The sequence below is a fragment of the Strongylocentrotus purpuratus genome, unplaced genomic scaffold (genome assembly GCF_000002235.5).
Source record: "Strongylocentrotus purpuratus isolate Spur 01 unplaced genomic scaffold, Spur_5.0 spur5_scaffold_11, whole genome shotgun sequence".
Lineage (NCBI taxonomy): Eukaryota > Metazoa > Echinodermata > Echinoidea > Camarodonta > Strongylocentrotidae > Strongylocentrotus > Strongylocentrotus purpuratus.
This window is the reverse complement of record NW_022145596.1, coordinates 21,392,914-21,537,092: the sequence shown is the minus strand read 5'-3', so window position 1 is coordinate 21,537,092 and position 144,179 is coordinate 21,392,914. Positions and strand designations below refer to the sequence as shown.

The following is a 144,179-nucleotide window of genomic DNA, read 5'->3' as shown; positions in this document are numbered from 1 at the left end:
GTTTTGACGATATGATTTTATAATCTAATGCCACCTTGTTGTGACAACACATTACAAACTCTACAAGGAAGCCCTCATTCATCCCTAGCAGGCAATTAATTCTTTCTGACATGGAATAAGCATAGCCTAAATCTAATTATTTTTATCTTCCAATGAATATTTATTCCATCAGAATCCTATTCAAACCACTTTCATTTTGACCCACTGACCGACCTCCCACAGGAACAAGAACTAAATACTAATTCCAAAAACTCAACAAAACCTCTCCATAGGCCTGTCTTCATCAGCTCAAGATTGCCAAATAAGCCGCTATTTTAACTATCCAGATCGCAAATTATCCAGCTAATTTGCGTCTTCATCAGCTCACAGTTGCAATAAGCGGGATATTTGGTGAAGATAATCATCCCAAGATACCTTGGGCTAGTTTGCAAAGTATCCCGCTATTTGTCCGGTGCGTCTTTACCAGCCCGAAGACTCGCACTATGCACGAACGCTGGGCAAAATATCTCGAGCTTGAGTTTCGAGGTTTAGTCTCGAGCTGATAACAACGCGATTTGTAACTTCTGGCTTATTTCCCAAATAAGAAATAGCGGGCGATTTTGGCAATCTCGAGCTGCATAAAGACATACCTCATCAGAATCCTATTTAAACCACTTTCATTTTTACTGACCTCCCACCGGAACAAGAACTGAATACTAATCGGAAAACTCAACAAAACCTCTCCATTTGCATGCCTCCCCTATCGCTGGCCTACCATGACCTCTGTTAAAGGGACTCAGTAACGTTGTCTCAGATTCTGAAACAAAATCCTGGATTTAGCTCATGCTGCAATCATAATTATATATAAACCTTTAGGTCAGTCAGGAATCCCATGACTTTCACAAGCTAATCGCCTGTCTGATTATCAAGATATTTATGATTGGAAATCGAAATTTCATTTTTTGTTATCCTTACACTACAGTCTATTGGGGAAAATGAGTATAATAAAACCGGTCATTCAAAAAAAAATTCTTTTTCATGCAGTTCATGATCATTTTGAAGCGCAACTTTTGTTAGAGCTTCAATATTGCACCATATCACAGACACTGAGAACACGTAGGGGCATGCATCTCAGATTTAACATTGTTGAACGATGCCTTTAATTCCCAGCGATGTTCTGCCGTGGCCACTTCTCCGCTGGAAGGAACACTTCTCTTTGTTTGTCATCCAGGATTATCCTCAAAATCCAGGCCATCAATCAAATAATATTTACCAAATTAGCTTAATTGGTCCCTCGTACACGCCTCAGCGATCCCTTTCTTCCATCCCGTCATGCACAGCAACCTTTTAAAGGCATCGTTTAACAATGCCAAATCTGAGATGCACGGCCCTACGTGGTATCAGCGTCTTTGAAGTGTAATATTGAAGCCCTAAAACAATTGCGCTTCAAAATGATCATGAAGTAAACTATTTGATATTTACCATTGTGAATAGTAATCCTTGTAATAATATTGATATAAATTATTGTTATCATAATATTGATACTAAAAATCTTTGAGTGACCGGTTTTTACCATACTCGTTTTCCCAATAAACTGCAGTGTTATAAAACAACATTCGGAAAACGGTTTTTGAAATTTCGATTTTCAATCATGAATATCTTGATAATCAGTCAGGCGATCGGTTTGTAAAAGTCATGGGATTCCTGACCGACTTAAAGGTTTATAATTAATTAATTATAATTGCAGCATGAGCTTAATCCAGGATTTCGTACAGAATCTGAGACAAAGATACCCAATCCCTTTAAGCTCTACTTGTCACTCTGTAACTTACGCATGAAAAGAGATATTGATTAATGGTCCATTAATTATTTTGTTGTATGATCTCGTGCTCTGTCTACTCTCTATTTACACTGCTCTAATGCTTATTAGTCTGGGTATGACGTGAGGTATGTGCCTACTCGTATTCCAAGTTTTAGCAAATATAACTGTGTTATTCACTTGTTGCATGTTTAATAAGTTATTTTTTTAATGGAGTAACTGAAGCAGTACAACACACAATTCCTGTTGAACACCATAAAGCCTGACCCCAATTCAGCCTCGTAGGCAGTATATATTCCCCTGTGACCCCCCTCCCCCTACATTTTCTATAGCAATATTCAGCCACAGAAATGATACACAGTGCCCTGGTCAAAATAGAATTGTCTTAAACTAGTTTAACAATAGTGTGAAAACAGCACATAACTTGTTGTTTTCATTTCTTTTTAGAACATTTTTCAACACTGAAAATAGCCTAAAAATAAGTTTTTTGTCTAAATCCCTTTTTTTTCATAAGGTATAGAAGAAAAACGTGCTTGTTTTCTAGGAAAAAATCATTCAAAGTTAGAGAAAATGACACACACTAATAATTTTAAAAGTCGCTAGGGTGCATATGATCTTCAAGGATGAGCTTTCATTCATTTTCTGCTGTTGTATTTTGGAAGCCAACCAATTTTAATATTACATGATTATTACATGATGCAAATTGGCTTCTTTCTCCGTTGATTCTCTACCTATTGATCCAAGGACGTCTTTCATACAAACATTGGGACGTGATAATCACTATTTGTCCAATCGGCTTCGGCTAATTACTGGTGTGCCTGACCAAATGTCAAATAAATTAATTTCATCAAGGTATGCAAGTACACACCGTCTCATGAAAAAGGGATGCGCTGCATGACAGATGTTGATAGATGCATCGGGGCCCTGATTATCAATAACAAGCGCTCAATATCGATGACGAACTTGCTCTCATGCAGGCAATGAAATACCATGATTTTAGTAGCTTATAAACAGTAATTGTTACTTGTTATTGATTACAAGTTATATGAAACAGGACTCAGATTCTTGTGTTGTATAGGGTCAATGTCAATTTCATAAAGATGGAGATATTTGTTTGTTCAGCCAAAAGTTTAATACTGAAACAGGAGAAACAATTTGTGGGGAAAAGACATGGCACACACTTATTTTGCCTGTTGAGAACCAGAATAAGTTTAACTCTGTAATTTTTTCCCCTCAAACTCCACTTACTGTCACTTCTACTTCACGTAAGATTATCATGCATTAGTTATGACGGGTTAAAGGATGTGCGGCTCTTCCGCCTCTCCAGAGAAACAATAAGGCAAAAATCACAACAACTCTTCAATTTCGACCAAGTTGTCACTATTAAAATGGCAGCTCGTTGGTCAGGATGTAAGTGTGAAAGCAAGGAAATGTCAAAGGAAAAGGCAGATGCTTGGTTTAGCGATATTTTGATTGAAATGAGGGAGAAAGTGCAACTTCGTTTGGGAAGAAGGAAAAACTTAACGCTTATTAATTATCTTGTAAGATTGAGCAGGTTTTCCAGTTCTGTTCAGTTGCTAGTATCAAGCATTCTCATGAAGATTAATTAGATACATGAAAAACAACACTTTAAAGTGTGGAGGTCTAACAGATAGTTTAGTAAATTGGAGTAAAAGCACTTAAAGGCAGAGGACTGGCCTTTCAGTTAATAAATAGTCCTTAAATAGGATCACCAATATACTCTAAAACTCTATTGCTATAAAAAAGGAAATGCTCAAATACAGACTAAACATGCTGATCACTTCCTAGAGTGTCTGTGCTATGGAAACGCTGGTATAATTGTTACTTTGTCCTCAATTTTGAAACTTTCCTGGTGACTTTAATAACTCTGAGAATTAAACGAAGAAGTATGAATATGACAGACGATCAATTACAGAAAGGGCAAAAAACAGTTGATAGGATTGTCTATTTAAGAGCCCGAAGGGCATAAACTCTGTATAAAAGTAGGAAATGAGTCTATTTGGGCAGATGACTAAGTTCAAAGGCCCGATCAATTGATATCATGATGAATAAGTAAAAAATATGGAATCCAGTGATTTCATTTTTTTCAAATAATTTTTTAAGGAAAACTCAAAGAATAAAGAGGTAGCATCCATATAGTTATTTCTCTCCCATTGCCTTTCAAGAGAATTCAAACATTCTGAATGAGAAATATACTACCTTAAGTTGTAAGTATCTTCTACAGAGTAAGTATTAAAGCAAAAGATTTTATTTAAGCCACTCACTTCAAATAGTCAGGGTTGAAACAGATTAATATCAAGATCCTTTGGTCAGAAGGTAGCCCATTCATTTCTCTTACAAATATCCCAAATCAAGTAAAACAATTATTGAACTGTATGCCTCTCACTCACCTCAAGTGTTTAAGAGAATGGAATTGAAAGTTTGCAGAGTTATACAGCTGAAGAAAACTCTCCCAGTTGGCTTACTCTTCAACTTTCAACGTCACCAGACCGCCAAAGACCTGTCCCAGTTTACATTTCAGTAGCAAGAGCGACCGCCAAAGCAAGTAAACATCCAGAGCACACACGTCCCAAACGCTAAACACCGCTCCGTCACAAAGCAGGTATTCCGTTCCTGATCAAACAGTGCTCCTTTCCTCTTTGAAGTTGCTCTCGTCACCTCACCGAATGTTCCCACACATGGGTTCTTGATATGGGTTGGGGGGTGAGATGTGATGAGAGGAGGGGGGGGGGGTGTTGTTGGTGACTGACGATTGATGCGATGACTAACCACGGCCACTCCCGGGGTTTCTATTAAAGCCTTTAAAAATCCAGAACGTCAGTTGATTTAGAGAGAGTGTTTATTTGTTGGATGAGAAGTGATAACTGTAGAGATTCCAACGCTCGCCTACTTGCCCATCTGCTCTGAGCCAGCCGACGGACCTTTCCTCTTACCTTCAACACCACGACTGACGAGTAACTCAACTCTTCGTCCCTGTTGGGTAGAGAGGGGTAGAGAATTGATTGATGCCCGCTTGCCTCCTCCTCGCTAGCACACACGGAAGCCCCTGACAGCAAGCTAGACTGGCCGCTGGCTCTCTCCAAATTATGATTGCTGGCAGCCAGCGTTGGTTGGTGGGTTGGATGGCCTGCGCTTAAAACAACAACAACTACCACGTCGTCGTCGTCTGGCGGAGCAATAACAAGGGAGCAGGACGGTGGAGTATGGGATGGGATGAGAGACGTCGAGAGAGAGAGGGAGGGCATCCAGCTCCAAGTAGGCAAGAGGAATTGGCTTGGGATTACAGCGCTCGTGTCCAGCACTGCTCCGGGACAGGCGGATAAATAACCCAGCAGCTAGCAGCCGTGATCGGCTCCACGTATGTGCTCTAAATGAGATTAGGCCATCGAGGGCTCTCGCTCGGCTCTCTCCCCGCACGTGGGGTAATAAAATTATCCAGAAGGATCTTGGATATGATTGCGATGATAGTCAGAGCAATCAAATTGGAATGCAGTTCTCACTGCGTAATCAATCATACCAGCTTCGAAAAGAGAAGTATTAGATTTTCAAGGTGACTAGCTATGTTAAGTTGTTTTTAAAATCCCTAAACATTCTTGTTATTAAAACAAAAAGAAAAATGAAAAACAAGATATCAAAAGGTCATAGGATCGGAGTCTTGTCTTTTGAAAATTAAAAAATAGCATTGTAGGATTTACATCTCGTGTTCTTATTTATTAAAGGTACCGTGTCCCTTTTGCAGCCAACCTCAAATGCTGTATAACTTTGCAGGAATTATGAATATGTCATGTATGTCCTATCTGTGAAATTTAAACGTTAGCAGTGTCCTCATATTCAAATTATGCAAGGAAACCCGTTTACTTGCTAGACTTCACTGTCAGACACTATTGAGTGACTGACTGGCTTTTTTCTTCTTTGGTAATAACATACATGAAAAGAGTTGTAAAGGGTACATGAGCATTTGTCTACATCAATAACCCACTTCTTGTGATGGCCAAGATTAAACTGATTGAACCTTTGCGCAGCATAAAACGTATGACCATTCGGTACAATTATTGTCTGAAAATCAAGACTATTACTTTTGGGCTCTATAGCCCTAAAGTCGATTTGACTACTAATAGTCGTTATTTTCCCACTTGAAGACGTTTTCAAGCCCCACCTTTTTTAGGGAAGTTCTAAATTAGTATTATCTTTCAAATGCAGTTGGAATTTAACTTTTTCATTTTTTTGGCCTGCAAATGGGACATAGTACCTTTAACATAGAATTATAACAGTGTTTGAGCCTTTCAACAATGCTATGTATGAAAATTAAACCATGCAGATCAAAATAAGAGCTTCTTTGTACAAAATGTATATCAAACTTTTATTTAAAGCAATCTAATCACACATTACTTAAAAAAGATTCATGGCACCATGCATTAGGGCTGAAAGAATATCCGGAAAGGTATATAGTATAACTTTGTAACATTGTAAATGATAAAATATAATATTCCTTAAATGTTCAACAAGCAGAAGTATGTTGCGATTCCACACACATGAACATGTATGATAACATTTAAGAAAAGAAAAATTTCCTATAAGACAAAAAGAGCTATGGTGCAGCAACTATTAACAAATACCTAACTCTTTACATAATAAACGATATGTGTACTTGTTAGTACTGTCAATACAAGCAGTAAGATCACATAATCCACATTGATGTATATATCTATCTATATCATGTCGGTAAACCAATCAAAAAGTAGAGACAACATTAATCATCACTATACCTCCTATTAAAGGGATATTGGGTAAACACGCACTGCCCCCGAAAACATACGATTGCCTACATACATATATTAATTCACAACTTAACTCGCTCACTCTCTCACTCTCTCTCTCTCTCTCTCTCTCATTTTGTTTCTCTCCCGCTCCATCTCTTTCCTCTCACTTCTTCTCTTTCCTCTCTCTTCTTCTCTTTTCATATCTTATTCTCTCCTTCTATCCCCGTCCCTCCCTCTTTGAGCAAACGTTGGTCCATTGATTTTTCCGCCGAGGAGCGCCGCTTCCTAAAAACCCTTCCGATGCACCTCGCTCCTTGCAATCAATAACAATATTGCCGCTCATATCTGCTTTCCTCGCAATTTGGGGGAAATGTCGGCGTTCAGGGTCAAAACCCCAAAAGATGAGGATAAATGCTGCGCTAGGTTCAGCCCATTCCCGACCACAGTCGGTCCAGCGTTGCGACAGAAAGAGAGGGGAGAGAGAGCGGCAAGGTTTGACCAAAGTGCACAATAATTTACTTCATTTCTCTTTGAAGTTTAGATGATAAAGTGTGCAGTGTAGCATTTACAGGACTATTGATCCTTGTGTCAATATTTCCACGAAGGCTTCTGAGTTTGTGCTGGGCTGCAATAAGTGTATTGCGTTAATTTCTATGTTGAAACAAATGCCATCATACATCATACACACAGACCTACACAACCTGAAGTACTGAACCCTCATTCGAATAGAATGTAAAACTGGAATCATAATATTCTATGCCTTTAAATGCACACATATCTATCATTCATGAACTTTCAAAAGCAAATTTTAAGGTTGAATTCTTTATCTGAGAATAGGGCACGGAATAATTTTCCTTGGGCGTCTTTTATTTCAAAGGCAAATTGTGCAATGCATTTGGAAGTTAAGTGTCAGGTAGAGAGAAAGAAAGAGAGAAGCTATTCATTTCATCTGTTTGGAGCCAGAAGGGCATTGACTCGTTAACAACCTTCTGGCTCTCAACAGGCAATTAGATAGTAAAAACAAACAGTACACCTTTGAAATTCCTTGGATGGTTCGGCCACCCACAAAATGGAAAAGGTCCCAGTGGTCAAATGAGTAAGTGATTGTTGCAGTGTTGGTGCTTACATTGATATGAATGTGTGTGGGAGAAAGATGGCCTTCTCACGGTTGGGGCATATGCATTTAAAGCCCGTCTGTACTAGGTTAGCCAGGGGAGATTAGACCTCCCTGCAAGGTCACTGACAGGTGATTATCTCATCAAATCAACTCTCACTTTACATAAGAAAAAGGGGACCATGGGGGATCAAAGGGTAATGCTTAGGCATTGTTGGCTGTATAGAGGGCACAAGTAGCTACAAGTAGTGCAGTCCCGCTTTAAATGAACCATATGTGATGATTTTTCTTACAGGGCATTGAAAATCATGGTTCTGCGTTTTAAACAAGATGCAGAAAAACTTGGGTAACTACATACTTCAAAATGACTTGATGGTGTTACATCACATTTGAAAGAAGCTTAATAGTGCAGACTGCCATTTGAGAGGCTTATCTGGCACCCCACTGGATGAGGGACAGTGTTTGACAAGCTTTTAGGAACACGCCAAGTGGTTTACCCGTTTGAATCGGTTACAGGTGGTAAGAACATTGGGCAAAGAGAGACAGACAGTGAGGGGTAGATGGGCTGGGATGATGACGGTAAGGAAGAGGTGGGGGTAGGGAGAGGGAGAGGAGGAAGTAAGGAGGGGAAAGAAAGGGGAAAGAGAGGGGAAAGAGAGAAGACAGAAGGGAGATAGGAGGAGAGGGGAAGATTTAAAAATGGATAGGGAAAGTGAAGGAGAGGGGAGAGAGGGAGAATGAAAGAGAAATAAGGGGAAAGAGAGAAAGGGAGAGTGAGGGAGACACAGCAGGACAGAGAGAAGACACAACAAAGAGTGGAAAATACAATAGGAGGGAAAGAGAGACAGAGAAACAGAGAGTGATAGACATACATAGTGATACAAAACATAGAGACAGGCAGAAAAAACCTGGCAGAGAAAGAGAGAGTAGAGGAGGAGGAGGAGGAGAAGAAGAAGAAGAGAGAGAGAGAGAGGGGGGGGGGTCTTTCCTCATACCAGGTGAAAGAACAGCCTTTGGACAGCTATAAAGACACAAGTCAACATCAATTGTGCTCTCAGCGGGCACTATCTTGAGAAGATATGAATACATTCACTTTTTAGATTTCAAATGAAGATATGAATGAAGAACATATGGATATGAGAGTCGGTGAAAAATTATTTTCCCCATGGAATTAGAGGCATTCTATATCATGGATATGCATGTGAAAAAGATGAGTTTTATAAATTTTACTTACTTCCAAAAATGCAAGAACAAGAATGGATGTTATTTTTCCGGCATATGGTTCTTACTTTCTAATTCAGTATGACCTTTTGAATATGAGATTAAAGAGAGTGGCCCTTTAATTCATGGAATTATAAATCACTCTACATAATGCAGGCATTGAAATGATGCTCTGGTTGTCATTAATTAAGTTACTAACTAAATTGGAAGATGAGCCAGCATGAGTGTTCTTTTCCAAACATATGGTCCTGAATTCCCACCAATTTTTTAATACAAGATTCTGCAGGTGGCTTTTAATTTGTGGAATTAGATGCATTCTACATGACAGCTATGCATGTAAAAGATTTTTTTCCTTCTAATCATGAAACATTTTACAAAGTTCTAAATTGTAAGAAGAACAAGAATTTGTGTTATTTCTCCAGCATATGTTTCTGAATACCCATGCAATAAATTAACGAGTATGAGATTCAGTGAGTGTTTTTTTCTTCTTAATGGAATTAGAAGCATTTTACATATATGCAAGTAAAAGTCTTTTTTTCTTCTTCAAATCATGAAACATTTTACTAATTTCTAAATAAAGAAGAACAAGAATTTGTGTTACATCTCCAGCATATGTTTCTGAATTTCAATGGAATTAGAAACATTCTACATTATGTATACAATGTATATGCATGTAAAAGTTTTTTTCTTCTTCTTCAAATCATGAATCCTTTTACTAACTTATAAATGAAGAAGAACAAGAATTTGTGTTATTTCTCCAGCATATGTTTCTGAATTCCCATGCAATGAATTAATGAGTATAATATTCAGTTAGTGTTTTTCTGTTTCTTTCATGGAATTCAATGAAAAAGTTTTTTGGTATTTTTGTCTTCAAATCATGAATCATTTTACTGACTTATAAATAAAGAAGAACAAGAATTTTTTTTTTTTCCAGCATATGTTTTTGAATTCCCATGCAATATGGACTGATGAGTATGAGATTCACGGAGTGGCAGGGATCTTCATGCATGGTAATGATACTCTCTCCCTGCAGCATGCCTTTACTCCTGCCAAATATGCCGGAAGATGAATTTTGTGCGCGATGGATGAAATTAATATGTTCTGATCCTCCTTCTCTTCTTCCTCGTATCCTCTTTCTTTCTCACTGTTTTCTGCTTCTATCACTAGTTATGACCTATCCCCTACATTCCTCTTTCTTTCACATTTTCTTCTCCCGATCTGAATTGACAATTCCTAATGGTAATTTATTTGAAAAGAAGTGTTAACATGATTTATATACAAACAATACAGATTCAGAGCCACCATCCTAATTCAAAATGAATATATGCAAATGCAACTCTTTTATGGCTCAAATGTAGAGAGAAATAGAGAAATAGAGAGAGAGAGAGAGAGAGAGAGAGAGAGATTTAAAGAGAGAAAAAGCAAGAGAAAGAGAGAGAGAGAGAGAGAGAGAGGAGAGACACATACACACAGAGAGAGAAAGAGAGAGAAAAAAAATCGCTTAAGCCCCAATCATATTCATAAACATTGTTCTTGTTTTTTTCTTAAGAGAGGACTACCTTAGAAAATAAGAAAAGATTTGTTCCCTAAATAACACAATTATCTCAAAATTGCTTCAAGCTCTTGGTGGGTCTTCACTGTCACTGTATCTATCGTCCATCATCTCGGGGAATGCAAATGTACGTGTTAAATCACGGGTAACAAATTGCCAAATGAAAACAGGTCAAGCACGAAATAGACAGATGACCATGCAGAATCCAGTGACGTCATTGGTTGTGCGATTCACAACATTCCGAAGGTGGCCATTGAAAAGTAAGAAAAAATATACAATCTAGATTAGTTGACCTTTAAAGAGGCAGTCATTCTTTTACGCCGATGGCCATTTTACTGCAATACATTTTAACTTTGAAAATGAAACATGAGTTTCCACCATTCAACAAATACAATATCAGAACAAATATTAATAATCTTCGTCTCTGATTTTCTGGAAGTGGTCATTGAAAAATAAAAGAAAATACAATCCAGATTTGTTAACCTTTATAAAGAGGCAGTCATTTGTTTATGCTCATGGCCATTTCACTGCCAATATATTTTAACTGTAAATGAATGATGAGTTTTCTCCATTCAACAAATACAATATCATAACAAATATTGATAATCTTCATCATTATGTCTCAGATTTTGTAACTTGTAATTTGAATCAATATCCATCAGAAAATGTGAAGGCCTAATTTGTTAATTGCACAAACATTTTAAATTTTAATTTCATAGTATTTGATGTTTGTCTGTGTGCGTCAGTTTTACATCTTGCCTTTCATATGAAATGAACTGGGCACTCTTAGAAATTATTTTCATGTTCCCCACACCAACTTATTTTTTCAGACTTTCATCTGCCGGCACACATGAACATTCAGAAAGAGTGTTAGGAATTTTGATGATAAAATTTGTTGAGAGAAAACTAATTGCCAAATTCCATAAACAGAAACATAAGAGTAATCAATATTTTTTTGTACAAGACATTTAAAATCTGAATGCTGTTCGATCATAATTACACTTTTTTGTAATTTAATTTTCCATCTAGTAAAAGGAAATGACTACAGATTCAAAAATACATATAGAAGGTAGAGTGGCTTGCAAGTAAAACAGAAGATAATAAAAAAAGAGGAACCCCAAATAAAAGAAAAGAAAAAGAGGTAGCAAATGTAAAAGAGAATTGCAGTGCATCAGTCACGCAATTTAAGCACCAACAGAATCTCATTGCTGCTAAGCTCAATCCAATTATTTGCAGAAGAACAGAACCCAAAAGTCTAGATTTGGAGTGCTCTGAGCTTATCAGCTCAAAGCCAAAGCAAAAGCTTTCATTTCAAACGATTCAGGGAACATTATCGCGGCGTCGCAGCATTCCTGCAGTGATGACGACAATCGCGGTCATGTGATACCCGGCATGCCCTGGGGAGATACTGCAATTCTTTTGACTTTTCTACATGGGGAGTAATGCAAATGGGATTGAAATCAATGCCTGCTGCGTTCGGGGGCTTGGGCCGATATTGCAGGGTGTTGGCGGGGATCAGGAGCGTGCGACGATGTAAATTACGACGCTTATGCGAGAAAGGTGGTCTACGCGTGGCAGGCCGTTTGCTCTCAACAAACAGCTTGATGTACATTTTTGCTTTCTCCACTTTTTTATCGCCATTTTCATTTGTTTGCACGTTTTGATTCTGGTCTCTAGATACTTGGAAAGTATTGATCGCGTTTTCAAAACTTGTATAGTGATGTTTGAGCGGGTTTATGCGTATTGGTTCTAATCTTGATAGCAAGATTAACTGCATATATTCACAAGGATGTACATCATACAGTCCTGTCTGACATACATGTATAGGTGCACATAGAAATGGACCTTTGTAAAAGTGGTAGAGACAATTTTTATATTTTTATCCTGATTAACTGCATCTATAAATACAAAATATGATGTCTACACTTAAATATCTGAAAATGTCTCTTTATCTTCAAGTCTTTTCAAGAATCGAATGAAGCTAAAGCAAATAATTTTCTCACCACATTCAGAAGTCTTCAACCAAAAATGTGCAATTCTTTAATGCCCTCTGTAATTCTCTATTTCATGAGTTTGTAAGATTTGTATCCATAACACATTGTTTTCTCGACTATGCAAGAAATTAAAAAGGTTGAAAAAACGGCAAGTAATTTCAATCCAATCTAATCCAATCAAATGCAATCTAGAAATTATCTGTAGTTACATAATCAAGGTAGCATGGCTATTGCCAATAGACTTTTTGATTAATTATTGGAATCAGGGTCATTGTAAATATCCAGAGATGTTATGTAATATGAAATCAACATCTTAATATTCCCTGAGGGGAGAGAGAGGGGTGCTTATACCTAATTAAAGAATCTTTTTTCTTTAAATAATACAAGACACATGAGCACTCATGGGGTTCAGGTGGCTGATTTTCATTCTAACTCTGCCAAGGAGCTCTATCTATTATTCTCTTATCAATCTGGTTGTATCATCTGATAATTATGGGCAGTTAAATAGAAAAGACCAGGGGGGTGTTTCATAAAGCTGTACGTAACTTTACAAACCTTTTGAATATGAAGAGCTATTGAAGTGGGATTCTCAAATCCTTTTAAATGCATGAGCTTAAGTTGAAATTGGCAGATGTAGATTAACCTTATCATTACTAACAAAACATTCTACTGATACTGCAAAGTGTACTTTTGACTACGATTTAATTGAGATTATGTGAAATACAGTCACACTTTATTAAAATGTCAAGAAAAACTTTGGGCATCCCATTTGGCTCTTCATATTCAAACCATTTGTCAATTCATTCGTAACTTTACGCACAGCTTTATGAAACACCCCCGAGTAGATAAGAGAAGGTTGATTGACCAAATCCATTTAGAAAGTATGGTTCACAAACTGGTTAGGTAAAGGAGGAAAAAGTATTTTCAATTGCACTTCAAGAAGGGGCATGAAAAGCAAGTTCATTATTCAGAACCTTGCCATTTGGCTGCTGTGTGAACAAACCTTGTATGTGTAGCAATGGGAACACATTCTCAAATGATGTAGAGATAAGCCGAAATGAAAAATGTAATAATTGTAACATGAGACACATTCAGATTGATTTCACATCTTGCAGTAATGGTCTTTGAATGAAGCCACTCAGGAAGACCAAAGACTGAGTTACATTCCATTTTCACGGTTTCAAAGAAACAGAAAAATCTTTGACAATGAGTCTCAGGCGAATGCCATGTTTTCATTTTGAAAAAGGGACTGTCCCTTCTCTTCATATTGGTGAAGGTCTCAAGAAATGAATTCTGCTCAACCTTTTTTAAAGGTTATTGTAATTTCCCTGTAACAAACTGTATTTTTGATAGAAAAATCACTTGTATTCTATCAATATTTACACATTTGCAATTTTGATTAAATATACTTATTTAGGACCTGACGCATGCTAACAAATACTTGTGTATATTTTATACTTTAAAAGAAACATACACATTCAAAATATGCTGAAAGTCATGTGGTTTTGATGGTTTTCACAAATAAAAAATTATGAAAATATAACTTCCATACCATCAGAACGTGTTAAATCAGCTACGCAGTGACTAGTGCCAATACCATGAAAGAAAACACATTTCATCTAATTCGACTACACATTTTAAACACTATAATGCCCCTAAAACTCAAGTTCATAGAGCAAAATCTTTAAATATTTGTTAACACTGGCTACATTACAACGAGTCAACAACCCTCCAAAATATTGAAATAGTTTGATAATGATTCATGTAATATGGTGTATACTTTTAATTTGACCCGACATTGTGAAAAATATGTTGATTAAATATAAGAATGACTTCTTATTCCATGTAAGTGCTCCATAAACTCAAATATAATCAGCTGAATGAAAGAGCATAAATTCGTTTTCTTATATCAAGAACACTGATGCCCTTTAAATTTGAAAATGCAATACTCAACCAACACAAATATATGCCAAGTGCCAGTGCAATCCACCAAAACAAACACAGCATCGCAGCTCGTTATTAAACGCTCCAAAAACACTCATTGCTTGCTTTCTACACTGACCGTCATAGCAATTCAGAGTCCGCCCCTACCTCTCTCCCTCTTCTCTCTTTCTCTCTCTCTCTCTCTCTCTCTCTCTCTTTCCTTCTCTTCTTCCATCATATATTCTAAATAGAGATGTTCACATCTAAAGTAGATAGGATCTTTTTGTTTTGGGATTTTCATCTCATTGCAAACATTCTACTTCGTCCATTTTTTTAAAGCTCAATATCCTAGCTTTTTCCTCTCTTTCACCCCCTATCTCCCTCTATGTATATATTTTTCTTTCCTGCTCCTCCTCTCCCTTCCATATTCTCTCTCTCTCTCTCTCTCTCTCTCTCTCTCTCTCTTTTACACTCTAATCTCTCTCCATTTACTTGTCTTTCTTCTATCCTTTGAATTTGGAAGTTCAGATTTCCACATCTACATTAGAACTGGTGTCTTTTAAATGCTTATTCTTAAGTGATGATTTTAAAAATCTATTGAAGCATTTCCCATATTCATTTCATACTTCTGTGAAATGTTGTCTATCATGTTTCTTTTGCATATGTTTTTTATTCTACTTTTCTACTCTCACATTTTAAATTTCCATAATTGTTACTACATTTCAAGATGTTCATATCTACTTCAGATACTACTATTCTCTTATGTGGTTTCTCTCTCTCTCTCTCTCTCTCTCTCTATCTTTCTCGCTCGCTATCTCTCTCTCTCTCTCTCTCTCTCTCCCCTCTTTCTCTCTCTATCTCTATCATGAGTGCCTCTTCATTTTCCACACTCTCTCTCTCTCTCTCTCTCTCTCTCTCTCCACTTTCAAGCTTGCTTTATGTTTCACCCATTTAATGAGTCTATCTACCTCTCTTTCTTTCTCCCTCTCTCTTTGATAACACACGACCTTCATTGGCCTACCTAGCACAGAGATCATCAATGCCCTTTTCATGATTGGCGACGCTTTCATCCACCCTTTCCAAGGATGACAAAAGAACAAAAAGATGCGACACATACATCTCATAAAATAGGCCAATAACAAAATAATCATTACTATCTCTAGACATGAAGAGTTTGGATTGAAAGCTGGTGGCATTGACAGAAGATGACTTGGTAAAACGAACCGTCATCATCGCGATATTGGCTTTGTGAACTTGGGTTATTGGTCTATAATCGATACTTGAACGCATAGAAACAATAGCCTGCACTGTGTGCACACGTAGGGACTGCATCAAGATGGTGTGAGTGCATTTCTGCTGTGTGTTGAGGTGTGCATAACGTTTGAGTACATACGTGTTCATGTACACTTTTCTTCAACAAATCTCTCTGCAACATAAAGCATGACTTAATTTTGTGTGAGATAAAAGATTTGATTTCAAAGCGTACGAACGAGTTTATAATTTGAAGAAAATATGTTCAAATCTAACATTAGATATTTTTAGATTTAGATACGTTTTAGTATACATACGTGTACATGTACACTTTACTTCAACAAATCTCTCTGCAACATAACTTGGTTTTGACTTGAGGTAAATGATTTGATTTCAAAGCGTACTAACAAGTTTAGAATTTGAATATGAATTGAAATATGTTCAAATCAAACATTAGATATTTTTTAGCTTTTTTCAGCTTTTTTCAGGAATTTAAAGGATTTCGGGACCACGCAGTCAGTCTCTTCTACGTAACTCTACGACTGACATAATAACTATCTGAATCTCGCTGTTAAATCTACCTATAAAACGAGCTCTATCTCTTCCATGCATCCTTTAAGCAGAAACCATAAATGCATAATCACTCTATACATGTAGTTGCCTTTTACTTTACTGGGCCCCGTCTTATACAAGAGTTGCGATAGATTACAGATAATTTGCAATTGATATCAGTCGCATTTCTGTACTAATGAGATAGGAGATGCGATCGATATCAATAATTGCAAATCATTTGTAATCAATCGCAACACTTTTATAAGACTGGACCCTGGAAGCTATCATGAAAAACAACAATATAATCCTAGAAGGCAATGCATAGCTGATCAAAGGTCAAAACATTGTCCGATATGAGCATTTTTTATTCCTCAAACAACAAGAAGGACATGGAATGCTCCCCAGGGAGTGGAAAATGTGCATACATTGTGTTGCGGGTAAGCCTGAATCCGATGACCAGGGTAATAATATGTGCTGCGCCTAGAAATAAAGTATGAGGCGCATTATGAATGTGAACTTTTATTATTAATATCTATATATATATATATATATATATGTATTAATGGTTTGTTTATTTTTCATTAAAAACATTTCATGCCCAATTTCAAAAACTGGATTTAAGAACGGAAATTTCATTCATCAGAACTGTTTGGAAAGCAAGTGACAGACACAGAAGAGGATAAGCTAATTAGATCGAGTTGAACCCTCTTCCATTCTCAAGTCATCAATTCATGGAAAACAAACGAGGGGACAGACGGGTGGACAACCCAATAACCTAAACCCTCTGGCACCAAGACAAAGGGCCTGTCCTTATCAGCTAGAGTTTGCAAAATAACCCACTATTTAACTAGTACGATCTCAAATTAGCCAGTTCATTTGTGTCTTCATCAGCCCGCAGTTGATAGCAGCTTATTTGGTCGAGAAAATGTCCCGGGAAATGTTTGTCTTATTTCCAAAATAGCCGCTATTTGCGAAATAGCGGAATCTGAAGTGCGCATGCGTCAACCTCAGGTTTATTTTCACAGCTAATTTGTGATGAGCGTATCGGTCTGGTGAAGATACAATTTTGAGCTTCGGGAAAATATATCCCTAGTATGAAAATAGCCAGTTTATTTGGCATACTCGAGCTGATAAGAACAGGCCTAAGGACGACGACAGCACAAGAATCGACAGAGAATAAGGTAGACGAGGTTGAGAGAAAGAGAGAGAGAGAGAGAAAGAGAGAGAGAGAGAGAGGGAGAGAGAAAGAGAGATAGAGAGAAAGAGAGAGAGAGATAGAGAAAGAGAGAGCTTTCTGTCTTTCCATTTTCATGGGTTACTATAGATCTATGAAGATAAACAACACCTGGTATGGAAAGCCCTGTGACTGATCTGACAGAGCGAGGGATAGCATCGTCTGTCTCCAGAGATCGCTCCTCAAGCGTCACTTCCTCGGAAAAACAGAGACGACAAGACCTCGCGAGCATCGCCCTGCCACGAATCAGGATCAAGGGTTCGTAAGGTTGCTTCTTAACGACGGCTATTTTTGCGCTGTTGTTGCCCTTCTTCTTCTTCACCTTTGTGAATTTGTTGGAAATGTTCCAGACCTCACGCAAGGTGCATTAGTAGGAGAGTTTCAAACTCCATTCATGTGAATGGGGAGAAAAATCTCCATTGATCCATTAATCTGCTTTCAACCTATTACACAGTCGATGGTGATACAAACAACTTGACATGTCGAGAAGGTGGGGGCTTAAGTGTCCTCGTTTAATACCAAACCGAGGAAGAAAAAAAATTCTCTTTTTTTTTTCTTTTTTCATTTGCTCTTTGCTTTCTATAAACCACCTGATGAAGAGAGACATAAGGATGTTACATGTGTGTAAAACTACATCTGTGTAAAATTACATAAGCCAATGTCCTGCTGGCTCTCACCATACAATGAGTGTGACAGATACAACAGAAGTCCTTGTGCCACAACAAAGTCAGGGGTATAATAGATGTTTTAATTACAAGGCATTTGATAATGCAGCACAAAATCAGATGTACATTCAGAAGCTGGTAAATGAACGAATGTAGGCCACAAGAAAAGTGCATGGGAAAGAGTGTTCGATCGATATTTTAATTGGGGTGAGGGGGTGAGGGAGTGAGAGATATTGCCCCCCAACAAAAATTACTTTGAGAACGCAAACAGGAAAGCTTAAACCAAGGAAAATCTTAATTGCATTGGATACCGACAGAAAGAATAGATTGAATGGGATACAAGTCAAAACGAAAATGAAAAATAAGGTCGATACAGTGCTGAATAAATTCAATCTAGGCTAAGCCAATAACCTTACTTTATTCTTAATTGGATATAGGTCACTGACAAAAAGCCGCTGTCTGTATCCTTGTATATCAGTTATGTGCACCATCTCCACTTTCAAAGCAGTTTACAGTTCTTTCTTAACAAATTATGTGCAGCAATTTGTGAAATTGTGCATGGAGCAACAACAAAAATCAACGCATTACAAATAATTTATCCGATATGTCATTTACGATTTCCCCTTTTCCTTCAATTCATAACTTTCTGTAAAAACTCTCTCAAAACGACAACTGTCGGCAGGCTCTGTCTATGTAATTTTGATTTATACTGAAACAGAACTTCCATGTTTCTTACAGTTCTAATTATATGACATAAATCGTCGCTGTTTTCACGAAGTGACGGTAATGAAAAAAATTGCATTCACTTTGCGTTACGATTTTCCTCACTACCGTCACTTCGTGAAAACAAGAACGAAATGTACAACATCATATTATGCACACTTTCATGTCCTGAATTGAACAGCACACTATAGTTTCTGGCACACATTATTTTTTTTCCTTGAAAACTGAATTCTAAATGAAATGTTTCATCTTGTTAACCCTGTCCATAAAGCATTATATATATTGATGGAGCTCAATTCAATTGAATTATTTGTTATGCTGGTTGTTTCGTCAAAAAGCAAATACCATTCGACAAAGTCAAAAGAGCCTCTGTTTGATGTTCTTTGCTTAATTGCCGAAAGAGAATTGTGCATCCCGTTGAGATACATTGACAATTCCGCTGCACTGGCAGTGAAGTTCTACGACTACAAGGCCGATGAAATCCAATTTGTCCGAATCCACCCCTTTGTCCCCTCCTATTCTATCCTGTGTGGGGTATTTACATAAGAACAAATGCCACTAAGATAAGGGCAATTTGCATCCTTCTGCTAACAAAAGGAAATGTATATTGTCTATTTTCTGCTATGATAGAGGATTTATTCTTATTTTAAATTTGATTAGTTTATAATTTCAGTATCAAAATGCAAACAATATCTAAAATGGGCTTACTTTCATCTCTGTCCCACTCATGCACTCGCTCTCCTTCTCTTCTCTTCTCTTCTCTTCTCTTCTCTTCTCTTCTCTTCTCTTCTCTTCTCTTCTCTTCTCTTCTCTTCTCTTCTCTTCTCTTCTCTTCTCTTCTCTTCTCTTCTCTTCTCTTCTCTTCTCTTCTCTTCTCTTCTCTTCTCTTCTCTTCTCTTCTCTTCTCTTCTCTTCTCTTCTCTTCTCTTCTCTTCTCTTCTCTTCTCTTCTCTTCTCTCTCTTCCCCCTCTCTCTCCTATCTCTTTCTTTCTCTATCTCTGTCTTTCTCTCTCTCTCCCTTCCCCTTCTCTCTCTCTCTCTCTTTCTCTTCCACGTGTAAATCAAGATTAAAATACATATAGTAGTACATTTTATTCACTTTTAAACGATTACAAGAAAAGTATTCATTTTCATGAATTTTAAAAACAAACAATTCAATCAAAATGTTTAACATCTTCTAGGCCAATAAATGTAATTTAACTAAATTATCAAGACTACAATGTGGGGACTTAAATTTCCCCTAATGTTTGGATTTGACTTGAAATAGTAACCATGGGAACACAATTCATGTATTTTTTCCCTTCTGTTTCTGTTGTCTGGGAATAAATTTCAGTCATAGATAACATTCAAACATGTCCATGGCACAGAGGTCAACATTAGGTTATGTGCCCTATACCTACAAATTTACCTCATACAATTTCTCCAATACACAACCTACTCAAATAAAATTGTACCCAACAATAAAACTGATCGCAATATGACTAAAATCAGATTATTGGCCACACACTGGACATAAAGAATTTGAAGAATATATTCATAATCCAACTCCATGGTCTATTTCAAAATCTAGGTCATTTTTGCACAAGAAAAATGACCCACTTTACATTGTAGGGTCCTGTATTGGCTATTTTTTTTAGTTTCAAAATTTTACCAAAATAATTTTTTTTTCTTAATTAAGTAATGTAGTCTTGAGAGAACTTCAACATAAAAATCTTAATGCTTTATATTATTTTTTAACTCTGCTTTGAAAAAATATAAATAATTAAATAGGCAAATGTGTATAAAAGAGCAAGAAAAACAAAAGTATACTTGACAAGAATGAATATACAAATGAGAAAAGGATCTTTGTTATGAATACCAAAACAAAAAAAAGGAAAATGGAAAAAATGAGCATATATCCCTTTGAACTCATAATATAAAATACAGTAATCATTTTGATTCTTATCTTTTGCAATTGCTATGTAATTGATGATTCATGCACCAAACCAAATACTATATTCAAACTTGCAAGCTAAAAACTCAACAAAGAATAGAAATGTAACAAAATTTCTTTCATGATTGAGAATATTCAGACAAAATGTGAGATGAAACACCAATGAAAGTGATGTACGCAAAGATAATTTTCTGGAAGTTTCGGACAAGTAAGAAAGCTGCTGGCCGTGGAAGCAAAATAGATGGGAAAATATTCATGGAAAAATGGGGGGAAATCTGGTTCATTGAGAATATTCTGATTTAAAGTGAGATAAACTTTTATAGAAGGTGCTGCACACGGCAGGTGCTCACAAAGACGTTTTTTTCCGACAATAGTTTCCTCGATAATACAAACAAGTGAGGACGCCTCTAGCTAGGAGAAGAGTTGGGGCAGAGAGAAATTATTAGATTGGCCAAAATGAAAATGTCTCGGAGACAATGGCATTTGGGGGGTTTGTACTTTTCTGGATCTGGTAAATAACCTTATCAGAGCAACCACTAGCTGTAGCCAGCAGCAAAGATATGAATATTGCTTTCATTTACGAGCGCGACGTCATCACAAAGCAGGAAGAGTAAGTGTTTGCAGATGAACGAGGCGAGGTGTAACGAAGTAGATAGAATTATGAAGAAATAACTCTATCAAGGGTGAAATAAAGGAATTTGATACGATGGGGGTGTATAGTAATTTTTTCGGTGCCTCTTTGAAAATTGATAATCTACACAATTAAACTAGATGGATTGTTTTTTCTAGCTTTGGATTAGATTGTATTTGTATTCCCAATGAACAATGAGTAGATCCTGTATAATTCAGTAGTTGAAAGGGTTAATATCTAAATATCAGCACACACTAGATTGAACAATAAGTTAATATTCCATCACTAGAATTACTATCAAATAAATCAATTTAATGCCAGCTTGGCTTAATTACCTTCTGAATCAAGGGAAAATCAGCATTTTATCTTAATAGGTTTCTGCAATTTCACACTCTTGAAGAGATTTATTCCATGAAACATAGAAGTGATTGGAGTCATAATGTTGTCCTTTGAAGTATTGTTTGCACCGCTAATAATGGTACATTTTCGAAATAAAGCCCAAGGTTCACAAAAGAAGTAAGACACTGTACCACAGAATGCAGTGTGGTGTGCATATGAATAATAGAACCTTTCATGTGGCAATGGTTTCCCCCAAAAAAGTACAATTTCGTCGCTGTTTTCACGAAGTGACGGTAGTGAAAAAAAATTGCATTTACTTTGCGTTACGATTTTCCTCACTACCGTCACTTCGTGAAAACAAGGACGATTTGTCTTGTGTTTTTAAAATAAACATTGATAACAACAACAAAAATCAAGAAACTACTCAAATAAAATAAATCATTAAATATTGTACTTCCTTCTTTCCATCTCTCCCTCTCTCTCTCTCTCTCTCTCTCTCTCTCTCTCTCTCTCTCTCTATGTGTGTATCTATCTATCTTTCCATCTATCCATCTATATCTTAATGTAAATTTTCTATTGATCTCATCATCTCCACTGCTATATCTTTCTTTCTTTCTTTTTATTTTCCTCCCCTTTTCCATCTCTATGTTTTTAAATCTCCATCTTACCCTCTCCCCTTCCCTCTCTCTGTCTCTTTTGTCCTCTTCTCATCTCTCTCTAACTGTCCCTTTCTCCCCTTCTCATCCCTCTCTAACTGTATCTCTTTCTCTTCTTTTTCTGTCCCTGATCTGCCACCTCCTTCTTTCTCCTCTTCTCTCTCTCTCTCGCTCATCTCTCTCTAACTGTCTCTTCCCCCCCCCCCTTCTCATCCCTCTCTAACTGTATCTCTCTCTCTCTCTCTCTCTTTCTCCCTTCTCTGTCTCTCCCTCTTTCTCCCTTCTCTCTCTCTCTCGCTCTTCCTCTTGTGATCCTTCGCACATCCATCCATTCATTTCATCTTCCCGTTTCCTCTCTCCTCTCTTCTGCCTCCCTCATCACTCCCAGCCCTTTAGCGAGTCAAAATGTGAAATTACAGATTTTGATGAATTTTATTTGCCTTCAGGATTGTCACTCTTCTAAATTAACTTCACAATGAGCTGCACTTAACCGTGCGTTCCATGTCACTTAGTGACTGAAACGGGGGAACAAAATGACGGCAATGTCTTCTTCCCGGGGGGTTGCCTTGCCGACGGGCTTTAAAACTGTACTGGTTACTGAAACAAGACTGAATCCCTCCACCCGCTAGTGCTGAGATATTGCTGAAATTTCAACAACAAAAACTAAAGAACATTTCTGTGAATTCTTTAGTTACTATGAATCAAAACGCTAGACTGCCACATTTTTTAAAAAACTATGTATCTTCAGCTGCCCTTAAATTGAAAATAATTAGCTCTCAAGGCCCACTTGCAGACAGCCAACGGTATATCCACGTTTGTGGCAGTCTCAAATAATTCTATTAGGTAATCAAAGCTTGAAAAATATCAGAATGGGGTTGATATTATAAAGCAGTTGAAAAATTATCTCCAAAAAGTATGTCATCGTGGCAAAGTGCTTGTGTATGTGACTTCATTCATAATCATAAACGTTGGAAAGGGAAAGAATGTCTGTCGTGGCCGAAAGGCATAAAGTCAAAAGCAGTTAAAATCAACCTATTTTATTATTTAGAGTATTATTTTTATTATCATTATTTTTATTATTATTATTATCATTATTACTGGTATCATTATTGTTAGTATTATTATTGTTATTATTATTATTATTATCATTATCATTATTACTATTTTTATCATTATCATCAATCATTATCATTATTGTAGACAGGTATTAACTGTAATACAAAGTAAATGCCTTTCTAGTTTCAAGCAGACAAACTGTTCATTATTAAGGTTAACAAAAAAAGAAGATTAGCCTTGTGTATAAATTCTATACATTTGATTTAAAAATGCAACTCTTTCCACAAACACACTCACATCATATACCCTTAACCACTTTGATACCATTTGATTTTAGTATAACTCATTTTCCACCCAACCCAGCCTGAGTCATCAAACACGAGTATTTAAAAGGTTAAGATATGAACCACACAAATATCTTAATGAGTTTAAAATGTGTCTAGCATTCCGTCTCTCTCTCTCTTCTACCGTCTTTTTCCCGCCGAACAAGGCCGGTTAATCATCCTTAATGCACCTTAATTACCTTGAATACATCTTTGCTAATTAATGATGATTATCTGAGCGGCTTGGAGAAGTACAATACACCCAAGAAACATGTTCGAACAGACACCTTCCTGCTCATAGCGAAAGAGCATTCTTGTATTTGAATCTAAAGTGAACATAGTGTAGTCTTCGTCTCCCTGTAACTAATGTCCCTCTAATGAAAATCTAAAGTTTTATTTCAACATATGTTTGGAGCCAAAAGGGCATTAACTGATATACTTAATAGAGAGATAACGCCTTTCTGGCTTTAAACAGACAATATCGTCCCTATTTTCACGAAGTGACGGTAGTGAGGAAAATCGTAATGCAAAGTGAATGCAATTTGTTTCACTACCGTCACTTCGTGAAAACAGTGACGATATATGTCTCTCAAAGAAAATACTGCATACACTTTTATTGTACATCTATATGTATGTGTGTTAATCCAAGTTTGGACCTCAAAGTAAGTTATTATTCAATAAGATATAAAAGAACAAAATATGAAAAGATATTTACGTCAACAAATCAAGTTGAAGACATGAATGTTCAGAATATTCCGTTATTTTAAGAATACCAAAAAGAGGTGGAAGAAGAAGAAGATGATGGTGAAGATGAAGAAGGAAAAGGAGAAAAAGAAGAGGAGGAAGAACAACAACAACAATAATTATAAAAATGCAACTCCTTCTGACTAATGGCTCAAGGCGCAAATACAAACAATATTCTTATTGGGTGGAATAAAAGGGTTGAGTAAGAATGCTACTCTCGCAAAGTAGAACAATCCATCATTCACAGGGTGAATGAGATCAGAGATGTGCTCTATTTTACAGCATGTATCAGAGTGTGAAACGGGGAGCATTAACCAACTTAAAAACAAGCACATTCTAATTAATCCCAAGAGCTTTAATCCTTCTGAGGCAAGCTATCATTTCTCATTTACTGCAGTGATTAAAGGATGACTCATGGCGGGACCCGCTTTGGAGATTTGATCTTGTTTCAAGAATCAAGATGATTAAAAATGATTAATTCTACCTAATCTAAAAAAAATGTGATTTCAAAGGACTAATTATAAAATAATACTATGTTGAAATTAAAGATAAACTTGGGTTCTGGTAAAAAAAATATAAACAAATTCTCAGAGAGTCAAACGACGCTTTCACTGAATGTTCAAGATTACAAATAAATATCATTTGCCAAACAATTTTGGTAGAAAATGTATACTGGCTGAGTAATGAGGATCGATAGATAAGGAAATCAATTGTAGTAACCCCAACATTATTTGTGTAGTCCCATATACATCTTTCTGTGTACAGTGCTTGTTACTGGGCCAAACTTATTATGATTTTGATGACTCCAGAACCTTGCAGTACACACCAATAATATGATCAACTATTTCCGATCTATTCCACACCTTTTCTTTCACAATGCAATCGCATGACCAGAACTCAACTTTATCTATAATAAAGATGAAATGTTGATATATTTGAAACCACTTGAAAAAAACGAAATAGGGTTCGGATGGATGAGGCATATTTTTTCTCAATGAAGTACCTGATTATAAAGAGGGAAAAGTTGTCCAAGAAACAAATTAGGTGTCTTTTGTTTTATCCTTCCCCATTATTTTGAGTATCCCTTTAATATGTGTTACCACAGTATATGGACAGCACTATATAGAAAATTAACAATAACAAAATATTAGGTGACGACAGAACATTTTTTCTGTGTTTCCTGTGTCAGTATTTGATTATGAGATGTACAAAATTACAAATTGTATATTTTGCCTGAAACTCCTTTTTTTTTCAGTCTTTCCTCATCAAAATCAGAACAACACACCAAAGAAATTATCTTTATTTCATTTGATCACTCATATTCATCAATTCTATCATGGAATACCACAAACCAACAACTTAAACCACACTATACATGTATGTATCTCACATTTCTTTCTTCACTAATAAAGACCTCAAGAAAAATGTACATTGGTCATTGATGGTTGTTTAACATTTCTCAATACTGTCTTCCCTTCTACAACTGATGCCACATTTCGTCGCCGTTTTCACGAACCGGCACAGCCCAACGCGCAACGAAATAAATACATTCTGAGAAAAACGCGTTTTACGTTTAGCCCATTTTGAATTCGCCAGAAACATGCCTTATGTCAAATTTTATATCACAAAATACATATCAATGAAAGGAAAATATTCTGTATTTTCTATACATTCCATTTGTTAAGCATAATGACAATTGCTATTAATATTACGAAGCTTTGGACTCTCGTGCCGGTTCGTGAAAATATTATTTTGCTGTTTACGTAGCAAAAATATTTTCACGAACCGGCACAAGCCACTGTGTCGTTTTTCCTATGTAACTTTACGCGCAAGACAAAAGCGCTCGCGCTGTCTTAGCGCGTATTTTATTTTCACGAACCGGCACAACCGCCTGTGTCGCGTCGTCTAGGTCTTGTAAGCGCAAAGATATTTTCACGAACCGGCACAGCCCATTGACTTATAACGGCGCGTGCCGGTTCGTGAAAATATGAATCATGCTTTTTGGCTCGTGTGTCGTTTTTGTCATTTGTGTAACCATGGATATCTCAAAAACTAAAGCGTTTTGGATGCTGAAATTTGGTGAGATGAAAGATTGTTGATAATTTATGCTAAAAATGCAAAAAAAATAAAAACTACATTTTGAAGGGATTTCGGTGGCTTGTGCCGGTTCGTGAAAACGGCGACGATTTGGTGTGTGTTGCTCTTATCAAATTCTAGCAAAATGTTAAGTAATGTTAGTTTCCCTACATGTTTTCACACTCTCCAATTCAAAATAAATAAATAAATCAGATTTCAGACTAACAGTTTGAAGAAAGAAAAAAATTGTGGTCGAACACTCACAAGACTCAACTTAAGTCCCAGGTATTTTAATGTAATGTAGCATGTAGCACAAAACCGTTTGAGGCGATACATCGCCAAGCTGACAAAAATGCCCCGGAAGCCCTTCCAAGTAGCCCATTATCCATCTTTACGGCACATGTGTCCCTTCTAAAGAATTTTTTTTTTCATTAAAAAAATGAGCCCCCAGAAAATATAGAAGTTTGAGGCTGATGTGAAAGCCCCTATTGTAAGTAAAATGTTATAGGATCATCGGCATTGACGATTTGGTGAGAGTGTGTACCCAACCCTGAAGAAATGATGAAAACATTAGACTTACCACAGCTAGACAAATCACTGTGTCCCCTTCTCGCTCTGTTACCGTACTGCAAACCACTGTATTGGGAAATGGAGCAAGAAAGAGGGTAAAGAAAAGGTTAGGGAGAGAAAAGGACAGGGAAGGTGGGAAAAGGAGAGGGAGAGAAGAGAGGGAGAGAAGAGAGGGAGAGAAGAGAGAAGAGAGGGAGACAGGAAGAGGAAAAGAAAGTAGAGAAACAGAAAGAAGAACAAATTAATAAGTAGGGGAAGAAAGGAACAGCAGCAGAAGGAAAGTGAGAAAATAAGGAAAGAGTAAGACAAGGAAAAGGAGATGGACATCAAGACAAAAATGGGAAAGAAAAAGATGAAAAGAAATACAATAATTAATTATATTTTTATAACTTTGATGAGAAAAGGAGACTAATCAAAACTGTGTCTTTTTAGTACGTCTTTGTGAAGTGCCTCAATACAAAGTTATATCATTCACCTGATAAGAATAGTAGTAATTTAAGAGTCAGAATGCAAAATGCTTATATTATGTGTATCTATATAGGGCAACACGTAGGCCTGAATTCACAAAGGAGGTTTGTCAAAAAACCTAGGTTTTTACAGACCAAGGTTATTTTAAAACGCGTCAAAACACGTCATATGATGCACATAAACCTAGGTTTGTTGACAAACCTCCTTTGTGAATTCGGCCATAATGTATGCAGTTTCGGATTCTGTCTATTGAAATTCTATTATTCTTATCAGTTGAATGAAATAGTTTATATTGAGGCACTAGAGACGTATGCATTAAATTTGGTTATGTTACAAAAAAAGCCTATAAATAAACATGTAAAGAAATATTGTCAGTTAGGACTCTGGAGCCATTAGGTCATTAACTCACATACTTTAGCACATACATGTAGTTAACGCCATTGCAGCTCTGAAGAGAAAAGGAATTCTGACATTAAAATACATGTAAATGGAATTTCTCTGACCGCATCTTGACCAGTTGAATACTAAGCCTAACGTAACTTAGGATGAGGTCTATGAAAAATATGTTTACCGTATATCAAAATCATATCATAATTGGTTTGTTAATATGATGAAGATGTACGTAGGGATGCTACATGCATTGCAGGAGCACTAGCTGTGCATCATCAAGAGCATTCGGTAGCCTTGATCTTCAAACCATGTCCCATTTATCAAATTAATAGGTACCATTTACACGCTCATTTGCTAAAGAGCAGCAATACATTTACATTATAAATTCATCTGATGAGAGCCAGGATGGCGTTAACTCTTATCGTTTTACAGAGTAAATGTCCTTCTGGCTCCGAAACAGCACATTAATGGAATGGATATATTTCTGCTCTAATTGTCAGCTATGCATGGAAAGCTTGGAAATTAGTGAAATGAAATTAAGTGAGAACTCTAGTACTATCATCTGCAGTAGCTGTAGCAGAATCATTGTCATAACTGTTATTGTTTAATATTTAATTTTGTCATTACTCATTTTTTGTTTTTTGGATTACTAAGACTCCTACCCTTGCCCTTATATTTGTTACCATCATATACATCATCATCATCATCTTCATCATCATCTTCATCACCACCATCATCATTATCATCATCATCATCACCATCATCATCATCATCATCATCATCAACATCATCATCACCACCATCATCATCACCACCATCATCATTATCATCATCATCATCATCACCATCATCATCACCACCATCATCATCAACATCATCATCACCTCCATCATCATCACCACCATCATCATCATCAATTCATCATCATCAACATCATCATCAACATCATCTTCACCATCATCATCATCACCACCATCATCATCATCAATTCATCATCATCAACATCATCATCAACATCATCTTCACCATCATCGCCACCATCATCACCACCACCATCATCAACATCACCACCATCATCACCATCATCATCATTATCATCATCACCATCATCATCATCATCATCACCACCATCATCACCATCATCATCATCACCACCATCATCATCATCTTCTTCTTCTTCTTCATATCATCTGCTGAAAGCATGGAGGGTACTTAAAGCTCAAATAATTAAGGTTAACATTCTTCTATCTCTAAACAAGTGATATTTCATTTCACATAATCACACATTTTTGTCCTCAATTCAGAAAAATTAACAGATGCTTATCAAAAGATGCATAGTTATTCTTTTGTAACATTTACTGGGGGTTCTACTTAATCTCTTCAAGAAGAGAAATCATTAATACAACTAATTAAATTCATCTACCTATCATCCAGCCTTGGATGCTCTTCACTCTCTTCCGCTCCTACTTTCCATCTCAAACAGAATCAAAATGGAACACTCTCAAAGAATGAAAATCCATATTTCACCTTTAGTGACATTAAACATAAAACAAACCATCAAGCGTCTTCACAGCTTTACGTTTGTTCAATTGTTTTGACGCGAGTCTTTCAATCACTCTCTCTCTTCCATGCAAACATCACACGAATCCAACCCAAGCCCAGTGTCACCCAGACGATTCCATCTCCCCCAAAACGGTTACGAGAGCATCAAATATTTACTCAGTTGATTTCACGATCAATATCACGTTTAATCTCCCTGAAAGACGTGTCATCGAAATGGCGCAGATGATGAAATTTGTACAGCTTTCAGCCGGTCGAAATGGGAGCTACATTAGAAACTTGATGAAACAAACAAACCTGACCCCCTAGTTATTGATTACTAATAAGACGTTTTGCAGACTTGGTTTAAAAAAAACCTTGTCGTCCTCCACCCCCCCCCCCTTCTATGTAAGTTCAGGACAGTTTTTGGTTGGCAGGGTTTGATGGGGAGACAGTGCATTTAGCGGCAAGTTAGATGCATCCAGGCAAACGCAAGCATGTGATTGCGCTAGCATGCATGCCGGGCCAAGCAGCAGCACTCCATCAATCCATTAACAGGGGGTGCTGCCTGCTCCCTGGTCTAAAATTGTACAACAGCAAACATATGGTACGATCCTTTTCTTCTCTAAAAACATCACAGAAACTAGTTAGGCACCCGGCCGGGGAAAGGATAATTGATCGATACATGTTTAGACTGTATTTAGAAGAAAGTTGGAGGCCCTCGTCTGTTCATGGAACAACTATGAATCCATGGTCGGTGAAAATAGAACTTAAAAATGTAGAAATAATCTTAACAATTTTTAAGAAATACAAATTAAATGAATGAGGTCATAATGTCTGTACAACCCTATACCCCCTTTCTGTAACACTTGCCCTTCATTTTTGTCTCCATCTGTTATAGCTCCTTCTCTTAATTTCTCTTCTCTTAATTTCTATTTTTCTTTCAACCTCTCTGTACGTCTGTCTCTTCCTTCATCTATCTTCCTCAAATTTTCCCCGATTCCCCCCTCCCTCTCTCTCTCTCTCTCCCTCTCTCCCTCTCTCTCTCTCTCTCTCTCTCTCTCTCTCTCATGAAGCCCATTTACACATCCCAACCCAAACACAATTGTTTAGAGTTGCTATGCAACTACCGGCGAAACACCGGAATGTGAGAAAAATGTATGATTTTTAGTTTCAGTGTAAATGCAGCTTCCGTCTCTCTCTCTCTCTCTCTACCCCTCATCTTCCTCTCTCTCTCTCTCTCTGTGGCTCTTCCTCACTCTCTCCAAATGGTTTATAGATAGAGATGTGAATATTTGTTTTCCTCTTTTTCTGAATTCAACAATTCTAGACTAGCTTCAAAACCGTATGGAAAAACTTGCCAAACTTCTGAACACTGAATAAAATACCATGATTCACTGCTAATTTGTATATACCTGTACATGGTAGAGCAATATTTCACTTTTCTTAATTTTTTTCTCAATTAATCAAACTATTTTTAAATCCGGTCTCCTAATTCCTTCCAATAATGTCACAAAAAACACAGATGCCTCAACAACAAAATGAATAAGATACAAAACTTTCTAAAAGCGGGATTTCAAGAAACACAACCTCAAAGGAGAAAATGATTAATGCCCCATTTCTACTAAAATTCAGCCTTAGAGGGGGGATTTGGAAATAAACTTGATTGAAGTGTCAAAATATAATGTATGACTTAACCCACAGAGGGGTATATACTATATTCATAACTCTTCCTCCATCCTGCCCCTTGTCACTACCCCATAACCCTTTGGGAAAGGCGATTCATTCAATCAAAGGAGAGAAGAAAAGCAAACATACAGTGCATCCCAGAAAGAAAGAAAAAAAATTATTGATGTTTTATCATAACTTAATCACAATTATAATAAATAAATGACACATATTTGTAAAGACTTCAAAAGACTGATGGAGGTGTCATATGAAAGGGCAGAAAATGACATTTCTAGAAATGTGATTTTCTCTTTGAAATTCAGATGACTTTTAAGTACCCTTTCTTCAAATTGTTTGTAATCACTCATGCGTGAAATATACGTCATATGACTTGCATCAAAAGAAAGAGAGGGATCTAAGCTTAACAAATATGTGTCATTTATTGATTGTAATTGTGATTAATTTATGATAAAACATCGATAATTCTCGGTTTCGTTTTTTCTGGGACGCACTGTATAATGACAGAAATTATGTAAAAGAGCAAAGTCTCTTCAATTCTCATATACAAATTATGATCATTAAAATAAAGATGCTATGATTATCTTCGGAATGTGTTTTTCTTCAGTTTCTACATATGGTATACTCTTTAGTGTTATTTTGAACCATTACTTATCTTGTACATTTGTTATTCTTTTGAATGTTAGAGGATATTTCTTGCTATTTTTTGTGATTATGATTGCAAATTATCGTAAATTCAACGTTATATAATGATGCATGATTTTTTTAATTAATACCATCTCAACACATAATCCAGGCTTTTAATATGGATAAATCAAACTTACAGTATGCAAATTCTTTCAAAGATAAAGAAATGTTAAAAAGACATTAGTCCCCAGTCACCATCTAACCTTCTTTCTAAAATTGGCAAAAAACTTTCAAATTGGCTGTCAAAAGGCATCTTTAAGTACCAGAGAGACGTCTTTTAAAGTTTGTTTTACAGCAAAGGAGTCTCGATAATTGTACTAACAAAACAAAACAAATCTACAGATTGCAAATTTGCAATACAATTGAAAATTGAAACAAACCAATGGCCAAAAATCATTGTGTGCCCATTTCACACTATTTTTTTTATTTTGGCCAAATCATTAAATTCTTTATATTTGTAAAATGTAGATTAAATGATACAGAGAAGATATTCTTTATCACTATTAAGAATTTAGACAGTGAGATGAAGGAATATTCTTTGTAGATGTAGTTTTAAAAAATATGGTTTTAAAGGCTTGAATTTTCGAAATGCATACACATATTATAGAAATAAACATCTGCTAGCTATTCATCTATTCACATCCTCCTACTCGGCACACAGCATCATGTATCACACATCGCAAATGATTACCTATAATGATATCCAAATCTGCAATAATCAGTGAGAATCGATAGCAGAGCCCGGCCTCGAGAACAGCCAAATTTTGGAATGGCGCATTCAAAGCAGCTTCTGAATGTCTATCGATGCTTCCTTCTTTTGATTCACATGAATATCATAAAGCTGCCATTTGAATTATGTATAGAAAATGACACTTGTGGGCTTGCATCATTCTGAACATGCATTCTATTTTCCGAACTGACATTTCCTGGTGTTCAGTACCGGATGAGATTGTCTGTTTGGAGCCAGGAGGGCGTTAACCCTTTGTATAATGATAGGGGTTTAATGCCTTCCTGGCTCTGAACAGACAAACTATGAGGAAGGAAACCAAACCCCATTCAAATAGAGAAATCTGTATGACCATTCGTACGAGAACTGCGTAACTGTATGATAAATGATCAAACGCTGCTTGTGTAAATGCATCATATCGGCAGCTGAGAGCGAGAAGGGTGCTATTAACTTGTTTTGTTTTTTGAAATAAATTTAGTTAAACTCTTCTTGCTCTCATAACCAAGTCACACCAACTAAGCAGACACCAGGGACCAGATTCACAAAGCCTTTTTTCAATGACAAATGACAAAAATCAATGACAAATCTGCTGATAACCAATCAGAAGCAAGGATTTCAATAGCTTATAACAAAAACTGTCACTTGTCACCAATGACAAGTTTTGTGAAATGGGGCCCAAAAGGAATAGACTTAACAACAAATTCCATTCCTAAGAGAGAAGATTTAGGCTTTAAAAGGACTGTTTTGTGTCTTTTGTGTTGATTTGAGATATCCTGAAAAGGATTGAGAATCAATAAAGACTGGCGTGACAGTTTCGGACAGATTACCTGTCCATTGTCAGGAGTGAAGTGAATTAAATGATATGCCCTCAAGTGGCCAAGGATTGGGTGGTTTACTGTCTGTTTGTGGTTGGTTTGGTGTTGTGCCAGACGTAAACGCATCAGCAGTTAATTTAACAGAAGGAATAGATACACACCAATGTACTGCATAAAGTATAAAGGAATCTAGGTCTAGGTATAGCTTTTAAAGATAAAGACCAGTTATGGTCATGCGATTGCATTGTGAAAGAAACGTTGTGGAATCGATCAGAAAAGGTTGATCATCTAGCATATAAGTATTGGTGTGGACTGCAAGGTTCTGGAATCATCAAAATGATAAGAAATTTGGCCCAGTCTTTGTAAAGTTACAAGCACTATACACAGAAAGATGTATACGGGACTACGAACACGTGCGCGACACGTGCGTTTATCTCTCACACCCCAATAGATAAACTAATTTACCAAATATATCAATTAGTAGGCGGTTTCTCGGCAAAACTCTTATCATCATGTATTAGTCAAACATATCGTCCCTATTTTCACGAAGTGACGGTAGTGAATGAAAATCGCATACAATTTGCGTGTGGATTTTCCTCACTACCCTCACTTCGTGAAAACAGGAACGATATTCTTTCACATGATTGGTAATAAAGAGCTTCCATTTCATTTTTTTAAATTGGGGCGTTTCCAATACTGGTCTACCTTTAAAGACCTTCATTTCTACAAGATTTATACTGTAAATCTTGTGAAAATGACCAGATATATGAGGAACGGAACCTAAGTATCATGTCCTTTATACATCTTTCATTGCATCGATCCTCTGTTGAGAGCCAGAAGGGCATTAACTCCCCATGTAAATATAAGGCTCTCATCAAACAACAAAACATGATTTTATCATATGTACATATATGAACAGTTAAAGAGAAGGTTGAGTTCTGGGAAGAGGTGAAACTATAATTTGTGAGCGTTATCATTCTTATTATGCAAGTGTGGAAGAACATCATATAAGACATGTTCCCTGTTAGGCATGGCTCTTCAAATGCCTTCATATTCTAAATATGTCATGCATCACTGTAAAACTCGGGGGTAGGATTTTTATGCCACATGTTCGTGTAGTCCCATATACATCTTTCTGTGTACAGTGTTTGTAACTTTACAAAGACTTGGCCAAATTTCTTATCATTCTGACGATTCCAGAACCTTGCAATACACACAAATTCTTACATGCTTGATGATCAACCTTATATGCTAGATGATCAACCTTATTTGGTCGATTCCACACCGTTTCTTTCACAATGTAATCGCATGACCAGAACTCAACTTCATCTTTAACCTTTACCAAGTTTTGTAATTTTCTAAGTATTATATGTGAAAGTTTGATTTGTCCCGATTTACGTTTCTTGAGAATGTGACATATCAAAGCTTACATCTTAATGTATTCAACAAAGGCCCTATTCCAACTGATCCACCTTTCATTCTTGACTTACAAAAACACATAAAAAAACATCAAATTTACAAGGGGTATGAATAATTCAGTTGATAACTGTACCTGTTATTAAACAAACTTTGACTGTATACATACAAAATCTTTTTATGTGTACATATAGTGAACAACTAAATTATTCATACCCTTACCAAGTCTTGTAGTTTTTTTAATGTACATATGTGAACAAAATTATTTGTCCTAATTTACGTTTTATCATTTGTCCCGATCTTGAGAATGTATTCAGGAAAGGTCCTATTTCAACCAATCGCCCTTTCATTCTTGAGTTTCAAAAAACGTAAACATCAAATTTACGAGGGGTATGAATAATTAAGTTGTTAAATGCATACGGTAAACCCATTTCTGTGTATGGTTATCGATGGCGTTCATTAACACACTTCTTTTAATACACCACGATTTCTCTGGTGTGAATGAGCTCTGAACCGCCTGGTCTGAGCATGTAGTCAATAGGAAAATCCTTCAATTTTTCAGGTTTTTTGTCATCATTTTGGGTCGACCACCTGCGTGTCTGCGAGAGCGCTATTATCTCCATGATCTCACGTTGAGTGCGAGATGAATAGGTCTGAAAGAAACACCTTTCGGACCTAGATGGCATCACATTCGTGTTTATGTTTTATAAATCGGGTCGGAAGGAAGTACACCTTTCCAGCAGGGCTTGGATTGCATGCCTATTAAAACCCTTTCCTCGGCGTATGAAAGACGATTATTTTTTCATGCTCATTGTGATAGGAAACATTAACTTCGTCATCCTTAGTCATTGATCGATAAAAGTATGATATATATCCCTTTAGGCCTGTCTTCATCAGCTCGCTATTTCTGATTTGGGAAAGTTACAAATCGCATCTTCATCAGCTCGAGACTTGACCTCAAAACTTAAAAGCTTGAGATATTTTGCTCAGCATTCGTGCATAGTGCGAGTCCTCGGGCTGGTGAAGACGCAAATAGCGGGATATTTTTTCCAAATAGTGGAATATTTTGCAAACTAGCCCAAGATATCTTGGGATGATTATCTCGACCAAATATCCCGCTAATAGCAACTTCGGGCTGATGAAGATGCAAATTAACTGGATAATTTGCGATTGGGATAGTTCAAATAGCGGGGTATTTGGCAATCTCAAGCTGATCAAGCTGATGAGGACAGACCTTTTGAAGCTCTATTATCATTACAGAATGATAAACGACAGCTCGTTCCATCCAGAAAGGAACACCTTTTCGTCCTAGTTGATAAGACATACACCTTACTTTTATCATCTTTTTATTCGCTGGAAAGAAAGGAAGAACAAATTTGCCCTGCTGAATCTGATAGGATATTCATAGAGCAATTTCCCATGTAATACCATTTTTTTCTTACTTGCTATGAAAGCAATATCGACACTATACTCTGATCAATATTATTTTGATATCCCCTTCTACCTTGATAGTCATGACAAAATACAAAATGAGGCCCATTTACACACCCTAAACATCATTTTTTTCAATAACATTTTTTTCCACTTGAAACAAAAAAAATATAAATTTGGTCATGTAAACAAACTTTTGACCCTTAGCCTAACAAGAGCTAAATACTGTTTAGCCTGTGGGAATTAATAAATTCAGTAGTCAATGATAAATGTATAAATGAATGAATACATTTTGCATTTGCATTTGCATTCTCATTTGCAATGCTAAATTTAAAAAGTAAAGGACCTAAGACAAGCCCTTGTGAAACATCCAAATGCATGTTTACTATTATTTAGGTCAATCAAAAGCTTGACAATTTTTAGTAAATGAAGCTGCCTAATAAATTCAAACAGTAATAAAATATTGTTTAAAGTAGAATGGCTCATTCTAATAGTACAGTTTTGATGACACTGACATAGAAACTTCTCCATCATAGAAGGCAAGCACACAGATACCAGCCAGCAGAGTAGCTACGCCAATTTCCCCTCAAATGTCGGTTTCATTTAAAAGAGGATAGATGAAAAAGAAAATGTTTGTCTGGACATGGATTATAAAAAGCCTGTCATATATCCACCGCGACAAGGACATACAAGGGGAAGCTGAACTTTAATAAAATTGTGACCTTTTGGGATGGTGTGAGAAATAAAACATCCAGACATTCGTGAGAGAGAGGGCATTCGTGTCTGTTCTGATGGCCTATGTCTCCTATTAATGTTCATAAAGTTGCACATCCGATTCATTCACACGAGCCATCTGCTCTAGCTCTGAAATTGCAATTCGCTGCACTTTGGCGAGATTGAAACAGGTTACAGGCACAAATTCCATTTCACTTATGTCTATTCAGAGAAACAGAGAGAGAGAGAGGGGGGGGGGGAGGGGTGGGGGTTAGAGAAATAGAAAAGGCTTAAATGAAAGAAAGAAGGAAAAATGAGGGAAAGAGGTGAAGAGAGAGAAATAGGTCAGAGAAATAGAAAACGGAAAATGATATACAGAAGGACAAATGAGGGAAAGACTCGGAGGTGCAGGTAGTTGAGTGGAGAGACTGGAAAAAATATGGAGGCAATGAGAGAAAGACTGGAGGAAGGTAGAAAGAGTGGCGATAGAGAGAAGAAAGGATAAAGGAGAAAGGCAAAATGATAGACAGAAGCAAAAAATGAGGGAAAGATGTGCAGGAAGATGAGTGAAGAGACTGGAAACAATATGGAGGGAATGTGATAGACTGGAGGAAGGTAGAAAGGGGGGCGATAACGAGAAGGAGAAAGGAGAAGAGTGAAGAGAGACAGGAATATTAGATTGTTAGAGAGATTATAAGAGAATGCAGAAATAAGATAAAGAGAAGGGAAAAGGGAAGGTAGAAAGGGGTGTAGAAAGACTGGAGAGGACAAAAGTTTGTGGAAGACTAAGGGTACGTTTATGCTCAACTTTTTCTGGCCAGAGGCATTTGTTACACGTTTAGTTCAAAACACGGTTGCGTCCTTTCGATAGTTAACGCCGATCGTAAACTCACAAAAAGGTGCGTTTTGGATCGGCGATTCTGGGGAAGTATAAACACACAATCTTTTGTAAACGCGTTTAAATGGGGTCAACGCACTGACCTCTACTGTAGACTCTGCACTGCAATTCTCTGGCTCTGAGCCAGAATCATGCCTGGAGGAGCCAGAGAAGTGAGCATAAACAGTACACCGTGGAACTGCGATTACGATGAGCGTTTACGATGAGCGCTTCAAATCGCTCATTCTGCCTTCAAAATTGAGCATAAATGTACCCTAACATGACAGATGGGGAATCAGAGACATGGAAAGAGGGATAGACAGAGGCAGGGACTGAGAAAGATGGAAAACAGAGAAAGAAATTATGTGGATGACATAATGAAAAGAAGTAAAAGGTGAGAAACAGTAATAAATTAATAAATATATGTAACTACTGCTACGTTTGATAAACAATTTACAATTGGTGTTGAAAGAATAAAATTTGATTTTGAAGAATTAATTAATTAAAGAATTCAAAAAATCATAAGAAGATACAGGAGGGACGATTACAAAGATGATTAATAAGTGATGTGTATGATAGATGAACTGGAAGATGTGACAAAAGATGGAGAGATACATGTGACAAGAGCCTGAAATAAAGATATGAACAATCCCCTTGTATTTTGAGGAGGTCAAGGTTGGAAAAATGGAGAGAGCTGCACACACAGTGAGAGAGAGAGAGAGAGAGAGAGAGAGAGAGAGATGGAGAGAGAAAGAGATGGGAGAGGCAGAGAGAGAGAGAGAGAGAGAGAAAGAGAGAGAGAGAGAAAGAGAGAGAGGGGGAGAGGGGAAAGAAAATCAAGTTTTTATCCTCAGGGTCTATGTAATGATGTACACTGTATGGAGAAAATCATAGACAGAAAAAGACATGTTATAAAGAGACAGACCTAAACGGGCAAATTAGAAAGAGAGAGAGAAAGAGTTTGGTGGAAATACACAGAGCTGTTCCAACAGTGAGACTGATAACATCATTTCAATGGTTTGAGGAGGCGGTGGTAGAGCAGTGGTTTCGTAACCGAGAGTTCCCGGAGAGAGGATTTAGTGTTGTAGGTCCCCTGGTTGTTTATCTACAAGCCTGCTTACTTACAAGCATACACATGCTTTCTTAGCAATCAGGTAAAACAAACAAGCAAGCATATGCTTTCATAGCAGTCAGGTAAAAAAAATAATCAATAATCAACCATCAAGTGGCAAATTGCAATACCAATACGTAAACCTATTGGTGCATGCTGAGTTTACCAAAAACACATGATGAATAAAATACGGACAAGGGAAAGACAGAAAATGGTTGGGGAAGGAAAGAGTCATCAGATTCACAGGTAATAAATTTTATTCAATTCACAAAGCAATATGAGACCCTTATATATTTCATTTTGCAGAAATTGAGAGAAACTGGAGAAAAGTCATATTAATAAGACACTACAAACTCCAATATCCACAAATTCAAAAGAAAGAGGTGGTTGGAGCCAGCCCACTTTTTGAATATTTATAAGAAAAATGTACTGAGGGAGCTATATACATTACATACATGTACATGCATTTCCACGATTTTCACAAACAAATTCATGTGGAGCTTCGCCTTCAAGTTCACCATTTCTCTGGATGGCACAAGTTCAAATTGAGCTTCATATTGTCTAGCCCCCTCTCTGTTTATATACAATACAGTCATGCCATGAGTGCTGACCACAGGCATTTTATGAATTTGGTGGACGAGGGGTGGATTCAGCCACCGGCCCTTTTAGAAAAGAAAAGCAGAGCCTCCCAGGCAGTCCAGGGTCCTGTTTCACAAAACTTGTCATCAGTGACAAATGAAAGTTTTTGTTATAAGCTACTGAAATCCTTGCTTTTGATTGGTTATCAGCAGATTTGTCACTGATTGTTGTCATTTGTCATTCAAAAAAGGCTTTGAGAAACAGGTCTCTGCGGTCAGAATGTGGACTGCAGTCTGGACTTTGAGAAGCCCTTTCTTAGACCAAAATTTAGCAATATCAATGTTAAATCCAATTTGAGGAAATTACTGGAATTAAGGGTTTCATACAATATTTTACATGTGAGATCAGTAGAAATCTGTATTATGATGACAGAAATGAACATCGACTCAAAATAGGCTATTACTATAAAACAATGTGATTTGTAAATTTAATTTTTTTCATTTGTCCATTTTTTTTTCGTTTTAGCTCATAAACAATGTTATCAATTTAGTGTATTTAAAGAAAGTTGAGCCTATCACTATTAACAATTTTTGTTAATAAGAAATGTTCAGAGAGAAATCCATTGTGTTGATGATACAAACACAATAAATGTACTGGTAACCTTTAAAAATAGTGCATCTTGTAATGTACATCTTGAAATATACAAAGTATGGCTGGGAAAATCCTTCATGCCCTTCTACCAAGAACCCTCCTCAAAATCAAAATGCTTTTTTTCCCTATCATCGTCTATTTGGTTTGTTAGGACCATCTTTCGTTTACAGAACAAAAGTGATTACCTGTTAACGAGGCCTATTTAAGAAGGAACCAATTGAAATGCAATGCAGATAAACGGTAATGGAAACAAATTAATGCAGTGTTAACGACTAGGTATAACAGTTTTTTGAAAGGTCAAACGTCCTTTATCCGTAATAAAAGCGGTATGTCACGGAAGGAACCCTATTTCTCTCATGCACGTTTTGTTTCTTGCCGATACTGCTGGGAAACTACTTCATGACAATAGCCCTATTATCTGCCTTCAGCCAGCTCTCTTCTGGTTACCCGTAGCAACCAGAGGAGAGCTTTGTCGATTAACGGCGCAAACCATGATGCAAAAAGGGGATGTCGTGCTAGGTACATCAACAAATTATAGCCCCTAATTATGGCCGTTATTAGATAAACGATTCCTGGCAAACGCCAAAGACATCATCGGTATTGCCAAGCCACGAACATGAAGAATGCTGAAATATGCCACCACATTGTTATTATACTATGCACGTACATGCACTAACATGAGATGGACTCATATCGGTACAAGTAGGGCCTTAATAACCTACTATAATTTCAATAAAGTGATGAAATTTCACATGAATACAATTAGCCAGATACAGGAGGTTATCTCACAAGCGTGTGTACATGTATGTAGTGGGTGAATCCGTTATACAGCCTAACCTGTCTCAGTGAATACCGCTCTATAAAAAGGCCACTTGTCTATAGCGGCCATCTATTTTGTCTCTTTAAAGAAAGAAATGTGTGTATTGTAGAACCTGTCTAGAAAGGCAATCTATCTACAATGCCCATTCCTCTCTTTCCCTTGGAGGGGCTTTAATAGACTAAATAGTCTGAATGTATTTGATTTCTCTAACTCTTTATAAAATAGTTTTTAAATTTGGGACTGATAGAAGAATGTTTTTCCCCACACTGGGATAAATTTCCCATATTAAGGCTCATGCATGTACATGTATGTTGTGTGTGTATGTGTATGTGTGTATGTGGGGGGGGGGGGGGGTTGCTGTGTGTACTAAATGTATGACAAGTCAGAATCAAAAAGGGTGCATTACAGGTCGTATGTGTCTTAATTTATGAGTGTGTAAACTGTAATAATATTACGAAATATGTGCACAGAGTTGTCAGATTTTTTTTCTTCTTAATGGTGATATTATGGTTCCATATATATGCTGATCTATGTAAAAAAAAAATTAAAGGCACACAGTAAAAAAGAAAATTAAAGGAATCTTTGCTCAGAATCTCAGTAAAGCTTCAATTTTAATAGTTTTCTGCTTTTTTAATATCCTTTTATAATAATTTTAATGATCCTTCGTTAGTTTCTAAAACTCTGGCCTACGATATATATACTGCATTAACCTTTTTAATATCTTTCAAATTATCGACGATCTTCTTCATCTTATTTTGCACAGAACCTATTTTTTACAAGCTTTAGTTTTATTAGATTTCTTCATATTTCACTATCAAATAAAAATATTTGTCTTCAGGTAAAAGCTGTTAAATCAATAACTAAATTTGGAAAAATGTATCTAATTTCCTTTTGTGTGATTACGATTTACAAAGAATTATTTATATTGTATTATACAACACCTACGTGGATCCCTGTCATTTGATTGGAGGATTGTTGGTCACATGATATTCAATAGATGGTATATTGCACGGTCGTGCATTTTTGGTTATATGCAGACTGCGTACCTCTCTGCCGTGCGCGCGCGTATCCCTGCGTGTATCTGACGCGAAGGCAATCTGAATGTAATCGAGAAGGCTTGAATCCAACTTGAATTTATCTTTATGGAGTAAAGCATACATGTAGTTTGTTGATTAACGTTCTATTAGATCTTCTTCGATGTTGTATAAAACAAATAATGAATGCTTTTCATTCGTTCAATGGTGCGAATATTTTCATGAGTTGAAAGATTAACATTAATTCTATTCAACTCGGCTGATGCCTCGTTGAATAGAATGTTAATCTTTCAACTTATGAAAATATTCGCACTATTGAACTCATAACCATTCATTATTTGTATAATATTTTTATCATAATCATGTGAAATATGGAAACAATAAATTGAAACTTAAACTGAATATTCCAGGACCTTTCTTAGATTTTTTTTTAGAAATACAACAAACTGTACATACTGTACATGTACATTCATACCCCTTGTTAATATGACTTTTTTTTCCCCATAAATCAAGAACGAAAGGTGGACTGGTGGAATTAGGGCGTTCGTTGAATACTTTTAGATGTAAGCTTTATTATGTTGCATTATCAAGAAACAGAAAACAGGCCAATCAATTTTTCTACACCCTTATAAAATTATGAAATATTTGTAAGAGTATGAATATTTAAGATGTTAATTGTATGTACTAGACAAGTAAGAAGTTTGGTAGTGAAAACGGTAATGCACAATTGTAAGGAATGTAGAACTCCAATTTTGTCTTCTATTACACTTGACTCCATAAAATGTGCATTTGAAGCTATATTATCAATAAGTAAAATTATTTGACCCGATTAGCCAAGACATTCAGGGAATGTGTTGATGTCTATGGATAGAGATGTCATTTTGGAGGGAAGATTTCTTCCACAGCTTTGATCCGTTGTGAGCATTTAATTGCATTCAAACTTAAAAACATGTTGAAAGAGCTACAAATAACAAAACTAACTATTATTCACTGCCACAAACAAATTCAAAAAGGTCTTAAACCTTTTATAAAGGGCACTTTGGTATATTGTTCTTTTGAGGGAAGAGGCACTATTAAAGACCATGCTGTTTTTTCAATGTATTGACCCCTAAACAACTATGATAAACTTACACTGAACTACATTCCTCAAAGAAAGGTTACAAATAATTGCAATTTATAAAATTATTGATTTTGATATGTTTATTGCATGAGCATTTCTCAAACATATACAGAAAGCAATTTTAAAAAAGACAAAAATGTTAAAATCCAATCAGCAAGGTATTTGATATTGCTCTTATCCTTGCCATTACAAAACACTGCACACATTTGTCCATGTGTTTTTGCCACTCTTTCATAACTCTCAACAATCCATTATTTGACAAGGTTTCTGACAGCCCTTTTCAAATTCAAAATGTCAGATGCATATTTTGTTGATTCTCAAGCAGTATTGTGTCACTCCCTAGGATAAGTGTGGGGGATCATGGAGTGAGCCACGCAAAGCTATAATTTAAACCCCTTTTCATGAATAAATAATGTTTTTGTAGTGACACTGTAGAAAACACCTTGGCTTGAATATTCCTTACATTAAACAAGGGAGACATCAAGGTTTTGATGTACTTTTTTATAGTCATTCATCCAGCCATTCATTCAGCCTTTCGAAGAGGATACCAAAACATTTCACAAAGTCCTTTACTTGGATTCAGAGGAATGAAGATGGAAACATTGAAAGAAAACAAATCAAGAGGAGAGGGGTAAGAGTGTAACAAACAAAAATTAACAAAAACATAGAGCAATGGATAGAACTGTTTATGACATACACAAAGGAACTTAACATATGGAGAAACAAAATAGAAACAACAAAAGGAAGATAAATAAAACAAATCTAGTATTAAATTCAAGAGAACAAATAAATTAGACAACTTCATGTGGACAAGACTTTACAAAACCAAGGTAAAACTCTACTCTAAAGGACCAGTCCCTTATTATCAGTTCTAACTATTTTAGACGGTCAAATCGGTCTGCAGTTCATGTTTATCTGATTGGATCTTAGAAAGTTGGTACAGAAGACTTATAAGCATTGTTGAGCAACAAGAGGGGCAATCGGTCATTCTTTGTTGCTGCCCTACGTGCCTGGAACAATCTTAATACCAAGGACACAAAATCAAGTTCATCAGCCAGAAACTTTAAAAGAAACTGGAAAACCTTGCAGATGAAAAAGTGCACCACTTATGTTATAGTTATTTTAATCTTGTTATTTTCTTATACCATATTTTTTTCTTAATGCTATATATATATATCTGTTGTCATAATCATCTATTGCTTCTAACTTCTTCTACATTGCAGTGTTAGTTACTGTGCAGCACTTGTTGATTGTTTATCCTTGTATTTCATTAAGTGTGCACCAAGGAAACAGGTTTGTGCACCAAGGAAGCAGGTTTGTGCACCAAGGAAACAGGTTTGTGCACCAAGGAAACAGGTTTGTGCACCAAGGATACAGGTTTGTGCACCAAGGAAACAGGTTTGTGCACCAAGGAAACAGGTTTGTGCACCATAACAGTACACAGATTTGATATCCCGCATATTCTTCACAGGACCTTGGCCCTGTTTCATCAAACTTGTTATCAATAAAAAGTGCTAAATTTCTATGACAAATTTGCTCTCAGGCAATCAAAGGCCATGATTTCAGTAGCTTATAACAGTTATTGTATAACCTGTTACTGATAACAAGTTTTACGAAACAGGGCGCTGTTTTACGCCTTTTTTTACTGGTGACATACATGTTCATTATATGTGTAGAATCAGCCCCTAAGGCTGAAAAAACAACTTCATGGATACCATTATTTTACACATATCTAATCTTTGTTTTCTTCATCCTTTTATCATGAAGGAAAGGAGATTCATTGAATTTCTTTCCGGTATTTATGCAATCCAACGTTCCTCCTAAGAAAATTTGTATAAAGTTGTGAATCCAGCAAAGCGACAATAATATGGACAAGGTATACATAACCTCTGGCGGACGTTACTCGTCAACTTTTGTCACATTACCTGGCATCATCGGGGAAGCGCAAAGAAAAAGGAAAGATAGAGAAAGAGAGAGGGGGGGGGGATTGAAGGACCTCTAACATCTTGCTGGAGAAGCTGAGATCAAGGTTGTTTTGATCTCTAAGGTGCATGTCACCCTAAATTTGTTCCACCTTAGCGGGTTTTTAAAGGTAATACAAAGTTTTGGTACGGGGTCATGAATTTGGTTCAAATGAACATATTGGAAGCATATGCGATCACATAATATTCAGTGATCATTGTTGCGATTGAAATGGAGTCTAAAGTGATCAAATTGTAAATAATAAACACTTTATGTTGTATAGCTCCCTCTAAAGGTCAAGATATTAATTTTGCTATAAAACAATGTTTCTAGACTAAAACTGACCGATTGGCTATTCCCGTTTGGAAATTATACATCACAACTACATATTCTGAAATTTTCATGGTCGCAGCTACCATTGTATGGCCCTAGGCCCTATTTGAAATTTATTAGAATTTACCGGGAGCACCGGTAAATTTTTATATTCAATTTTTCTCGAAAGCAGAAGAGTTTTAGGGGCTAAATTTTCTAGTGCTTATAATACATACACAGGGACATCCAAATATATAAAAATTGTAAACAATCTCTATCCAGCCAATTTTCAGAATTTCCCAAAACTTTGTATTACCTTTAAGAGGTAAAACATTGGCAGAAATTATTTTTTTTTGGCAAAGGCCTACACTACCTACGATCCTAGTATAGAGACTTTCAAGAAATCAACGTTGAGCCATTTCAGCCTTGTCCAGTACCTTTTGAAATTGTGCAAAACTTACAGTAGCATATTACATAATACATTTTTAAAGCTGGATTTCAGAACTATTGATGATTTCTAAGAAAAAACATTGTCATATTCAGAATCTCCGTCAAATACTCTTCTACTTATCTTTTTTTTCAATTTAACGCCCGTTTTGATGGGAGTGGCCCTTTAACAGTATCGTAGACCTGAAAAGACTCAGAAGGTAACCCCTATCAGAATAAAACCAGTCAGTCTTTTTAATATACAGAAGCAAAGTTATGTAGTGCAGTTGACATTCATTTACACATTTTGAGAGAAAAAAATATGGTTTACTGCCTCTTATCTGAACGAGCCTTAAAGGGATTGGGTAACTTTGTCTCAGATTCTGAAACAAAATCCTGGATTTAGCTCATGCTGCAATGATAATTATAAACCTTTAGCTCAGTCAGGAACCCATGACTTTTACAAGCCGATCGCCTGTCCGATTATCAAGATATTTTTGATTGGTAATCAAAATCAAATTTTGAGTCTTCCTAATAGTTTTCATAACACTACAGTCTATTGAGGAAACGAGTATGGTAAAACCGGTCACTCAAAATTTTATACTTTTTTGAGGCTCTTCAGGATCATTTTTTTTAGGGCTTCAATATTACACCATATCACAGACACTGATAACACGTAGGACCATGCATCTCAGATTTAACATTGTTAAGCGATGCCTTTAAGAAAACTTGTCTTTTTTTTTCTTCAAGCTTCAGGAAACTCATGGTGCATTTTAGGATTTAGACAGAACAGCAACTAATCATGATAGAAAAGGAAGAGAAATGGGTATCAAGAAAAAAAAACTTCCCTGGATCTCCAGTAACCGCAAGAAAAATTGCAATATCCTTTTGAAGTGTTTCACAGAAACAACTTCAAGCAAGGCTCTCCAATTGTCATTTTGGGATGTTTTTTTCTTCTTCTAAGTCTCACTATCTTGTTCAAAACACCTTCAATACACGACAAAGCAAGAACGACAACCAAAACGTTGCATTTTGAAGACGAGATAGAAAGAAAGAGAGTGCAACCAGGCATTGTAGACGTACCAGGGTACTGCTCAATTTATTGTGAGCTAGGCGAAAAGATGGCTCTAGGGGGGAATGTATAATGTATGATGGGTTTTAAAAACCGGATGCAAAGTGGAAGGAATTACATGGGTAATCTGACTTGTTTTTCCTCTCCTTGGGCACGCATCCACATGTTTTTCTTGACAGTTATGAGACCTGGTAGTTGACGCTTCTTAAAATTCAGAAAAATGCAATTGTTCCCTCTTTCTCTCTCTCTCTCCACGAGGAAGGGAGCGTGAGCAGAATTGTGCTAGAAATCTTTCACCATTGATCTCTTTCTATTGGCATACTACGGATCTGTGAACTGTTACAAATTCTTACTAAATTTTGAACGACTCAATTCACCTAGCTAATTAGTTCTCGATCTAGCTAAAGCATTTATTTTGGATCCATCTCTGCCCTTTTTTAATAGTCAAGATACATCAAGTTAATGCCTCAGTCACACCTTTGCGTATTGGGCTTGCGTATTGCTGCGTATTGCCCGAACGCAGACATAGGCAGTCATACCCAATAAAGCGCAATGAAACGTGCTCACTGCGTACTCAATACGCAGACTAGCGCAAAGGCCTGCGTTTGCCGCTCGCTAGTTTTAAAATTTTCTAAACTATCGCAAGCAAACGCAGAGTTAAATCATCTACGAGCGGATACGAGTGGCAACCAGTGAATGCGAGCAACAGCGAGTGGCTTAGCGCAAGTATACGCAACCATACGCACCTCTTTTTTTTGGAGCGCGTGTCACTGCCTATAGCTGCGTTCCCTGCACGATTTACCTCGCAAGAGCTCGTTGTCGTTCGCATGATTGCGCGTATTGTTGCGCTGTTGCTCGCCTACCACTCGCAGCAGCAAGAACTGTTGCAATTGCCGCTCGCTACGCTGCGAGTCTAGCTCGTACGCCGTTCGCTTTAGCTCTCTCTCAATGCTAGCACCAACCACCGTCGCTGCGCTACATAACCTTAATAAATAAACATCATTTTGTCTCTGCTTCTTCCAGCTGAACCAAAAGATTAAGCTTTTGCGAGGCAGAGCTCTGCTCCCGGGCCATTTTTTTATTAGATTGATTTTTCTTTAGATGTAGACTCGTCAGAAGCCCGTTAAATGACTTTTATTTATACGCCGTCGCAGCCCAAGCGAGCTGGTACGCTGTAGAGCGAGCTGGCACGCAGCAGTACGAACAGCAGACGAGCTAAAGCGAGTGAACACGCAGTGAGACGTAACGAGACGTATTGGTGCGAGCGGCTAGCGAGCAGCAAACGAGCGAAGAACCAGTTACATACGCAACGTGGCGAGCAAACTGCGTATTGAATCGTACTGCTATGAGCAACAGCGAGCTATAGCGTGGTCATAGGCAACCGTAGGCAGTCTTAGTACGAGCGGCATACGAGCTGCCTACGAGATAGATATGCAATAGTGTGACTGCTACCTTCAAATTTGCCGCGTATTGCTGGGAACGGCTGCGTATTGATATACCCCGTACAGCGCAGCAATACGCAGCATCATACGCAAAGGTGTGACTGAGGCATTAGGGTATTAGAAAAGTCATGATACTTTACATTGTACGCCAAGTCTATTAGAGCAAAGTTAGTTTAACTTTGATATTCAGTTTGAGTTACCCCCGGTATTATAAAAGCTGAGAAATTTTGATTGTGAATACTGCTTGAATCTTCAAATTCTTGATATTTGAGATCTTCTAAACACTTGTTATCCCTATCTAATTCAATGTTTTTATCAGTCTCCCCATCTACCTCACCCTTTCTCTCTGTGTCTGTCTGTCTCTGTCTCTCTCTCTATCTCTCTCTGTCTCTTCCTTTCTCTCTCTCTCTCTCTCTCTATGTCTGTCTGTCTGTCTGTCTGTCTGTCTGTCTGTCTGTCTGTCTGTCTGTCTGTCTGTCTGTCTGTCTGTCTGTCTCTGTCTCTCTCACTCTCTATCAACAGCAACCCTAACATCTCATGTGACATACAAGCAAGCAGCCCTGACATAATGTATTAGCAATATTTCCATTTACATTTCCATTTCTATTTCCTTGAAAGGTTCTTGAAATGCTGTCAATTCATGGGCAAAAGGCTCATGTTGCATTGGGGTGGACAGGGGTGGAAATGCAACAACTGTATTATATTACTTTAGGCCTGTCCTCACCAGCTCGAGTTTGCCAAATGACCCGCTACTTTAACTATCCCGATCGCAAATTATCCAGCTAATTTGCATCTTCATCAGCCCGCAGTTGCAATTAGCGGGATATTTGGTCAAGAAAATATCCTGAGATATCTTGGTCTTGTTTCCAAAATATCCCGCTATTTGGGAAATAGCAGGCTAATTTGAGAAGTGTTTATTTGTCTATTTTTTGTTTTCTTTAATATTTTTGTGCTTCATCAAACTGACGATGATGATGATGGTGATGATGATAATGATGATGATGATGATGATGATGATGATGATGATGATGATGATGATGATAATGATGATGGCTTCTTGTATAGTACCAGTATTTGCCTCTGCTGGGCACTCATTTTGGTTAATTGCTACAGAATGTCTCACAAATTCAACGTTCTTAGTCAGTTTGTCAAACTGTGATTAATTTCTATGAGTCTTTATAAGCATTGTAATTCTTGATGGTGATGCCATAGCTGGGTAGATGACATGCGCCGAGACATAGCGGAGAGGAGTTCTATATACCACTTACCTCTTTTGTTCTCAGAGAGGGGTAGGCTGGCCCCCTGTAGGAGGCCACATACAGGATCATCTTCAGCCAAGGTGTGTAGAATATCCCCCTGCCTCTGATCCAGACATACCCTAAGAAAAAAAATCAAATGAATGCTTGATTTCCTTATCTTTCTATACTCATTACTCAGCCCCTAATTCCTATACATTTGCATTTTCTAACAAAATCGTTTTGCACATGTCATTTAGCTATGATCTTATGAACATTCAGTAAATTTTTTGTTGGATTCTGTGAGAATTTATTTTCTTTTAACTTCTATTAACAGAACTCCACTTAATCTTTAACTCAAATAATTGTTTATATCAAGCTTTACTGAATATCTTTTGCCATCTTCATTTCTCCACCATAACCATTTCTATAAAACTGGTTTGGCAATCACACCAATGATAAATTGAAATTACCAGATTACCTTGAAATGCATATAAACAGAAATAAAGAAGCTCTGGAGGTTAAGCGTATAGCTACTTACCCCGTAATACCCGTCTTGGGAACATTATGACAGGCCCCCGCTAGTCCATCTATGCTTGCCAGAAGCCCTGTTCTGTTGCTCAATAAGTATAGGATTAGGTCCGTCTGGAAAATAAAAACATGAAATGTACACATGTACTTAATAAAGTCATTTTGAAAAGCACCTGCTAGTTTCATAAGGCCTGTCATCATCAGACTGAAGTTGCAAAATAACCCGCTATTTTAACTAGCCCGATCTCAAATGAGCCAGCTAGTTTGTGTTTTCATCAGCCCGCCGTTGCAATAAGCGGGCTATTTGATCGAGAAAATATCCTGAGAAATCTTGGTCTTGTTTCCAAAATAGCCCGCTATTTTAGGAAATAGCAGGCTAATTTGCGCCCGTACGAGCTAGTTTGTGATGAGCGTATCGGTCTGGTGAAGATGCAGTTTTGAGCTTCGGGAAAATATTTCGAGCTGAAAATAGCGGGTTATTTTGCAACTTCGGTCTGATGGAAACAGGCCTATACCGTCTGTTTGGAGCCAGCAGGACGTTAACTCATCTGCTGTGAACAGACTATATTTACTTGTCTGAAGGCCTGTCCTTCTATAATGTAACATAACGTCTGTTCAGAGCCAGAAGTGCAATAACCCTGTGTTCAAAGGGAAATCCAACCTTAAGAGAAAATAATTCTAAAAGACAGCTGAAAAATCAGAGAATCAGACTGGTGACAGTTTGAACAAAATCAGACAAAAAATTAAAAAGTTCTGAAGTTTTGAAAGTTTTAATTGCTCTATGTACGTGAGCTTCAAACTGTGAGAATCGGTAATGTCACTGTGATGTAGTGCCAGACAAATATCTATGTAGATATTGAAATTTATCTTAACATAACCACTAAAACAAACCTCTTTTCTTTTAGATTGAATTGCCAAGTTGGTTTTTTTCTATTTATAGGGGTAGGGGGTGTATTCAGGAATCTATTGCAAACTATTGAATCACTGACATTACCGACATAGTTTTAAAAAACAAACACTTAGTATACCTCCAAAAGAAGGTATATGTACTATTTAGATCAAGTAAGCAATGAATAATTATCAACAGGGTTTTAACATTTCATAAAACAGAATGACCATTCTTAACAATCCTTGCTTTCTCTTTTCCTTTCAAAGCTCTCAATTTCATTTCATAGCCACTTTAAGATATCTTTGTTTACAGTGCATTGATGAACTTAATCCCTTTCTAAATAATAACACAGAAATAGTAATGTTTCATATTAAAATTTAAAATGGTGGTGGTTTAAGAACTCTCTCTGTACATTTATAACAATGTGATGGCTAGGTTCTTTTGTAGATTCATCCTAAAAGATATTGCACTTTGCTCTGCCTGCGCATTAATAATAAAACAGAAAAAGTAATGTTTAAAAAATTAAGATTAAAAATAGTGGTGGTTTTAAAAAACTCTTGCTAAACATATATACAAATAAGATAGCTAGGTTCTTTTGTAGATACATCCTAAAAGATATTGCATTTTGTTCTTCTGCCTGCGCATTCAAGATGGGATTTCAAAGACAGTCTCCCATTTATCCTGTAATTCAACCTTCATTGCTATGCATGTACATGGTTGCCAAGAGAATACTCTCGACCCGCCACTTGTTAAAAGCTTCACAAACCCAAGTCTCCCTTGAAAGCATACAAGACGATAATACCCATTTCCATTTAAATGCAAAAATCCACAGCGCGCCAACCTGGGCATGCAGGGAGAAGAAAAAAAATTGAAGACAAATTCTTATTCCTTTCAATAATATGGATCAATTTGGTTGCCACGGCGACCTGAGTGCGACAAAAAACGGTGTGGTTGTCTTGAAATTCATAACGCCCCTTCAATAGCGCACAGGGAGGATAGGGGATCCGCCATCAAGTGTGCTTAAATTTGCACTTGATGGTATGCATTAGGACTCCATAGAGAATAATATCACCAAGGTTGTTGAAAAGGGAATCTCATGTGCATAGAGAGTACTTATACAGCTGTATACATTTAAGAGGGAAAATGGGGACTAGGGTGAAAGATCATGTGCTTGTTGTCTTTTTATCTTCCTTTGAAGTGCACACTTGCAGTCTTTCGTATTTATGTGAAGCGGATGTGCATCTTTTATGCCACATCTATGAAGTTCCTAAAACATTCCCAGAACACTCCAATATTTTCTCTTTGTCTTTTATTAAAGCAAGATCCACTGATAAAAAGAAATGCATTTTGATGATAAAAGTTTGTCTTATATTAAAGCAAGATCCACTGATAAAAAGTAATGCATTTTGATGATAAAAATTGTTTTTAAAAAGGGATCCAATAATGAAATTCCTTGAATTTTGGATACACAGCTGCTAAAATGCCTAGCAATTCCAATTTTAGTTTTGCTTTTCTTTAGGATCCATTTATCATTCATTAATCAATATGGAGATAATTGTTTTAAGACATACAATTTATTGTGAAGGTTCTCTACTTTTTCATTAATCTCAAAATGTCAGAAAAATGTAAGTTATTGCCAGGCCCTAGGATAACAGGATGCTTTACACCTCCTACTGGTAAATTCTGAAATTCAAATCAGAAATTCATTAATAAACTTGTGATTTTACTGATGAAACACAATTTACAATTTTCTGTAAAAAAACAACAAATAAACAAACAAAACTATTTGCCATGGTTCGTTTAACCTGGTTACTTGCATCTACAGGCCTACAATGTTTTCTCACACATCATCATCATTATCCTTATATTTTACAGACACTTTCAAATATTTGTCCATTCTGTTTAATAAATTTGTTCATCCATTGCATTAGGTTTGTTTTGGGCTGTCATATTTTCAAGAAATTTGCCTACTATGGCAGATATGATAATTTGACAATTTATCCTTTTTTGTACGTATATTTGCTTATTCATGTGGGTTGTGGGAAGAGGTGAAAAATAATTTGTGAGCGTTATCATTGTTATTATCCATATGTGGAAGAACCAGTGAAAAAAAAATACACGGGGGCTCAGGGCGAATTAGCCCCCGAAATGCCTAAAAGAGCCCCCGAAAATCAGAAAAGAGCCCCTGTAAATTTGCATAGAGTTCAATGCAAAACAAATTTTAGAATGTCATTTTCATGCAGGCAAGCTTGAAAAGTAGCCCCCGAAAAATAAATATTAATTTTTTCCCTGCGGCGGGCGGGGCCCGGCCCGAAGAACATCAGATACAAAATGTTCCTTGAAAAGCATGGCTCTTCAAACGCCTTAATATTATAAATATGGCACTAAACACTAATACTTACAGTATATGCTAGATGATCAACCTTTTCTGATCGATTCCACACTGTTGCTGTTTCTTTTACAATGCGATCGCATGACCAGAACTCAACTTTTTCTTTAAATGTCAGACAGTACTTTTTAGTATTTTATGTTTGTTATGTTACCAAATCAAGTGCAAGATGATGTTTTAAAGAGACTTGCATTTTAGTATCAACAAAGCATGGATATGCATTTTCTCCTTGCAATCCTCTCCAAATCCTACAGTTTTTAATGTTTTCCTTAGAAAGGCCATCTGGAGAAACACTATTTTGTGGTTTGTAAATGTCCACTTCATTGCATACATATACTGAGCACAAACAAATGAATAAAGCCTTCATCTCATAGCAACGTGAATCGTGTTTAATACAGATGGTTTGGGGGATTCAATGAGCATTCATGTGAATATAATAATGTAGAAACCACCACTACCCACGCTAATCTTTCGATTGTCAGGTGACAGGCAAAAGGGCAGTATAAGTCTATATCAAAGTTTAGGTTTTAATGCCCTTCTTGCTCCCCACACATAGGATATGCTTTCTCTACTAGTAAACACTCTGAAAGCATTGACATCATCTCAGTATGAGCTATCACGCTGTATTAGTTTGCAATATATTCTTCCTTTTGGGTACATTCTATCTCTCTTCTTTTATCAGCACATTGTAGTTATAAAGGTGTTCAATATCATATGTGAGACCAGTGGACAAGGAAAGCCTTGAGATTTTATTGAAGTATTTTAGTGAATTCATATAGGGAAAAGCTACTCTGTATAGGCTTTTTAGACTTGCCCACTTCAGTCATCCTTGTCTTTATCTTTAAAAAAAGATTATAAACAAATTTGTTAAACTTTGTTCTGTCCACATCTACCATAGATGATAATGCTACAATATCCAATCTCTTATTCTTTTTTGAAAAAGCATTGTTTCAGTTGGAACTTCTTTCTCTCTTTACCTTCTCCCTTTTTCTTCTCACTTTCCTTCCTTCCCCCCTCTCCTCCACTTTTTCCTCTCCTTTCCTCCTCTCTTTTTTTTCCTCTCTCTCCCTCTCTCTCTCTCTCTCTCTCCATCTCTTCACTTCCCCCTCCTTACCTTTTCTCTTTATCTTCTCATTCTCTTCTTACTCTCCCTCCCTTCTCCTTTTCTTCCCTTCTTGTTCTCCTTCTCTTTTTCCTTTACTTTCCATCTCCCTCTCCTTCACTTCTCTCCTTTCTTTCCTCTCCCCATTTCTCTCTCTTCACTTCTCCTCCTTTCCTGTTTTCTTTTCCCTCTCCTTCTCTTTTTACTTTCCCTCCCTTCTCCTTTTCTTCCCTTCTTGATCTCCTTTTTTCTTTACTTTCTATCTCCCTCTTCTTCTCTTCTCCTTCTTCTTCCCTTATCATTCTCCTTCTCTTTTCCATTTTCTTTCCATCTCCTGCTCATTCTCTTCTCCCTCTCCTTCTCTTCTCACTCTCATTGTACCCTTTTCCTCTGTATTCCGTCTCTTAAACTCTGGGTTTTAAAAAATTCATAGTTTGTAATCATTGAATTCCCTTTAGAAGGGGACTGTCCATCCATTTCATATAATTAGCGGTCAGTATTCTTTTGTGGTTGATTTCAGCCCAGAGTAAATCAAATCACTACACAGACCATCTCCCAAGCAACCGGGCAGGGCCGACAACCCAACATTACTCCGCTATCAGATCCCTAGCAATTTGAATACTAATCACTATTTATCACAGCGGGGAATCTCTCTTACACATGTCGCAGAGACACAAATATTCCCTCCCAGCAGTCTGCCTTCATAATTCTATTACAATTGTACAGCCACTGTGTTTTTTCATTTCTTTCTCCATGCCATGTTAAGTGGTTCGTTACACCTCAGTTATTTCTAAAGTTTATATAATTTGTTACTAAACTTTTAAACTACATGTCGTCTGTTTGGAGCCAGAAGGGCGTTAACCTTGTGACAAAGTTGGTAAAGTAGATGTGTAGGAGTTAACACTCTTTTGGCTAAAACAAATGAATTTAGAAAGGCAATTTCACTCAATAACCCCCCCCCCCCCCCCTCTTACTCTCTTTTTCTTCCTCTTCTCTCTCTCTCTCTCTCTCTCTCTCTCTCTCTTTCTTTCTCTGTTTGTCTGTGTGTCTCCCTCTCTCTCTCTCTCTCTTTCTCTATTTGTCTGTGTGTCTCCCCCTCCCTCTCTCTCTCTCTCTCTTTCACTTTCCATATGAGAATCATGAAGTCTTTCCATACTTTCCAGTAAATTACTGAAAGACTAGCTACCTGCACAAGAAAGACTAAAACATGAAACATACCCTACATGCAGGAGTTCCCTTAGGATCATTTTCCTCTCAAATGACTGTCTAAGCTTTCTTGCAGTTCTTTAGTATCAGGTGACATTGGAGGTTATGAAAAAAAAATGTTTTCATAACAATAGCAATGGCGGTTGTCTCTTAAGAGGGTATCTCACGGAGTGGCGAATGTAGCGAATTTGGGGTTTCGCCAGGGTTCGTAAAAAGTTTTCTTAAACTGTACATATTACAAGTAGCCTCAATAAAATTCTTACCACATCGGTGAAACAGCAGCCATAGGTCTCCCGTATTGCAACTTCCGCTTCAGAAAGGCTGTTTGCTGCTCCCAGAGCAAGTAGGGCCTCCTGTAGAAAAGGGATCAAAGAATAAGGACAGCAAAAATTAGAAAGTTCATCATAAAATACAAAGGGGGAAGGGGCACAGAAGGGGTGCTGAAAAAGATCATCTTTTCTGTGCAAACTATACATGTTATTCTATAGAACAAAGACTCCACACCTGCTTTTTGGAAACGGTTCTAGAATGAACTTTTAAGAGCTTGTATGCATAAGCCCTACATAAAGATTACAAAATTCTGGGGGTCCAGACTTCGATTTTGGGCGCCCGTGTAACCTGGGCACTTGCCCGAGTCGAACCCTGATATAACATTGTAGTTTCATTTTTTTAGGAAAACATTGTACTTTCATTTTTTAGAGAAACATTGCAGTTTCACTGTTTAGAAAAACATTGTAGCTTCATTCTTAAGAAAAACATTGTAGGTTCATTGTTTAGAAAAACTTTGCTTCCATTTGCTCATTTTCATGAGAAACAGAAGGGTAGTAACACATAAACTTTAATACAGCGTTTTTTAACCGGAGTGCCGCAAGATATCTCTAGGAGTGTCACAAGAGAAATCTAGTAATATCAAAAACTTTACTTTGGAATAACGTCAATTTCATGTAAACAATATTGTAGAAACCTCTATGGATTTTCATGAAGAGATAACATCTTAAAGATGATCAAATGGGTTTCTTTCTTGCTCGCTTCCCTCACTCATAACATTTAGAGACAGGATGATTTCAGGCAGCACAATGACTGAATACCTTCATAATTGGAGGTACCCCAATATTCTTTTATTCAACAGTGAGGTGCCAGAATATTGTCATATACACTGTAGGGGCAGCGAGGTGCCCGAGTATACCGTATCTTCTTATTTTTTTTAAATCGGAATTACAATTATACAACCCTCATTTGCTTCACTCCCTTGTAACATTTAAAAACAGGATCATTCAGGGCAACTAACTTCCTCATATTCGTGAATCAAGATGATTTAACGAATGAATTTTGTATTCATGTATTCGGCAGCAAGATGCCTGCATACATGATTTATATATAAAATATATCTACTATCTAGTGTGTTTCGATTACATTTCTTCCATATCAAAATTTCCTTCTTGCCTGTAGGTTTATTGAGTGCCAGAGTGATGCAAAAAGTATCTTCTGTAATGAATTTGGGATTGGAGTGAGGTAAAACTTTTTATTTCTTAAAAGGGTGCCAATACTACAAATAAAAGGTTGAAAAACACAGATTTAATACATGCCCTTCAGCCTCTTAACAGATGGTGTACATGTAAAAGCTTCAAATGATTAGCACATCAGTTCCCACTTAAGAATTCTTATAGACAAATTACCGGTAATGTTACTTCTGCAAAAATGTAGTGAACAGTCAGTGTTCCAGTAGACAGACTTCTCGTTCCGTTCCTTTTCAAAGATACATTATATACAGTGTATCATCAGGATAGCAAACACAATTAAAGGATACAGAGAGTTTTTTTATAAAAGAGTTGATATAAAAAACAACTTATTTGCGATTGATCATACAGGGCCCTGATTTTACAGTGTAAGAAGCTTCAAGCGTAGTAAACCAAGTGAACATCTGGTTCACAAAGGTGGAAGATAATGAGAGATGCCTGAGGAGATAATCTAATAGACCACCGATTCTCATGATCACGTTCATCTCTCAATCAAATAGGGCACTCGTATTCAGAACTTGTGTTCCTTTTTTTATGCTCACATTCCAATTTAGACAAATTTCTTCTCCCACTTTGTCACTTCTCTGTTTTCTTGTCTGTTATCACTGCCTCATATCTTTTCTCTTCTTTATCTCTTTCGTTTTTATTCATGTATTCATCTCTCATATCTATTTTCTTTCTTCACTCTGTGGTTATCTTTTGGCTTCATCTCATTAATCTCCCTCTTGGTATCTATTGTTTTTTGTTTGTTTTGAGGGTCTCTTTTCACTATCTTCACATATATCACTCTTTTCTCCTTTTGAAGGGTCTCAAAATCGCCTGCCTCTTGCTTTTCTCAATCTTTTGTTACTTGGCTACTGAATAATCTCATTCCTTTAGGTTTTATACAGGAACTACAAAGTGCAATGGGCCAAAATTGCATCCACCCCCCCCCCCCCTCCTCTTCCATATCTCTCTCTCTCATCTTATTTTTCTGCTTCTCTATCTCTCTCTCTCTCTCTCCCCCTCTCTCTCTCTCTCTCTCATCCAGTTCCAACCTCCCTCCCTCCTTCTCTTTTCTTTATACATTCTTTTCTTATTTCCACATCTTCAATCCACTTGCTTCTCTCTCTCTCCACCCCCCCCCCCTCTCTCTCTCTCTCTCTCTCTCTCTTTCCCCCTCCCTTCTCCCTTTGCCCCCCCCCCCCCTCGCCCAGTACCAACCTCTCTTATGCATTCTCCCTCTATTTCTCTTTTCTCTACCTTCTTTCTTCTTTCCACATCTTCCATCTAGTCACTTTTCTGCTTGTTTCTCTCTCTTCCTCCCTCTCTCTCCCACTCTACTCCCCTCCCCTCCCCTCCCCCTCCCCTTACCCTCTCTTTCTTACCCAGTACCAACCTCCCTCATTCTCCTTCCATTTCTCTTTTCTCTACCTTCTTTTCTTCTTTCCACATCTCTCATCTAACTACATCTCCTGTACCTATATTCCTACAGCTCATGGGTTAGCATCAGCATCCATGCACATTTGTGAATATCTGTTTGCTCTGGCGCTCCCATCACCCCTGTGATCGCATCTCACGCTGAAGCCGATGAGGCGCGAGAAATTTGGGGAGAAAAGACATCAAACAAGCAAGGCTTCATGCATCTCAGTCCTACTATCATCACAACCGGGATGTTGAAATCTACGGAAGCTCATCTCATCTCCTCTCAAAGACACTATCGCAATAAAAAACGATAACCTTTCATACCCAACACGCCTCCTGCTTGGTCTGCACAGTAGCCTCGTTTGCGATCAAATAGACATATCATTCTACATACTGTACGTGCATGTATGTGAGGGACCAAGGAGAGAGAATTTTTTCTCAGATTTCCTTCAGATTGATACCATAACAACTTTCCTATAAGGCCTAAAAATAAAAGATGTTGTATTGCCCTTCGCGACCGACCCAAAAATCTTGAAATCTACAGTGGGCTTTAAAAAAATAATAAAAAGTACTGTTTTTTTAGAGAAAAAAAAATGTATTATAGCATTGAGAAATATCAGCCCAAGACCCATGTTTTGGCACTTAAAGGGCAGTACAACATCTTTTTTGTTTAGGTCTAATGGCACATTATACCTAAGTGTACATACATTACATGCAGCTCCAACATTTAATTAATATATACATTGTACAGTTCTTTCTAAACAGGAGTTTATCAACAGTCTTTTTCAAAACTATACGAACAGTCCTTTTCAGGACTACGAAAAACCCTCAAGAAAGATTACCGAGAGCCCTTTTCAGGACTTCTCAATCCTCCCTCTCTCTCACATGGTATATAAGAGTATATCTCTTTCAAAGTTTTGCAATCATGAAGTTGGGCATAGATTCCCATGACAACTGAAAGTAAAAATCATTGATAATTATGATTGGGCCACCTAGGTGTAACAGTTGGGAGAATCTAACAATTTTATTATAAAATAATAAAATTCTGTTACAAATACAAAATACATTTCGTATTGATCTATTGCATTTGGCAAAGTCAATTGGTAAACCTACATGAACATGTACTGTACATTGTGCATTGAGTTTCTTTTAGCACCCCATAGGACATAGGCCAGCAACTAATAATATTTGGGGACCCATCTGTAATTCCTTTCAAAATCCAAAGGTAGACAAAAATATTCTTCCACTAAACATTTACAAAGAGCATTTTTTCTGTACAAAATTCATATAAATGCTATACTCAAAATGATATGAATTGCTCAGGAGACAAAAACATTGATTTCTTTTCAATTCATTTTCGATACAAGGTGAAAACAATTTGTTCCATCCTGAAAGCCAGGCTACTAACCATACAATCCATGAGATAATGTCACGTCTCGGAATGTAATGTACACGTGCACTTCATCACCCGAGCATCTCTCAAGAAATCTTAAAAGAAAGACAGTGTCACATGATCCGAGAAGAGAGGCATCCCAACCAGTCACCTGATCTTATCCAAATGTGTGCTTCTCGCAATGTAACGTTTGTCTTGAGGTGGATACTGTACCGACTTCAAAATGTAATGTGCTAGGGTGGAGGTTTAATAAACAATGGTTCGAGCTTATGCAGTTATTATGATAGCATACTGTACATGCAGATATTAGTTTACAGAATATGACATAACTTTAATTTGAAAGACAAATCAAATTATACGTGTCAATTCCAAGATGTAACTTTTTCTGCAGCAATTGATACTTTATTTTTCTCCCTTATTAAATAACTCTATACTACTCGGTGACATGTACATACATGCACTACTTGTTTTTAAGTGCCATTGATATACACAAGTAATCCTCTATTTTTCTTTGTTAATATCTTTGGTTGTTATATTATGTTTCATTATCCATCTCAAAATAAAAATTAAAGTAAGTACCGGTAACTTTTTCTTCATTGACCAATGACTTCAATACATCAACTTTGTATGCTGCTTGTAAGTGTCGGCTTGCATGGTGATGTCCTTTTCAGGACTACACATCCTCAAGAAAGATTACCGAGAGTCCTTTTCAGGACTCCTCAATCCTCTCTCTCTCTCTCACATGGTGCACCCGCAAGCCTACTGTATATCAACTTTGTAATAATTTATAACTTTCTTATTTTAAATTGGTTTTGCTCAAATTTTCACTGACCTGTTTCTCTCATTTTTCTGCTTCTATTAAAACCAACTGAATATCAGGGTGGACTTCCCCCTTTAAGCTGCAATATCGATTATGTACCTACAGTGTATGTGTCACAATACCGGTATACACTTGAACATGTTTATCCTAGGCCAATTAACATTTAATTGTGTGATAAATCACTATCATATTCTATCATTCTGCTGGTATGTACATCATGTAAGAGAGCATAAGAGTTCTATTAATTGTGTGCATCTAACAACTGATGACATACATGTATGTATTACAACTAGGTTAACTACATAAATGTATACATGTAGAGGTGATGTGGTCTAGTGGATATGTCACTGGAGTTTGCACCACACAACAAGGTACGGGTTCACATCCCTGCCACAGCACTAACTTCCTTTGGAAAGACATTAATCTACATCTGCATAATTTGACCTAGGTGATGTAAATGGGAACGTGGCAGGAATTAATTCTTTGAAATGCTAGAGCGCCATAATGGCGGTCATGCTAAAGACAGGGTATATATAACTCCAGGAGGGTGTTTCACAAAGATCCTAAGTTGAACTTATCTATATTAAAGTTGGACTTAACAATTATGGAAAGCTATAAGCATCTTTGAAAATATTTTGTAAAAGTTATTTTAATGACATAAATGTTGATTCAAATCATTCACATTTTCTAATATCAAGGAGATTTCATGTTCTTAAAATACTTGAATTTTTGCTTTTGAATATGTTTTATCTTAATGCTACAAATGGCTTTCCATGATGTTTAAGTCCAACTTAGAGATAAGTTCGACTTGGAACATTTGTGAAACACCCCCAGGTGTGTCATCAAGTCTGACAGATATGAGTGCTATACAAAAACCCAATATTATTATCATCATTAATTCAGTGCGACAGACAGGGTCATTCCAATGTTGTTTAATTGTAACAGGATGTATATTTCCATGGATATTTGTATTTAAATTTGTTTGACACTGAGCTGCAATTTGATTCCTGGAATTTTGTCTGCTGTAAAAGGAGGAAAGATGACTCTCGAAACCGGTCATGCATTTTTTGGCTGGGGTACAACTTCGGTCTTTCATGACAGAGAAGATATTAATTTCAATGTCATATTTACTGTTCAGAAACCTACAAGTGTATGAAGTGAAATAAACCCTTCTTGAAAGAAAGACACTTCATCCTTCTTCTCTTTTTATTACAGAAAATGAATAACTTTCTATGGTCTTTGACAATGTAGCCCTATTTACAAAGGCCTGTAAAGAAAAGTAAAGTACATGTGTAAATGTACAAAGAGTGATAATGCTAACAATAGAATTGGTCCGATGTCTGATGTAGGAATAACTTGTATAGGCTCTATCAGGTCTTGTGTTATCTTTGATACACTGCTGGCCTTTTAATCAACAACATTTTCAACCTGTAGTTAACACATGATGTACAGTACACGCCGAAAATCTCCGCAACACGATTACACGATTTATTTTTAGGATTACACGGTTTACACGATTCACCTGAATCGTGTAACTGTGTAATCGTGTAAATTTACACGATTGAAGAATGTCGCTCTGAATCGTGTAATCGTGTAAATAGTTAAGTGCATTGGTCGGATGATTCGACCAGATGTAACAATCGTGTAACTGTGTAATCGTGTAAATTTACACGATTGAAGAATGTCGCTCTGAATCGTGTAATCGTGTAAATAGTTATTAGGGTTATAAGGGCATTGGTAGAACGATGTGACAAGCTGCAACAATCGTTAAATCTTATCCTGCTTACACCAATTGCTTTATACACAACTTACCTTCAGTGTACATCAGTTAATTACTGTACTTTATATTCGTGTATAAACCTCAGCACTTTCCACTAACATGTATCGTATACTAATCCGTGAGACAAGGTAGGAAAACGTCAGAAACAGGAAGACATGATAGATGAAATAGTAAAGGAAAAAAGATAGCTACGAGGAGAAGGGAGCATATAAAAGGAAAATGAGGGTTGAAAGGCACGATAAAGATAAACAGAAAAAAAGAGAGAAAAAAGGGAAAACTAAAAAGTTGACCGGAAGAAAAGAAAGAGTGAAATAGAGTGATAAAAAAAAGAAGGGCAAAACCTAGTAAAATTAACAGAAATGAGAAGGCTATGAAACGGAGAGGAAAAGAGACAAATTAATAAGGTAAGAGGGGAACATAATGAGGGAAAGAGAGGCGAGAAAGATATGGGGGAATGGAAAGATATTGAAAGAAAGAGAGAGAGTGAGAGAGAGAGAGAGAGATAAAAAAAAAGCTTTAGTTGAAAGAAAAGGGGCACCGATCAGATTTTAATAGGGTCATTTATCGGTGTTGATGGGGGCATTTATCAAAACTGAAGAGGGGCACTTCTCGTACTTAAAGAGGGATACTTACTAGAGATTAAAAAGGATGTGTGTCAAAAGAAAAGGAGCACTTATCAGAGTTGAAAAGGGGAAGGGGCACTTTTACAAATTAATAGGGACACTTGTCAAAGTAAAATAGGTACTTTTCCTACATACAAAGGGGCACTTTGGGGAAACTTGAAAAAGTGGGGGACACTGTGCCGCTAGCTAAACGTAACTCAAAGACAGTTGGCCATTCACTTATTCTATTCATTCTCGGCTTGCAACTGTTCCCTACACTCTGTAGCAGTGGCTTACATACTTACGTACATGTAATACCTATTGTTCAGGGGGATCCTATGTTCAAGGGGAACCCCCTGAACAATAGGTATTATGTAAGGATCTCTGCCTGTAGCTAGGGCAACGGCCTTTGTCCCCGGCGAGGGTCAATATGGCAGGCCACATTCACAGTAAGCTTCTTTTGTATGTGACAGGAAGTGTGCCCTTAAGCCTTGACCGTAGCTCTTTATACATATAGCTGAATAATGCAATGTTGTAAAAGGTAATTTACGAAAATGAGGAACGCTAAAAAAGCAATAAGGGATCAAAGTCTAAGGCCCGAATTCACAAAGGAGGTTTGTCGACAAACCTTGGTTTTCGTGCGTCATGTGACGCGTTTTTACAAACCAGGTTTGTAAAATGGATAATGATTGAATAAAAAAAAGTATAACGATATTCATAGTAACGAATGAGCTGGTGAACCGTAATTCTAATTGGTACAGCCTTGTAATGTAAGAGTATCACAACATACTTAATTATGTTAGCCCTCCTTTACATTTTGTAATCATTTTTACTTATTTACAACTTAGGAATAACAAAATTCCCCCCTTCCTTCGTCGTTCATCGCTTTTTTCTTTTTTCGGGAAGTGGACTGATTTTTTTAACTTTCAAACATTCTATAATAAAACTAGAGACAAGACACTGAAATTAAAAATATATACAAGAGAAAGAAAGCGTAATCTTCGCTATCCCCTCGTATCGTCCACGTTGTCCTCGTTCAACCAAGAAGTAACTTCTTGCTTTTACTGAACTAGACGTCCTCAACCTGCTCACCATCACCACTGAAAATAAATTGTAACATAATTCCAGCGAGCAATCGAATCGTGTAAATTTTGAATCGTGTAATCGTGTTGCGGAGATTTTCGGCGGGCAGATTACACGATTACACGATTCGACCTGAATTGAGGAATCGTGTAAATTTACACGATTACACATTTACACGATTCAAATTTCGCTTCATTGGCAAAAAACGAATCGTGTAAAATAAATGGTTACACGATTCCCGCGAGCAGTCGAATCGTGTAAATTTTGAATCGTGTAAATCGTGTTGCGGAGACTTTCGGCGTGTACTGTAATGTGGAGAGCTGAGATTAAGAGAGATTATCTTGCACTTTTGCTATGATCTTTAATACATACATTTGTACATGACTATTCCAGTCCTTATAGTGTGTAACTCTACCATCTAAAAATAGAGTTTGTCTTTAAAGTTACAAGCTTCAATGGTAGCAATTACCTACTTAACTCCAAACTAAACAAGGGTTGTTCTATATTAATACAAATAGACAGAGTCAAACAGCAGGTTAGATGAAGAAACTTCTTTTGAAGACATGCATTAGTCGAATTAATGAGCGAGTTCAGTCAGTAAAAGTCCTATTGTGAAGATCTTGGAGTAAGCCCTGTCGATTTCATCTAGTTCACCGGTAGAAGCGTTTGAGAACAACTCTTCTGAGGTGTGAATATCTTTTAATGAATGACCAAATGTCTACAACAACAACAGCTATCCATAAATGTCACCCAGTCTGGGTCAAAGACTATATTGATCTGGAGAAAGTGGTGAATAACGGGCATAAAGTGGTGAATAAGGGGCATAAATGGAAAGTGGATGAGTTTGAACGAGGGGGAAATATATATATCTCAATTTCATTGGACTTTTTGCTTCTTTCCATGTAGTCTCAAGACCTGCATGTATAGATACAATGTCAACATGGCCTGCGATGTACATGGAATTTAGCTACCCTTGGCACGGGAACAAACTCATGGAAAAAAATATGCAGCAAGTACTGAAGCAAACATGACTGGGGAAGAAAAAATCAATGGTCCCCGCATTGAAGCAGGCTTTGTTGACGCTTCAGAGGCTTCCTTGAAGATGTTCCTGCCCCATTCTCCGGGGTTACCAGACCATGAACAGGCAGGGGTAGGAAGGTGGATTAGAGCAGAGGACTTAACAAGTGCGGACAGTTATAAACCAATGTGTCTTAAAGGTTGTTTGACCCCCATCCTTGGTATGTTAAAGGGACAGTGTTGGATTGTTTTTATTGTTCTACCTGACTGCTATTTAAGAAAGCATGCTTGTTAGAAAGCAACTAGGGGATCGACAGATGGCTTTAAGTCCTCTCCGAGGTACTTGGTGATGAGGATTAATGTCTTTAATACCAAAGGGTACTAGCCCATCGACTTGGTTACGAACCCAGGACCTAGCTCCTGTTATGAGACCACTGCTCTAACACTCATTCATGTGTAATTCTTTTGTCCTTTTTATGGAAAGCATACATGTATATCATTTTACGTCCTCTATAAAGAGAAAAGACCCTCCTGAGTCACACATATTCTTAAAATTGAAATTTTAGTAATTTTGTGTGTTGGAACAAACGGGAAAGTTGTCCACCACTACATCACAGAGAAATTACCTATTCAGCCAATTTAAAGAGCTTATACCTGTAGTGATTGCATTTTTCAAAAAATCATAACTTTCTAATTTTGTGTCTGACTTCATTCAAACTTTCATGGTTTCACCAGTCTATTTCTCTGATTTCCCTGCTTTCTTCTACTGTGGTTTGGGATAAAGGTTGGATTTCCCTTTAAGGCACAATTTAATTAAGTATATGGAGCTTGTATTTTGCCTCATTTTAGGCTTTGACCAAGGACCTTGGAAAAGTGAAATTGAAAAATAAATTTCTCCTCAACACAATACTGATTTGTTTGGAACTTCCATTTTCTTTTCCCATCAATTTAGCAAAGATTAGTAACAAGAATGGAAACTCTTTCATTTTGTTTTACCGGTACTTTGAAACTGATGTAGATTTAACATCTATAGTGCAAAATTATTTATTGCTTACATATTTGCACGTTTTATTATCCTCTTTTAGATTCACCTTCACGCAAAGACAGGCTCATCGAAGGAGAGAAAAGGCATTAAAAGGAAAAAAAGAGTTGTAAGCATTTCATGGTCGCTCTATAGGTCTACTAAATAGATCTAAAGCTTCTTTGGCAGTATTTTACGTCTTGCCCTTCAAATACATACAAATGTTATACAACATGCTCCTGCAGGCTACACCTCCATGATTAATGTTCTACTAGGATTATTTTAAATCATGAGTAATATCTTTAAAGTAAATGACGCTACAAAGAGAAAGTACACATTGTATCATTTATGATGGTAACCGATGTGTCTTCATGTTGATCTATATCAGCTGATGACGTATAGTACTTTCACTTTTGTTGTGTACTGTTTGAATAAATATGAAAAATGAAAGAAGAAAATGATATTAATTGTGCAACTTCTTCAATTTGAAGCACAGTGTCTTTATACCATGTTCTACATGTACATGTACATTCATACTATCTATTACATTTACATGTACAATGTATGTAGTATATCATTATTACATTTAATACAACATTAATGTTTGATTGTTTTCTTTATGATATTACTTACACATCAGTCACATGTATTGTTTCAGAATTCTATAAATCCATTTTGCATTAAAGTAACATCATCTGTTTGGAGCCACAATGGCATTGATCAATATTACTTTGACATGGATTAATTAACGCCCCTGTGACCCCAAACAGACGACATGTTCAACATGTCTGTTTTTTTGTGTGTAGATCATGTATCACGTATTCCATTATGAATAATATGAAATATTATCCCTGCATTGTTAATAATGAAACATGACCTGGGCTTGTTCTCTTTTCTACTTTCATATACTTTTTGTAGTATCTAAATGTATACAGTTGTATGGACCTGGTACTTTTACTTCCTTTGTTGATAATGATGACTGTTAATGAAGTGATATTGAAACAAAAAAATCTTATTACACTTCACAGCCTTGAGAGTCATAAATTGAATGTCACCTATTCTACATTACATAGCCAACATGTAAAATATTGAGCACTTCTCACACATCTGGCTGTACAATACCAAACAGCTAGTTAACATTTGACGCAGTCAACCGCAGTAGGGTTTTTTAAGATGTACTGTATTTTTTACACATTTACAGTGTGTACAGTAAACAACTAAATTATTCACACCCCTTGTAAATATGATGGCTTTTTTTTTAAACTCATGAATGAAAGGTGGACTGCTTGAATTGTGGCCTTTGATGATTACACATATATGTCACATTCTCAAGAAACGTAAATCAGGACAAATGAATTTTTCACGTATGTGTAGTTGTGTCCATACATGTACGTGTACTTAAAAAATCACAAAACTTGGTAATAATAATACTTATAATATTGGATATTTATATAGCGCACATATCCACCCTGCAAGGTGCTCAAAGCGCTCCAATATGAATAATTAAGTTGTTAATTGTTTCTCACAACACTAGAAAACACAAATCATGAGTACAAATAGGATCTTTGTAGATTTTGTCATCCCACTAGCCATTTCCTTTACTTGTACATTTGAGGAAAAAATAAAATAAAATAAAACCACCACAGCAAACTGCCGTAGCTTACTGCCTCGGTATGTTAACGAGCCTCAAGGGTAATGTCAATGTCAAGGTCGATTGATTTGACACAAATTAGATTAATCAAGTTGCACATCAAATGTACGGTAACAGCCTCGTCAATTGACTCCATATGCTTTCTGAATCATGATGACTACTAGCTGTTTCCAATGACTGTTCAAAATGTCCAGAGCACTTGCTATTATCTATCAATTTTCTGCCCATTTATAAAGGGGGTTAAACCATAACCTACCTTCTCTGTAACCTTGGCGTTCGATAGTTTCATTTTTTAATGCAGGATCAGTTTGATCAATGGCCAGATCACTCATACAATACCAGATGCATTTATGTACACTGTAAGCAAAAATCATAGTAAACGAAAATTTTAAAAAATCTACCTCAATATCCAAGAGAGAAATGGGGACCCGGTAGGATGACGAAAGCATTTGTGTTAGTAATTTCTTCTGCCCTTTTCGGTGACCATATGGTAGGAATACTCCCCAGGGAGTGGAGATGGTGCACATTGTGCGTGAATGAATCTGATGACCGGGGTAATAATATATGTTTATCGCTTAGAGACGGTATTCCGTGTTAAGCAATATATAAATCCAGATTATTATTATTATTACCCCTGGCGTGTGTTTTTTTTATTAATGCCTGCAGAAATGTCACCGATTTTTGGAGTGTAAATGCCCGCTCTCAATACATTGGTGAACGATTCTACTTTTGGTCACACGACACTCTTTGCTGACTGAGCAGAGCAGCGACAAAACTGGTTTTTCCACTAGTGTAAGAGGCAGTCCCCCAAAAAAAATTGACAATGTTTCAAAATGGTGATTGGATTGCGTAAAGGGATCTCATCATTGAGGATTGATGTTAAGATTATGTAAAATAAAACACAATTTATAACAGCTCTATATTTTATGAAGATACTTTTTTAATGCCCATGAGAAGGCAAGATACCAGGGTATTAAAATGTATAAATAAAAGTCAGAACAATTGAACTGTCAACATACCAGCAAATTTAGGCTGTGAAATGTTCAACATAATATGTACATGTAGAGATGTATTTACAGTTATATGCGCATCTGTACCTGAAATTAAACTGGACTCTCAAAATATCTATAACAGCTTTAGGATATGGTCTATTCAAAACCTCTAACAAACAAATCTCCCTTTTCCTATAGAAAGTTAAAGGTTATTACCTCACTTAGCATCATGTACCCACAGTTCTCTCTACGAAGAGGAAGTACATGTATTCATTTCATAAAGAGTGACATTTGATTTTGCTTTTTTCTGCAAGGAAATATTCTAAACACCGGTACAGGCTGCTGATCACCGTATATTTATATGGAATCCTTTGTGTCAATTTTTCTGAAAGATAGCAAATGCCAAATGTTGCTGAAACAAAATCTCTTGAAATAAGACCAATACATCACTAGTTGATCAGTATTTTGTTCTAATATATATTGTTGAGATATGACCAGAAACACAGAAAGAGAGAGAAAGAGAAAGAGAGAGCAAGAGCTAGATAGAGATAGAGAGAGAGAGAGAGAGAGAGAGAGAGAGAGAGAGAGACAGACAGACATAGATTTTTCTGAAAGATAGCAAATGCCAAATATTGCTGAAACAAAGTCTCATAAAATAAGACCAATACATCACTAGCTGATCAGTATTTTGTTCTAATATATATTGTTGAGATATGACCAGAGACACAGAAAGAGAGAGAAAGAGAGAGAAATGGAGAAAAACTGAGAGAAACAGAGAGAAAGAGAGGGGAAATGAGAGAAAGAGAGAGAGAGAGAGAGCCAGAGAGAGGGGGAAGAGAGGGAAAGAGAGACAGAGAGAGAGACAGACAGAGAGAGACAGACAGAGAGACAGATCAGTATTTTGTTCTGATATATTTTGTTAAGATATGACCAGAGACACAGAAAAAGAGAGAAAGAGAAAGAAAGAGAGAGAAAGAGAAAGAGAGAGACAGAGAGAGACAGGGAGAATGACAGAGGTAAACGTGGGGGAGAGGGGGAGGGAATAATGGGTCTCCAAACGGTTGACCACCCTCTGATGCATGGGGACAGTTTCATTCATCGTCATAGCAACCGCATCTCTCAGGGAGTTAAAGCAGATGATGCTTAATAGATTTCTATCACGATGCTACTTTCCAGTGTAGGGGGAAAAAAGCAGGAAGCCTAAAATCTACAGAACAATCGCCACTTGATCAAATGGAAATATATTTAATCTTCATTTTCTTTATTTTTATGCCATTTGCATTTGTCCGGAGGTCATCTACTTGTACTCGTACAGTACAAACATATAAATACTTGAACAGTATCTGTGTACAGAATCTAAAAGAGAGCTGTATTACACGCTTCTGTTATGTTGTTGTGGACGAAATAATGGAGAGTTTTTATGTGTTTTCAAGAGTAATAAACATTTTCTAGACAAACATACACTGACTGAGTGACTTTATTCAATTCATTATCCCTGAAGCACGATTCCTATAAAGCATTTTAAATCTTGAAAGAGAAAGAAAACATTTTTGAATTTTCATCTATTGCACCCTAATCAAAATGACACACACATTGATCGATGTTTCTCTTTTGTAACGATGGATTATGAATGTCTTCATAACAAAAGTAAAGTTAAGAAACCTCCCTCACTTTTGAAGGTGAAAACTCTCTGATTTAAAGAACTTCTTCACTATTAAATTCATTATTTCATACAATGAGATGGACTATTATTATCATAATTTGCACTAGTAATCATCATCACTATCATAGTTACTATCATCATCTGATCACTATCAATGATTTTATCATTATCATCACCATCATATAACACCCGAATATATTACTGACGCCCTCCAAATATAACCACCAGCTTATAGCCTTTGCTCAACATACATGTATGAAGAGCCAACCTTTTCAGGGGACACTTTTCTATGACACTCTTCCATACTAACATTTCTAACAAGAATTAAAGAGCTCACAAATCATCGTTCACCTTTCCCAGAACTTACTTGACCTCCTTTTTAAAACTAGCTCCCCCATTCAGCAAAACTTACTTCCTGATTAGGACAAAATTGAATGAATCAGACTTCAGCAATATTGATAACTTCCTTTTCCTACTCCTATTTTTCTGACAAAATATGATGTGTCAAAATTTAAAAATGAATTTCACATGACGCAAAACTTTCATTTTCAAAACTACTATTAAATGTGAAATCATTTGACATCATGTGACATCTTCCACTTTACAAGTACATGTACATGTATGTGCATCTAAGCATGTGTGCACAGGTCATTTTTCTGCCAACTTCAATGAGAAAATGATTACCGGTAGTACTAATTCACAACCTGAATACAGTAGCCAAATAGCATGCGTTAGCAAGGCCACTTTTCTGTAGGGCACATTCCTATATTACAGCACAAATAGGAAGAATTGGAAAGGGCACAAATAACCTCCAAGGCCAATGAGAGGGGCATTTATATGAGGCCAATCAAAAGGGCATCCACGGCCATGGCCTTGGATTAATTTAAGCCCTGATTCTAAATCAGACATGGTAATGATGAACGCCAGTCCCTACTGTAAAAAAAATGTTTTAAAAATGGGCTTCAAGCATGCCAGTTCAGCTCTTTCTCTTTATATGTGAAATTTTAGGACATGGTCTCAAAAAGAGAGCTCTGCAACTAATCCGAATCTCAATCATGGATCTCTAATCAATCATCATTCAATTAGTTGTCTGCTTGGGAGCTAGAAGCATGCAAATCATAATATGAAAATCGAAACTGAATTCAGTGATTCTTTTTTTCTTAAGCAGAAACTGCCAAAACCCTGACACTGTAACTTTTTTTTCCCCCCCGACTTTACAAAAACCATAATGTTGATGACGGCTGTATTATTTGCAGCACAAAGCCAGCCTTGGCAAATGAATACAGAATTGGAAGTCATGTCAATATGTCATTCTTCTTACTATTTACCCTCGGAAAATAATTGATGTCAGATAGTTCATGGTTGAAAAATATTTGTTCTCTAATATCTAGGGTAGACCTAGTGTACATGTTCAGTCATGAATATGATTTCGGTACAGTGTACATGTGCATGCACGTTATGAAAAAAAACATGCATATTAATAAGCCATATTGGCTCAATTAATATTGGCCGCAATGTAGTGGAAAGGTACTGAACTTGTACATTTGTTTTGCTTTGCATCAATTATTTTCCAAGGGTAAACAGAAAGAGGAATACCATATTGACATGACTTTAAATAAAGTTTAAATTATGGTTATATTTCATGCGATACATGTATGCATTTTGTTGTATTTACCACCATATACAGTGTACACCTGTATGTACACATGTGCAATCAATTCAGCCACTAGCTGCGAGACATGTTTGAATAAAACCTATATTGAATCAAATTGAAATGAATTCTGACTGAAGGACAAGTAGTGTAAATGTTACGGCGTAGGATGACCAGGTACATGAATATCAAATAACTTGATGTTTGCAATATTTCTCTTTTACTGCATAATAATTTCCTTTTGGAGAACAGGATTCAAATTTCTGAATGCCTTTGAAAGATCTATACACTACAGTGTAGTCAACCAACGCATGCTTTATAATTGCAGTGTTAAATTTCTTTTTAGTCCCCCAGAGCTATGTTGAAATTTCCGTTAGAAAAAAAGGAAAAAAACACACACATATCTTCATGGCAATATCATGCGATTTTTACCAGAGATGTTTTAAAAATAGTTCTTCCAAGCTATATCACTCACAGCTCAAACGCTCACAGCTCGCGTGCATTTGCTTCGCTCAATGCTCGTATTTACATGTACAACTACAAGCACATTATTTATTTATGTCACCCCTCCACCTACTTTAATAGACAGAGCATATTACCTGGAAATCACGTTTCAACGCTGACTCTATACACCTGCTTGAAACCCAATTCAATATTTAAAGCAAAAGGGATGAGACACTTCATTAAAGGTAATACAAAGTTTTGGGAAATTTTGAAAATTGGGTGGATAGTGATTCTTTACAATTTTGATATATTTGGATGCTCCTGTGGATGTATTATAAGCTCTAGAAAATTTAGCCCCTAAAGCAGTTCTGCTTTCAAGAAAAATTGAATATTAAAATTTACCGGTGCTCCCGGTAAATTTTGATAAATTTCAAATAGCACCTATGGCCGTACAATGGTAGCTGCGACCATGAAAATCTCAGAATATGTAGTTGTGATATATAATTTTCGAAAGGGAATAGCTAATCAGTCGAGCTTAGTCAATACACCTTGTTTTATAGCTCAATTAATATCTTGACCTTGAGAGGGAGCTATACAACATAAAGAGTTTATTATTTACAATTTCATAACTTCAGACTCGATTTCAACGGCGGCAACAATCACTGAATATTGTAGGATCGCATATGCTTTCCAATATGTTCATTTGAACCAAATTCATGACCCCATACCAAAACTTTGTATTACCTTTAACATGTATCCAAGGCAACTCTGCGTTTTCTAGAAACCATCAAAATCTCAATAGTTAATCGTTCTCAATTCCCGCGATTTCTTTACATCGCATAGTTACCCATATATTATGAGGTCAATTTTCTTCATTCTTAAAGGTAAAGACCAGTTATGGTCATGCGATTGCATTGTGAAAGAAACGTTGTGGAATCGATCAGAAAAGGTTGATCATCTAGCATCTAGCATCTGCAAGGTTCTGGAATCATCAAAATGATAAGAAATTTGGCCCATCCTTCGTAAAGTTACAAGCACTATACACAGAAAGATGTATATGGGACTACCCTATATCTCTCACAGACCATGAGAGAAACAAATTTACCAAATATATGAATTAGTAGGTGGTTTCCCGGCAAATTTTTTATCATCATGTATTAGTTAAAACATATTCTTTCACATGATTGGTAATGAGAGCTTCCATTTCATTTTTTGAAATTGGGGCATTTCCAATACTGGTCTTTACCTTTAATTCTCTTTTTTCTTTGGAGCAAATGGATATATCCTCTTCATTATTGTTTCATATGTATCGATGAGGGCAAGGTCAGAAACAACTTCCGATGTGCCAAGCTGCAATGATTCAAGCATCTATACTCCACCGTTGGTTGTTTGGCAGGCTGGCTTGTTCTGATCACCGGTAACTTGCTTTCAATCATCACCTGTACCTGCCCATACTCCCAGGGGTCGTTTAATGGCACAATCATGGCTTAATTGCTCCTTGGCTGTTTAATATGGCTTCCCCACTATTTTAAAGGGATTGGGTACCGTATCTTAACCTCACATTCTAAACAAAATCCTGGATTTAGCCCACGCTGCAATCATACATGTAATTATAAATCTTTAGGTCAGTCAGGAGTTCCATGAATTTTTTACAAGCCAATCGCACATTTGATTATTAAGATATTTATGACTGGAATTAGAAATTTTATTTACACTATACAGTGAGTCTATTGAACAAAATGGGTATGGTAAAACCAGTCACTCAAAGACTTTACTATTTTGAAGCACTTCATGATCATTTTGAAACACAATTTTGTTTTAGGGCTTCAATATTAGGTACACCATATCACAGACACTGATAACACATACAGTAGGGCTATGAATATCAGATTTGTAAAACTGGAAACCAAAGTTGTTAAACAATGCCTTTAAGAATAGATTTGGTGGTGCTGAGCAATGAATCTTAAGGCTATGACACTGCATTGACAAGGTCTTTTCTTGTAGAACAACAGATGCGAGAAGGAAATTAATTAATTAATTACCACTTTCTAATTTTAATACATTGCCTTAATGGTAATACAAAGTTTTGGTATGAGGTCATGAATTTGGTTCAAATGAAGATATTGGAAGCATGTGCGATTTTACAATATTCAATGATCGTTATCACAGTAAATTTCGATTATTCAATTTTCTCAAAAGCAGAAGCGTTTAAGGGGCTACATTTTCTAGTGCTTATAATATCCACAGAGGCATCCAAATACATCATCATTTTAAAGAATTACTATCCATCTTATTTCCAAAATTTCCCAAAACTTTGCATTACCTTTAAATGTGGCATACAGGTAATAGGAATTTCTTTAATCAAAAAAAGCACACTGGCATGGTGCCTTTGCCTTATGTTTTAATATTTGGTCCTACAGGTACTATGTACTTCACAGCTTTTGGAATGGTATGGCTTGTACACACTTTTTGGAGAGTTCATTGACCTCTGCTCACATCTTTTTTCTAAACTCAAGAGGCCTTTAACACAGAAATGCATCCTTTGATAAAACATGTAATCCTATCTCTCTGCTGTGGGTTAATTACTTCAATATACTGCAGCTACTGTACATATACAAGTATGTACATGTAGGGCAAAAACTTTCAGAGAGTTCATTGACCTTTGAACGCTTTACTGTTTGGTGCTATATGTGGGCTATGGCTGTATGTTTACATTATTTTAAGATATTTAGGTACATGCTCTTTTGGCAATATTTTCAATGTACATGTATAGTACATACATTATGTACATGTGTAAGTATCGGCCTATATTTCATAATAATAATCTGGTTTTACACGTACATGTACTGTATATATGTACTGTTTATAAGCACTTGATACAAAATACCATACTTTAAAGCGCTTTACAGATATTATTATCGTGGTCATCGTGTTCATTCAAGTACAATGTGCACCATCTCCACTCCCTGGGGAGTATTCCTACCATATAACCACCATGGGATGGGGGTATAATAACTATCAGCTTTCGTCATCATACCCGGTCCCCATTTCTCTCCCGTGTATGGAGTGGCAAATGTACTGTACATGTAGATTAACGCCGTGCCAAAGAACATTAGTGCCGTGTTGGGGATCAAACCCATAACCTTTGCAATTCAAGTCCAGTGCTTAAACAACACAACTACAACACCTCCACAGTAATTTATACAGTTGTTCTTGAAGATTAGGTCTACAGTGTTTACTGTACAATTTTTAAATATCCATGTACAAGTGTACAGTGTATATGTAAATCCTTACACATGCACTACCTTAATTTTCCTTTAAAATGTTGATGGCCTTCTGTATTGTTTAATGACCGAAAGGAAATATTCACTCAGAAAATAAAAGTGAAATGTTCACTCCTCACAATATTACAAACATGGCATGTGAGTACCTCAAGTCTTTATCCCTAGTATTTATGCCTCATCAAATCATATTAATCTGCAGTATCACTATCAACCCACAGCCACTGCTAATCATACATGAAAACAGTGCTCTTGTAAGTTCCACAAAAGCTTATCAAAATATTCACATGTATTCGTTCATACTGCTTCCCAGGTACCCTCCATAACACAACGAGGCCAACTCAACAAGGAGAGACTCTCACGAGGTATGTCTTCATCAGCTTGAGATTGCCAAACGAACCGCTAATTCTGATTTGGGAAATAAGCCCGAAGTAACAAATCGCATCGTCATCAGCTCAAGACTCGACCTCGAAACTCAAACTCGACCTCAAGAAATACATGTAAGCTCGAGATATCTTGCTCAGCATTTGCGCATATAGTGTGAGTCTTCGGGCTGGTTAAGATGCACCGGACAAATAGAGGGATATTTAGCCAGATAGCGGGACATTTTGTTAACTGGCCCAAGAAATCTTGGGAGGATTATCTCAACCAAATATCCTGCTAATTGCAACTGCGTGCTGATGGAGATGCAAATTAGCTGGATAATTTGCGATCAGGATAAAAATAGCGGATTATTCGACAATCTCAAGCTGATGAAGACTGGCCTACATAGAATTATGAACATACATGTGTGTACAGTGTAGTGCCAAAGTCAACACAGTTCCACCGAGTCCACATTTCTACATTCTAAAACACTCACTGCACTTGAGTGGATAGGCAATTAGCTTGCCATTTATGCCACCCCCAGTTTGTAAAAAAAAATAATGGTAATGAAATAGCATAAATGGGAGTAGAGCGGGATTTACATGTACATCTGGAGAACAATTATTTAAAATATGAAAACTGTCAACAGCAAAATTCCTTTTTTCTACAGAACTTGTCAGAGAGGGAAAACAGAGTCGGATTCTGCGATCAAAAATTCTTTTTTTACAGTTACTGTACCATTGATAAGTGATAACTCTATACTATACAGTGTATGTATTGTCTGTAAAGTATTACAAAATTAGCATTTTCACAAATACGGTATGTTTAAATAGATAAAATATGTCAACACCTATAATGAACACAAGTGAACCTTTTTATCGCTCTTCCATTCTATTATTCTTGTGAGTGAATATACCAATCGAATACTGCCACAAGAAGACCTTGGGATACCACAACATAGAGCACAGACAATTCTGAAAAGGAAACACATACACCGTTGGCCTGAAGTTACCACAAAAGGCAGTTCTTCTAATGGCCTTCATCTACAATAGCACACACTGACACAGACACTATTCTTCTCAACTACTGTACTGTACCTATTTGAATGCACTTCACAGATTTAAACATCAATTAATTGTCAAGTTGGTGCAGTTAAGTTTGAAAAGAGAAAAATCTTCCCAAGGATGCAAAACTTGTTAGTTTTCATATAAATATTGTACTTGAATTGGGTTAATTTTTTTTGTCCAAATCGTATTGACCTTTGCCATGAAGCAGGGCTCTTGATAGTAAGCTGTAGAGGAGATTGATACACCCACTTCATATACATGTAGGTTATATATTCTAGTACAGTATATCAATGTATTTGGCAACATTTATGTCCCATCTGTATTATTTTTTTTTTCTTCAAAATATACTACTTGAGTGGTATAATTTACAAATTATGTGCTATATGTATGTCAAGATGTCTTCTTTCATTATCCGATTCATGTACATGGATGACCCGTTCAGATACAGTAGGGCATTCACTCGGTGTTTAAAAGTTTAAAGTTTGGCTCTAGACGATATATTCTGTCCTTAAATATTTACCGGTACACCATTTCCAGTGGATGGAGACATTTTTTTCTTCTCAGTTTTATGCCAGAAATAGCTCTCCTTTATTATTTTTCGCTCCGATTCGCAAAGATCGTCAGGGACCAGTGGTGGTCTTCAAACCATGCAAAAACCAGCTTGCACTATGACCTAACTCTACTTTACCTCAACCTATAATTTTGTCTACATTTTTACCTGAACTCAGCTTTGAAGAATCAAAATCGAAATAAAGCACTTATTCATATTTAGAGCAAGAAGAACATTGACTCATATTTCACTTATAACAGTTTATCAAAGAGTTTGTATGTTATCCCCCTCTGGCTCTTAACAGACAAAATCATCAATTGATAAAGAAGATTTATTGCAAGAGGTTCATTAATACTACTTACTGTACACTACTTGAAATGGAGCAAAGTATGCAGGGTGCCCCTTGGAAGCTTCTGCCATGAATTTATTTCATGTTAAATCACATAACAAGGAAGTTTAGACAAAGTCATAGCCTTTTTTGATATATAGAACTAGAAAGAATGAAATGTTCAGAGTGCTCAATGGTTTTGATGTACATGTACACTCTAATCCAATATCTTTTAATTTGTGGAGAATGAAATTTGAATGAAAAAAAATGAACATGATGGCTGACTTGTCTCCAGTAATCTGATTACACATTTGATGTGTATCAGGAATAAACCATTTATAAATTATCTGATGTGACTTTTGTTGGAATGTTAATCTATCCTTTTTCATTCTGCATTGAATGCTAGATCTTTATGTCCGATTAGGGAAGAAGGAGGTAAAATGCAGTTCCATGTTTTGCATGTCAGTTTGATCTTGTCATGCATGCATCTAGTGTTTCATGTTCAATGAACTGAAAACCATTGAATGCTAAACATCCTATTGCGACACAGAAAGCATACTTTCTTGGTACAGCAGGTTAACGAAATAGCATGCACTCTACACACAATTTTCACTTCAGAGAACCTATACTGCAGCCTGGGGCATCACCAGACAATTCTCTATGAAGGAAGGGGAAGGTGTATGATTGGATTTGCAAACAAGTTAAAAGAATTTGTTTCCAACCAGCCCCTACCCCCCCCCCTCCACACACACACACACACACAAAGGGGTCCTCTGGTGTTTTTGTTTTTTTTGCAACTTGCCCTCATAATCGATTTCACTACCGGTACTCCCATCTTCTCACACATTATGTTAATGTTAATGTTAAACATGTCATAACAATCTAATTAAATAATTTTTATTTTTGAATTGGTGATGAATAGGGCTCTTGTCGATCAGTGTTTTGTACGTTATCAACATTTGAGTTGAAATGAAAATTGAAACCAGTCAACATAGTTTTCATTTGTCATTAGATGATTTATGTTTCATTTTGATTTGTTTGTGTTCATTCATTCTCAGATGGGGGATGTGGTCAGTATAGTAGGCTATCATCGTTGGAGAAGGTACAGTATATTGAGACACTAGATCTATCATAGAACTTCAATGTAGAAGTCAAATTTATGCCTCATTTGTAATGATCAATACTATTACTGTGAATCTTCTCAGAAATTCTACCACTCATGTACATTGCTGAAGAAGGTAAATTAATTGGTCATGCAAAAAAATTATCAACATGTTGACAGGGAGAATACGTGTAGATAACGGCAACCATGGGTCGTTTCAGTGGGTGCATAAATTACTGTCAAGTAACAGTACTGTATGTACATGTACTCTGTATTTGACTCACAACTGAGAATGTTATTGCGCCATACGTACTCTCATTTTCACAATTAATAACCTTGAGAATCAAATTAGTGAAATTCTGTCTCGAACTGTATAGTGAGAGACTGAGACCAAAAGCTGCATTTTTTTTTTAAATGCAACTTTCAAAGGCTTAAAAGTAGTCAGGCTAGTCAGTCCATTTTGTTTTATCACGGTTCCTATTGTTATGTTAAGTTGCACTGTTTTAGAAATCATCAAAGAGAATGTTGATAAGAACTCATTTTCCTCAGTGTTCATAGACGATGTAAAGTTACATCTAATGTTAGGTCAATAGACCCGAGGCTAGATCTAGAATCTTCAAAACAATGGGCATTAACAATCTCCAAAGTTGCAAAGTTGAGGATGGTTGGTGATGCACATGTATGATCTAGTAATGTAAATATTTAGCCAGATTTAATTTGTTATTCTTGTTGTACTCAGTACAGTCTACACAAATAAGCATACAATGTAGATCTAGTCTCTAGTCTCGATGATAGGTCTAGATCTCCATAAATAAATCAATTAGTAAGATGCAGGCTCTGGCCAGTCATAGCCAAGACTACTCATATTCTCAACAAATTATATAAATATACTTTTGGTGTTTACTCTACATTTTGAACTGACATGCAGCTTTAACTTAGTTAGAAACAAATGAGCGATTTTAATAAACTGTTGTTCAAACTAAGTTTACACAAAGTTTGAGTCCAACACTACAGTTAATTACACTTGCAATACAGTCAGTAACACTAGCATTTGTAGACCAAAAGCTTCAGTCTCTCTAATCGTCGGTTGTTCCACTGAGACTACGTCCGGCTCCATGGGGAATGTCAACAAATGTCAGTTTTATTAAAGAAATGACCCATATCAGACGGTTATTTCTGTCTATAGCATTTGTAGCAACGACAACATCAATAAAAAAAGTGCATCAATTTTACTTGAGTTAGATCTATAAATGAGATTAAGAGGTGTATCTTGTCTACCTCAATTGTTTATAGACCTAAACTACATCATCACAATCAAATTAATCGTATTACAATTCCCACGTCACTTAAGTAAGATTAAGCATTGCATGACTTCTAAATGACTGTGCCAGTCTGGCGATTCATACTCCCCGACGTACTGTACGTGCAACATGAAAATTGGACTGTCAACAATTAGGCAATTAGCGGTTACCTGCAAGGCTTCCTCGGCGAAGTCCCCGGGTGCACCTACCCGGTACTGGTTGCCTCCTCTCCGCATCAGGAACCAAGTTTTGTCCCTGAAATATGAGAAAAATGAGGTGAAAAGCTGACTGAGACCCATCGTCATAACTGGTCAATATGATCCCATGTAACAGAATTATCCTGGATTAACGAATAGTCTTCACAAACACAAGTTAATGGCAGAATTCTCGGTTAATAGTACACAGTCGATCCCGAAAGTCGATCTGAGCTGAGTACGATGTGTGAAGGTTTTCTGCGGTTTCTACGCACGCAAATTCGATTCGAATTTTTACACACATCAACACACGAGCGCGCCAATACTTCACGTTTTAAACGTACGGTACGGGAGGAAATCACTTCTTGCTGAGTGAGAGAGTATCAATGAAAGTATATTAGGTTTGAAAATAAATTCTACAATTAAATAATAAAACGTACAAGCCAACTGGATATCTTACAACGATGCTGCTAATCTAGGTGTAGTAGTTCTACAGTATGCAGTATATTCAGCGAGTTCTCTTAGTTTTGTGTTTGCATATGGGAATCTCTTATTGATTATTCACCTCGGGCAAAGGGGACTTTGGTTCCTACTTGAGTTTTGTAAAACTACAAGTTGTCGAGTTCATAATAGCCTTTACACGTCCTACAATAAAAGAGCTATTGATATCTTTCTCTCACCCTCTCTCTCAACAGGAGTTTTCCCCATGTCTTTTTATTTGGTGGTGATAAGTGCCAGGGAACCCGACAGGGGAGCGTTGCAAATATATTTGGCCTACTCGGACAACTTTGAAGTTGAAATTGAATGGAATTATATTTATTTCTTCTGCGCTTGAACACACAAAACAAATTACATTTCAGCAATATATCTTATAAAAATTATAACAAGTTTTTCAAGTAAATGATGGAATTAAAACAAATTTAACTGATAACACTATACCAAAAATTATTCATTAAGAAAGTTGCAGAAGAAGAAGGGCTAAAGCGATTGCTTCATAGAGTGATAGCCCAAAAGGGGAGGGGGGGAATGATGAATACAAAAATTAAAACAAAAACTGATGACAGTGATGACGTTGATGATGGTGATGATGTTGAGGGTAATGAATGATGGTGAAAATGAAAAATGAAAATATGTTGATGTAAATATGTCTGACACAGAAACGTACTATTTAGGCCTAAGTATAACATTGATTTGTTGATCAGGAGCTATGACTAGGAACTATTTCCTTTCTTTAATATACATGGAAGGCCCACTTGTATAATTATGATATATGTATTTGTTGTTTTTGTTCGCGAGACATGATCTGGAAACTATATTATATACTTGCATACAATTTGTTGGACTAAACGTGACTATTCTAAATGGGGCACGATGGTAAAGTAAACAATGAATGGAGGTAGGCCTACGGTTGACTTTCAACAAAACAAACAAAAAAACAAAAAAATCCGATAGGACAAAAGAAAGAAAAGAAGAAAAAGTGGAAAGAAGAAAAGAAAAAAAGGGACAGAAAGAAAGAAAACAAATCCAAGCCTACTTTTATGGTGGGGATTATTTTTTTATCGGATATTCCATGCCTGCCAACGTGTCTGCACATTATGTTGCTTTATTATATAATTATGTTGTGAAGCAAAATGTTGAAATGAATTCAGAGGGACTGATAATTGTAAGTGGGGCATAGACGGTCAGCAAAGATTACCAAGCGAGGGCTATGCTTGATATTGGGTAGGGACAGTGGCGTATATTGTATAGCTACGGGTGGCACAGGGGCATCCCCAAATCGAATGACGCCGAAAAGAAAAGAAATATTATACAAAGTTAGGGATAATAGGAAAAGCTGAGGAGGAAGGAGTGTAATGTCAACTCCCCTCTCCCCCTCCCCTCTTCTCCCACAAACACCATATCCCTACTGAACAGTGGCCTTGTTACATAATATAGTTCAAACTTAATTTACCGGAAAGTGCCCCCTGAAAGTGGGTTGACCCACACTATACGTCCCTAGGTTGGAGCAAACAACACGTTATTTCGTGCCGGAAAAAGAATGAAAAGTGAAAATGAAAATTATGTAAACACTTCCTGACAGAATGCGACAACGAAAGTCTTTTATTGTAGGTGGTGTACATGAACCGAACTATGCCTATAATGACGTATTAGAACAATAAGACGAAAATCTAACATTGATAACAAAATAATGATAATGTAGAGATTCAAATTGTTTAAAATACAAATTAATAAAATGACATACATGGATTGCTATATAGGAGGGCTGTTTATCAATTACATCCGTCAGAATGTATTGTCATAATAATGTTCTTGCAACATAGAACTGCAAACCACTGTCATGTTTTATTCAATTTTTGTAAAATACCGCGACGTTATTGATTTATATATTGATATTATTCGTCAAAATGAATGTAGGAGCCAATAATATTATTCGAATCACGATATGTTATGCAAGTGGGAAAGAGAGAGAGAGATAAGGCAACGAAAGGGAGAGAGAGGGGGGGGGGTATAGAGGGTTGGAGGGTGGAAGGGAAGGAGGTAGAGAGAGAGAGAGAGAGAGATAGGCAACGAAAGGGAGAGAGAGAGAGGGGGGTAGAGGGTTGGAGGGTGGAAGGGAAGGAGGTAGAGAGAGAGAGAGAGAGAGAGAAAGAGAGATAGGCAACGAAAGGGAGAGAGAGAGGGGGTAGAGGGTTGGAGGGTGGAAGGGAAGGAGGTAGAGAGAGAGAAAAAGAGAGAGAGAGAGAGAGAGAGAGAGAGAGAGAGAGAGTATGAATGACCCGTGAAGATAATAGTCAGCAACATTAGAACAGAGTTACTGTGGACATAATGTTGTTCATTGAATCTCTGGGGATATATATATTTTAAATTGTATTTACATCCCTGTTATCTTCCTTTAAAAAGATTTTTTAGATGATAGAACGATTGCGAATCGACAAAAGATTTATGAATCTCGATTCTACACTGCTTGTGAACCCAACATGGATGGGCGTAGCTTGTAACCCCTCCCTGGCTGGATAAAACGTAATAAAAAGTCCTGCATGGTTGCAGAATAATTATGTCCCACAATATATCTCAGATTGCAGAAAACTATATCTCAGGTATATTAATTTCGTCCTATTTTACATAGGGGGGGGGGGGGAGAGAAAAAATAAAGGAGGGGGATTATATCAAAATTTCCGTCAAGCGATAAAATACAAACAACAACAACAACAACAACAACAACAACAACAACAACAACAGAGGATATTAAGGATGCCAGACTGCGTTTGAAGGGAAAATGGACTGGCTATGCCCCCCCCCCCCCCCCATCGGGGGGAGTATTATTATTATTAGGACATACGGGGGTGTACCGCTCTAATGCGTAACTTTTTTCACACAAAAATCCCGAAACATGGGTCCAACTTTTAACAAAAATACCATTAAAAATGGGTCATTTTTTTTTCCAAAAATGTTTGGGTGTTTGCCATGCCATGCCATGCAAACACATGAAAAACACCTGAGAAAATGCCCCCAAATGACCCCTAATAATGGGTAGGGGTTTCAAGGCGTGAGCGGCACACCCCATCCAAACATAATTATGTTCCTCTTGAATTCATCAGTGTGTAACAAAATTAACAAGCACTGATTATTCATAATGTACCAATATAAGGTTATTCACGGGCGTAGAGCCGAATATTGCACTTTCCTTCTTGCGCAGAGAAATGACGTCATGATAGTCATAAGGGGGAAATCCCAAGATGAACAGTGTCGGCATAACGCCTCCATACCAATCACCGTGGCGTCCAGGCGGCTCGATCGGTCATTTCTATTTTGATATTCACCGAAACTCGAAAAGCGGTCCGGCACTTGGCTTTATCAAGTTTATTGTAGTATTTAGAAAGTGATATTTTAAAAGGAATATTATTACTGTGCGTCATCGGAAACATGAGACAATAACAATATGAGGGAAAGCTGACACTTCGCTTTTGATCAACGAACGGAGGTGGGCGGGGTGTTCTATGCATCATTGCATCATAAACTGGAAACAAAAATACTAGATGATGTTTGAAGGTTTGCATGGTGGTATGAACAATCGCGGAAGAGGTTTTCGGTACACCATGTGTAAAGTCCTAGAAGGACTAAGGAAAGTGGATAGAAATAGAATTGAAATGAAAAGGCGAGAAAGTGGAGGTTGGAAGGAAGAGTATCTTTCGGAAGTGAGTATAGTCCTGAAAAGGACTGTAAACCAGAAAGTTGTAGACAGGATGAGAGGTTTGAGTAGAAAATTGGATTGAGTTAGAGAGTTGAGTAGATGAGAGAAGCTGGCTTGAGTCGGCGAGTAGAGTTGCAGAGCAGGAGCAGGAGAGAGCAGGAGAGTAGACTCGACGTTTCGGACAGGTTGACTGTCCGTCTTCCGTCTTTAGGAGTGAGTGAAAAATACTAGAGTATTTCATTAATCATTTCATCTAAGTCTGTAAAGTTAATTGAATATTGCCCTACTTAAGTATATTCGAAGTCTGGCTCACATAGAAAGATACATATTAAAGGAGATTTCGGAGTCTGTAAAGTTAATTGAATATTGTCCTACTTAAGTACATCCGAAGTCTGGCTCACATAATACATAGATACATATTAAAGGAGATTTCGGATAAAATGATCATGATTAGATTAATAACATAATTATATTCCCGTCAACATGAGACGTTTCTACACAATCGCTAAGACTTTCAAGAAATTAACTCATGCCTGGCAATTAGAAATTATATACGTTATATAACAGCAAAGACAAAGACAAAATAAAGAGTAAGATTAGGCGTTAAGAATTAAAAATGCCTAACTTGACAGGATGGCCTGTAAAAGCTCGCATTTTTAAAAGTTCAATGCGGCCAACTTTTACTTGTCAGATATTTTGATACACTTATAAAATCAATTTTCTTTTCGATTAACATCAATTCAAAACCCGTTTCAGTAGATAGTAATGTTATTTTAACGAAAATGGCCAACAATAAAAACTAAGAAAAGAAACATACACAAATAACAATATATTAAGCAAGAAAACAAAAACTAACAAACCTACAAGCAAACAACCAAGCAAAAGAACAATTTAGAAAAGAAAAATAAAGCAAAACAAAACAAGACGATTAAGAAGGATTTTAACTACAGAGTAAACATTGGGTTCCACTTATAGAGATTCGTTTGTGATATCATCTCCCAGATGTATAATGTACCGGGGAAGCCATTTCTATAATGCGTCATAATAATTATTATTTACCTGTACACTCATTAATTTTGTCCGACCTCATTTTCTAAAATCCATGAAATTATGTATACAAGATGATGTCTTACGTTACACATCCTCTTTAGCATTGGAACGTGATGCCTAATCACCAGTTATTGCTTAAAGGGGATGTACTACACTTTGTTATTAAAGATAATAAATTGCATGGTATGGGGTTATACATTTTGGTTTAAATGAACATAATATTAGAAACATAATTATGCGATCCTACAATATTCAATGATCGTTGTCGCGGTTGAAATCGAGTTTAAAGTGATGAAATTGTGAATAATAGACTCTTTTAACTTTATGTTGTATAGCTCCCTCTCAAGATTGAAATTACTTCAAAACAATGTTACTTGACTAAAATCGACCGATTTTCTATTCCCATTTTGAAATTATATATAATAACTGCAAATTCCGAGATTTTTAGAGTTGCAGCTACAACAATGGCCGTATGCGCTATTTGAAATTTATCGGGAGTACCGATAAATTTGATATTTTAATTTCTCGAAATCCTCAGCGTTTTAGAGCCCAATTTTTTTCTTCTTCAAAGTTGCTTATTCTAAACACTGTTTCACAATGGTAATGCAAATTTTAAATTTCTTAATCCAATCCTGTTGAAATATTACCAAAACTTCGTAATACCTTTGAGTCAGTTTTAATAGAACAGAAAAAAGAGAGGAACAGGTCAGTGAAATTTAAAGAAAAATATGTAAGAAAGTGAAAGTTTATGATATTTTCTGTAAAGAGCAAATTGGATAGGAGCTCGCAAGATACGTCACGGTGTTGCCAATTTGTGTTTCAATGATGACAACTTCAAAAAGTCATAACTTTCCTATCTGTAATCAGATATGATCAAACTTTCACTAATTAGTTCATCTCATTTTGTTTGTTACTATTAAAAACAAGATTATATTAGGATGGACTTTCACTTTAAGGACAAACGAATGAGTATGTTACGCTATAGGCAGCCACGATGTTTCACAATTTTTGACACGATATGTGACGTACTCTGGTTGATCGTAGTTAAAACATTTCTGATAGAAGAAAATAATTACTTATATTGTTGTATCCATGCACGATTGAACCATGAACTTATCCTACGAAGTTTCCTCTAACCTAATAAGAACAACTTTCGAAGTTGAATCGGATTGTTCAAAGAAAAAGAAAATGGGGTATTCTTTTTTATTTAGTTAGTTATTTTGCACATTTGTAGATTTATTTTTACCGGGTAGTACCATAAGTTTAAAAACTTCTTTCCACATTGGCCCAGTTAGCCTGAACAATTAATAGTGAAAGCATAGACAAATGAATTGGTACCAAATAATGGGTTCAGTCAATTAAGAATAATTTATCAATTATGAAGGCGAATTCTAAGACCCTCGTTGAAAATTAAGAAATAAAAAAATGAAAATATAACCAAACCAAAACCGAAATACAATCAAATAAACAAAAGCAACAGAAAACAGCATAAACTAAATCTAACCACACTATTTAAAACTAATAATCATTGAGGAAAATTTATTGTGGTCCACTGCATCAAATGCTCTCTTTAAATCCACACGAAATTTGCCCCAGTTACATATTCTTCATTCGTGCCTCTTATAATGAAAACGGCAACTTAGATTCATCGTCTTTATACTTCTTCAAACAATGGGTCTTGTCGTTTACAGCAAACGAAAATGCCTCCTAAATATTATTGTTCAAAGATTTCTTTATGCAATTACTAAACGTCGTAATAAAAACATCGCCAAGTGCGCGATTGGCAGATTTCATTCTAAACCTGCAATAACTTGTAAGATTAATGAGGAGGAAGATGAAAATAACGATGATGATGATGATGAATATAGTGCTGATGATGGTGATGAAGATGATAATGAAAAGAGGCCATAACGAGATGACAAGGATGATTGTGTTGATGGGGGGGGGGGGGAGAGATTGAGGATGAGGAAATGAAGGGGAGGAAATGAATAAGAAAATATAATGGGGAACTTTATAATTCTAATCATTTTCGATAGAGAGGGGGACGAGTGAGAGAGGGAGAGAGAAAGAGAGAGGAGGACGAAATAGAGAGAGAGAGGGGGGAGAGAAATAAAGAGGGAAAAAAGGGATGAAAGACAGAGAGAGAGAGAGAGAGAGAGAGAAATAGATAGAATCAGAGAGACAGAAACAGACGGAGATAGACAAACCGACAGACAGATACGGACAGACAGATGGAGAGAGAAAGAGTTACAAGGAATTTCAGACCACTTTGTCTCAAGATGAGGATGTTGAGGTATAATGTAGTCGGAAATGGTATTCGTCATCTGTAATATTAAACCATTGTGGTTTAGAAAATTATGTTTTTCATCCCGTTCGATAAATATTTTTCTTCGAACGGAACAAAATTGACGAAGCGAGTGTATTCATTTCAACCACGCAAACTCCAAGCTGTACGAGTTAGTCTAATTGCCGTCTAGCGAGTCAATAGTAATAACAGAGATATTGTATTTTTTTCAATACAGATTAAACCTGTCAAAATATATTAGAAACAAAAGACGAACGTAGTATCAATGTTAGAATAAAATACATAGAAGAACAAGAACAAGAACAAGAACAACCAGGAAAAAAAATACAAGAACAGGAACGGGAAAATAGAAGGGAAAAAAAAACGAAGAAGCGCGATGGAGGAGGCGCGATGGCTCAGTGGTATAGAGCAGTGATCTCGTAAACGGGAGGTCCCGGGTTCCAAGCCCAAGTCGATGCGCTAGGGCCCTTTGGTACTAAGTCCCGCGGGGAAGATTGAATATCCGTTGGTACCCAGTAGGTTGCTTGCTTACAAGTATACACATGCTTTCTGAGCTGTGTCAGGTCAAGCAGAAGAAGAAGAAGTAGAAGAAGAAGAATAGAACAAAAAGAGAAAGAAAGAAAGAGCATGTAACCTGCATAAATGATTTAATCAGCCTATACTCCCCAACATCAGCATATTTACATCGTGCAGGTTGACCAATGACCATGTAGTGACGTAGCCCTAGCAAGTATTAGGGACATGGCACGTGACCCAAATCGAATGGCAGAAAGTACAAAATGTAAAAATGGGACAAAAAGAGAGGTTAAAAAACCTCACTATGGATGTGAAGGTTACTGGTTTGGGCTTTCGACCCAGGTGTGGTAAGTGGGCATTTGGTTGGATTGTTATTGCAAGGTACGCTGATAGCGTTTGCCGGAGCTAAAAACAGGAGTAATCATTTCCAGACTCTCTTCATATTAACCCAGCGCCCCCCCCCCCCTCCCCCAAGGCTCGACCATCTCTCTATACCACTATAGTATCCGCAATTGCCAGAGTAACTGTATAATGTAGCGTTGGGGATACCTAATCATGAGTAAATTTACCCAACCATCATTACGAGTATTCCGTTATATTGACATATCGCCTGGTCAGTGTTTGTCGAAAGATTAAGTGATTTGAAAGACAAACTCATTATACATAATTATCCACTTTGATATCGACTACTTGTCAAACGAACATTGGTGATAACAGGATGTTTTTATAGATTTTCGATAATATTTCTTAAATACAAGGTTTATTCATGATCTTCCGCTATTTAACTGGAGCGTAGTAAACGTATACAATCAGAGAAAGAGGGGTAGTGAGTGAGAGAGAAAGAGAGAGAGAGAGAGAGAGAGAGAGAGAGAGAGAGGGGGGGGGGAACGAAAGAAAGAATTAAAACAGAGAAAGAAGGTACAGAGACAAATCAAACAGACAGACCAGCTATACAGACATAGAACAAAATTAGTTGCAGTTTATAATAATAAACAAATTCTATCGATATTCGCTCATTTAAAAGTATTATAAAGTACAATACTATTTTCAAATTTCATTTTCAAATTGTATGGATATATAGAAAGCACATGTAGTAAACTCCTCATCATGATTGTCATGCCACTTGCAAATACGCCAAAGAGGAGTGTACATTAAAGTCTTTCTGTCGGCTTGTTTGTAGAACGTGATAAGTCATCTATGGAAATTAATATTGCCACTTTTCATGAGTGGTTCTGTTGAATTTTATGCGGTGTCAAGCCGAGTTTATTATCTACCCTACGAGAGCGACAGCGCATGCTCGAGACAGAGAAAGTCGATACTATGGGACTTCAGAAAAAATATATCACGATTCACAAGACCGACAACCGCCCGACAACCTCCCGACAACCTCCCTTTTTGAGGGTTTATGAAACAGATACGGTCGGCCTTATGGGCTGTTTGTGTATGGATGGATATGCCTCGTGCTCATAGTGTTGTCGTAGTGTTATTCTTTTTGTATTTATCAATGAATGCGAATTTTACCCAAATTCCAAAGAAAATGTATGTAAGAAGTGACAGCATTATGCCAAACTTGTATATGAAAGAGATAATAACGCGTTAATGAATTTGGAGACTTACTTTTATTTGATATAATCATCTCGGAATGGTATATCCCGTTATATACATCATGCAAAGTTGAAAGTGTATGAGGACGGATCGCAAAAACTTAAAAAAGAAATTAACTTAATTAAGGCATGTTGATAGCCCTGTCTGTCGCCTTTTAAAATGTGAGAACATTTCAATGACATATTAATATCCCAACATAATTTCTACGGGCATTCGATTAATGAAAGTGGCCTTAAATGCGATTTCTTAGAAACAAGGCTCCGGATAGTATTCCATTTTTAATGGAGTTATCTTGTTATAGTGTATTATATTCCATAACCGGTAAATTTACTAAGAGACATAATTATGTAGTTATAACAACAAATTATTTCAATCTGGACAGCAGAAATCCAGATTTACACCAAAATTGTTTAATTTTCAGGTTCTGGGTTTCTCTTTTACTTTTCTTCAAGGCTTTGTGAAAGATACCAGTAGCCAGAATCATTTTATTGTTACCCTTTTAGTGATGGTTCTGCTTATTCCATAACCGGGGGATAAAACATACATTCATATATCACAATGTCTCTTGGTAAATTTACCCCGTCACCATGTCCCTCACATCACCTTCACCCATCTTCACCTCATTCTCGACCTCTTCTCCTTTTTTTATTTCATCACTCCATCGTTTCTTATTTCTTCCTTTTTCTTTTGTTTCTCATATTCCTCAGAAACAACATGGACGTCCTCGGATGATAACTCCCATCATATTCAATCTCCTCCTCTCTCGTCGTCACTCCGAATCGTTATTATAAAATGGAACGTCGATGAGACGACGATGAAAAGAACCAATCTTCCGAGGTTCCGCCCTTGTCGTTTAGCCGAGCAGGAAATTGTAGATGGTCTTTGAGAAGGACTTTAATAAAAACCCATGTCTCCTTTAATTGCGTCATTTGCGTCATTGTGCGTAATTGCTACGATCTGCTGGAAAGAAAATTTTGCAAGGATATTGTGTGTGTGTCCTTTTATCTGAAGAGGTTTAAAATAAAGATAGGTATAGCTGACTTCACAAAATAATAACATGCTTGCCAGCTCAGCTATCGTCGCGATGGAGCTGTCGGGTGGACCATTATTTCAGCTTCGATGTACTTCTAAAAATATAAGCTGAAAATGAAATGTAGTTCATTCGTTTAAGGTGAAGGTAATGTACTACTTTTTATACAAACTCTAGCTCAATAGATAGAGGGAAAGAGTGATGAAGAAATAGGAAAGGGCAAGATGAAACATAGGGCAGGATCAGACTTAACGAACAACAATTATTATTGTATATAGGGAAACGGTAGCGCGTTATTATGCAAGATAAGCTGTAAGATGTAAACTATTCCCACGAAAGATCTCATTTTTTGTAAATAAATATATAAAAACGTTGTGAATTTTCAGGTCCAGAAAATGGTGTCATTGTATTATGTCATTTCAGATGGATAAATCGAGGAAGGAGTATGGGTATTGTTGTAGCGTATTCAGCAATGTGATAGACCGGACATATTTTTCCCCGTCGTTTGAAGCCCCCCCCCCCCTCCTCCCCCTCCCTCCCAAATGAATAAATAAATAAATAAAATAAAAATTAGCACAATGTGCGATGGATCTCCTGCGCCGGGTTTTTCCCTTTCTTTTGGATGAGCCATATTTTGTATGGAGATATATACGAGTTCCATGACAAACAAAAAATCGGGAACACTTCTGAAGAAGCGATTATATTTGAAAATGGTGAGGTGCTGAGAAAATGGTTTCACAAAAAGTGAACACAAGTAGCGATTCAAGATATCACAATTCGTCTTTCTACCCCCCCCCCCCATAAAAAACAATGGCAAAATATATAAATTTGGTATATGATAAAATTGGGAGCTTTCATTGAGAGGTTAATTATTGTTTGAATCATTGTCTCTGTCTCTCTAAGGGCGCATTCATGCTTGATTTTGAAGGCAGAATGAGCGATTTGTAACGCTCATCGTAAACGCTCATCGTAATCGCAGTTCCACGGTGCACTGTTCATGCTCACTTCTCCAGGAAATTCTCCTTGGGGTGGCCTTTAGCTGGATTCGCAAACCTGTGTGCGCATGCTACGTAGACCTACTAGAGGTCAGTGCGTTGACTCCATTTAAAGCGTTTACAAATTGTAAACGCATCTTTTTGTGAGTTTACGATCGGCGATCGTGATCGCCGTTTTTCGGTGATTCTACAAAAGTGAGCATGAACGCAATCGTGTTTTAAACTAAACGCGTAACAGATGCCTGATTCTGGCCGTCAAAATCAAGCATGAACGCGCCCTAACTCTGACGTAGTAAATGGGTACCTGGTAAGAAGAAATGGTTTGCATGTTACTAAACGGCTCTATAATCGGTGCGCTCATCTAAACGTCGGGGAAAGGGTAGTAAGGACAGTGCTGAGAACGTTTGAGGACTTTTTTCTTTAAACTTATGTATTTTATTATTACTATAAACCTGTACTTCATTGAGTCAATTTCTTCACGGGTGAATTAAGGGCTTTAATAATTGTGCGCTCGCCACATCTATTCATTCCTTCACATTGACTCGTCTGGGGAAATCTTGCGGTATAAGTCCAATTCAATTTCATGTTCAACCGATTTATTATGTTCAGTCACATTCACTTCTCCTTCCCCATGACCCTGCAAACTTTCCACGCTCTTGTGACGTCATGCCGTCTGTCTGACGTCACAATCAATGACGGAGTAGCACACACGTGCACTTTTCCTCAATCGCTCACTTTGATCAAATTTCAGGAGGAATGTATAACCGCGGATTTCGATTTAAAGGTGCCGTTTAGCATTTGTGGTGAAAATCCCTCGAAGTGCTTGGAAAAATCAAGATGATCATACATCAAACTTTTTGTCCAATTGTTCTCTCGATGTAATAAAGTTTCGAAATGTTCTGACATTTCCTCAAAACGCATTAAGAAAATTAAACTATATTAATGAGGGAGGCGAATTACTCATTTGAATTGCTGGAACGATTGGGATCAAACCTTTTTTGTTTACTTTTCTTTTACCACATGTATTTGTTTAAAACTTGAAAATGCTAATTGATAGGCTCACCTTTAATATTCAAAATGACACTGACGTATATAAGATAAGATAAAGAAGAAAAAATAAGAAAACAAAACAAAAACAACTAAATTAATTGCTCAGATGATGTTTACTATCGATAACTGAAATAATCAGTGCATTATTTATAGCAATCTGGTTTTCAGGGGGAACAGCTGGCTAACACGACTCCTTTTGAGAAGCTCGCCCCCTACCATTTAATTCCCCAAATAGTAATTTTCTGCATCATTAAACTAAGAACAGTGGCACCTACTTGGCACGTTAATCAAACTGAATAAACCTGCAAATTCTAAATATAAAATATCAAACTTAATAACTGTTATCTTAGACACCACTCGACAATATCTTCCCTCTCTTTTTTTCACCAAGTAATTCTCGCCGAGAAAATAGATTTCTTAGGATTAATTAGACATGAGCGCGTCAGTCTGTAAATTACGTCAATGCGTGTCGGTTTTGCTCCGATGTATTATGAAGTTTATGTGCCCTTAGGCACGCAGCTGGGATTCTGTTTCATTTTAAATTAAAAACGTAACGTTTGCCTTTGATAATAAAATGTTTTGATAGCGATCCGCACCAGAGATGACCGCGAGTGGGCTATTCATTTTGAAACTGACAATAGCTCAATCGGTGAGATGCTATCATTGGGCCACGCCCACCAGGTCAGTCTCATCGATTATTTCAATACACTGAAAGTGCAAATATTACAAAATACAAGATAAAGCGAAACAACTCCACCACTCCTTTTATCGAGGAGGGGGGGGGGGGCGGGGCAGGGGAAATTAAGGGTTTAGGACAGACTTCTCTTTTGCTTGTTTTACCCTTTATTTGATCTTTTTCATTATACTCTTGTTCATTTTTCTTTCCTTTTAAAGACAGTCAATACTACTGGGCCAGAAGGAATTAGACCACACAGCGAGGTCACTGACAGGTGGCTATCTCATTAACTCAGCTCTCAACTAACATAAGAAAAAGAGGATCATGGGGGACCAACAGGCACCGATTGGGAAGTTTTTTTTATATAGAGGGAGCAAGTAGCTACAAGTAGGACAATGGGGCTTTAATATTCAAAGTAATACAATTCTAGTATATTATAATTATAATTCATGTGATTGTGCTGGGAAAATGTTATGCTGATTTCATTTAATGGTAGGATTTACTGTAAAATTGCTTTCATAATTACAAAAATTTGTATAAAATATTTGGGCATATGAGTATACTTGTTTATGTCATATTACTGATTGTCAGTATAAAATGTTATTTTGAGAATATAAGTAAATTAAGAAAACTAACAATTAAATCAATGGGGCATGAATGGCTATGAAAGTAATACGAAAATGAAAGATGAGAATAGGGTAGACAGAAAGAGAGAGAGAGAGGGTGAGAGAGAGGGTGAGAGATATAAGATGTAAAGGAAATCATGGGGAGGCGAATGGATTAATGTGAGTGTGTAAGTGAGTGAAAAGAGAGAAGAGAAATGAGAGATACATTGTAGGAGAGAGAGAGAGAGAGAGAGAGAGAGAGAGAGAGGGGGGGTGCAAGAAAGGGAGGAACAGAATGAAAGGTCATTAACATAGAGCTTTTTCTTATCATATTGTATATATTTAAAAATTCAATATCTCCTCGTTACTGTCCTCTTCCCGAAGTAATTTCGTGAATGGGTAAAGAGCAAATATCAACGTGTAGAAAAAGTTTACTGATTTTGAGAAACCTTGCTAATTTTTAATGCCAACGAAACCTTTGTGATGGCGCTATTCAAATTGCCTTCTTCGTTCAAATCAATCTAATGCACTGCTCTGTACGGAAGAAGAAAACAGCCCCGTTTACAAACTAGGAGAAATTCATCGCAAGTGGACCTTCATTCAGTCGGGATTTGTATGCAAAATATTCAGTGGAAGGCACATGGTTCTTTTGCCGAGGGGGAGGGGGGGGGGGGGGGGGGGGGGTCCAATGACAAGCAAGGTTGTTTCTCAAGTGCCTTTTCGGGAAAATAAATTGCTTAAAAAAAGATACGTAGGGTATGTCAGTTTTGGATCGGTGATTGAGGTAAATGCCCCCTTCCCTCGTACCACCACCAAATTAAAAAAAAAACTATCCATAATTTATATGTTTTACAAAAGCATTCTTATAATCATTGACTCCCATATTTTTTAACTGTACACAAACGTGGTATTTTGTTTTCATAGGGTTCATACTTTCTCATTTGCAATCCGTATAATAATCTAGTGTCTTCCAACCCATCCAGTGATGGGAATGTTCGATAATTACTGTAAATCAATATTGATTGAACAAACTAACAGAGATGAAACAACTTTTGTTCCAGAAGTACTAGCATTTGCAGATTTTCAGATAAAATTAAAGGTAAAGACCAGTATTGGAAACGCCCCAATTTCAAAAAATGAAATGGAAGCTCTCATTACCAATTATGTGAAAGAATATGTTTTGACTAATACATGATGATAAAAAATTTGCCGGGAAACCGCCTACTAATTCATATATTTGGTAAATTTGTTTCTCTCATGGTCTGTGAGAGATATAGGGTAGTCCCATATACATCTGTCTGTGTATAGTGCTTGTAACTTTACAAAGAAAGGGCCAAATTTCTTATCATTTTGATGATTCCAGAACCTTGCAGATGCTAGATGATAGATGATCAACCTTTCTGATCGATTCCACAACGTTTCTTTCAAAATGCAATCGCATGACCATAACTGGTCTTTACCTTTAAGTAAAGCCACCGATGTGTAGAACTAGCTTCTCATCATTATTATGTTTTTTTTTGTGGCGAAGATAATCTCCCCTATTATCATGGTAAACATTCCGGAGAGATGCTAGTAGTATTTTGCTTACAAGAATGATCTGATTCATCATCATTCAAGACAAACACATGTCTAACGAACCGATTGGGGCAAGACGCGGCCGAAGAATCTTCCAACAATTGACGTCATCCTAAACAATTTATTCATACAGAAATGAACCGTACGACGGGAACACGATCGACCTACCGGCACACAGAAACACAAAAAGTTAGACGCGCGCTCTATCATCACTTGTTGCCTAGCAACGAGACCCATCGTGCAATTAATCATACCAGGGATGTCGTCCCTGGTTTGGTTTGGTTTGCCTTGATAAGGAGGGTCAACTCTCTCTCTATTTACATCGGCAGAAGACGAGAACGCAGTCAATTTTCAGCTCCATGTGTTTAGCTTTCACTTCCATTTCTGTTCTGTGCCGTTTTATATTCCCTCATGAAAATCATTTCCCGAAATTTCACGAACACATAATAAGCCTCTTCGAAGATAGCGCTTGTACAAATGACCACAAATATCTACAGATGATCCTTGTATGCCCCACTGTGTGCATTTTAGAATATTCACTGCTAAAAGTGATGGGGGTCCTTTCCGAGTCCATTTGTTTGCCGTCTTGAAAAAAATACTTCCACCTATGATTCATAAAACGTACCGCTGGTACATAAATGGATATTGATTACATAACTTTCACGTACACGTATCTAGCAGTCGTTTCGACGGGTTTTACACTTTTTTTATAAAAAATATGACCTTTATCGATCCATGCACAGATAGTATCTACGAAGTGGCTTTTTCTTCTAATAATTGAACTAACACTTTTCGTACATTTAACAAATGTTAAACTGGTGTGAAGTATGTGCGTCCCCTTCTCCTTCTCTCCCCACCCCTCCCCCTCTCCCCCCTCTCTCTCTCTCTATCCCCTCTCCAATCCATCTCCCTCTTCCCCACTCTCCGCCTCTCTTCTGTACTTAACTTTATACGACAGCAATCTTATACTTTATCATACATTCTCACATTTTTTCGATTGTAACAGAACACCTTGATACTCTGTATTGTAATGTAGGATTATTAATCAGTTATCTATCAGTTTTGTTCATGTTTCCATTATTTCTACATCTACTCAAATGCAAACACCATCTCTGCTCTTCTCTGTCTAATCTCTCTCTCTCTCCCTCCCCCTCTCTCTCTCTCTCTCTCTCTCTCTCTCTCTCTCTCTCCCCCTCTCTCTCTCTATCTCTCTCTCTCTCTCTCTCTTACCCCTCTTCCCCCTTCTTTAATTCTCTTTATCAGTTCGGTTTCGCGGTGAATATTGCATATAATTCCGAGCTAATGACCTGCACGGTCGAATTTGAGGTGTACTCCAAATCTCTCGTTCCACGTAATGAATTATTGACTATGATTATAATACCATCAATGCCTACATACGTGCGCACCTAGTATGCCCCCATACCTTTATAACTTGAAATAGCACTCCTACTTTCTACATCACCCTTTGCATAGTATTTATCTATCTTTAAGTTCCTTTTATATTTATTTTGTTCTCTTAAATTCATTTATTTTAATGTTTTGTAATGTTTTGTTTAATTTTGAATTTTATCTGTTTATCTATATGTATTTTAATGTACCATGTACGGACATGCTGAAAAACAGCTATGATATGCTGAAAAACAGCTATGATAAGCTGAAAGCATTTTTGTTAATCACCGTATTCAAAATTGGCCTCAATAAACAACATAAGCAACAACATCAATATGGCATAAATTAATAAGACTACCCTGTTTCGGGGTTTGTTTTTTGGGGGTTAAAAAGGATGAAATTAATAAATGAATAGATAAGAAAAAAATTCCAAACAAAAATGTGTTCCTTAAAATGGAAAGTGCACTCATGCAAGAGAAGAAGAATTTGAAGGTACAAAATGAGGAAGCAAAGGTAGTGAATGGAGAAAAAAATGAGAACAGGGAAGAGATAAAGAGACTAGGTAGAATATACACAGTATACTTTTAGTAACAACAAGTAAGAGAAAAGTACAAATGAAAGAGAAGGAAGGACAACTATATATTCATGTATATAATTATATATAGACAGAGAGAGAGAGAGAGAGAGAGAGAGAGAGAGAGAGAGAGAGAGAGAGGGAGAGGGACTATCTGAAGAAATAAAATTGAAACAGGTCATAGTGAAAAAGGGAAGTCTCAAGGTTTAGATTTTAATTGTTTTAATTATTATTCATACATTTATATATGCATGAAAAGAAAAATAGTTAGAGAGAGAGAGAGAGAGACGGAAGAGGGAGGGAGAGAGTGAGTGAGAGAGAAAAAGACCGAGAAAAAAAAGAGAGAGAGATAGAGGGGAGAAAGAGAGAGAGAGAGAGAGGGAGAGAGAGAGAGAAAGAGAGCGAAAGAGAGAGAGAGAGAGAGAGAGAGATGGAGATAAAGACCCAGTGAGGATTGAAAACGATTTAATTTGCTCTCATCCTCTGGTATTGCTCGAGTGTCAGTTTACAGGGAAGATGGAGTAATTTGCAAACGTTTGTCATCGTTTTGCCGTCAACAAGCGAGCAGTGGGCCAATGTTGACGAACTGGGTAAAATGGACCCCCCCCCCCCCCCGTTCCGTTATATTCGACAGGCATCTATGTAATGGCCACAACTCAAAACGTGTGGTCGTTGTAGCCATAATATATAATTAAGTTAAATTGATTCATGCACATCTTTGTCGACTTAAAATGCAGCAATATCTAAGCATATTCCAATTTGTTCTTCTTCAAATACTTTTGCATTCACCCACAAACCTCTTCCCCGGGGAACGTCCTAGATTATAATGCCAATAAACTGAAAGAAATTAAGTACAGGGTTTATGTTTGTTTTTAATACATGGAGTTTTATAAAGGCTCCTAATTCTAAATTTATTTCAAAACAGTATAGGTATTCGTTAAGCCCCGCATTTTAAATCTTAAATATCGAGTTGAATGGCTTGATGATGGGAAAGCAAAGGATTTGCACAACGAGTGAAATTTCCAAGAATATTGACCACTCGTGGATTCGGTTACCCCTTATGGTCAGTTTGGGTGATGGTTCTGGAATCAGAGGGTCAAATTGTGGGGGAGTTGAGAATGGTTGGGTTGGGACCAGACGGTTGACCACAGAAAGCAAACGAGAATGGGAAAGAGAGAGGGAGAGAGAGACAGAGACAGAGAGACAGACATACATAGACAGAGAGAGAGAGAAAGAGACACAGACACACGCAGATAATGAGAAAGACAGAGAGAGAGAGAGAGAGAGAGAGGGAGAGGGAGAGAGAGAGAGAAATAAAGAGCGAAAGAGAAAGATAGTCAAAGACAAAGGGAGAGAGAGAGAAAGAAAGAGAGAGAGAGAATAGTAGAGGAAAAGAGTATGAAATAGTAAAATAATCAGAAGAACGAGAGGTGTTGGAGACAAGAATCCTCTTACTAACACGATTTTACTACTACTACAATAAAATGCACGAACTATTAATTTCTACAAATGGCGTATCCAAAAAATGTTAATCAGGTGGCGACATACCTTGGATGTCAGTGTTCGATTGCAAGCACTAGTATGGGGCATGATTTCCTGATTACGTTTTTTCGTGTTTAAAAAAAATAATTAAGTGAGTGTTTTATTCAATTTAGTGCAATCTGACCCTCCCCCCCCCCCCCCCCTCCCCACGCCCACAATACACACAACTTTGACCTCGGATGAAATAATGTGTACTTGAAGTAAAAATTAAAAATGTATTTCCAATCTGTTATCATCCAGGATAACAAACACCGTCATGTAGGGAGGCCTGTGCTTTCGAGTTCACCACACACTACCATGTATTGGCCATTTGTAATTTCACTTACCAGTGGTCATGCATGCATTCGTAACACTATCAATAACTGAAACGAGTCAACAAACGAAGCACCTCTCTCCCTCTCGGTCAAACAAACAGAGAGCCAAGCCTGACGACCATTGGTGATGAATGGATCGAATATTACTCAACTTGCAATGATAAACATTTCTCTTTTTTATACAGCCTTCTTCCTCTCCGGGGGCAACACAAAAGGGGGTAATCCCCCCCCCCCCCCACTCAAAATTTTATGTCGGTAAGTTTAGTTTTTGTTTACGCCTAATTACGTATGCACAAAATATGTGTTACTTTTTTTCTCTTGCTCTCTTTTGAAATTGTTTTGACTTTTTTCACTTGCCCTCTTTGGTAGGTGTTAGACCACATTTTTAAATCTCTGTCGGAAAAATCAAAATTATGATGACCGGTCTTTAACCCCGAATGGAAAATTGAAAATCTGGAAATATATTCGCTTACGTTGGGCTAAAATATGACAATTTTGGTCGGACCACCCCCCCCCCCCCTCCCCCTCCTCTTCATGATCGTCTATCGACGCCCATGCTCACCACTGCTTGAAGCATGGTTGTGAAAACACAGACCGCCATGTTTGTTTCTTCTACGAGCTGTTGATTAAACGCTGGTGTCGCTAAATCATTTTAAATGAGAAGTGGGGGGGGGGGGGGGGGGGGAGGGCAGTGCGGACCGATCAGCCCACAAGTTAGGCCAACGTTTTCGAAAAAGTCCCCTACATTACACTACACGAGAGAGAGAGAGAGAGAGAGAGAGAGAGAGGGGGGGGTAAAGGGGATGGTACACTTCAGATTCTTATATCTGCTAACAAGACCCATAGAGCTGGAAGTTTTCAAACAGCTGCAATAACGATTTTGCTTACAATTTCGAATGGGGGTTGGCGCCCCCTTTAAGACGCCCCTTCATTTGCACGATCAATCATTACCGTAATGAGATACATGTGAGATGGAGTTGCAGTACTCAATCATGATCACGCAAGTGTCATAGACAATTATTGTAAGTTTGTTTAATCAATTACTTTTGAAAATTATCCGTGGTACAATATTGGAGTGGCAATTTTTTTTAATACAGTGAAGTATAAGGCAATATAATAATGTCTGTATTTATATCAATGATACAGCATTACAATGGGAGCACTGCTGTATTGGTGAAAGCTCTTGGCTCTCATGCGAGGGTTCCGAGGTTCGATCCTTGTTCGGTGGTTATATCCCTGCGCATGGTGTTTTGCCCCCATCTGCCTCGCTCGACCCAGGTCATTAAATGGGAACCTGGTAATGCTGGGGTAATAATAATTGCAGGGCCCGTATAGGAAGAGCAATAGTAATATCCTGGACGTGGCCAGTTTGGCTAAAATAATAAGACCAAATTATTATGTAATAAATGTTGCTTTATTTTTGGTCTGTAATACATAATTATTCAACATTATTTTTTCTCTACGCTTACCCTCCCCCGATCCCAAAATATATTGCTCCCTTGCTCCTAGCTCATGTTGAACGCATATAGGACCAGCAAAGTAATTGTCATTAGCTCTTGGCTCCCAACCAACTTACCCCCACCCCTATTTTCCCTTCTGAAAAGTTACCCCCTTCACAATCTCCGACCCATTTCTAATATAAACCTCCACCTCAGCTCATTCAATATAATTATATTCACTAGTTCATGTTGAAAATCATAAGAGGATGAGCTCAGTATTATGAGCAGTAGCTTGTGGCCCCCAACTTACCCCGCCCCAATATCCCTTTTTGAAAAGTTCTCCCCCCTTTCCTGTTTACCCCCACCCCCTCTCTCTTGCAATCCCACTCCCAACATACCCCTCCTCCTCAGCTCATTTCCTATATACACTAGTTAATGTTGAAAAGAATAACAAAAGGACGAGCAATGTAAATGTCAATAGCCAGCAGTCGAACTCGCCCGTGGCCATGTTACAGTCTCATCATAACAACAAATTCACCTATGATAATTATCTTTACTCTTCTTCAGTATTCGTCAGATATTAAATAGTGTCCGGAAAAACACTCTGTCAGTTGATGTATTAATGCAAGATGTTCTTATCCAACACTCGATCATGAAAAAATAAAGGTTTTGAAGCGAGACAAGAAAATTCGAAAGTATACCCCATCGGCATAATTATGTTAAAAGTGATTAATCACTTTTTTTAATGTCCAACTACCGATCAAACATTCGATTATCTCTATGCTCGAGTATTTATAAAAAATATCCTATCAACTTAATTGGTGTGTATCATAATGACAACCATTGTAAATCAATTCCCAGGCCGGTAAACCCTATAATTATGACCATTTGTTTACCAAAATTAATGATGGTTCGCTCAAAGTTTACTTATTTCATCAGCTTACTATAGGCCTTGTGGTCTAGTGGATCGGCCTGTGGATCGCTTGGTACGCGATTCGAGTCCCACCACGAAGATAATGTCATTTGGCAAGACATTAATCTACATTTGCCACTCTCCACCCAGGTGTTAAATGGGTACCCAGTAGGATGCGAACGTTAATGTGGTTGGATTGGCATGTGTGCGCTTGTAAAATCGCGCCTGGCCAAAATACTCCCCGGGGAGCGGAGCGCTTGCACTATCATGTGGGGATTAACAATTGAATCCAATGACCGGGATACTAATAATTACAATGCAAAACACCTAGAATCGTATATTAAGCGCTATACAAAGTAATATGGCTAATATTATTGTTATCGTGTAGTTTTATCTGAATGCTAAGAAAGCAAATATATATCTGCTGGTATGATACACGGAACAGGAGCTCCATGGATCTAAGAGTTCAGTTATAGCTGTAGTTTTTTGTTGTTGTTCTTGTTTTTGTTTTCGCGGTTGTTGTCCGGATGCTATGTGGATGACTTGTCTTGAAGATACTATGTCCCTTTTGCAGCCGACATCAAATTCTGTAGAACTTTGCGGGAATTATGAATATGTCATGTATGTCCTATCTGTGAAATTTAAACGTTAGCAGTGTCCTAATATTCAAATTATGCAAGGAAACCCGTTTACTTGCTAGACTTCACTGTCAGACATCAGGCCCGAATTCACAAAGAAGGTTTGTCGACAAACCTTGGTTTTCGTAAGTCATATGACGCGTTTTACGCGTTTTTTACAAACCTGGTTTGTAAAGAACAAAAGGAGGTTTGGCGAAACAAAAGGAGGTTTGAGCTCAAACCTTGCTTTGTGAATTCGGGCCTGAGTGACTGACTGGCTTTTTTTTCTTCTTTTCTTCTTTTGTAATAACATACATAAAATGAGCTATAAAGGATATACATGAGCATTTGTCTACATCAATAACCCACTTCTTGTAATGGCCAAAATTAAACTGATTGAATCTTTGCGCAGCATAAAACATACGACCATTCGGTACAATGGTGTGAAAATCAGACTTTTACTTACTGGCTCTATAGCTCTTAAGTCGATTCGACAACTAAAAGTCGTTATTTTCCAGCTTAAAGACAGTTTGTAGCCCCCCCCCCCCCTTTTTTTTTTTTAGGGAAGTTCTAATTTAGTATTATCTTTTCAAATGCCGTTGGAATTTAACCTTTTCATTTGTTTGGCCAGCATATGGGACATAGTACCTTGAAGTGGAGGACAGGGAGAGGAACAATATTTGTCTCATATTCGACAAAGACATGTTTTCCTCTCTCGTACGTAATAGTTAACTATTACCTATAGTGACTTCATACAATTGGCTTGTAATGCTGATTTATTACTTTATTTGTTTTAATAACTGAAAATCGATTACCCTGAACAATATTCATGATTAGACTTCAGATGCAAATAGCATCATGGATTTTTTTTGTAAAGATGCATATTGTTTATCAAAGCATTTGTCGTCTGTTAAACACTATTTTAAGGAGTTCCCCCTTTAACCAGCATTCAACATGCTAAATGTACAATCTCATGTATGAACATTTTACATTTTCATTTACATATTTACATTTTCGGGTGCTTGCGGTATATCGGTTAAACCGGATGGCGTATTCAAATATGCGAAATTGATACGAACAAGCGTGGTTTGGGCGACTATTGCAGTGTAGCGTTGTCGGGATGCCTTCGTGTGTGTTACTACACTTTAACATCCATGATTGGTCAATTATTATGGATGCAGCGGGGAAGATGAGAAGTCGGAGCTGAAAATCATTCCCGTCCTTGGAATCCATCCCGAGTATACCGATTATGGATTCAATAGCACTGATCTAGAGATCCGGGGTTTCGGGGATTTCTGGAGAGTTTCCCAAATACATGATTAAATAGATACAAATTTAATTCATATGTACCTTGTTTACTTATTTTATTTAAAAGGGAATCCTAAAAAGCGAGGACCATTTTTCTATTTTGCATTTTTAATTTAACGCGATTGTAACTATTTTCGAAAAAACAAATAAAGGGCAATATCAAAATCCTATTGTACATCCTTCGAAATCATGTTCGGGTTACGTAATACCGCATTATCTTGTTCACAAATTTAAATATAGGTGACGCACGAGGCGGTTGATTTGTCGAAAGTAGTTGAGATCCAGTTCTTTTTTGTTTATTGTTATTATTATTTTTGTTTTACAATATCGGGAAAAAGTAAAGTTTATAAATAACGTGTGTGTGTGTGTGTAATATAATGTAAATATATGTATATGTATAATTATGCAGGTATATTCAATTGGTAAAATACAATGTATCATTACGTCCGAGACCCTCATTGCCCCCTTATTGACATTGCCGCCCAGGAGGCAACGCCCCTTGTAATATACAACATTTCTGAGCTAGAGCTGACGTATGTAGTTGCATGAATGATGAATGGAAGATAACCAATCGACAAATACCGATGAGATGTGTTACCATGGAAACCCCTCATCGTGGTTTTGGTTGTTCTCAAACCATGAGCTTGAATAATTCTGCTTCCTACATTATTTGACAAGGTAAATTGAACGTGCTGTGCCAAGAAGACTTGGAGAGAGAGGGGTATATCGGAAGGAGATGAGTGTGGGAGAGAGAGAGGGTAAAAGAGTGAGAGAGAGAGAGAGAGAGAGAGAGAGAAAATAGAGAGAGAAAGAGAGAGAGAGAGAGAGAGAGAGGGGGGGGGGAGATGTAGATTAATATTTAATAGAAAATCATATTACATAACGCTCATAGTCATAAACGAATCAAAATAATTCACAAATGACGCAATATTACAATCATGTTCATGAACATAAACGAGGTGATTCGCAAGTACTTTCTAATGTATTTTCCATTTCTATATACGGTCATTTCAGGTGTCATTCTGTATAATATTAGGTAGAGTTGTTCATTCACATTTGATCCATCTGGTCCGACCGATGCCCCCCCCCCCCCCCTCCGCAAGATAATAATGCCCCCTCATTGGCACTGGTCGGGGCAATTCATCATCTGTTTTATAACGGCGATGCTGATGCGAATAGCCATTTTGTTTTAGGCGCCTCTTCATTTTTTAGACTATCACAACGGAATAAATCTTACTACGCCCATTTTATTTTGCTTTGGGATGGGGGAAATTCACAATAAATGACAAAACCTTCACCTGAACGCGTTATTTTGGCCTGTTCGTACCCCCCCCCCCCCCCCCCCCACTCAGTGCTATTTAGGGTACGCATATGCTCGTTCCCTCTTTTTGAAAGCACCCCCTATCTGAGGACTGCCGACATTTCCGAACCCCCCTTTCGCGGGCTTTTCGCGGGCTTTTCCTGCCTTGGAGACCCCCCTAAATCAGGAAAAATGCTCAATGTACACCCCCCTCCTAAATTCGGAATAATTTCTCAAAGTCCAAAGTCCAAAGAGATGAGAGAAAAAAAGAAAAAACATCCCCTTTTTAAAGAAATTTCCGGGTTAAAAGTCAAATACACCCCTTTTTTTTTTTTTTACAATTCTCGGGCCGGACTTTGTCGCACGAAAAATACCCCTTTACCGGACATTTTGGCAACACGCATGCGGTCATTTCGAAACCTGAGTGGGGGGGGGGGGGGGGTGTACACACGCAGTCTGTGGTGTAGCGTAAATCCTGGCAATACCCGACAGTCGTCAACAAGTGTCGGCGTGAAGTGATCGTTTTCCGTCAACACACTATCAATACCAAAATCGATCATCGTAATTGAAATTACTGTTCACTCAAATCGTGGTGTTGATGCATGGTACTCTCTCAAATAAATAAATTAAATCAATGAGTTGTAAAGTAGGAGGGTAGTACCAGGGTAGTAAGTGAAATGCAGAAATTTGGGCGGTAACTATTAAGGAGCAAGATATGTGTGTAGGATTCAAGAAATGAAACTACTAACAAACATAAGCCTATAGATGTTTGGTAAAATAGTTTTTGTACGTAACAGGATAGGTGCTCGATATCAAAATGATCCAGGTCATTGTTAGGTCTTCCACATATTAACCTCATTACAGCTATAGCTAGATTACCAGGTCATCGAACATTCATTTGTCGGCCTAGGAATATGTTAAATACAAAGCCCATAACCCGTAAGCAAACGTAACATTAAAATCAAACCAAGGTCATATTTGATTCATACCTTGACCCCGAAGCACTCATAGTGGCTGCTTGCTTCAGTAGATGTGGACTTACCGCACACCGAACTTGTGGCTATCCGCTCGAGTAAATATGAAGTAGCTACGCGGAATATTCTTTTATAAAATTTCACAAGTCACAGGACCACAATTCAGAGACAAAAATACAAAAGATGACATTGAATAGCTCCAAATAATCGGCGGTGCAGTGCATCAATTGTTTATATCCACGTGTAGCGGCAGGTCTATTTGGTAGAATAGACAACAACGGTGATTTTCTGTAGTCAGTGAGCGGACGACAGGTTATCGTCTGCAATCCGAGAGGGCCGTGTTGTAAGCATTGATGTATTATGACTGTAAGCAAAATCCAATCTCCTCATCAACACAGCTCCAAACATAATCACGGCAATTAGGAAACGATCCTAATTAGTATCTATTCAAAACGTTGTCCCGTGAGAGCTATATAGAGAGACGCGGTCCGGTACTTTTAACACCGTCCAGCGCGAAGTGCACACGATCGTTCACCTTGACAAGAACGAGAATTCAATATTCGCAGCCCGCCAAAAATATATACGTTCGCGTGGGCCAACGTACGGCCTGGATTCGATGAAGCAGGCGGACGATCGGTTAATCTCGGAGGCTCGGATGCAGAGGAAAGCGTCTGGTTGCGAGGGGTATCAACTCTCAAGGGGAGTGGTATAAATTGCGTTGATGATCATCATAATAATCTGGCCCCTGCACTAACCCTGGTGATCAATACCATACATGACTTTTCAATAGGATAGTTTCATGTTCTTATCAAGTTTTATCAATGCATAAATGTCTTTCTTAAACGCCTCGTTACGATTTTTTTCACTTACTTGTTATAAATTTCAATAGTTATAATACAGATAGTATACACAACGCGACGTTAGGTAGGACGAGCTATACCTAGCAACAAATATATGCAGTTTTAAGATAGGCCTACAATTATATATAACAGGTGAACTTAGCTCGTTGTTAGGTAAACATGTTCAAGCTTTATTACATTTTGTTCTATTACTATAATTATGGGCTTTTGCAAGGCGGATGTCAGTTTAACAAACCGACTATTCGCATACCAACAAGTATAACATGAATTACATAAAGTCTATCTTCTTTTGAAAACCAGAAAATCACAAGACGGTAAATACGCCACCCGATAATTGTGTTTGGCATATCCCTGAATCGTGATTTGTGATACAATTTGCGAAACCTTATCTGTAACCCATTACGATATCAATAATAAATTACTGCACCTCATCTAATTCCAAATGCATTGCACGCATGAGCCCCTGATTGAGTCGAACTGTCACGATTTTGTTTGCATCCAGTTCAACTCGTCAATATTATGACCAAAGTATAATTATGTTTGCATTGAATATAGTTACGCATGAATAATGCAAACTAATTGAGATAGGTTTCCCTCACACATAATGTGGAGTACACATTAAATCGCCAAGACCATGCAACTAGAAAATTGCAGTTACACGAAAAGGGTTTTGAAAAGGACTCCTTGGATGAAATGATGCACCGTTTTGTAGGACTCTAAAATAAATACAGTTGTACCTGGCCACATGCACAGTTTATGCAACAAGGATATTATCAAGGGCGGATCCAGGATTTTTCAAAATAGAGGGCGGGGGGGGGGGTGAAATGTATGAAATTTCGGTCGCAAAACGTAAAGCCTGTGGGGTTTAGGGGCCCGCTTAGTGGGCCCCGGAAAAAAATTGAACCTTAAGATGTTCTATGGCGCATTCTAAGGCATTTCTGAATGCGTATAGACTGAACATTTTATGTGAATATATCTTAGCTTTTTTCCTGCTATTTTTCGGAAGGAAAAAAGGGGGATGTGCGCCCCCACGCACCCCCTCCCCTGGATCCGCCCCTGGTTATGCTACGTGCGATTACAAGGTGTAGGAAACCAATTTGAGGTCTTCAGAGAGAGAGAGAGAGGGAGAGAGAAAGAGAACGTGGTCGGGGGCTTCTCATGTTTTCACAATTCGAATGGTTTATGTTGTATGATATTTCAGAAATTTCTACTCTTAGTCAATATGTGGCGTTACAAGAAAGTTGTGATTGACTGCAAGTGGCAACATTTGCAACTTAATTTTCTTGGAACGCTCTACTAGTCTCCTAAATTTCTTAGTATTTTGTTCGGATTCAAGTTTTAACTATTAAATTAAGTTAACGAGCTCTAGCTTTTATTCTCCCCCTCTCTTTCTATCTCTCTCTCTCTCTCTTAAAAATGTCTTACTAATGCAGGAAAGTTGAGTTGCGATCACTTGCAAATTTACAATTAATATATTTTATATAGGCCCTACATAATATATGGAAGGGGGCACGGATTTCGGCCTGATCTGTCGTATCGGCTCGAAAGAAGAAAGGAGAGATAATCTGTTCGACATCGAAAGCCTCGTCCATCCGCGTACCCTGGATGTCTTGAACTTTCTTACAAGGAAAGGTCATAGCTGCGGTATGACGTCAGCAAGACGTCACATCTCGTCTCGTAGTATCCCTGATGATGCGTACTCGCTGGTCGTCTGTCGTCGAAAAGTAGTCTAAAGAGCCAAAACGTTTCTCTCATTATACCCGCTCAGATTTGCCAATAATTTAGTTTAGCTTAGCTTCTTAAGGGGTCCTAAAACCATTCATTTTATGATGTAGTCAAGTTAATATATTATGTTGATTAATGTAATATTACCAGTCACTTTTTTATGTAAAAGATTATATCATGTTTTGTGTGGTTTTGAAAATGAACTTAAACTTGAAATTGAATAGGGCCTACTCGTTAAATTTAAATAACCTTTCCGAAATAAACCTAAAGGGTGGTCAAAATATTATTTTTAGTCGTAATTTAACTTACTTATAGGAATGAATAACTTTCAGAAAAGTATTGAAAACGTAAAGCTTTCCCCTTCAACTGTAAAACAATGGTACGATTTCGCAGACTAGGAGGCAATTGAATTTCCCTCTTTGTTTATAGAGAACGCAGCAAGCCTGCATGCCCGCTACCCCAGCGAATCCACTTCAAACGCTTGCTCAAATATACTCGCTTTATTTGTTATTGGAATGTCTTAGTCAAATAAAATTGAATTCTAAACCGTCTCATCGAATTTCAGGTAGGGGTTACTGAACACGACGCAAGAGAACAGCTGAAATTTAGCGCGCTCGGTTATCCTACACTTGATGACGGTATGCGGACAAGGGCGTCGAACTTGGGTAGCAGTTGGGGTACCCCCCAAAAAAAAATGGTTAAAGAGATATTAAAATGAATACAACAAATATATACAATTGATAAAACGCGGATAAGTATTACATTTTCAACCCCCAGTTTTATCTAAAAAACAGACTGGATTCCTTTAAGTGTTGATACTTTCAATTAACATATTCCCCCCAAATGCAAAAATAAGGTTAATGCCCCGGCCCACCCTCCATTTTACAACATCAAAACCAGGTTTTGCAGCTGTGGGGATGAATTTGAACTCTATAATGATATCATTACGAGTTATTAGATTTTGACCAGTCGGAAAACATCCGTCCATTATGATTTGCGTGGATGATATCTCATCTCTCACTATATACATGTAACTTAAACTTCTTGCGATTCTTTAACGAATTCATATCGGAGAGGGGCGTTGAAAAAAAAATCCAGTTCTAAATTGGCTAATTAAAAAAAAAAAATTAGAGAGAAAAAGATAAAACATTCAAATGTCCTAAGTTTTGTTTGTTATTGAATTTAATTTGCAGACATAGATCGACTTTAATTTCGTTTTGCTAACTTGAAATTGAGAATTGAAAGCAGATCATTGGAATGGGCTCAGGAAAGGGCATCACCACCCCCCCCCCCATAACGAAATTAACGCCCGTTTTGTGAATGAAGGAACCAACACAGCGATCAAGAATTCAACATAGGAAGAAAAAAACGCATGGTATTAGGGAATGATGACGATTTGAACGGGGAAAAAAATCCACAAAGTCGATGCACTTTTTGGTTGATGACGACATAGTGACATCAGCGGCACTCAAATTAAAACAGAGCGATGTTGACTGAGTAAGCGGTGCAGTCATTGAAGTTACACGGCTAGGTGGAAAGAGCTACGCATATAAGCCAACTAGTCATTGCTAGACGAGCTAGGATACAGAACGAACTGCATGGTACGATTGTGAAGCTTGTAAGACTTATACAGGTAATTCTTAGTAATTGCCTTTCAGCGCAGTCGCACACCTTAAGGTAATATTAATAATTTTTGAGTGGAAATTAAAGAGTTTGATAATGTATAAATATCACAAATATGTTACATACTTATACAGAGATTAAGGCAACCAGGAAAATAATCGATCTCAAAAACAAACGTTACAGAAAATATTGCCACTCTCCCACTTTCACAATGTTAAAAGATGAGTAGTGGCGTATCACGTGTCCAATATTTGAGAGGGTACTGTCGTTGAGGGGGGGGGGGGCACCAGTCCTCGTATGTGTGTGAATGTGTGTGTGTGTGTATTGGGTTTTTACAGACGTGTATCAATCAGATATGATTATTTACGTCTGGGACCGACCTTTAAACGTCACCATCCGAAAGACGTGACTCAGTTTCGAACCTGCGTCCTCGGCTGAATCAGTTTGTAACTTCCACTTTTTAGCTGGATTACAGGCGCACGCCACAACGCCTAGTTGAGGAAAGGGGGTTTAAAAAAAGATAATCGGCCTAGTGAAATACAAAAGAACAGTAGCCTTCCCTCCAGTTTCTTTCTGTTTTTTTCTCTCCCCCTCTATCCCTTTTTTGTTCTCCGATTATCTTTTTTTAAACCCCCTTTCCTCAAATGAAATGTTATTTTATTCCCCTGCCTTGAGTAACACTATTGTACAGTTTCAAGGGCCGGGATGGACTAGTCTCAAGCTCTTTATTGATTAGTTACCTATTTCTGATCAATCGCACTAACAATAACGAAATCAAATAAAAGCTTGTGGTTGGCATACGCCATATGACGGTGATCATAGTGATGACATTTATTTTAAAATACTCTATTAATGTAGGTACGTATGAAATTACACCGTTACTAGTTTCCCTAAATAAATGTTGATCATGAATATTCTTAAACTTAGCTAACAAAGTAAGGTAGGCTTACCTTTAATCCTTAACTTTCCTTTTCTAGGATGTCAGTAACATTCCCCACATCTTATAACGAGGAAAACCCCAATCCTGATTGGGTGATAAGCACATTCTCATAACGGAAGACTGAAAAGACATTTGATATAAGCTACAGAAGTATAATAATGGGAGCGAGCGATCTTTGGGGTAAATTGTTCTTAGTCGCTTGAAATTAGGGCAGGGTTTAGTCACGAGAGGAGAAGGGGACGCTTATCAGAAAAGAAAAGGAGCACATGTCTAAGATTAATAATCAGAGATGAGAATAGGGCACTTCTTACACCTTCAAAAAGAGGTACGCACCAGGGATGAAAAGGGGCATTTATGAGAATGGGAAATCGGCATTTGCCGACGAAAGGGGTCTCCATCAGATTTTGATAGGGGCATTTAAAAAGTTGTATTTATAAAAATTAAGGTACATTAAGGAAAAGGGGCACATGTCATTGTTAAAAGGGAAATTATCAGAGGTGAAAAGGGGCACTTATCGCACCTAAAAAGGGGGCAATAACCAGATATGGAAAGGGTCCCTTATGAGAATGAAAAAGGGGCACTTATAATAAAGGAAAATGTGCACTAGTTGACAGAAAAGGGGCACCGATCAGATTCTAATAGGGGCATTTATCGGAGGTGAAGGGGGCACTTATCAATGAAAGTGAAAAGGAGTAACTTCTCGTAACTGAAAAGTGTCATTTACCAGAGCAGAGATAAAAAGGAGCATTTATGAGAAGGGAAAGGGGCTCTTTTTTAATGGGGGCACTCATTAGAAAGGAAAAGGGGCACATGTCAAATAAAAAGAGACACCTCTCAAATTTGAATGGGGCAATTATCAGAGATGAAGGGGGCACTTATCAAAATTCAAAAGGGGCACTTACTAGAGATTAAAAAGGGCACTTACGAGAATGGAGTATGGACACTTACTGCAAAGGAAAACGGGACCTTATCAGAGGTTAAAAGGGGAGGGGCACTTCTTACAAAGATAAAGGGGCACTTTTCGGGAACTTGCATGCCGAAGACAAATTGGGAGGAATGGTAGTACATAGGACACGTTGAAACGTTCTTGTTGAAGACACATTGGGAGGGATGGTAGTACATAGGACAAGTTGAAACGTTCTTGTTGAAGACACATTGGCCCGAATTCACAAAGCAAGGTTTGAGCTCAGACCAAGGTTTGAGCTCAAACCTCCTTTTGTTTCGCCAAACCTCTTTTTGTTCTTTACAAACCAGGTTTGTAAAAAACGCGTAAAACGCGTCATATGACGTACGAAAACCAAGGTTTGTTGACAAACCTCCTTTGTGAATTCTGGCCATTGGGAGGGATGGTAGTACATAGAACAATTTGAAACGTTCTTGTTGAAGACACATTGGGAGGAATGGTAGTACATAGGACAATTTGAAACGTTCTTGTTGAAGACAAATTGGGAGGAACGGTAGTACATGGGACAAGTTGAAACGTTCCTGTTGAAGACACATTGGAAGGGATGGTAGTACATGGGACAAGTTGAAACGTTCTTGTTGAAGACACATTGGGAGGGATGGTAGTACATGGGACAAGTTGAAACGTTCTTGTTGAAGACACATTGGAAGGGATGGTAGTACATAGGACAAGTTGAAACGTTCTTGTTGAAGATTGTTGAAGACAAATTGGAAGGGATGGTAGTACGTAGGACAAGTTGAAACGTTCTTGTTGAAGATTGTTGAAGACAAATTGGAAGGGATGGTAGTACATAGGACAAGTTGAAACGCTCTTGTTGAAGATTGTTGAAGACAAATTGGAAGGGATGGTAGTACATAGGACAAGTTGAAACGCTCTTGTTGAAGATTGTTGAAGACAAATTGGGAGGGATGGTAGTACATAGGATATGATGAAACGTTCTTGTTGAAGATTGTTGAAGACAAATTGGGAGGGATGGTAGTACATAGGTTAAGTTGAATCCCTCTTGGCCGATGACCTCGGTAGAGACGTCACGTTGCTGAAGATGACAGTTTCATCCAAGGCCAGCACTCTCTCTGGTATCGCCATCATCCTCCAGCTCCAAGCGTTGTCATCACTTATCATCACCAGCTGGTTCGGTCATCAGTTAAGACAACACAAGCCAACACACATCAAGTAGCATAAAACTACTTGGAGAGAGTTAATCATTTGGTTCTTTCTTGGAGATTTTTTTTTTTTTTTTTTTTTTAAATTCCTCATAAGGAATTTTTCTTCTTCTTCTTTTGAGAACTCTGCACATATTTTCAATCTTTGATTTGTAACTGGCATTTAATCTCTTTTTTCTTCTCTTTTCTTTTTTAAAAATGTCCACCAAAATTATCATGCCAGTTTAATATATTTTCATATTTTTTCTTTTAATTTCAGAGAGTATTCTTTTCAGATTTTAAAGGTTTTCATAGACGTTCACAATCAAACGTTCCATCTTTTTTTAGCTTCTTCAATTGAAAACATAATCGTATATTTTCTTTTATGCTAGAGTTCTCTCAATCATATTCTTTTCAAACAAACTAATGTCATACATTTCAATAGATCTTACAAAAGTAGTACATGTACATAATAATAATAACATGCAATAGTCCATAAAAGTGCATGAGAAATGACTTGAGCCTAGATCCATGTGCCTTAATAATTTTGCATATAACATTTCCATTCATTTTTTTTATAGAACCAATCAAAAGCAGTATCATAAAAAGCGCATCCATAAAAAAGTGGCAGAATCATCCAATCTCAAGCCATTTCCCTATAAAGCGTCCATTATCAAATTCATAATCAATTATGAGAAAATGATAAATTCATAAGACAAGCATTACAAGTGGATTCAGGGATTGTGATAGTGTCTCAATGTTACCTTTCGTGTGAATTATACCATAAGCCAAAATAGCCTTGGGAAACAAATACTTTTTTTTGTTGTCCAATATTTTTACTCCATACAGAGTTGTCAAAAAGACTTCCCATCAAAAATCCATCTTGAAGTGCCTTAAAACAATAATCTACAATGCTCAAAAGTAATATACAAAAAACTATAATATCCTCCATCATATGGAGCAAACAGAAATAACAGAGAAAACAAACTGTTTCTTAAGCTTTTCAAAAATAACATTTCTTAAATTTTTTACACAAAATTAAGTTTTTAAAATAGGAGAGAGTGCACCGCAACATGACATTAATATCCTCATTATCTCACTGTAGCTTATGGATAGGTGTGAAACACTGCTTTTAACATATAACAGCTAAAATGACATCAAACTGCTATGCGTTATTCCAGATGTGTAGAAAGTGATCACTAAAGGCTTGTTCAGGTACGATGTGGCAAAACCACTATATTTTTTTTGTTGGTGATGTAAAGTGTGATACGTTTCACATCTCTGTATCTTATAACACAGAGATCATTAAATACAAGCAGGACCTTTGCTGCTCGCAGTTGCCATTAATTTACGCTTTAAAAAACGTAGCAGCTTTTTTTGCGGCGGTTTAACAAGCCATATCTGAACGAGCCTTTAGTCTCACAGACAAAAATGTTATATGTAGAATGTCTTCAAGGTTATCTGCTCATAATCTGTATCCTTTCCTTATACAAAATTGCAAGATTGTATATTGTCATGACAGACAAAATCAGCCACATAAGAAAGTGATGTGTGTAAAAATTCATCAAAGTGGTAAGAAAAATACAGCATAACTCACAGAAAGTATCAATCTTGAATCGGTTCTCTATAGCTTCAGCGACTGATGAGAAATATTACAAAAACATGTCTACAGTCTTGATTCTTGATGGGGAGGTATAGGAGGAAAATTCATTGTCATAGGTTTGAATGTGTATTGCACGAGGCATTGAAAGCCACACAATTTTGAGGATGTGACATCTTGAGGATCTGACCCCAATGCTGTGTTCATTGGGACACCATATAATTCAATATTTCCCTCACGTCTTAGAAAAGGCTGAATGTAACAAATTATTGCCTTTAAATGAGTTATGCTTTTACACTTTATAAAATTGACAATATACACTGCTTGTTATTTCAGAAAGGTGTAATCACTGTTTGAAATTTCTGAGGCATTGAAAAGTTTTCCAAGACATCAGTAAACGCAATGGATATTGGAATAAGAAAATCAAACACTTTGACTACAATTTAAGTTAGTTACCGATATTGATTTCTTAAACATGAAGACATTAAGAAACTCATGTTATGTTTCTGCTATCAGTATCAATGCGTGTATGACGGAAGTGAAAGTGAGATAAAAACTTTTAAAGTAAAATGTTGACATCAATATGTGAGAAAAAATAGTAAGACTATAGATTTCACTGGATCGAATATGGACAAACTGAACCTCAATGAAACACAAGGCTCAATAGAAAATATCACCTGCCTAGAGCCAGATGGATGTTAACTCATTTCTTTAACACAGACTGAATGCCTTTCTGGCTCTCCACTGAAGAAGTATCAAAGAGTCTTATAAACTTTGTATGAATGTACCCTTTTCTTGTCAGCTATGAAGTATACTTGTCTATATTTCATTTGTTATTGCAGCATCATTACAGAATATATAACCTATGGTGCCTTTGAACAGTTCATCTAATAACAAGGAAGAAGACTCTCTGAGACAAATTTGCATATAATTCATCTTCTGTTTTCCCATCGATCCAGATAAAGCTCATAGACTAGAGCAGTCAACCTACTTCTAAAAATAGGAGCCGTATTTTGGCATGATTAACATTTCAGAGCTGTCTATGTTCAAATATCTTGATTATTTTTTGGGGAAAGATTAGGAAATACCTCCAGGGTCTTCTTTCGAACAGATGACAAAAAGTGGAGCAAGGTATCTAGACCAAATTAGATCCAAGAAATTCAACAGCGTCTATGTGCCTTTTTCAAGCAAGGCATTGGCTTCATAATGTACAATGTTCAATATTTGCACTCTGAATTTGTATTGAAATTTTTTGTAGCGTCTTTCGCTTCGTCATCGCTTCCATGATCGTCCTTCCTCGTCGTCCTCTTCCTCCTCGTCATCGACCAGGAGCAGATCATCCTCCAGCTCCTCTTCCATCTCCTCCTCCTGTTGGTTGAGGGAAATAAGAATAAAGCATATAATCAAGAGGAAATCGTTTATAGAGGATTAAGATAATTGGTTTGATGGCAATGATATAATGGTGACCAATCACGATGGAACAGACTTCTCCAGGATGTCAATAATAATAATAATAATAATAATATTGGATATTTATATAGCACACAGATCCACCATGCATGGTACTCAAGGCCAATACTATCAACACTTTGTGTCAAGGATCTGGCGACAGGAGTGACAGCCCATCCTCACCAACGAACAGAATATTTTTCTAAATTCTGTTTGTTTCTATATTTATTCACCCTCAACTAGATAATTCAATTAATTATCAAGAAAATAATAAATTACTGCAAACACCAAACTTCTTTCAAAGTGAGAGAGTAACCAGCTTGCTGATTGTAGTTGCTCATAAGGAAGAAGAGGAAGAATCAAAGAATAATATGATGGGTATCTTAACATAACTTTGACATTCCAAACTTATCAATGTGAAAGGCATGTATCCCTGAAGGGCATACTGATTCAAATCAAGGTTTACGCCTAAACTAATTGGGTCATGCGAGTTGGGTAGGGTAGAGAGATGGACAGTTTGAAAGGGAGATAGAGAGAGAGAGGGAGATAGAGAGAGAGAGGGGGAAGAGAAACGTGAAGTGGAAAGGCAGATAAAGAGGAAAGGAGAGAGTGAGATGATGATGATGATGTGTTGTGTGCTTGTACCTCTTCATCTGCCAGTTCTTCTCCTACATCCATGGTGTCTTCCACCATCTCAGCTACAGGGTCTTGCTGCTTGTGCCAGGCTAGACTCAGAGAATCACCCTTGAACTGGTTACCTTTAGCTACAGCCTAATAGAAGGAAGAAGAAAACAACAAACTTTGTGGTAACCTTGCAATGTGTACAAGATTGGACATGTTTTCATGACCCCACCCCTTCCCAAGTTTTACAGTTCTCTTTAATCATAATAATAATATTCTGCTTTTATATAACGCCCAATACATCGATACAACGATGTGTCTAAGTGCTTTACAGATATATTACTACCCGGTCATTACGCGCACACTTACAAAGGCCAAGAGCATTTGTGACATTGTGTCAGCAAGTAAGTGGATAATTTATGGACTTTGTGCGAGGGTAAACTTGGTCTTGGGCTTTTTTTCCCTGTAACCATTCCCAAATTAACAGCTAAGATTCATGTTTTTTTCCGAATACTGACACGGGTGAAATTCTATAAAGGTAAACGTGTAAATAAAAAGATAAAGAGAGAAATATCTTCAGAATAATAGAATACAATAAAATTCAGAAAACAAGAAATATATATATATTTACTGAAGTGTATTTGTTTTTAATCTTCCTTCCAACATAAAAAACAAATATTTAATAATTTGCATGTACTGAATATCAAAACCAGTAGTATTCTGTACAAAATGTTGGTGATTGGAGCAACAAAATTCTCTGCAGTTGGTTCATCTATGACCAAGCTTGGGCCAAGCCATCAAGGGATTGAATTACTTTGGGGGAACCACCCATGCTACAAAGTCTTACCATCTCTGCTTCTTGTCGCGTCTTGAATTCCAGGACATAGGTTGCAGAATCTTCGTTGTATTCAACACTGTCAATTTCACCAAAATTCTGAAAGTAGTAATAAGTGCAACAAAAAATAGGTGGTTAGTCAATCCACTCTACATGAGAACAAACACATTAAAAAAATAACGAAGAAATTAAAGAAACAAATCTAAAAAAATAAAATAAAATAAAAATAAAGAGATGTTCACACACAATTTCTCCAAAAAATAGAAATGGAACAGAATAAGCATGTATTAATGGTGCTCGCGGAAGCATCTCCCTTAAACATATATGTATATGCTGTGAGATTTGCACAGAAATAACGCAACAACTCGCCTGGACTTGGTTTGACAATTAACAAACTTCCACCTGTACCTGCACAAAAGATGAGATAATTTTCAGAACAATACCCCGAACAACTTCACTCACAGTAAAATGGACCAGTACTTCATCCTTATCCCCAGGTGCAAAGCCTCCTACCACCAGGCCTCTCGGTCGCTTGTCCACCACCAGGTTTGTGTTGGAGCTCCGCCTCCTGGCTGCCATGAAGCCCCGCCCACGACCCCGTCCACGACCTCGGATCGACCTTGGGTGGCCACGCCCCCTGCTGCTGCCTACAGTGTTGTCCAACAGGCCTAGAGCTTGGGCCTGGATGGAAAAAATGTTTTAAAAAAAATCATGGTAAACTGATAAAGCTTTGCTCAAAGAAGACATTAACAAAAATTTATTTCACAATGATGGTAAGTCTGCATGGCCTGCGGTCCTGAAAAGCGCTATATAAGAACGACCTACATGTATTATTATTATTATTATCTCACACAAGATTTTCAAACGGTGAATAGGTTTCTATGACTATCAAATAGTATCAAGCAGTAACGTTTGCTTTACGTCCAATTAAATCATTGGAACAAACTATCACCTGGGCCCTGCTTCTTAAAATTGTGATCGATAACACGTCAAAATAACTGTTGTAAGCTACTTAAATCATGGCATTTGATCAATTTAGCCCTCAAAAATAAATCCTGCCTTGAAATGGTTAATTTAGACAGTGCCATCCATATCTTTGTCTTTGTTCTTGTGTGACAAAATCATCATCAAGAAGTCTTACCTCTCTCCTCAGCTCATCCACTCTCTTCCTTAGGTCAGAGGTGTCCCCTCCCTCAGACTGCTGATTATACAGGTCCAATTCGGTGTCTAATAGCTCCCTCTCAGCCTGGCAGGAGAGACAAAACAAACAATGCCAGGGCCCCGTATTACAAAGAGTTGATATCAATCGCAATTATGTACATAAGAGATAGGAGACTTCAAACTTGCAATTGATTGGAGGACTTGCGATTGATTTGGATGAATCGTTACTCTTTGTAAGACGGGACCCAGATGTATGGAAAAGGACGTGATAGGAACGCCATTAAAATCTATGCAACTTCCTCATCCGAGGTTTGCAGAAAAATGGAATTATAGCAGAGAGGGACTGAACAATATGTGCTGTAAAATAAAATTAATTGGAACTGAATCAACTGTAGTTGAAGTCTGGCAGCATAGTAACAGATTTTTGGTGTATGAATATAATTAGCATATCATTATTACTCATGAACAATATTGGTTTAAAAGAAAATGTACTATTCATTGCATCAGTGAACAACCCTGCTCAAGAATAAAATCATGTGATATATTTTTTTTAAATCCACTTCTCAGCACATGGCCAACAATTTGGGTGAATCCTAGGTAATTTCTCCCCCTCCACACTTTACTGACTACTGCAATGATTTCAGTGTACCCCTGTGCGATTGTATGACATTGATAATTCTACAAGAGTGTGGAACAGACCAAATAGCAAGAGCAATTTATATTTTGGGTGATAATAATGTTCATTAGGCTATTTCTTTAGAATCAAATGGGAGACAAAATGAACAGACACAGAGTTAAACGCAAAATTTTCAGATCTCTTTTCATTATCTATAATATTTCAATCCTGACCCACCTGTGCAAAAATGCAGGGCCGAGGGACATCTTAAACTTGCTTAGTTATGTTCCATGAGACTTGTGCCAAAAAGCAAAGAACCTTACACATCTCCTGGTCTCACCTGTTTCTTATCTTTAGTCTTTGGCTTGGCATCCGTGAGTTCCTTCTTGGTCTTCTCAATGTTCTCAGACAGCATCTTGATGGATTTCATGATTTCGGCTCTCTTCAAGGTCGTCATGGTGGACTTGCCTTGCTCTAACTTGGTTATGAGCATCTGATTAGATGAAGAATACAAAAGTGTAACAAGTTTAACATTTTAGCCCTCTTTGATATCATTGATGTGGCCTCGCTATTGACAATACATAGCTCTTTTGAAATGGACAATGAAATGGACTGAAAGTTTATATTCTTTGTTTTGAAAAATCAGCATAGAAATCATCTTACACAACTGCAAATTGACATGCAGGTAATGAAACAGAATAAAATCACGATTTACTATATGCACTTTATCATCTCATACTATTTCTGCAGTTTGACTGTTCTAAAGTTAACTCTTTTTAGATTTGAATTGACCTTTTGAACTTTGAGCACTGTGGCAGGCTTAATTTGAACCTGCTCATCCATTCATTGTAAATTGCATTCCTCCTTGTTTACAAATTCTGGCCTAAGAGATAACTCCCTTGTTGATTTCATCCTGTAATCTACACCTTGAAAAGCTTAAAATTTTCTCCGCACCTGACTCTTGTAAATTTCGTGCAAGTATTTCCTGTGTAATGTACAACCTGTCAAAGAAAATGTACTTGACAGGATACATGACCTACATCCCTCTCTCTCTCTCTCTCACTGACTAGAGTTCATTGACACACTACTAGAGTAAACCTGACCCTTCATTTCATTGCATATCGAGGGTTCAGTGACACAAAGACGTAACTCCATATCTTGCCAAAATAAGTATTTAATTTCAAAATGTTCAGAAAAATGTGGGCTTTTCAGGAAACACAAAGACTTAACCCCACCCAACACCCCATTGAAGTCAATGGCTAGTGAAACATAGACTTAACTCGTTAAGGCCCACATGCTCAGTGACACATCGACCACTTTTTCCCAAAATGGAGTTATGTCTTTGTGTCACTGAGTGACCCCTAGATGTTTTCAACAGTCCTGCCAAGGGTCATTTTGATTCTTTCGTCAAGACCAAATTTTGTATCATTTCTTTCCTGACTGGTATCGCACAAACCAATCTCTGGAAAAACATACATCTCACAACCATTGTTCATTCTGGATGTTGAATATTCATTGGATATGGTATGCTGTAAAGACAGCAGTGTATGCCATATTAGTCACAGGGCACATTATATACCTTTTATTTATCATTATTTGTTTGAATACTACTGCCAGTGACTGAGGTTGCCAGGGGGTGTAAGATAGGAAAAAAAAAAGGTACAATAGAAAGAAAGAAGGAACAATATAGGGGGGGGGGGGGATAACATTATTTCCCCCTCCCCTAAAAATCACCAGTAACATGCTCATCTGAAAATGCATCCTATGTCTTTCTTCCTTTTTAAGGAACCCCCCCCCCCCCCTGCGGGGTGTTTCACAAAGACTAAGATAGACTTTAAGTTGGACTTAACTATGGCAGGCCTTTCATGCCACCGTTTGCTCTCCACCATTTACTGACATTGACCTCTCAAGAGACTTACAAATCATGGTCACAAATCTACATTTTTTATTCATTATTGAAGGAAAAATTATTATCTAAAGATCATATTGGTGAGAGCAATCAGTGGCATGAACGGCCTGCCATGGTTAAGTCCAACTTGAAGTCAATCTTATTCTTTGTGAAACACCCCCCTGGAGGATTTCTTTTCTGCTCTCACCTTCTGTTGCTGGATGAATCCATTCATCAGCTCCTGCTTCTGCTTGAAGATCTCCGTCTGCTTCTTGGCGACCAGTTTCTTGGCCTCCTCCTGCTTCTTCCTCACCGCCTCCTGGGCGGCGGCCAGCTTCTTGGCCACGGTGGCCGAGGTGTGGGCCGCGGCCGCCTTCTTGGCATTGGCCAGGTTGTTCTGGACGGTGACCAGTCGCTGGTTGATGGCCACGGCCTTAGGATTCATGATGGTCTTGGTCAAGGTGGAGTTGCCGCCGGGTTGGATGACCACCTGGAAGGGAGAGATGGGAGATTGGTGTGGACTGGTTTGAGATGACATTGCTTTGGATTGGAATGTGGTCATGTGCGATTCTTTTACAGTTTCATCCAAAATTGAAAAAAAATATATCAATGGATGATATTGAGTTTACTAATTACAACTGAAGTGTTTATGAATTTGTTTTCACTATGTCAAAGGAAACTGAATTTTGAATGAAGGAAAAAATATTGCATGCGTTTACTTATTGTACATGTACCTTATACAATTCAATTACTGATTTACATATTTTGTACATAAATTTCAACTACTTCACCTACAAAATAATGTACCCTTGTTCTTGACAAGCAGCCTGTGTGGAATGCACAGACACAAGTTGATTTACAAGGGAGAGTGTCATTTATTCTAGCAGTGTATTGAACACAGTGGAACTCAGTATCAGTAGATCAGAGAACCACTTCTGTGTTTGCTGCCGGCTTGCTTTAGCGCTGTAAGCAGGTGAATTGTAATTTCACTTGAAGTTATATACTAAGACAAAGGTGTGATGGCTCAGTGACAGAGCAGTGGTCTTGTAACCGGGAGGTCCCGGGACCGAAACCAAATTGATGCGCTAGTGCCCTTTGTTAAGGAATTAATTCTCATTACCAAGTCCCTCGGAGACGACTTAAAGCCGTCGATCCCCTGGTTGCTTACTTACAAGCATACACATGCTTTCTCAGTAGTCAGGCCAAACAAACAAACAGAGAAACAATTATTCATAAAAGAGAAAAGAAAGTGATACAAAATAGAGAACTAGTACGGCAGAGAGGGGAAAGAGAAGTCAAAACAAAACAATGAGAAGGATGAATTGAGAGAAAATAAAAGAAAGCAGAGTCAAATCCTCCCACAGAAAGTTGGAAAAAATATGTTAAGATGATAGAGAAATTGAAGACTTATAAGGAAAGGTGATAAAGATATACACATTACTGGTGAAAAGAAAGGGGGAAAGGAAAGAACATGAAAAAAATATAATAAGACAGATGAAGGAGATGGTGAAATAAAGAAACAAAGAAAGCAAGAAGAGAGAGGCAAATAATTAAAATCGTGAGACAGAGAATGAGGAGTGAGAGAGAGAGAGAGAGAGAGAGAGAGAGAGAGAAGAAGGGAGGGAAACACCCCTTACCTTATCTGAAGGAGTTGCATGATTTCTAACGACAGTCAGCTGCTTTTTGGTAGGTAATTGTATTCTTTGCTTTGCAGGTTTTCTGGTGTGATGGTTTGGCTCGTCTTCTCCTGTTGTGTTCTGTAAAGCAACCATGGAGTATAGTACAAAAATAAAAAATAAAAAAATAAAAAAAGAGAGACTTTTCTAGTCTTAGTGGTAATCATTTAAGTTCAGGCCCTGTTTCATAAAACTTGCTACCAATAACAAATGCTAAATTTCTATGGCAAATTTGCTCTCAGCCAATCAAATACCTTAATTGCACTGAACCATATTACCGCATAGTCCCGTATATGCCTATCTACGTCTATCTACGTCTGCCAACATCACAATTCTGTTTTGATGACCTAGCGGAAACTCATCGATTATCACAAATTTTCGTCACACGTCTATGAGTTCTGTTTGGTAATAACATCATCTTGAATCTACTATATCCATGCTTGGAATAATTTATTCCTTGGGATACAGAAGTCTTATAAATCAGGACCAATATGACACCCAGTGTTTCTACGAATAAATGCAAAGGAAATCCAGGTACTGACACTTTCATTTACAAGCTGCCAAAAGGAATAACAATTCCAAGCATTAGTTTTGCTATCAATCTTATTTGCCGCTCAGGTTTGCCTGGCAGTGACAATGATATTGATAATGAAATTGTTGAGAACAATCTCGTGAGAATATACCCCAATCTGAACCGTTCAATTTGCCACCATTTTATTCTGTTACACAATGAGGGTGTACATGATGCCAATAATGACACAAACGGGAATAGTGACTGTACAAAGAACTTCGTTCGTAGAAGCTGCTTGATATGTAAAAAGGAGCTGATTAATTGCAATACCAAGGATATCTTGTGTGATAATTGCACAGATCTACCAAATAAAGTCAAATCATTGGAAGCTTCTGTCCTTGACATCGTTACAAGGTTGAACGACCAATATTGTGACCATATATCAATTGACGAGTCCTTAATAGGATCTACTGTCGAGAGTCCCAACAAAGGGAATAATAGACCTGTGTCTCCTGAAGTTAGCGAGACGATTCAAACAGTCGCTGACTTAGAGCGCCACGAACAAAACGTTATTAATCCCTCTCTACAGGAACAGTTCGACGAATACAAAACTAAACAAAAGCAACTGCACGCCCTGACAAAATCCAATCAAACCAATGTGATTGAGAATGCCCCTATTAACACTGACATTCAAACCACAAGGGATTCCATGACAAGAGAGAACGAAACATCACATGATGGAAACCCCGTTTCCATGAATGAGCGGAATCAGAAATCTATGCAAACACAAAGACCGATGAAAGCGGATGTGCTGATAATTGGGGACTCTATGACGAAACAAATCAGACCATCCAAACTTTCTCGAAGCAAAAACATTATCTGCAGAACTCTGAATGGAGCGAAAATTGAGGATGCACACAATGATGTATGTAAGTTCGCTAATGAGTATGAAGTAAGCGAAGTTGTCGTACATCTCGGCACAAATAACTTGCAATGCGATGAATCAGATGTAATAATTGCTAAAACAATCTCACTTCTTGAACAAGTCCATACAATTCCTGGGGTCAAGACCATTGCTACTTCAACTATCATCCATAGACTGAATGAAACGAATCAAGAATATACCAAAGTTTCAGAGGTGAACGCAGCCATCAAACTTTCAGCCAATCAACGAAGTTGGCTCGTCATCGATAATGACAATATCGACCCTGGCCTTCATCTCAACGCAGATGGCGTACATCTCAATCGGACGGGGACGATCACGTTTGCACAAAATATCATTCACTTTCTGCGGCGATCATCTAGACCAACATCGATGGACTCGCAATACAAGTCTCTGCAATCCTATGATGTTGATTTTCCACCCCTGAATGATAACAGAATTCCACAGAACGGAGGAGATGATGGATTGACATCAACCCAATTTAGCTATCCAACGTGGACGCCCCAGCAAGACGCACAGAAGAACGAGCCTCCACCTTTTCCGTGGCACAGCTACAGCTACTCGAAATCTCGACGGAAACCAGAAAACAGAGTGTTCCCAAAAGATTGGATGGACAGTCTTACAACAGCCAGGAATCTCCTGAACAATCGTTACCACTAAATGCCACTACTTGTGACAATATCACCTTTACTTCTAAAAACAGTCTCAATCCAACTGGCTCACAAACTGATGTAAATTGGGCCCACACCTGTAAGTACTTCGGAACTCAAGATAAATTATTCAGCTGCCTTCCTAAAACAGGTTTAAAAATATGTCACATTAATATAAATTCAATTGTACCAAAGTTATCTGAACTTAAAATTGTACTTCAACATAATCCTTTCCATGTTGTTGCTGTCTCTGAAACCAAATGCGATGCTACCATATCTGATTCTGAATTAGACATTGAAAATTACAATATTTTCCGCAAAGACCGCAACCGGCATGGAGGGGGTGTGGCTCTGTACGTGAAAGATGACGTAAGTTGCCGGTTTGAAAATAATATTACATGCGACGATATTGAAGCCCTGTGGGTAAAACTATCGCCAAAACATTCAGAAACACTTCTTATATGTGTTATCTACAGACCTCCAGATTCGTCGTCAAGTTACTTTGATTTATTGAACGGAATGTTAAGTCAAGCTGTCACCAATACAGATGTGGAAATGATATTACTTGGAGACTTAAATTGTGATATGTGTCCAAATAACATAGACTCTCTATCACGATCTCTCGAAGAGATAATGTCTGGTTTTCTTTTCGATCAACTGATTGATGTTCCAACACGAGTGACGACAACGTCGCAAACTATTATTGATCTTATATATTCCACTGACGTAGAAAATCACTCCTTGAATGGAGTGCTAAAAACATCATTTAGTGATCATTATATGATTTTCACCGTTTACGGTGATGCTGATATTACTCAAAAAGAAAATATCATAGAATGGAGAGATTTTAAGGGTTTTGAGTTTGCAGAATTCAATTTTTTACTTTCCCAAGTGCATTTTGAAGAATTATATCAGTGTAAGGATGTTAACTGTGCATGGGATATATGGTACAACCCGATAATGGAAATTGTAAATATGTGTGCACCATACAAAAGAAAACGTCTAAGAAATAATCCATGTCCTTGGGTGACAGGTGACGTCATTAAATTGATGAACACGAGGGACTACCTTCGTGATAAAGCAATACAGCTCTCGTCATCAGATTTTTGGGAACAATATAAAAAATGCAGAAATCTTATCACACGCGAACTCAAAAATCTTAAAAAATCATACATTACTTCATTATTGAACGACAAATCAGGAAACGCAAATGCGTTATGGGATGTTATGCGACGTCTTACTAAGAAAAAACAGTCTAAAAATATAATATTGAATGTAAACGATGTTGAAATATCAGACTTGAAGGAGGTTGTCGAATATTTTAATACGTATTTTGTTGACTCCGTTTCTGAACTCACTAAAGGTTTTGAGCTCGAGACCGAAACAATTAAGAGATGTGAATCACTTGAAGAAAATCTGGAAAAACAAACAAACGGTGATTTACTTTACTTTTCAAATATCTCGATAGATTTCGTCATCAAACAGATAAAATCATATACTTGCAAAAAAGCAACTGGGTATGATGAAATCTCTGTTAAAATACTGAAATATATCTGTGATATTCCTCATGTAATGGAAAGTTTAGTATATATACTCAATTTGTCTTTGCATTCTTCAGTATACCCTGATGCTTGGAAGATAGCCCGAGTCCAACCAATTCCCAAAGGAGGGGATACAGCCATAATGAAAAACTACAGACCCGTGTCTATATTGCCGATTTTATCTAAAATAATTGAAAGGGCAGTTTATTTAAATATCTTTGAATATCTGTCTCAGCATAATCTATTTTATAAGAACCAATTTGGATTTCGTCCTAAGCACTCATGTGAAACAGCCCTATTGTGCATGGTTAACCAGTGGTCAGTCAATGTAGACAAAGGGTATTTAAATGGTGTAGCTTTTATAGATCTCCGACGTGCATTCGATACAGTCAATCACTCTCTCCTCTTAAATAGATTACATCAATATGGTTGCTCTCCGCATGTAATTAAATGGTTTGAATCATACTTGAAAAATCGCCAACAATTTGTCTCATTAGGGAAAGAAAAATCAACATTTAGAAATATAACAATGGGAGTTCCACAAGGGTCCATCCTGGCCCCGCTCCTTTTTACTCTATTCGTTAATGACCTCCCATGTTCCATCTCAAATGGCATTGTTTATATGTATGCGGATGATACTACTATTTCTGTATGTGGAAAAACTAAGCAAGAGGTAGAACTCAAACTGACAAAAGCTCTTGGTGAACTGAATTCTTGGCTGAATAAAAATAAGTTGATTTTGAATAGTGATAAAACCAAAACGATGCTGCTAGGATCAAAGCAAAAGCTTAGATCATTAGATAACAGTATGCTGTCGATTGAATTAAATAGATGCCAATTGGAATGTGTATATACATATAAATGTTTGGGAGTTATAATTGATAACAGTCTTGACTTTAAAAAACATATCGAAAGTATTGCTTTAACTGTGAAACAGAAATTAGGAACTATTCGTCGATGTAAACATTATTTTGATAAAGCACAATTGAACAAACTGTACTGGGCTTTTGTAGTGCCCCATTTAATGTACTGTTGTACCGTTTGGTCTGGGAGATCTGAAGCAAACCATAGTAAACTGGAAAGATTACATAAGAGGGCAGCATATATGATATCTCGTTTTTCCTGGGAAACCCCATCTGAACAAGTGTTTGAAATTCTATCCTGGCCGAAAGTAGATCATCTGTTTTTTAGAGCATCTTGTTGCATGATTCATAAATGCTTACATAAAGCTGCACCTGAAGTACTAGGTGATAAGTTTATTTATATTGAAGCGATATCATCTCGAACAACAAGGAGCACAAATAAGATGCTAATTAGGATGCCACATGTTCGTACGACCTTTTATCAGAAGTCATTTCTTGTCACAGGTCCATCAAACTGGAATAAATTACCCGAACGTATTCGATTTATAAAAAATATGAAACCATTTAAACAAGAATTGGCAAAATGGCAAAAGACATCCACATTTTAATATGATTATGGTATGATATAACTCTTCTTTTTCTCCTCTTTTTATATATTTTATCATATCTTCTTCTTGTTTTCTCTTGTTGGTTTGTTATTGTGGTTGTATGTTGCTGTTGTTTTTTTGTTTTTTGTTTTTTGTTATTTGTTGTTTTTGTTTTAATAACTTTTTACTGTTTGCTTCAATAGGATATATGGCATTTACATATTTGTATCATATACATTTTACTAATTTCGTTATTCTCTATGTTCAAATCCTTTTATATAACCTGGTTTGCAATTTTAGTTTGTTAAAATCGTATTTTGTAACTTTCTATATTTATTTATATTTTTATATTTGTATCATATACATTTTAATCATTTCGTTATTCTTTATAATCAAATCCTTATTTATAACCTGGTTTGCAATTTTTTTTTTGTTAAAATCGAATTTTGTAATTTTCTATATTTATTTATATTTTGATATGTTGATGAAATGTATATACTTGTTTGTGTCATGAAGGGCCTCAACGAAAACCAGTATTTGTTTGCTGATTGGGCTACCCTTCTTTTTAAAGATGTGTTATAAATAAATAAATAAATAAATAAATAAAATACCATGATTTCCGTAGCTTCAAAACATATATTGTAACTTGTAATCACTTATTGGTTTATTTATTCATTTGTTTCATTTAAAGTGGCACGTTCCCGCCAGTGTAGTTATCGCTGCTCTAGTCATCGCCATCTTGGTTCCGAAGATCGACTTCTAATTTGCATACAGCTGTCAATCAAACTGTACGCACGGCCTGGCCTGCCTTCGCCAAGCCAGCTGATCGCTGACGATCGCGACGTCACGAAAGTGGGCGGAAACAGCAGCCGAATCTTAGAGCCGAACTGCGATTGGCATTACTTCGGCACATGTATGCGATAATCGGTATTGTCCGGGCATTCTGAACATGCCATCTGCGTAAGAGCCGTATTCTGTTGGTGTCAATAGGCAGCTAGCACCGTCCGCCAGCGGGTACGTATTTTGAACGCCCTCTGGAATACGGGGTTAAACAGGGTAACTCTCTCAGTATGACAACTGTTTTTCTGAGAGGCCCTGTACAAATTATAGATTACATATACAGAGGAATTGAACAATATTTAAATACATACACATACATAATGGTGGCCAATAGGATGCGAAGTGCATTACACTCATCTTGCCCTAGCAATTTACTGTGGCATATGGCAATGACATTTTACTCTAGTTATTAATCTGGCTATAGTGCTGATAACCTTGTAAATGCAAAATTATTATAATAATAAAAACGTTGCTTATAAAGCGCTTACCATCACGGTCTCTAAGTGCTATAACAAACAAAATAAACTGATAAACAATTACATATTAAACAAAAGATAAAAGTGCAAATAAACCTACAAATTACAATACATATGAAATGCACATCAATGTGAACAGAGTAAGTTAATCATCAAATGCAAGTTTGAATAAATGTGTCTTAAGACAAGTTGTCTTGAAAATGTTAGCATACCTCGGGAGGGACATGCCAGAAGACCTTGACAAAGCGGTTGTTGAAGACGGCCTCTGTGGACTGATAGGCCTTCTTGGCCTCCAGATGAGTTGTGAAGGTGACCAACGCTGCCTCCAGGTCCTGGGCATAGGCAACCTGCCACAATGGAAATGAATGTAGAAAAGTTTTAGATTGCAGGGTTTAAAGATAAAGTTAAGTTCTTGTCATGCAATTGCATTGTGAAAGAAACAGTGTGGAATTGACTAGAAACGGTTGATCATCTAGCATATAAGTATAGGTGTGTACTGCAAGGTTCTGGAATAATCAAAACGATAAAAAATTTGGCCCTGTCTTGGTAAAGTTAAAAGCACTGTACACAAAAAAGATGTATATGGGATTACACAAACATGTTGCATAAAAATCTGTCCCGATTTTTATGATGTTACATGCCATGTTTAGAATATTAAGGCATTTGAAGAGCTATGCTTTTCAGGGAACATTTTTTATCTGATGTTCTTCCACACTTGCATAATAACAATGACAACGCTCACAAATTTTTTTTCACCTCTACCCAGAACTCATCCTTCTCTTTAACACAAGCAGGGATCTGGGAGGCATGGGCCACAACATTTGAACTCTGGACGCCCTAAATTTAACATTTATTCAAGATGCATAGAGACCATAAAGGTTATAAGCCCCTCGTGACAAACAAAAATATTGTGGAGCCCTGTTTTAAAAGAGGAACCTGGGACAAGCATAGGCTACTTTGATTCATACACACATTTAAAAAACTTCACATTTTGTTTTACAGGATTGGAAGACAGATTTGACTTGTGAAGTGCTGCATAAAACACATAAAGGTACATCTGGGCCCTGTCTTACAAAGAGTTGCGATTGATCCAAATCAATCGTAAGTCCTCCAATCAATCGCAAGTTTGCAGTCTTCTATCTCTTATGTACATAGTTACGATTGATATCAATCGCAAATAAGTTACGATTGATATCAACTCTTTGTAAGACGGGGCCCTGATGAATTAATTAGGACTGGCTATTCCTTCTTAACCTGCCCCCCTTGAAATCATATACATGAAATGCGTGAATATGTGTGTAATGGGTATTAAGTACAAAATAATGTACCCCTGTTCTTGACAAGCAGACTGTGTGGACTGCACAGACACAAGTTGATTTACAAGGGAGTATGTCATTTAATCTAGCAGTCTATTGAACACAGTAGAACTCAGTAGATCAGAGAACCACTTTTGTGTTTGCTGCTTGCATGCTTTGCGCTGTGAACTTGTTCCCCCTTTCTCTTTCTATTTATAAATCAAACTGTTAATCGAAATTCTGTATATAAATATTCTATACCACTCTATGATGAAAACAAAACTCTTAACAATGCTACTTTACAGACACAAAATAAACAAATTGAAGAGAATTTTTTTTATTCAAATGAAAGAACGGCAAAATCTACGAAGGGCTTGATGATTTCTTTTGATGGTATGGACCAATTACAGAAAGCACTGTAATGTCAATCGTCACACTCACCTGAAGATTGACGATATTGCCAAACTTGCTGAAGTGCTCGTTGAGCTTGGTGATGTTGTTGAACTCCCTGGGTATCTTGCGCACCTCCAGGATCCTGTTGTTTGGCACAAATCTTCCTTTCCCCTTCCCGCCTATCCTGGCCCTGAGATCCACCGCACCGCCGCCGCCCCCACCGTGGTTGTAGGGCCGCTTTTGAGGGGGGTACCCTAAGCCCAAGGGCCTGTCGTTGCTCTTGATGACTGCACGTCTCTGCTCCTCTTGCACACCGAGACCGAGACCGTCTTGGCCCTTGGTGAGGTCAACAACCTTCCTTTCGCTTTGGTTGTCATCAGAGGAGGAGTCCTTTGTCAGGGCACCTATTTCTTCCATTTCTGTGTGGGTGAGAAGATAGAAATGACAGGTATAATACAAAAGTCTTTGGGCCTTTTAACTCTCTCTGTAAATCAAGACCAATACATCAAATATCAAATTGTAAAGACAGAGAGCTTGCCTATAAAATCAACTGCATATAGAATGTTTTGTTAGGTAGGGCAAGCCAAAATCTTTGTCGTACCTGGCGACAAAAAATGTACGTAATTTACATTCTGACTATTGAGATGCAATGATTTATAAAAGGTGAATTAAAAAATTTGTTTTGATGCTCTGTGTGTAATGGATTTTAAGTACATGTACATAGTAATCACTTTATTTGGAAATGCCACCTCCGAAATAATGTACCCTTGTTCTTGACAAGCAGACTGTGTGGAATGCACAGACACAAGTTGATTTACAAGGGAGAGTGTCATTTAATCTAGCAGTCTATTGAACACAGTAGAACTCGGTAGATCAGAGAACCACTTTTGTGTTTGCTGCCGGCTTGTATGCGGAGCGCTGTGAACTTTTTCCCCTCTTTCTATTTATAAATCAAACTGTTAATCAACATTATGGAGAAGATAATGGTAATTTTACTTGAAGTTATATATAAAGACAACCCTTCATAAATCAAAAAAATGAAGTGATACAGAATAGAGAACTAGTACCGATAAGATAGAGAGGGAAAAGAGAAATAAAAACAAAACAAAACAGTACATACCCCCTCCCCCCAACAAAACAAAAGACAAACTAGATGGACATTCGACTGCGACTGCACGCAGTCGAAAATGATGCTTCCGCAACAAAGCGATTTTATAAAACCAAAACAGAAGCAATTTTTCAAATTTGATTGTAATCCATCGACAGGTTCTCAGAATATTGTGATTACAAGCTATGTTTGCATACATAATAAGCCCTGTGACCTTTGACTCCAAAATCTAATCAGTTCAATAGCTCTGCAAATTGTACGCAATTCATATTTTGACTATTGAGATGCAATGATTTATAAAAGGTGAATCAAATAATTTTTATCAAGGCACTTCACAAAGCTGTATTCATTAAATTTTATTACATTATGAAAAATAGCATATTCTACAGCTTCTTAACGATGAATTACCTTCTCTGGTTGTTGTAGGGACCGTCTGTATGCCCACAAGGGTCCTGAGGTTGGACGAGGCCTGCCGAGGGGCACGGCCACCTCCAAAATATTGCCTGCCCCCCTGGGCCTCCATGCTGGGATCTTCCGGGTTGTAGCCTTCCATTTGGAAATCTGACAGAAAGGATGATAATAGTAGTTGTGAAATAGGTGTATAATCATTATAAAGCAGTGAGCGGTATAAACATTTGAATGATATGAAGAGTTTAATTCCAGAAGGACCTAAATCCATTTTTGTAACTTCGGAGAAAAAAGAAGTTGTTTACCAGATTTTGTACAGGCGTCTATTGAAAAGTGATATTAGAAGGTGCATTTTTTCATAATTGCTCCTGAAATTTAGATAGATAATTTTGTTTAAAGACGGGTTGTTAAAACAATGTTCTGATATGAATAAGCCAATTTTCATCAAAAGTGGATTTAGCTTCTATTGGAATTAAGTGCTTCATATACAGTTTTGTAAGATTTCTTCAGACACAAATGCTAATATCTATCGGGAGCAGGTTATAAAAATTGGTCCTAAAATAATGCCAAAATTGATTAAACTTATCATTGCATAACTGTCACAAAGTTCAATATTATGTTATCCAAGCCATATCACATTTATAAAGACAAAAATATTTTGATATAAGTTCTGTACCCTTGTTCTTGACAAGCAGACTGTGTGGAATGCACAGACACAAGTTGATTTACAAGGGAGTGTGTCATTTAATCTAGCAGTCTATTGAACACAGTAGAACTCGGTAGGTCAGAGAACCACTTTTGTGTTTGCTGCTGGCTTGTATTTCTACTGTTACATTAAACAAATTTTAACTGAATTTTCCATGAATGAATTCCTAAAATAATAAATGGAAAGTTGAACTGAATTATTCTTGAAAACCTGTGAGTATAAAAAAAAAGGTGATTTAGCGAGTGAATTAATATTTCTTTGATTTAATTTTGACATTACTTTAGTGTAATAGGTTTGTTTTCAACTCCTCCAGATTCAGTATAACTAGAGCCCTACATATCAGCTGCCATTTTGTTTTTAAGCCCCTCCCTCCCCCCCCCCCCCAAAAAAAAAAAATCCTGAAATCAACAAAGAATAATGGTGACGGCAAATGTTCTTATTCCTTGAATAACCTTATAACACCTTCCTTATAACTTAACCATTTTTCATAAGTTGATCTTAAAATATAAGCAATAGTTTTGCCGGACGGTGCTAACCTTGTGATGAGCCGTAAGGTTTTGTTTCTGACGGTGGCGGAGGAGGACTCGACTCTCTGGGAGGTGAAGACGGAGGTTGAGGCACTGCAAGATTGAGGGAGAAAGAGAAATGATGATACTAATAATACAGTCAAACTTGTCTATGGCGACCTCCCAAGAGAAACACAAAAAGTGGTCCTTGTAGACAGGTTACTTTCGTACATGTTTCAATGAAAAAACCATTTTCAAGGAAAACAAAAAAAATGTGGTCTTTGAAGACAGGTGGTCACTAAAGCAGGTTTGACTGTAATAATGATAATAGTATGCCTTGTTTACCCAGGGCAGCCTCATTGGTATTCATACTGTTCTTCCCGAGGGCCATGCATTCATATCATATGACGATTGAAACCCACACTGTACACACGTGTGCATTCAGGCAAATCGTGCACACAATGCCAACCAAGCGAAACTATAACTTGAATGTAAGTCCAATAAATGCATGGCTTCACATCATATGGAATAGAGACATGCAATTATGCCTATGTGTTATGCGCTATACAAATTATTTTCATTATTATTTGTATTAACTTTCATCATTATTATTATGACCACATTCTTGATGTTCCATAGTAAGTGAAATCATCTTTTTCTTCTTTTAAATATTCCACCTGAAAAGGGTCTGATCTACCTTTCTGAACAAACATACATTTTTGACTGGGGCTCTTGGAGCGACCTTTATAATGATATTTAACCCAACAAATATGTAACCATTGTTAAATATTGTAACCATGATGAATGCATAATGTTTCTTAATTATCTACCTACCACAACTGCAATGAAGGTTAAATGTGTACTAAAATTAGAAAATCATAGGAACGATAACATGAAGAACTTTTATTACGCATCTGTGTTGGTAATAGCACTTTAAAAATAATAGCAGACCTTTGACAAAGTGTTAGAAAAAGTATCGTAAAACTCAAAATGGTGACCAAACGAATACAAGTAGATTTTGATGGTAACTAACCTGATGGTGGCATATTAGCATCTGGAGCTGGAGGTAGTGGAGGAGGGGGTCTATTCATCTGAAGAGGCATGGGTGGAAGGGGCGGCGGTGGCCCTGAGGTTGGGGGTGGTGGTAGCCTCATGTGTGGTGGTAGGCCTGGAGGGGGACCAGGGGGTGGTCCGTTGTGCCTCGGCGGTCCATGCATCCTCCCAGGAGGGGGATGCATGGGTGGTGGAGGCGGCAGGGGCATCCCTGGCGTGGGCACGAAACCGGGCGGGGGCATGCCGAAGGGTGGTAGGAGGGGCGGAGGGGGCTGGGAAGGGGGTAAGGGGGGTAGAGGAGGCTGTGGGGCAGGGGGTAGAGAAGGCACTGGTGGTCTACTAGCATCCATGTTTGGAGGCGGTCTGAACATGTCTATATCCTCCACAACTACTGGGTCATTGCCATGATCGTATGGACAAAATTCTCCTTTCATGCAAAATCCCTTTTCTGTAAAGTGAATAGATGTTAGAGAGAAAACATATCAATGCATTTTAATAAGTCAGCAAAGAAGATCAATAGATTAAAATTTACTAAATACTCTTAATATGTTGGGCTTATAGTTTTGCTGATACACAGCATTATGAGAAAGTGATAAAGGATTTTAAATGGTTTTTTACTGCTCATAATCATGTCTTGCAGGTTCATGTACTATTAACCATTTCAATGCCATGGGTTGCAAATCAAGCCTGTGACTTAATCAATGTATGCAATGTTTGAGTGGGATACTATTAGCAAAATACACAAGTTCACTACATATCGCCAAAGTTGATGTAGTTGAAAGGAACCAGACATAAAACACAAACTGATTCACAAACAGTTTCCCAATAATTGCTTTTTCCTTAATACACTTTAGAGGTACAGTTCACATCAATTACTACTGTCACGTTTCCCTTTCTACTAAACCCCCACTTCACATACCATCGTAATCTCTACATCTCTGTCGTATCCTCTGCAGAGGTTGTTGTTGTTTTTGTTGTTGTTCTCCCTGCTTGGGCGGGCCCTGCGAGGATTCAGGCCCATCGTTTGAGACTACTGTGATCACACTGCTGATTGCCATTGGCTTAGAGTTATTTTCTTTCAATCGATCGTCACGCTCACGCTCGAGGTCTCTGTCACGGATTCTGCCACGATCGTCGAATCTGCCGGGATCTAAAAGCATGGGAGTGTTTCGGGATAAGCAGTTGGCCAGTACACCCTAACATCATTAGGCACACTTTTACATCAAAAATTAGCAAGTCTATTTTGTATATTTTTCACACAGAATATTTCATCAGAAGAGAGGAATCTATGGTTCAAACAACACCTTAGAGGTAACAAAATAGGAATCATTCCTCAATAATAGGAATGGTTGGCAGCTATACTTAGGGCCATAGAAAATAATAACAACAATTGGATTTATGTAGGCCCGTTTCTATGGATATATGGTGCCGTTTCTTGGTCAATAAACATATCATTAAGAATGGTACATGTATGAGGAAATGAGCTACAGATTGCTCATGGCCTGTCAACCTGAAACATATCATTTTTTTCCTTCACACTATTAGTAATGACCCCCAAATCATTATCATATTGTGTGCAAAAAAATGTGCTTTTAATAGTTGTTTTTTCACTGAAATCATATTCATCAGCGGTTGTTTTGATAGCATACAATAACACAGACCTTGGGCTCGGTAACATTGACTTTTATCCGTACAATGTCATGTGAACATCGCAATTACAAACCTGCTTTTTGGAAAGCACTATGAATCATGCTTGCAGAGTTTCATGACACAAAGTAATGGCATTAATAACAACAATATTTGAAATTTTAGAGCAAAGGAATGGGACAAGTTCCTGGGGGTATTTCACAAAGATCCAAAGTCAAACTTAAAGGTAAAGACCAGTATTGGAAACGCCCAAATTTCAAAAAATGAAATGGAAGCTCTCATTACCAATCATGTGAAAGAATATGTTTTGACCAATACATGATGATAAAAAATTTGCCAGGAAACTGCCTACTAATTCATATATTTGGTAAATTTGTTTCTCCCATGGTCTGTGAGAGATATAAGGTAGTCCCATATACATCTTTCTGTGTATAGTGCTTGTAACTTTACGAAGAATGGGCCAAATTTCTTATCATTTTGATGATTCCAGAACCTTACAGATGCTAGATGCTAGACGATCAACCTTTTATGATCGATTCCACAACGTTTCTTTCACAATGCAATCGCATGACCATAACTGGTCTTTACCTTTAACTCTAAGTTGTAACTAAAAATTATGGATAGCCGTTTATAGCCTTAAAATAAAATATATTCAAAAGCAAAAGCATTTTAGACTTTCACAAATTCCACATCAAGAAAATGATATCTCCTTGATAATAGAAAATATGAATGATTTGTTATCAACAGCATATGCCTTTTAAAATAACTTTTACAAAATATTTTCATAGATGCTAATGGCTTTCCATAATTGTTAAGTCCAACTTAGAGATAAGTTCAACTTAGGTTCTTTGTAGAACACTCCCCTGGTATCTCTACTTCACATGAATCTCTTTCGAGCACTCCCTACCTCTTCCATCACGACCCCTCATCCGATCCCTTTCCCTGTCCCGATCTCTGAAGTCTCTATTATCCCTGTTGCGATCCCTGTCCCTGTCCCTGTCTCTGTCTCGATCTCCGTACCGACGAGGGCCACCGAAGCGATCCGGTCGGTCATCTCTCCTCCTCCGGTCTTCATCTCTTCTCCTTCTCCTGCCAAGACAATGGAGAGGTAAAGGTACATAGTGAACAGAGCATGCTGGAGAAGAATTCCCCATCCCTTTTCGATTTAAAGTGAATCAGTAACATTGCCTCAGATTCTGAAACAAAATCTTGCATTTAGCTCATGCTGCAATCAGAATTATAAACCTTTAGGTCAGTCAGGAATCCCATGACTTTTATGAGCCGATCGCCTGTCTGATTGTCAAGATATTACTAATTGGAAATTGAAAATTACATTTTTTGTTTTCCTAACGGTTTTTATAACACTAGTTTATTGGGGAAAATGAGACCGGTCACTCAAAGATTTTTACTTTTTTTGAGGCACTTCATGATCATTTTGAAGCACAATATTTTTAGGGCTTCAATATTACACCATATCACAGACACTGATAAAACGTAGGGCCATGTATCTCAGATTGAACATTGTTAAACGATGCCTTTAAGAAGTGCCCAGAACATCAGCTTTTGTCAAATAAATTCCTTTAATACAGAGTCCAGTTTCCGAAAGGACAGGAAACATCATGAAACTGGGCCGGTATTAAATTCAATACTCTGTTTATTTAAAACTTTTACTTAGCATTTGGCTTTACTACAAAGTAAGTAAAATTTCTGAACTCGTATTCAGTTCACGTTTAAGCAATGTATTTGCGAGCACACTTTACGGCAAAATACCTGCTGATAAGCATTGTGACATCACACTGTTAATCATTAAATGTGCGCTAATATAATTGTGCGCAGATTATGATAACTGCGTATGAAAACCATTACGCCTGTCAATCAATACTCCCAAAATATTTGGCTTAAGATACAAATTCTAGCGTAAACAATTGAGAGAGTAGCATATGTGGCTGGAGCAGGTAATGTTGCTATACCTGGCAGTACCATTAAGGGTAGATTTGATCATACAAGTACCTTGGACTGAAGCTCCTGCTCCTGCTCCTGTTCCTGGGTGAATGGCTCTTTGACTTGCTCCTGGAATGTGACCTGGAGTGTCTCCGGCCGCTCCGCCGATGATCCCGCTGCTCATCATTCTCTCCAGTCTAAAGATGATGAAAGATGGCATACAAAATTGTTGATGTAATGCACAAATCGCATCCCAAAGCTTTTCAATCTTACATACTCCATGGAAACTACATTATCTATGCATGTAATGCATCTTTTCATGGAAACTACATTATCTACGCATTTCTTCAAGTGATACTGATAATTTTTGTGTTTGTATGCCTTCTCGAGATTAAGGGACCTTTTGTTTGTTGCGACTCTTGAGGTTACAGAATATTCCCCCGGATTTATAAGCATCCTTCTATAGATGTAATAATAAGCAGGAATGCCAGTACGAATTGATCAGAGGGCCTGAAATTACCTAGAAAGAGCTATTTTGTACACATAATTGCCTGAACTCAGGCAATTGCCTGAAAATTGGCATCCCGGAATACATGTAAGTTAATTTTGAACATTTTGGTTGACATTTTTGCCTCTCTCCACCGTCGTTCGTTTGCCACACATGCAATTCTGCATAAAATAACAGGCAAAAATAATGCTTTGTGCAACACACTATATTTGCAAAATTACCCACTTCCAGCCTTGATTAGCTCCATGACAACCCTTGCAATACTAGCAAGATTCATTGTGCACAGGAAACAGTTTAAGTAATGTCGAGGGCTTTGGTTTATATATATATATACGCCATGACAACTAAAATGTGGCACAGGGAGATTATTTGTGTGGCATCTAAGGAGTTAAAGGTCTGCAGCATATTAAATTTCTCACCACATCTCTATTTGAGCTCCTCGACCTGACCTCTTCTTTGGTTGATGTTTCAGCACTGGTCGGTAAATCGGCACCACCAGGAGCCAACGCTGCGGGCTGTGGTGGCGGCGGATCTTGCTTGCCGCCCTCTACTGCTGTAATATTGGCACTTCCCCCTGGAATGTAAGACTTTGTGGCAAGAGCGACAAAAAGGTTGTCGACAAAGGACTGCGTTTCTGCAAATAAAAGAGGTGAAACAAAAAGTGGAAGGCATGAAATAACATCTTATTTGATAACTGCTCACATAAATCAATGATCCTTTTTTCAGAGAGGTAAAGATGACCATCAGAGTAGATGAATTTCAAGACATCATACCGTAATCAAATGGTATGATTAAGTGACACTATTGGTGCTCCAACATTAGTGATACAAAGGTTTAGCTTACCTCCACTGGCTACCAATATTCTAGCATAAAGGCATGGTAAAAAAGGCTGTCAGGTTTGCAGTTATTTTGAGAAGTTCATTGAAGATTTGAGGCCTGTATTAATCTTACAGTGTATATTATTTTGAGAGACTTTTCCACAGCCACTCTCAAACGAAGCAAGGACCATCTTCTCACCACATCTATATCGTAAACTTACATGTAACAAGCCCTTGAGCACAGTTACCAGTTATTATGATTTCACATGTCTTTTCTTTCAAAGAGAACAAATAACACTACAGGTATTTACTCTTAGACAGACGACAAACTTACCATTTACAAGAAAGACTCCAAGTTGATCGATGCATGTAGCCCTGAGCTCCTCGTTAGTTTTATCCTTTTTGGTTAGGGCCACCACATACTTGGCCAAGGCATTAGGGTCGGCATCACAACTGTTGGAGAGGAAAATTGTAAGGATATTTCTTTCATTACAAATTTACAATTGTTAACTCTAATTCCATGTGTACTAGAGGGCACAGGTCTGCAGCTAGGTTTCAAGGCCTATCTGACACCCAGTAGTAGGGTGTCTGAACGATTTTTCAATTTTCAATTTGGGATCGTTTTTCACCATTTTTGTTGGATATTTGAATAAAAAATGTAATCAGAATAATACATTTCAAATTTCAAGACTCACCAATGTTTCCATCAAAAGATACAGCCCCTCAAAAACTCTGCAATATTCATAGCATTTTGGTCAGAATGGACAAAAAAGTGGTTCACTTCGAGTTATCATTTTTTGCTCAACAGCTGCATTCTTATGCAATAGGCTATATGCAAAAAGTGGGGGAAGGGTATTTTCAAACTTAAATCCTACGTGATCCCTTGGGGCTATCCAAAAAAAAAGAACACCAACGTATTCCTTACGACTTAACTAATTACCCCTCGGGGGTTCGATTCTCAAAAGTTGGAAATCTCCCGAGTTGCCATGGAAACGCATTTAAATCGCTGTTTTGACCAAGATATTTTTAGAAATTTGAAATGACCCCCCTTTGGAAATATGGGAATTAATCTGCCCTTTCATATGACACCTCATTTATTGAGTACCACCTTCAGGATCACAACAGATTAAGGTTTGTATCTAAATTTATTTTTAAAAACTTGACCAATTTTGCAATGCACATAGACTCTATAGGGATGTGTGCAATGTCAATGGGAAGGGTTTTAGCACACAAAACGTGGTGCGCGATCAGACACCCTACCAGTACTAGTAGGCCTACACACGCTTTGCGTATATAAATCAGTGATAGATCCGATTCTGCAGAGTGACAGTGTCCGTGTGCAAGAGACAAATGCTTTAAAACATAATTATTCAAAGAAAAATGCAAGTTGCAACATCGCTTAAAACATTCAATGCAAGACAAAGAAAGATGTTTTCTATGATAGACAAGAATATTCAGAATCAATCGCACATTACTTTACTTTACTTTACTTTAATACACGATGTTGTAGGTCTAAGCCTGTTCATCGATCCAGGATTCTTCCGTGATTACTGCTATTTATTGTCTGGTCATTTTTGGTCATTGTCTGGTCATTTGTCACATTGTCTGGTCACATTGTCTGGTCATTTTTCATTTTATTGATCAACATCATGTAACCGAGTCTAGCATCTTCTTAAAAAATGAAAAATTCACAGCCATTTTTCATCAGGCATTGATATTTATCATCATGATTAAATCAACATTCAAATGTCAATTGTCATGAAGACATGATCACGAGTGAGTGACATCGACAATAATGACAATGACAATAACTTGTCATTATTTTATTCAATCCATTCAAGTCTCAAGAGAATAAAATAAATCAATACTCACATTGGTTCCAATTTCTTTGCCAGCCATGCCATCAAGTCTTCCACATTATCAATAACAGGCATTGTTTTCTTTCTCTGTTCGAAAGCGATTTCTGTATCACCTGCAACAGTGCATGCATGCACTCATCAGTCTCGATCTCCTCAGTTCGGCTTGCGTGTAAATGTAACGTGATTGTGAATGTCCGTATGTTTCTCACACAATCACAACTCAGCACGAAATTGAAGGTAGCAGAACGCTGATATTAGGTTTCCTTCACAAAAACATAACTGACCAGAATCATCTTCACAATATTTTGAGCCAAATTACAACCTTAACTTAATATTTGACGGCCATCTTTGACTCAATTGGTGCGTTTTAGGGTAAATGAAGCAAGTCCCATGCAGTGAATACGTAAACTCAACGTAGTTGGCGTGTTACGTGCGTGCGCCTAATAATGCATGTACGCGCTGTTTGAAATTTTACTCCATAGATGTTAATGCATGCAACACGGAAAACGTGTGCGTTGTAGAGAGTGGCGTAGCGGGAGCGTGGCCATTGTAGAAGACATTTTATTTTTTATTAGGGGGGGGGGGGGGTTTAAAGTGCAGAGCGTAGCGAGCGGAGCTCAAATTGGTGTGGGGGTCTAGGGGTGAAGCCTCCGAAAGCTCAGTTTTTTTTAGCAGGCCAGGGGCAGCGGAGCGTCATTCAAAGTGCGTGTGTGGGGGGGGGGGGGGCACGAACAAAACAAAAAGGGGCACCTTCAAAGGGAAACCTCATACCGAAAATATACAATTTTTAGACATTGATATGCCTATATACCCCTCCGTTGTTATTAGTTTACTCTGTATGTTTATAGAAATAGATCAGTGCTATTACAATGATAAATATTCCGCTTGCGCTTTTAATATATATAGGCAGTCCCATCCTGCCTGGTTTGAAAAATAGTGTCGCTGGGTTGAAGGTGAAATGGTTCCCATTTAAAAAAAAACATGAAGTCATACTAATTACCGGCGAAGTAAAAAAAAAAAGTTTGAACAAGTTTATTGCTTGTTTTTATATATACTATAGTTTTGCTAAGGAGTGTAATGGTTTAATCCAACAAAACTTTAAAAACCTGTAAGGGGGGTCACTTCCGTCACATTCGCCCCTCTCGTTCACTATGCTCCCTCGTCCCTCACATTTCGTCCCCCCGGTCATGAAAAGAAATCGCCGCCCTGACTGAATGGAGTTTTTTTAGCCAGATTATAGCGATAAAAGTGTGTGATTTTTTAAATAAAATTAGGCTCTTACGGAAATGATTTCATGAAATCACAAACTGCCGACATGCTTGACGATGTCTTCTTGTTTTTACGCATTTCCTATTTTTACGCTTTTTTTTTTGCTGAATTAGGTTTGCTAAATCGCGCTTTCAGAATTTAATATTGTCCTGCATTTACCATTTATTTTTGCCGGGGCCTTGGTTGGTTTCTTTCTA

At 37.3% G+C, this 144,179-nt stretch overlaps 2 protein-coding genes across 3 annotated transcripts; both read right to left on the bottom strand.

Annotated features, from left to right (window-relative positions):
• Nucleotides 1-26,684: 26,684 nt before the first annotated feature.
• Nucleotides 26,685-81,535, bottom strand: LOC115922278. Of its 2 annotated transcripts, XM_030980890.1 has the most exons (6): nucleotides 81,432-81,535; nucleotides 80,968-81,052; nucleotides 56,031-56,120; nucleotides 50,192-50,295; nucleotides 49,684-49,793; nucleotides 26,685-27,202 (listed from the first exon to the last, which is right to left on the bottom strand). In XM_030980890.1, the coding sequence occupies exons 2-6, from the start codon at nucleotides 81,031-81,033 to the stop codon at nucleotides 27,069-27,071; spliced, it is 504 nt and encodes a 167-aa protein (XP_030836750.1). In that variant the 5' UTR covers nucleotides 81,034-81,052; nucleotides 81,432-81,535; the 3' UTR covers nucleotides 26,685-27,068. The 2 variants fall into 2 exon arrangements, with proteins under 2 accessions (XP_030836750.1, XP_030836749.1); XM_030980889.1 differs by lacking the exon at nucleotides 81,432-81,535 and having other exon boundaries at nucleotides 80,968-81,145.
• A 32,928-nt stretch (nucleotides 81,536-114,463) lies between these two features.
• Nucleotides 114,464-143,151, bottom strand: LOC583344 (RNA-binding protein 26). The gene is made up of 19 exons (XM_030980887.1): nucleotides 142,727-143,151; nucleotides 141,189-141,307; nucleotides 140,456-140,670; nucleotides 139,598-139,725; nucleotides 138,495-138,676; nucleotides 136,860-137,090; nucleotides 135,921-136,388; nucleotides 134,918-135,001; nucleotides 133,676-133,828; nucleotides 132,208-132,578; nucleotides 130,684-130,818; nucleotides 124,022-124,141; nucleotides 122,593-122,874; nucleotides 120,837-120,989; nucleotides 119,861-119,965; nucleotides 119,182-119,400; nucleotides 118,732-118,818; nucleotides 117,909-118,034; nucleotides 114,464-117,182 (listed from the first exon to the last, which is right to left on the bottom strand). Exons 1-19 carry the CDS (start codon nucleotides 142,786-142,788, stop codon nucleotides 117,087-117,089), a joined length of 3,336 nt encoding a protein of 1,111 aa, XP_030836747.1. The 5' UTR covers nucleotides 142,789-143,151; the 3' UTR covers nucleotides 114,464-117,086.
• Nucleotides 143,152-144,179: the final 1,028 nt, after the last annotated feature.

Bases quoted from the DNA above. Each gene is read 5' to 3' on its own strand.
- LOC115922278 (XM_030980889.1), bottom strand. From the start codon at position 81,102: ATGACGATGGGTCTCAGTCAGCTTTTCACCTCATTTTTCTCATATTTC. The intron at 49,794-50,191 runs GTAAGTAGCTAT...TTTTTTTCTTAG, and splicing joins CCCAAGACGGGTATTACGGG to GGTATGTCTGGATCAGAGGC. The intron at 27,203-49,683 runs GTAAGTGGTATA...TTCCCAATACAG, and splicing joins CCTCTCTGAGAACAAAAGAG to TGGTTTGCAGTACGGTAACA.
- LOC583344 (XM_030980887.1), bottom strand. From the start codon at position 142,788: ATGCCTGTTATTGATAATGTGGAAGACTTGATGGCATGGCTGGCAAAG. The intron at 130,819-132,207 runs GTGAGTGTGACG...CCATTGTGGCAG, and splicing joins GCAATATCGTCAATCTTCAG to GTTGCCTATGCCCAGGACCT. The intron at 119,401-119,860 runs GTAAGACTTCTT...TTTTCCATCCAG, and splicing joins TGGATGAGCTGAGGAGAGAG to GCCCAAGCTCTAGGCCTGTT.